Source organism: Anolis sagrei, chromosome 1, assembly GCF_037176765.1.
Source record: "Anolis sagrei isolate rAnoSag1 chromosome 1, rAnoSag1.mat, whole genome shotgun sequence".
Classification (NCBI taxonomy): Eukaryota; Metazoa; Chordata; class Lepidosauria; order Squamata; family Dactyloidae; genus Anolis; species Anolis sagrei.
In genome coordinates, this window is record NC_090021.1 from 106,568,650 (window position 1) to 106,712,828 (window position 144,179).

At 40.6% G+C, this 144,179-nt stretch overlaps 2 protein-coding genes across 2 annotated transcripts; one reads left to right on the forward strand and one right to left on the reverse strand.

Annotated features, from left to right (window-relative positions):
- Positions 1-3,328: 3,328 nt before the first annotated feature.
- Positions 3,329-55,347, forward strand: SNX14 (sorting nexin 14). The gene is made up of 28 exons (XM_060752990.2): positions 3,329-3,557; positions 16,256-16,376; positions 17,724-17,800; positions 17,894-17,972; positions 18,803-18,846; positions 22,232-22,319; positions 22,798-22,882; positions 24,388-24,544; positions 26,611-26,686; positions 28,923-28,967; positions 29,052-29,132; positions 29,233-29,347; positions 31,439-31,594; positions 32,510-32,634; positions 33,371-33,429; positions 33,794-33,923; positions 35,526-35,724; positions 37,246-37,329; positions 37,687-37,787; positions 38,220-38,331; positions 40,348-40,388; positions 40,500-40,619; positions 43,711-43,834; positions 44,823-44,987; positions 45,812-45,907; positions 47,182-47,273; positions 52,039-52,098; positions 53,232-55,347. The coding sequence occupies exons 1-28, from the start codon at positions 3,418-3,420 to the stop codon at positions 53,238-53,240; spliced, it is 2,781 nt and encodes a 926-aa protein (XP_060608973.2). The 5' UTR covers positions 3,329-3,417; the 3' UTR covers positions 53,241-55,347.
- A 1,827-nt stretch (positions 55,348-57,174) lies between these two features.
- NT5E (5'-nucleotidase ecto) lies at positions 57,175-96,775 on the reverse strand. The gene is made up of 9 exons (XM_060752989.2): positions 96,406-96,775; positions 81,237-81,459; positions 77,306-77,494; positions 70,970-71,167; positions 69,279-69,433; positions 65,063-65,171; positions 61,940-62,089; positions 59,876-60,076; positions 57,175-57,639 (listed from the first exon to the last, which is right to left on the reverse strand). The coding sequence occupies exons 1-9, from the start codon at positions 96,754-96,756 to the stop codon at positions 57,461-57,463; spliced, it is 1,755 nt and encodes a 584-aa protein (XP_060608972.2). The 5' UTR covers positions 96,757-96,775; the 3' UTR covers positions 57,175-57,460.
- Between the last annotated feature and the right edge of the window lie 47,404 nt (positions 96,776-144,179).

The following is a 144,179-nucleotide window of genomic DNA, read 5'->3' on the forward strand; positions in this document are numbered from 1 at the left end:
GTTCTGAATGAGTGGCATGCAGTCAATGAATTTGCAGGTAAGTAAGCAATGTAGATTATATAGTTGTGCACAAAGGTTTTAAAAGCTGATATAAAATTTCAGAAAGATGGGGTTGGATCCAAAATAACAGTATGTGAGTGGAAGGGGTCCCAATGCTTCATAATCATTGGGAAAATGGGGAAAAAGGATAGGTGGCCATTTTTGGCGCTTGTTTCCAAAAGGTGTACCACATCCACTTGAACAAATTTTGCAGGAACATAAAAGAGGTGCTGAGGATATGCATTTTTTTCTATAAAATGTGATTTTCCAAGCCTTGTACCAAGATTATTTGATACATTTTGATAGTGTTTATCTTTACATAATTTTCTACTGCTAACCATCAATGTGCTGCCACACACACACACATATATTGGATTTGGTACCTTTTGGAAACAGCCCACATTTGTATTGTTTGTCCTGGCTGCTCTACACCACCTCCTGAATATTTCTAAAGGGGTCAGATACTGGAAATGAGGTGCTGAAACCACTGAATAAAAAGTCATTCACAGAACTCAACATTGGAATTTCACTTTTTACAGCCTATACAATTTTGAGCAATATAATTATTTGATTAAAAAATATATAGTTACAGTAGTACAGTGTCACAAGTGATAAGGACTTCTATCAGCATAATATTAGGAAACACATTTGTCAAGTTTGAATGGGTTGGTGTTACCGACACAAGAAACGAGTATTACTAAAACGCATTATGTGCAATATAGTGAACTATATAAGTGAATGACAGAGAAGCAGAGATTGTCAGCTAAATATTCATGTTGCAATTCCACTCTGCCAATGCTGACTTAGGGTATCTTAACAGCCCAAACCCAGCCACTTGTAATCTTTAGTCATATCCTTCGGGGCCTCTTCTGGTTGCTATTGTCATTTGTATTTCAGCTATTTTTCACGAAAACAAAGAACTCTAAAAGTTAAATTTTAATGAATAAGTTTTTTTGATACTGTTCTGTTATATGGATGGAGGCCTCTAGGGGGCGCTAGAGAGAGGCGATTACATTTTATTGGGAGGAGGTTGAAGGAGGAAAACAATTTCCCCCATTTTTGCTGGTTATGCTCCCCTCCCCCATATCATAAACAAGGGCTCTTTCCACAATGGGGGCATGGGTGGGGGGAATAACAGGAAAACAAGGGGAAATTATTTTTTACCTTCAACCCACCCTCCACCCCCTGTGGCCTCCGCCTGTATAATGGAACAGTACCTTTTTTTTTAAAAAGGCTATTAACGTCCGAAATGATTTGTCAGACACTATCAGTTTGAGTAATTGATTTTCACCCTTGAATTGAGGGGGAATGCAAAGACAGCCCCAGAAGACCCCTCCCTACATATAAAGCTGTTTAAGCTTTTTTTTTTTGCTTTTTTTTTTTTTGCTTACATGGGTAGATACATTTCTTTAGTGTTGCTACTGCCTTCTGTTAAAAATTATGCGATACTAGGTTTCCAATAACAGGTGAAGCTGTACTAAAAATCAGTTCTCTTATGCTGGCCTGTTCTACAGCAGTGACATTTGACTTGGAAGTTAACTTGTACAGCCTGTCTACTAGATCTGTTACAGTTGGATCTCTTAGCTCCCTGATGCTAGTTAGGGCAATTTAGGGTAGCCTGGTCCTATTGATTGTTTTATTCTTTGTTCCTGTTTGCCTGCATGTTGTTTCTGACTTAAGGCCACCTTGAGGCAAACCTGTGATTCATTCGGAGATTTGTTATGGCCATCTTCAGTCAGAGTCTGTGTTACTTCCAATGAGCTTCCATGGATAAAGGGAGATTCAACCCCCAGTTCTCAGTCTCCAATCTTCAAACCACTACACCATGCTGGCTCTTTGTGGACCATAATAATGTAGTTTAAGAAGTTAACTTACACAGGCTTGCTATGGCCCAATGGAGTTTCCTGGACCTCTTCCACTTCCTAAGTTATTGATCAGCAGTCTGGCAAGTTTACAGTAAAGACAAATAAAATTAAGTGTACATGTACACTTAATTTTGTACATGTATAACTTAACAGTTTTTAAAGCCGCCAACCTCATATGTGTTGTCAAAGGCTTTCATGGCCAGAATCACTGAGTTTTCTGAGCTGTATGGCTGTGTTCTAGAAGCATTCTCTCCTGACATTTCATCCACATCTGTGGCAGGCAACCTCAAAGGTTGTGAGATCTGTTGGAATCTAGGCAAGTGAGGTTTATGTATCTGGAATGTCCAGGGTGGGAGAAAGAACTCTTGTCCTCTTGAGGCAAGTATGAATGTTGCAGTTTATTTATTTATGCCATTTATATGCCACCCTTCTCACTCCGAAGTGAATTCAGAGGGGCTTACAAGTCATATGTACATACAGCATACTACATTACTGCTACCTTGATTAGTATTTAATAGCCTTGCGGCTTCAAAGCCTCTAAAAACTCTAAAATCAGGATAGTAAATAAAGAGCAACCCTCAAAAAGCAGGGGAATTCCAAACGAATCAATCAGGGCCTGCTAACACCTCCCAATAAAGGATTTCTGCAGGTAAAAACCAGTTAGGTTTTTAAGCTGCAAGGCCATTAACTGCAAGTCAAGGTGGCCAATTGCAACATTCACACTTGCCTCAAGCAGACAAGAGTTCTTCCACCCTGGACATTCCACAGATATATAAACTCCACTTGCCTAGCTTCCAAGAGACCTAACAACCTCTGAGAATGCCTGCCATAGATGTGGGCGAAACGTCAGGAGAACGTGGCCATACAGCCTGGAAAACTCACAGCAACCCAAAGATTGCATCATTTGGGGGTGGGTGCCGCCTATTTTATTAAAAGATGAACTTAATAAGAGCCTTGTCCAGAAAGAGAAAGTAAACTCTGGCGGGACGAAGGGGACCTCAAAAACAGCCTCGTCCCCTTGAAAGCTTGGCTGTGTCACGTTTCCATCGTGGACCAATCACGCTATTATAATTTGCAACTACACAAAAGCTGTTTATAATATGAAGCCTCAGAAACCGGTGCCCATAGAAATCCCACTGCAGCCCAAACCCATTTCCAAGAAGACAATGGCAGCCGCCGCCTCCTCCAAAAGGCGGCCGCCATTTTCATCTGGGCGGGCGGCGGCAGCAGCACTCTTTCTTCATCTCTATCCTTAACAGCCGGGAGTGAGGGGTAGGTGGATACAGAGCTGAACAAGCTAACCGGGCAGCCGTCAGAATCGCAGAAAGCTCGCCTTTGCAGCGTGTGCTAGTTCTGTCCCTTTAAAGGGAGAGCCTCTCTGAGCCCATGTGACGCGAGCGGCCGGTCACGTGGTGCCGGAAGCGGTCACGTGAGACAAACCGGAAGCCGGAGGAGGCGGTCCGGGGTTCTTTCCCCAGTGTCCGGAGAGGGGCTCCTCAGGTCTGCCGCCGGGATGGAGCGGGCGCGCGCGGCGGGAGAGCGTCTCTTGAGGCGCGTGCGCGGGGCGGAGGCCCTGCGCGAGACCTGCCGCCAGTACCCGCTCTTTTGCTGCCTCCTCCTGGGGCTCGGTGTGGCCACCATCCTGCTCAGCAGGTAAGCGAGGGAAGAAAGAAGGAAGGGGAGCCAGCTGCCAACTGCATTCATTCTACTGTCTAGATCAGGCCTGGGGAAATTTTGGCCCTCGAGGCGTTTTGGACTTCAACTCCCAGCATTCCTAACAGCCTCAGGCCCTTTCCTTTTTCCCCTCAGCCGTTTAAGCGGCTGAGGGGGAAAAGGAAGGGGCCTGAGGCTGTTAGGAATGCTGGGAGTTGAAGTCCAAAACGCCTCGAGGGCCAAAATTTCCCCAGGCCTGTTCTACTGGGTATCATGTGCCTTCAAGTTGTAGTTTCACAAGGTGCCAAAGAGCACAGGTGCCTCACCAAACTGCACGAGGGTCTTTGTTTTGGCACTCCCAAACCTATGGGGAAACTATATTTTCTGGCTTTACTAGGCGGCTGTCTGTTACCTTCATCTAAGATTAAGACTTTGAGACGAGGTAAAAAGATAACAAAATAAATTTACTGGAACAAGGGAAAGGAAGGGTTAACTACCCAGGACTATCCTGAGATGACTTAAAACCATACTTTACAAAGGGAACACTTGCTGGATGAAGACATCTCTCTGGGAAAGTTGAAAGTTTCTTTGCCTCTGGCTCCTTAATGTTCTCTCTTTAAGAAGCTTGGGCTGACCAAACTTCAATTGTCCTTTGGATTGATGGTAAATGTAGGTGTACCTGTGTGACCGCATTTCTGTTTACGAATCCACGCGATCTCTTTGATCATCTAGAGAGGGCCTTCTCTGTGGTGGCCCCCTGACTCTGGAACTCACTCCCCAAGGATATCAGACAAGCCCCCACATTGGCAGTCTTTAGGTTGTTGTTCATTCGTTCAGTCGTTTCCAACTCTTCATGACCCCATGGACCAGCCCACGCCAGAGCTCCCTGTTGGCTGTCAGCACCCCAGCTCCTTCAGAGTCAAACCAGTCACTTCAAGGATGCCACCCATCCATCTTGCCCTTGGTCGACCCCTCTTCCTTTTTCCTTCCATTTTCCCCAGCATCATTGTCTTCTCCAAGCTTTCCTGTCTCCTCATGATGTGGCCAAAGTATTTCAACTTTGTCTCTTAATATCCTTCCCTCCAACAAGCAGTCAGTCTTTAGGAGGAGCCTGAAAACGTGGCTGTTCCACTGTGCCTTCTCTGAATAAGGAAACAATGCCCTGCTCTGATCAATTCCCTGCAAAATGTCATCAGAAGCACTTTAACTACGCATTGGGTTGGTCGCCCTACATTATCCTTTAAACCTCTCTTGCTTAGATACATCCTATCGCTGTTCATGCCCAGTATGTATTTTAAAATTTTAATCTATTACATTTGGCCGGAAATAAGGTTTTTAAATTTTTGTGCGTTATTGCTTCTATGTGAGTTATATTAATTGTACTGTTTTATTTGCTTTCTGTTTTGTTGTTTACTGATGTGTTGTTGGGCTTGGCCTCATGTAAGCCGCCCCGAGTCCCCTTGGGGAGATGGTGGCGGAGTATAAATAAAGTTTGATGATGATGATGATAATTATTATTATTATTATTACTGTAGTAGTAGCTGCACTTTAGCAGAAGGTGTACTTGCTAAGGAATGCCTGTTGGATTGATAGGCCTAAGACTTCCAGAGAGAATCCAGACCTCTATTGCTCTACTATATGAAGAAGGAGAAGGCCAGCCAAGAGCTCTGGGGAAAAGGAAAAAAACCAACTGAGGCAGGCCTCTGAGGGGTGTTTTAAACTCCACTCACAAACTAATACAGAGCAAGGTAACTACACTATAGAGAAGCAGGGGAAACTAAAGCAGAAGAGAAGAGAAGGCAGAGCCAAGATTTCACAGTCTTCCTCCAGGGGCAAACCAAGAATGGGCAACTTGGAAGTCCCTGAGCAGACTCAGAAGTGGAGTGGGCAGATCAAAAGACAACCTGGCAAAATGGCACGACTTAAAAGAATCCCACATCTTGTGTGACTGTGGAGCAGAACAGACAATTCCGCATCTGTATGCTTGTCCACTGTGCCCTGCCTCATGTACACGAGGAAGAGTTGTTGGAGGCTACAGACAGTGCCGTTGCTGTTGCCCGTTTTTGGTCAAAGGACATTTAGCTGCCTGCGCTCCTATTTTTTATCAGTTTTATACTAATTTATTCAATGCTTTTGATACGAAATAAATAAACAAACAACTGCAAATCCCAGCATTCCAAAGCGTGGACCCATGGCAGCTTAATTGGGGTCAAGCTGCATTAATCCAGAGTTGCATATACCCAGACCCTAAATCTAAGGATGTATCTAAATCTAAGGGGGAAAAAAGGATTACATTGTCAACAGGGAAGAGGGAGAGGTGGGAGAGAGGAGGGGATGAAAAAGGACAAAATGCATGGTAATTATGGTTATGTATAATTGTTTTATAAGAATAAAAACATTTTAAAAATTGGGGGGGGGGGGGGAATCTAAGGATGCATCTGCACTGCAGAATGAATGCAGTTTGGCCCCACTATAGCTGCTATGGCTCAATACTGTTGAACCGTGGAAGTTGTCCATTGATGGGGCACCTGCCGCACTCTTTGGCAAAATACCTTATGAAACTACAACTCCAAGCATTCCAACGCCATGGCAGTTACATTGCCATGTCAAGGTTGCATTCATTCATCAGAACAGGCTTTGGGGTGTCTCTTGCAAAAAGCAATCTCCCATCTGCGCGAGGCCGGGCGGTCACGTGCGCTGGGAGTGTCACGTGAGGCACACCCGGAAGACGAAGGCGCCTGGCGGAGGGTCTGAGGAAGGGGCGACCGCCGGGCTGTGGCCCCGGATGAATTGGGTGCGCGCGGCCGGCGCGAAGCTCCCCCGGCGCATGCGCGGGGCGGGGGCGCTGCGCGGGACCTGTCGCCAGTACCTGCTCTTTTGTTGCACCTTCCTGGCGTTCAGCGTGACCACCCTCTTGCTCAGCCTTAATGGGGGCTGAGAGGGAGGCAGGACCAAGCCGGCAGAAAACGAGAGAGAAAGAATGCCCCTGTCCCTTTAAGGCAGGCATCCTCAAATGATGGGCCTCCAACTCCCAGAAGCCCTAGCCAGCTTGTCCAATGGTCAGGAATGCTGTGAGTTGGAGGCCCAAGCAGTTTGAGGATGCCAGCTTTGAAGGTTGTGTTCAGGAAGAAATTTCAGCAGGTGTTTCTTGCCACACAATCCCTATATTGGGAGTCAGTCCGGATAAAAATAAAGTCAATAAAAGTAAATATAAATAAACCTGTTGAAATTTAGTAATATATAATACTGATATTGTACTATGCTAATAATATAATATAGTGTATGTGTATATGTATATATGTGTGTGTGTATATATATCTTGTAAGCCGCCCTTCAGGGTGAGAAGGGCAGCGTATAAATGCCGTAAATATACTCATTGACACAATTATTAAGCAGAGGTACGTATGGGTAGTTTTGTTTTGCAGCAACAAAAGACATTGGCTCACTCTTTTCACCGGGATGTGCCTTACATTTTTGCTCAAGGTTGATTGGATTCCAGAAAGTAATCCCATATTACAGTAATTCTCCACCTTTGGGTCCCCGGGTGTTTTGGCCTACAACTCCCAGAAATCCCAGCCAGTTTACTAGCTGTTAGGATTTCTGGGAGTTGAAGGCCCAAACATTTGGGGGCCTACAGGTTGAAAAGCACTGTGATATGTGTTTCCACCAATCCCCTTTCTCAATCGAGTGGTGCCCAAATTACTGGACAATGTGAACTGCATCCTCGTTGCCCTGTGGTGGCCACACCAATCATGTTTCTCCCCCTCTTCTTGAGATGTCTCAGAGGGAGATTGTCCACCTCCTGAGCCACTCGGATCTCTTCGCATCTCAGGGAAACTGTGTTCTCCATCCAGATGTCCATCGCTTGAGTCTAACAGCATGGAGGATACGACCTGACCATTGAGACAAGACATTAGCTTTTATATAACCTGTTAGGGCTATTATAGATGTTGCACAAATTTATTTATTTACTTCATTTTTATCCTATCTTTCTCACCTGAGGGGACTCAAGGTGCGGCAAGAATTCAATGCCGGTAACACCAACAATAAACAATAAAACATAGCCAACAGTTAAAATGATTTACAGTTAATCAATAAAACACATAGGACAGTATACACATTAAAAACATATAAGGTGCATAGTTCCATTTAGCCAATAACCTTGTTCAAATCCTTAATTCAGACCGTGTCAAAACCCATAGTAACTTATTCTTCGAACACTTGTGTGCAAAGTCAAGTATTTAGCTTTTTTCTGAAAGCCAGAAGGGATGGAGCCTGCCTGATATTGCTAGAGAGGGAATTCCACATCCAAGGAGCCACCACTGAGAAGGCCCTGTCTCATCCCCACCAATCGCGCTTGCAAAGAGGTTGGGACAGAGAGCAGGGCCTTTCCAGATGATCTTAAAGTTCTAGTAGGCCAGGGGTCCTCAAACTAAGGCCCGGGGGCTGGATACGGCCCTCCAAAGTCATGTACCTGACCCCCACTCAGGGTCAACCTAAGTCTAAACGACTTCAACGCACACAACAACAGCAGCAACAACAATAATCCTATCTCTTCAGCCAAAAGTGGGCTCACACCTCCCACAGCAACATTCAGCCCACTCAGCTCCCTTGATGTCTCTTTATCCACCTCAACATCAGACTCATCCCTACCAAATGCCCAAGGGAGATTATTCCCCAGCCCGACTTCCTCCTCTGAGAGCTGACTAGTTCCTGGCCAGGCGGGGGGGGGGGGGGGGGAGGGTTCCAGAGAAAGGGGGTGCTATCCGAGTCGTGTGGGGAAGGAGATTTGCGGGCCACAAACATCCCAGGGAGAAGCGCAACAGAGTCCTTGCGACCCTGGAAAAGGTGGGTAGTGGTAGGCTCCTTGGCAGCCCCCTTGGTCTCAAGGTCCTCTTGATCAATGCCAGATCCGTTAACGGCAAGACCGCGGCCATCCAGGACTTGATCCTGGATGAGAGGGCGGATCTGGCATGCATTACCGAGACCTGGTTGGACGAGGTGGGGGGTGTAAACCTTTCTCAACTGTGTCCACCAGGTTTTGGAGTGCATCAACAGGCCAGACAAGGGGGGCGAGGAGGAGGGGTCGCAGTAGTCTTTCGGCAATCCATCGCCGTGACCAGATGCGTCGTCCCACAGGCTTCTGGGTTTGAATGTGTCCACTTGAAGGTGGGGAGCCGTGACAGTGTGGGGTTCCTGCTGGTGTATCGCCCACCCCGAGATCCAGCAGCTTCCCTGTCTGAGCTAGCGGAGGTGGTCTCCAATTCGGCCTTGGTCTCCCAGCGCCTGGTGGTGCTGGGAGACTTTAACATCCACGCTGAGACCACCTTATCTGGCGCAGCTCAGGACTTTATGGCCACCATGACGACCATAGGACTGTCACAGATAATATCTGGCCCCACTCATCAAGCTGGACATATTCTCGACCTTGTCTTTGTGGCGGACAACGAAATGGTCAGAGTGGAAGATCAAAACATCCTTCCAGTGTCATGGTCTGACCATCATCTGATCACTTTTAGACTTGCTGCGACCCTAAACCTCCGCAGGGGTGGAGGACAAATTAAGATGGTCCGCCCTAGGAGACTGATGGATCCGGATGGATTCCTGAGGAATCTTAGGGTTCTTCCTGCCTTGGAGCCTGGCGATTCTGTCGACACCTTGGTAACTCTCTATAATGGGGAGATGGCCAGGGTGTTAGATATGATCACACCTGAACGCCCCATCTCGTTGCGTCGTGACAAGCCATCTCCTTGGTTCACCGAGGAGCTGGCTGTGATGAAGCATACGAGAAGGGGGCTAGAGCGCAAATGGAGGAAATCTCGAGATGTATCTGATCGAGCATGGGCTAAAGCCTCTCTTAAGGCATACTCCGTGGCTATACGGGTGGCCAGGAAATCATTCACGACCGCCCGTATTGCATCTGCAGCAAATAGATAATCGGAGCTGTTTCGGGTCGTGGGAGAGCTCCTCCACCCTCCTGTGGTGGGGGAGGTCCCTGACGACCCTGCAGCTCGGTGTCGCGATTTCGCACACCATTTTGCAGGTAAAGTCGCCCAGATACGTCTTGAGCTCGACTCCAATTTCATCGCAGTGCCAGAAGAGGTGACGGAGGCACCTGCTTGTCCAATCTTGTGGGATTCTTTTAAGCTTGTTCTTCCTGAAACTGTAGAAGAGATTCTTGGGGCTGTGAGAGCGACCACCTCACCTCTGGACCCATGCCCATCTTGGCTCATTAAATCAGCCAGAGGGGGGTTGCTTGACTGGTTTGTACCGATTATCAATGCATCGTTGGAGCAAGGAATTTTTCCATCTAATTTGAAGCAGGCTGTGGTTCGTCCACTCATCAAAAAAGCTTCCCTTGACTCCACGGTGCTGAATAACTACAGGCCAGTCTCCAATCTCCCCTTTTTGGGTAAGGTGCTGGAGAGGGTGGTCGCCTCCCAGCTCCAGGGTTTCCTAGACGACACCAATTACCTAGATCAGTCACAGTCTGGTTTCAGGCCTGGTCATGGCACCGAGACAGCCTTGGTCGCCTTGGTGGATGACCTCCGCAGAGAGCTGGACAGGGGGAGTGTGACCCTGCTGGTTCTCTTGGACATCTCAGCGGCTTTCGATACCATCGACCATGGTATCCTTCTGGGTCGTCTCTCCGGGATGGGCCTTGGGGGCACGGTTCTGTCGTGGCTCCAGTCCTTCCTGGAGGGACGAACTCAGATGGTGAAGCTGGGAGACGCCTGCTCTGACCCCTGGCCTTTGTCCTGTGGGGTCCCGCAAGGCTCTATTTTGTCTCCCATGCTCTTTAACATTTACATGAAACCACTGGGAGAGGTCATCCGGAGTTTTGGAGTTGGGTGCCATCTCTATGCAGATGACACACAACTCTACTACTCCTTTCCACCTAATTCCAAGGAGGCTTCTCAGGTGCTAGACGAGTGCCTGGCCGCTGTGTCGATCTGGATGAGGAAGAACAAGCTGAAGATCAATCCCGATAAGACAGAGGTCCTCCTGGTCGATCGCAAGCCGGATCGGGGTATAGGGTGGTCACCTGTGTTGGACGGGGTTACACTCCCCCTAAAGCCACAGGTCCGCAGTTTGGGTGTCCTCTTGGATTCTTCGCTTACACTTGAGGCTCAGGTGTCGGCGGTATCCGCGAGGGCCTTTGCGCAACTGAGACTCGTGCGCCAACTGCGACCATACCTCGTGAAGGCTGATCTGGCCGGGGTGGTCCATGCCTTGGTCACCTCTAGAATGGATTACTGCAATGCGCTCTACGTGGGGCTACCTTTGAAGACGGCTCGGAAACTGCAACTGGTTCAGCGTGCAGCAGCCAGGATGCTAACCGGAGCTCATTATCAAGAGAGGTCTACCCCTCTGTTTAAGGAGCTCCACTGGCTGCCATTCATCTTCCGAGCCCAATTCAAGGTGCAGGTGCTCACCTACAAAGCCCTAAACGGTTTGGGACCACCCTACCTGCGTGACCGTATCTCCATCTACAAACCCACGCGCTCGCTTCGATCATCTGGGGAGGCCCTGCTCGTGATCCCACCCACGTCGCAAGCGCGCTTGGTGGGGACACGGGACAGGGCCTTCTCCGTGGTGGCCCCCCGACTCTGGAACGCCCTTCCAAAAGATCTCCGACAGGCCCCCACACTAGCAGTTTTCAGAAGGAATCTGAAAACCTGGCTGTTCCGTTGTGCCTTCCCGGATTAGGAATCCCCATCCCAAGTCCTAGTAGCACTTTAGCACAATTAATACTGCTGCACACCGTACTTTAATTCCTATGCCCCTCCTGCCATTTCAGCACTTTTAACCTTGTACCCCTCTCGCTGGCCGAACCAGTTTTTAATATGTCTTGATGTATTGTTATTGCTGTTTTGCTAATTTTTGATTTGTTTCGCTTTTTGATGTTGATTTGCTTTGTTATTACTTGTTATGTTTTCTATTGTATTGTGTGTTGTGGCTTCGGCCTGTGTAAGTCCTTCGGGAGATGCTCGCGGGGTACAAATAAAAGAGAAAAAAAATTGAAATACTATTAAGTTTATATTTGTTAAAATTGTTTTTCATTTTAATTATTTTATTGTTTTTAAGTGTTCTTTGCACTACAAATAAGATATGTGCATTGTGCATAGGAATTCATTCATATTTTGTTTTGTTTTTCAAATTATAACCCAGCCCTCCAACAGTTTGTAGGACTGTGACCTGGCCCTCTGTTTAAAAAGTTCGAGGACCCCTGTAGTAGGCTCATAGGAGGAGATGTGTTCAGGCTGATAAGTTGGACCTGCAGCCAGTACAGGCTTTGTAGGCCAAGACCAACACTTTAAAGGGCTTCCGTGAAATGGTCTTATCTTTATAAGCTGACCTGTTTCTCAGACTTTGCCTCTGACAAGAGGGTGGACCCAGTTTTGAAACCACTACATCAGGCTTCTCTACATACTGCCAAAAAAAGCAAAACCCCCAAAAGGTGTCCTATCTTTGTAGGCCAAGCAAAACAAGACACATGCAAGTTTTATAATCTCCACTGGCTTCCCAAAATGATGATAGACTAATAATAAAAATTATTTTTTATTTACCTCTCACAGCTCAAGGCAGGAGCACAACGCAGTCAACATTTAAAATTCATGGTTTAAAATTGACTGGGTAAACCTGTTGGAAGAGATGGATTTTAAGTTGTGTTTTAATTTCCAGTAGTTCATTCAGCTGTTGGAGATCTTCTAGCAGGTCATTCCACAGTCTTGGAGCAGCTGATGAAATGGTCTTCTGGATGACTGTCACCAGTCAGGCTCTGGCAGGCTGAAGTAAGCTTCCCCAGAGATATCCAGTGTTAGATAGTTAACCTATTTGCTTAGCCATTTATTTTGCAGACAGCAGCCCATGATGTATTTGATAATTGGTCAGGACCTCAAGAAAGCTTTTTCCAGAATCTGCTGGTTTTACCTTATGGGTTCAAACAGGTAAAAAGAAAAACCCGTATTGACATACCAGTCTAACCACCCTAAATACAAATAGATCCCATTTGATCTTGGAAGCTAAGCAGGGTCAGCCCTGGTTAGTACTTGGATGTGAGACTGCAGGTTAGTACCAGGTGCTGTTGCCAACATTTCAGGGAGAGGCGGCAAAGTCCTATGAAATTCATGAGGCCACTATATGTTGACAGGTGACTTGAAGGCAGGCACACACTGCTGTTGCAACAAAGTCAACAGAAAAGTTTTATTTGGCCTATACTTTTGTAGATGGTTAAAAACCACAAAATGAATGGAGATTTGTTTCTGCTAAAATGAGTTCTCTCTTACCTTACTAATTACATCCTCCACCTACTCATTCTCCCTTATAATTTGCCAGCTGAGTGAGACAGGATGTATCTGTATAGCAATAGAGTGTGAAAGGGGTGTCAAGAGAGATGTGGTGGAGAAGGAAATTGCACAACGTGAATCAGTTGCTCTAATTATTATCTGTACAGAGACAGAAAAGCAAGTTACAAATGAATAAATAGGTGGGCTGTTGCCTTGGTTTCTAGTAGAAGGTAAGTTGTTTTATAACAGTAGACCTTTTTAGAAAACATTCAAAACCACAGCAACATTGAAAGGAGAATAAATAATGCTTAGAGCACCACTTTGTTTAGAGTAGGATTACTGTGGAACATAGCTTAAAATACAACGGTACTTTTTGTCTCTTAAGCTGAATTCCTGGAGATAATCACATTCACTCTAGCTTCTATTAATAATTTCCATTTTATTAATTGGAAATAATTATTTTGTTCATACAAGAGGGTTAACAATGCAAGGGCAACATGTTTTTCAGGTTTTAGATGGGCAGACAGAGATTAGGGAAGGGGAAGTTATTGCAAATATACATTTTCTAACAGAAAAAATAGTTTGTGCATCATATTAAATATACAATAAAACAAACAGTTAAGAACAAGGATTTTTTTTTTAAAAAAAAGAGAACTTTTCAAATTAGAATAGCAGCTGAGTAGTCAGTTTTGGCAAGGCGAGGAAAGTTGAAGCCTTCCTGCACCATGGTCCTGACTAAATTAACTCTTCCACTTGCATGAATGATTTTTACTGTGACCATGAAGTGATGCAAAGAAAGCATGTAGTTCTGTCCTCTTGCACACTATGATCCTAGTTCTGCTTAAATGAACTTCAGCATCATGAACAGCTATACCTTAGTTTAAAAAATAGATGTGTTTCTGGACAGAAATGTTGACACCAGAGGCAGAAATAACGTGGAAAGATAGAGATAGCTGCCTACAAAACACAAAGAAAAAAGAAGTTCAGGATACTTCAGCAAACCTTTTCCCCATTAGTCATTATAGCTTCATGTGAAATTAAGTCTTGGGTAAGTAGAATATTTTTAAAAATCAGCTTTTAAGAGGCAAGTTTCTTCCAAAATGCATCAAAGAAAAATGTTTTTTTTCACCAACCTCCACTTGTCCTCTGAGTTCTATTTTTATGGCCAGTCTTACCCATCTATCCTTTTTTAATTCACACACATATATACACCCATTCATCCTGGGGTGGAGTTGGTAAGGCAAATATATTTGTCCTCCTTCACACCCCAATTGCTTTTCATACATTTTCAGTAAGAGATTTGGAGCTGCTATTTACTTTTGTCCAGCTAACACAGGATTGGCTGGAATTGAATGCTGCTTTTTCCCATCTTAGGCTTCATTGCATTGGTTACTACTGCAGCCTGACACCAGACATCTATGTTTCTCTAGTCCTTCTTCACCTTGCTTCCAATTCTGATTCTGTTAGAAATCTGCCAGCTAAACAAAGGATGATGGAAAGGGTGTGGGGAAAACACCAATGCCACCTTAGGGGGCTAGCCATTCCTGGCCTTTGCTATTTCCTCAGGGACCCAGGCAATAAAAATAAGAAAAAGTAGTGCCACAGTGGAGAGTGTATGGGGCTCAGAGCTTCTTCTAGGTCCCCCTCTTTTGCCATTGTACTCAGAGAAGGGGATAATTCCATTTTTATATAAGTAAAGTAATGTTGACCCATAGATAGGTTGGCCTAGATTTTGTGGGATTGATTTTTAAACTGAAATTTCTAGACTTATACTTGAGTATATATGGAGCTTGTTTTCAGAAAGCACCAACTCAATCTGAACAAATTTTTACAGGAATCGGGGGAAAAAAACATGCTGAGGATATGCATTCTTTTGCTATGAAATGCAATTTCCCAAGCCCTGTACTGAAGTGATATTATATATATATATATATATATATATATATATATATATAGTTTTGATCTGCACTTAATATTCTGCTCGTAGCTAACAATGTGCTGCCACCTAAAACCCTTTTTTAAAATAACAAAAATTGAATTTGGTAACTTTTGGAAACAAAGTCAACATGTAGAGTAAGTCTTGTGCCAGCAGACTTCTTCTCGTATTCATACAACAGTAGATTCCACTCTTGCCACTCAGGGCCCTTCCACACAGCCATTGTTGTTGTTGTTCATTCGTTCAGTCGTCTCCGACTCTTCGTGACCTCATGGACCAGCCCACGCCAGAGCTCCCTGTCGGCCGTTACCACCCCCAGCTCCCTCAAGGTCAGTCCAGTCACTTCAAGGATGCCATCCATCCATCTTGCCCTTGGTCGGCCCCTCTTCCTTTTGCCTTCCACTTTCCCCAGCATAATTGTCTTCTCTAGGCTTTCCTGTCTCCTCATGATGTGGCCAAAGTACTTCAACTTTGTATCTAGTATCTTTCCCTCCAGTGAGCAGTCGGGCTTTATTTCCTGGAGGATGGACTGGTTGGATCTTCTCGCAGTCCAAGGCACTCTCAGAACTTTCCTCCAACACCACAGCTCAAAAGCATTGATCTTCCTTTGCTCAGCCTTCCCTAAGGTCCAGCTCTCACATCCGTAGGTTACTACAGGGAATACCATGGCTTTGACTAGGCGGATCTTTGTTGCCAGTCTGATGTCTCTACTCTTTACTATTTTATCGAGATTGGACATTGCTCTCCTCCCAAGAAGTAAGCGTCTTCTGATTTCCTGGCCACAGTCTGCGTCTGCAGTAATCTTTGCACCTAGAAATACAAAGTCTGTCATGGCCTCCACGGTTTCTCCCTCTATTTTCCAGTTGTCAATCATTCTTGTTGCCATAATCTTGGTTTTTTTGACGTTTAGCTGCAACCCGGCTTTTGCACTTTCTTCTTTCACCTTGATTAAAAGGCTCCTCAGCTCCTCCTCGCTTTCGGCCATCAGAGTGGTGTCATCTGCATATCTGAGGTTGTTAATGTTTCTTCCAGCAATTTTCACCCCAGCTTTGCATTCATCCAGCATTCATCCATTGCATTCATCCATTGGAATACCATATATTCCAATTCAAAGCATTCATCCATTGGAATACCATATATTCCAATTCAAAGCAGAAAATGTGGCATTTCTACTCTTGTTTTGGTTATTCCTTTGACTCAGTATTAAATCATTATAGGTTAGGACTTCAACACTGAATAAGATTTTGTTGTTGCGGGAATATTGGGGTCACATATGCCAGTTCTCACTTGCTTCAGTTATACTTTGTCATTAATATAGTAAATATGATTGTATGGAAGTTGAATGTCATATATGGTATTCCTAAAAGTTGTGCAAATGTTACACAGCGTGATATGTGTTGTATTGGGCATGCGTTTTTAAAGTTGATCTCTAGCATTAATCTTTTTGTTGTAACTTTTCCCTTTATTTTCAGGTACCTTCACGTTTTAATGATCTTCTGGTCATTTGTGGCAGGCGTTGTGACATTCTATTGTTCCTTAGGTCCAGATTCTCTGTTACCAAACATACTGTTTACAATAAAACATAAAACCAAGGTAATGTGTAACTTTACTGATGTTATTTGAAACATCATTGGGCATTAGTTTAATATATATACAGTGTTTATGATCAACATGTGGCAAGATTTATTTAGCTTTTATTGACAGATGAAGTAAAATGTCAGCTAGTTAATCAGTGGAAACTGATTTTAGTTGCTGATGTTGGAAATTAAAGGTTTCCATAATTTTTAAATAGGAAGAATATTGGCTGGAATAAAATTTTGTTCAAGCATATTTCTGGTCATGTAGTGGGGCCTCTTCTTCCTTCTCTCCTTCATCACACACTGTTCTTAAGGGTTCACCAGATTTGAAGGCTTGCATGACCCTAAGATAGAGTCTCTTCTGTCAGTCAGACTTGTTTGCTGTTAGATGGACACTGTTAGGTCACTGTTGAATGCCCTTTGAAATAATTGATGGGTTTTAATTAAGCCTATCAATTATCTGCCAGTCAACCAATGTGGAGGCAAGGCAGTCAATCAGATAAATTCATAGCTTGCCCTTTGTTCTGTCTACATATACGGTCTCATTTGTAAAAGGTTTGCGTAAATGAGAGCTAGATGGGAGATCTTGGACTCATTTTAAGTTTTGGATCCCAGTGGAAGAAAAGCACCAAAGACAAGTTAATTTCTAGCATCCTTACCTACTGTAAATAGTTCTGGTGTATTTTGGTTGCTTACTGTTTTATGTCTGATGAAAAAAGGGTTCTCTCACAGGCCTTTCTATTTAAAGATTTTATTAAGCTGCTGTCAAGCATAACTAGGTTATTAAAGGCAGATTTCATGTTAATCTTCTTAGCTATAAGTATGCTGGGGCCCAGATCTTTATGTGCATGTGTCTCTCACTCAGCCCTTTCACGTTTCTGATTTGGAATAATTTAATGACAAATATCATGTGGTCAGTTATTTGTAAACATCTTTCCATTTAGTAGCAAGATATGATTTTGAGTGAAGGAATGAATAGGAAAAAAGTTTAGAAGAGGCATACTGGTTTCTAAACAAACAGCAAAGAAATACTGAACAATTTAAAATGGTCTAAAACACTTTAAATAGGCTCAATAAATTTGTTTCATCATTTTGTTGCTCTATATGTGGGGTTGTTTTGGGTTATTATATTCGTATTTACTGCTATTGAGGCATTGAATGTTTACCTTTTTGTTTGTTGGAATCCACCCTGAATCCCTCAGGGGAGATAGGGCGGAAAATAACTGTTGTTGTTATTGTTGCTGTTATTATTGTTGTTGTTGTTTTATTGCATACAATTACATTATTAATTCCAAGCTGTTTTATTTGGATTCTGTGGAATGAAACTTTTCTTCCATTCATTCTTTTCTATTGTTTCTTTTAGCAATTAGAACTACAAGAGCCATATTCCCAAGGGTTCAGCTGTGATGTATGTGGTAACATCAAGTGTAATAGGCATAGGTGAGTCGCATATTCATCATTTTAATCATGCTTGTGTGTACCATGGCAAAAGTGATTAGAACACAACCTAGCAGTCTTTCTGCTTTTTAATAGGCTTGCATTGCTGCTAGAAAATTATCAGCCATGGCGAGACCTGAACGTTCCCTCTAAAGTTGATGCTTCGCTCTCAGAGGTAACTATTTAACATTCCCCAGAATAGGAATCTCATAGCATTACTTCTCAAAAAAATATGCTCAGAGTAATTTTTGCTTTTGAGTACCTGAAGTTTGTGTTCTAAGAATTATCCAAACACATGCATTTCTTGATAGGAATGCTTTCTCGAAGTTATTTTCATGCTCACAGCTGTTTTCACTCTCTCTTTTTTATTACACTCATTGTATCAGCTCAATAGGCCATTGTTTCCCACTGCTGCTAGACAAATTGTAGATATTAAATCAGTTAGTATGAAGAATACTTACTCTGCCATAATTTAGCCCCCTTTTAATCTCCATTCTTGCACATAACAATACATCCACGTCGTATCTCAGAACTGCTCCATGTTGCCTTTAAAAATATCTAGGCTTGATCTTGTGACTATAGCACTGACGTGCAGTGTGCACAGTGTAATATGCTCCACAGTGTTTCCTCTGGGAATATGCCATTTCCGTGCTTAGTCTCCCTTATTATGGGTGTTTAATTGAATTACTCTGGGTTCATTGAGCAGAATGTTTCTTCTCTTCCAAATGCTAGGAGTGTAGATAACTCTAGATTTCTGTTGAGAGAATCTTCTCTCTTCTTATCTTAACTATGGAAGAGACCAATGTGCAAAAATTGGAGAGCAGAAGATTGGGAAGGAAGGCCACTATTCTGAGAGTTATTGATGAAGGCAATAATATTTTTCATGTCTACTGAATTTGGGTGGGTTTTCAAAAAGTGACCTTGGAGGACGCATGCTAGTCATGATGGTTGTTAGCTGTCTTGCTGGACATACTGTAATCTATTATTTAATCTGATTGACTGCAGGTGTTTGAGCTGTTGCTGGATAACTTTGTTTATCCTTGGTACCGGTAAGTTTCAGCAAAATACAATACCCTTGTCCAGAACAGTTTCTAGTACAAGGTAGAGTAGACTCATTGAATCAATTTCTGTTAATTGATTTCTTGAGTCTGCTCTAGCAATTGAAATTTGGTTAATATCTTTTTAAATTAATTTAATACAGGGATAGTAATTGTGTAATCCATGGATCAGATGAGATCCTTTGAGAAGTCCAGGGCAATCCAACCCTTAGATCTCAAGATGACCCCCCCCCCCCCACAAACTCCTGGCACCAGCCCCTTTCCTTGCCCCCCCTTCCAATCAAACATGATTAAATTACTGTGTCCAAACCCATTTAGTGTTGATGCGCTTTAGAGCTGTAGAGAAGCTGAAGTTGGAGCAGAGCAGCCCTCTCGACTTTAAAATGTGCCTACCCTGTCTTAATGGTTATTTGCATATGTATGAGTGTTGGAACAATCTTTTTATCATGTGTGCCACATTAAGTGGGAAGAATACACCTATATTTGGTGATCCAAATTATTGCATTTGTAGTTATGTCTGATTTTGTTTGAAATGTTAACTTTAGTTTTGTTTTCGTGGAATTACATTTATGATCCCCTTTTCTGTGATTGATTGTATGATCTGTTGTGTTGAGCTAATGCCTGGCACAAGTCCCAACATAATTTTGGCTTCACTCCAGATAGTATAAGTGAGTGTGCGCCACTTTTACACAGATGTGCAACACATTGTATAGAAAAGGATGACGTGAGTAAACACCAGTAAAAATGTAATCCAAGTGCTGATTTACATGTTGTGGAAAGGGTTGTGATTTAATTGGGCTGTGTTTAGAAAAATAATTCAGAATTCAGACAGACAGCATGTCCAGTGGTCAGGAGTTTTGAGAAGTGAAGTCTCAAGCACACAGATGACCAAAATTTGGGAACTACTGTTCTACAAGAGTATGCCGTATGATTTTTTTTAACATTTAAATTTTCTTTCCTACTAAGAGTTATATGAGGTTTGAGTTTCAGTAATGCATTTTACTATTTGTGTTATGTCAGTTGAAGTAAATACAAATTATTAGGTGCATTATGAGACTGAAAAACATGCACAAGATAATGGGTAAAGTAAATTCATTATATTGTCGAAGGCTTTCATGGCTGGAATCACTGGGTTGTTGTAGGTTTTTCTGGGCTATAAGGCCATGTTCTGGAGGCAATTTTTCTCCTGACATTTCGCCTGCATCTATGGCAAGCATCCTCAGAGGTAGTGAGGTCTGTTGGAAGTAGGAAAAATGGGTTTATATATCTGTGGAATGACCAGGGTGAGACAAAGGACTTTTTTTCCTACTTCCCACAGACCTCACTTCCTCTGAGGATGCTTGCCATAGATGCAGGCGAAACGTCAGGAGAAAAATTGCCTCCAGAACATGGCCATATAGCCCGGAAAAACCTACAACAACCCAGTAAATTCATTATATTCAGGTCCACTTGAAAACAGTGGAAACATTTATCACAGCTCTTGTTGGTTCAGTTGGAACTGTGCAGTCAGCCTGGATCCAGTTGAATGGAATATAGATGATCCTTTTGGGAGATTGTGCAGTGCACTTTTAACTTGTGCACATGAGAAGTTCCTAGGATCCAGTGTTGTGTATTAAACCTTTGCTTTGGTGGGACACCAGAGGGAGCACAAATGCTATTTTGTGGTAAAACATTTTTAATGGTGTCAAAAGTTAAGAGACAGTTGAAGTTTGTGTTAACTAAAAAGATTATTTAAGCCATAGAATGTAGTGTTTACTCATGAAAAATTGAAGGCTTACTTTAAGTGATAATCTTGAATTGGTGTGGATGTTTTACGCTGATTTAGTATGTTGACCTTGTATGATACATGTATAAGTATCTGAATTTTAGACTTTGACTTCTATTTTTTTATTTAGAATAAACATTTTGAGATAAGACTAGGGTGTCTGTGCTGTGTATGTTTCTTTCTTTCAAAATCTTCTGTCTTGGATAGTTGCAGGGATCCTCAAAAAGTGTTTTGTTTTTTAAAAAATGTTATTAGTTATCTCTAGATCAGTAAGTGCAAACCTGAAAGAGAATTTTGAGAGACCATTTCATAGAATCATAGAATCACAGAGTTGGAAGAGACCTCGTGGACCATCCAATCCAACCCCCTGCCAAGAAGCAGAAAAATCGCATTCTTCATCTTGGTTTCTCTGCATTGTATACACAAGGTTTTGCTCTTGCAGAGCCCCATTCATAATCTCCAGAGCTAGTGGTTTTCTGGGAAGGAGTTCCATGCTTTCCCATTGTTGCTAAACCTTACTAGGCAGACTTGTTGAAATCAGTTAGTGCTACCTGGAAGTGGGGATGTGGCTTTTCTCAGATTCCCTATCATTCCTCCTTATCTGGCTCCTTAAAAACAGTTCGGGAGGGGAAGCAGGGGTCTGCAGGAGAAGGGAAGAATTGCTGGAAACTGCTTCCCCTCTGTTGAGAGAAACTTCCGTTGTTTCAACCACATAAAAAGACAGCATGCTGCTCCCTAATTCTTTACGTTCTCCAAACCTACCAAAAACAGATAACAGAAAAAAACCTGCCCAAAGGGCATCCAGAAGTGACACCACATCACTTTGGGTGTGCTGAAATGTGCTGCTGTGCTCTGCCAGATTGGCACAGAAAGAAAAAAATGATCCCTGCCCATGTATTTTCAATACAAAACATAAATGTGTGAATATCAGATTGTATGCAAACATAACAAGGAGTATTATTTCAATTACTTCTAAATTATTATTAAGACCTCATTAAGTTGCACTTGGTTAATACAGTATTCCCTCACTTATCATTGGTGATCCGTTCCAGGATTCGTTTCCATAAGTGAAAATCCGCGAAATAAGGATGCTCCGCCCACTCAGCAGTGGCCTCGTTGTCTTCGCCGAGTCTGCTTGCCACCTCAGAGGCCTCTTGGGCAAGTTGAGGGCACTGCCAGCCTGGGCTGAGGCCTGGGCTGAGGCTTCAGCCCAGCTTGGCAGTGCCGTCAACAGAGCCCAAGGGGTCTCTGAGGCAGCGAGCAGCAGATTCGGTGAAGAGGATGAGGCAGCTGCTGAGAGGGTGGAGACAAGCCCCAGGGTAAGGCCTAGTGGCTGGCTCCCCCTCCCCTCCTCCGCCCATCCCCACGGTCCCCCCCCCCCCCCCCCCCGCTTATTGAGGACCCGCAAAACAGCAAGTCCACAATAAGCGAACCGTGATATAGCGAGGGAACACTGTATATCTTTGCAGCCCTAATTATTATTTTTTTTAATGAAAATAAGATTTTTATGTAGAATTAACAAATATAAGCATTATTTTGCAATGATAAGTCAGCTCTAGTTGCTATCAGGTTCGAGGTTTTCATACTATGCTTTGTTTTGAAATTTTGCAGGGATATAACTGACGATGAATCTTCTGTGGATGAACTAAGAGCAACTTTAAGATTTTTTGCATCTGTGGTAGTACGCAGAATTTACAAGGTAAACTACAGCCTTTGAATTAAAAACAGATTTGAAAGTGAGGTCAATGGAGAAAGAGTAAGGAATACTGTTTAAAAGAGTGTAGATTCTTCTTTGGCACAGCTGCATGACATCAGAAGTTGGCATGTTTTGAAGATGCCTGAAAATGTGGGTTTCGTGAACATGCTAGGAGGTTTGTGTTGGGGAAAAGGACATGATCTGCAGAATTTTGAGATGAGGCTATGATTTTTAAAGAGTTCTGCCTCGATATTATAGCTCCAGTAAAAGCATCCGCCATATCAGAACACTTTGAGCAAATTACTTCTGAATTGAATGGTGTTTAATCTAATTCATAATTTGATGCGTTTAGAAAACAGGGATCTTTGGTACTCCTGCTGTTTTCAAATTAGGTTATTTAGTTGCAATAAGGATGTTTCTGCATAAGAAAATACACTTTGTTGCAAAATATATCTGTATATTCCTGTTGTTTTTTTTAAAGGTGGATATTCCAACAGTTATAACAAGGAAAATGCTGAAGGTTGCCATGAAGCATATAGAAGTAATAGCCAAAGCCAGACAGAAAGGTAGCATAAACATTTAAAAAATGTATATTTTAAAATCTGTGCTGTCAAATTGGACTTCATTGCAATATAACTTCCAAAAATGAAACAAGCTGTATGATTTATTGCACACAGATGTGTGTGTGTGTTATGCGACTTAAAGCAAAATTTGAATTCAGAAGGACTCACTCCAAAATAGAAGTGTTATTGTGCACTTTTAAAATCCTTTCATATAGGTTTTGCCTAAACTTAAGAAACTTATTACTTTATATTATAAACTCAAGAAATGAAAATGTGCATTTGTAGAAGAGATAACTTTTCTTTTTAAGAATTTCTTCATATGTCAAAAAGGCTGTTGTTTCAATTACCACAATAATGCACCACCAAAGAAAGCTGTATGATCAACAAAACACCCTCTTGAATCCAGATCAGTGTTTGCAAAATTTGAGCCTGTCAGTTTTCATAGTCATTTTCAGAACAGTATTGTGATGTTAAGTTATTTTCCAGTGCTTGAACTGTCTAGCACCGTGTGTGTATTAGGGACAACTACTAAAAAAATAAGCAGAGCATCCAAAATACAAACAGTATACTAAAAGTTGAGCATCAGCTCACAGCAAGCCACCATATTCACTATTCTCTGTACTACTTCTTTAGAGTGAAAAGGGGAGATGGAAAGTGCAATGTTCAAACACTCCAGACTCAAGGGTTGAAGGCATCAATTTTTTCAAAACTAGAAGTTACTAGGCAATCATGTATGATTTTGCGGAAGTATTTTTCAGGCCCAATGTTTGGGAAGGAAGAGCATTTAAATAATGCCCTCCTAGACGTTTCTGGAAGTAATTCTCCATTTGATGGCCCAAACAAAACTTTAAAAAATGATTGGGAGACGGCTAGAAAGATTGCATGTGTTCTGCAAACTGCTCAGTGCCTACTCTTGTTTTAGATATCTTTGGTATATTATTGTTTGCTTCCTTTTATTTTGTTGGTTAGTGAAAATGCAGTAGAGTCTCACTTATTCAACTTAAATGGGCCGGCAGAATGTTGGACAAGTGAAAATGTTAGGTAATAAGGAAATTAAGGAAAAGCCTATTAAATGTCAAATCATGTTATGATTTTACAAATAAAGCACCAAAACATCATGTTTTTCAACAAATTGACAGCAAAAGCAGTTCAATACACAGTAACATTATGTCGTAATTACTGTATTTACGAATTTAGCACCAAAACATTGCAATGTATTGAAACAGCTGTGGATCTGGGCAGGAGGCAGAGTGCATTGGATAATACAGAACATTGGATGAGCGAAGGTTGGATAAGTGAGACTCTACTGTAGCATAGATTTTGTTTTTCATCCCATCAAATATAGACTCCTTGAATCAGGTGCTGAATAATTTGTACTGAATAGTCAGTACTAATGTTAGTCACTTTACTTTAATGAGTCTGCTGTAGTTATGACTAACTGTTAGCGTTGTTACTTTATTCCATACTAATTACATGTTGAGTTGTGTTGAATTACATTTTCTCTACAGTGAAAAATGCTGAATACTTACAGCAGGCTGCTTTGGAAGAGTATGGGCCAGAGCTCCATGTGGCTTTGAGAAGTAGGAGAGATGAACTACATTACTTAAGGAAACTTACTGAGCTTTTGTTCCCCTACATTCTACCTCCAAAGGCAACTGCCTGCAGGTATGTTAACTGAGCAGTCTTATTTGAAATATTTTCATTCCATCCTTTTTTGTAGTATGGTATAGTCAATCCCAAACATAGAGTAAAAGATAAATGTGACACATAATAAAGTTAAGTATATAGTGCTGTTACCACAGAATGTCATATTGGGATTACATGAAGGCTTCATTCTTATTTTGCAACAAGCCTCTGCAGTCTGACAATACGATTAGGTCAGTACTGACAGAGTTTATGAAAAATTAGGATGGAAATGGATACAGTAAAGAATTTGTTTGTTTGTGATACCCTTCAGTGCCTGGAGAAAATGCATATTAAGTGATTGGCCTAATGCAGTGGTTCTCAGCCTGTGGATCTCCAGGTGTTTTGGCCTACAACTCCCAGTATGTGGTTTTTAGCCTAGATTTTAAAATTTGTTGAAGTTTGAAGCATATAACTCCTTGGGTTAGACGTGGATGTTCAGGACTGGGTCCCCCTGTTATGATCTGGTCATTGACCGTAATAAAGTTTACTTACTTACCCAGAAATCCCAGCCAGTTTACCAACTGTTAGGATTTCTGGGAGTTTAATGCCAAAACATTTGGGGACCAACAGGTTGAGAACCACTGGCCTAATGTTTTTCTGAAGACAGTGATATTTCAGTCCTAAAGTGCATCCAACACTGCTTGGAGCTTACGGAATCCCACAAATATTACTTTCATTTTGGAAATAGTTTTAATTGCTCACCTGTTTACACTTGCAATGATGTGACGGTAAAGTAGGAAACTTGCACATGTGGAACTATACATGCACGTAGTATCCTTCTGCCTTGACATTAATTCAATTTATTTCAGTATAAAAAAGTAAACACCATCTGGAGGATGGTGCTCATCTCCATTTCTAAGCCATAGACACCTCCAAGGTCATGTGGCCAGCATGACTGCACGGAGCACCATTACCTTCCTGCAGAAGCGGAACCTATTGATCTACCATATTTGCATGTTTTCGAACTGCTAGGTTGGCAGAAGCTGGGCCTGACAGTGGGAGTTCACCCCGCTCCCTGGATTTGAACTGCCAACCTTTCGGTCAGCAAGTTCAGCAGCTCAGCGATTTAACCAGCTACGCCATTAAGGGGCACTATTTCAGCATAAGAGTGAAAAATAAAAACATTAGGGAGGCCCTGCCAGATCATATCAAAGGTTTGTGTGGCCTATCATTCTCTTCTCACAATAGCCAGTCAGCTGCCGATGGTATAAGAAGAACAGAATCCCAGTACCACCCTCTTGCTTGACATTATATGGCAGCCGACTCTCCAAAGGCACACTATAGAATTCCAAATTAAGTTAGGTGGTGGGAGAGCCAGTCCATACATCAAGGGTTGTCAAAATGGTTTGTTCATCATTCTTCCTAAGCTTTCTTAAGGATATCTTTTAATCACACTGTTGTATTTTCCTCTTCAAAAAAACCACACACATCCCAAACTAGTAAAACAACAAGATCTCTGTTGTACTAGTTACAGACTGTAGCTGCTTCCACTCAAAGCTTGGAGACCCATTGTAAATGTATAGGTAAAAGAACCGAATAGGTTTGTCATATAGAAAATGGAATAAAGCCTTTTTCTCCAGAACATTGCGAAGTAGAATCTCACTCAAAAAATGATACTTTCATACATTTTTCATTCCTCTTGGCTGAGATCTGGGGACATATTCTGGATGCTTCAATTAGCTCTGATCTTTAACAGAAAAGTACAAAGCAAATCACTCCGTACGTGACACATTTGTTATATTTTCTTACACAATATATTGCTTATTGTGCCAGTTTGGTTTAAATATTATCTTTTGAAAACTCCAGTGAGAGAGAAAGCAGAAGTGTATAAAAACTGATGTGTTGTGTGGCTGTGTTCTAGCAGCATTTTCTCCTGACATTTCCCCTGCATTTGTGATCACCCACAGATGCAGGCAAAATGTCAGGAGATAATGCTGTTAGAACATGACCATACAGCCCAGAAACCACACAACACACCAGTGATTCTGGCCGTGAAAGCCTTCGACAATACATTGTATAAAAACTGATTCTTCTATTATTTTCAGATCATTCACCTTACTTCTAAGAGAAATTCTCTCTGGTTCTGTCCTCCTTCCCTCCATGGATTTCTTAGCTGATCCGGTTAGTTTTAAGAAGCTGAATTTGCTCATTTTTTCTATTTTCAAAGAATTTCTGCTGTTACTGTTTACCATGAGATGTGGTTTTGGTGTGGCTTTAGAAGTATACTTTTTGTTCTGTTTTCCTGTGGATAATATCTTCATTTTATTGATTTTACCTTGTGAGTTGCTCAAGATTACTTCAAAGAAAAGTAATATGCAATTTATTCCAATAAATATACAGAGACTTCATCGTGCTTCTTAATGGGGTTGCATTGGTAATCGCTATAATGGTTTAATACAAAACAATTGTAGTGCTTTGCATGCAATTTTCCTGCTTCTTGGCAGGGGGTGGACTGGATGGCCCACGAGATCTCTTCCAACTCTATGGTTCTATTGTGTGTTCTCTGATTGAGACTCAGGCCCCATCTACAGTGCCATTATAATGCAGATTGAACTGCATTATATGGTCAGTGTAGACTCATATAATGCATCTTAACTGCATTGAACTGGATTATAGTCTACACTGGCCACATCATGCAGTTCAGTTTGCATTGTAATGGCAATGTAGATGAGGCCTCATATGAGAGTGTGGCCTCAGATTAGCAGTCCACAGTTCCCTTTAGTGTTGCATGCCCCTCCAGTCCTTTCTCTGAATTGGTTGTGTGTTAGAGGGTTTTTTAAAATCATTCACAGGTTCTTGCCAAATGTTGCCCTCACTGTTATATGTCTAGCAAGGTCCTGGATGCAAAAACAGCATTTTGGGCTGGTAGAGTTGCCCCCTCCTTGCTCAGGAGATGATAGAAGCCATAGCTACATGTCTCCTCCTCCTTGGAACAAGGGAAGAACAGCTGACACCTTTAATGCTATACTTGTTTCATAACTTCCTGGAAGAAAGCAAGGAATTTCTGGAGAGACAGCAGCCACACATTCTTTGCTGCATGCAGGGAGTGCAGATGTTAATGATTCAGAAATCCCTTGCTTCTTTTCAGGAGTCCTAGGAAGAAAGGTACTTAGAAGGAACAACAGACAAATGTCCTGTTCCTCACTTGGGATGCTGCCTCTGGCTACACTGATGCATCTCATTTGGATTATTGCAATGCACTTTGTCTGGGAACATTTGGAAATAGTTACAAATGTCAACAATTCCAAAGTACTGCATCCAGATTATTGGTTGGGACAGGTTACAGGGAACTTGTGACTTCCTCTTGAAATAGCTTCACTGGCTACCAATCCTTTTCTTGACAGAGCTCAAAAGTGCTGGTTTTGACCGATCCAAACTATCTAAAAGACCATATATCCTTATCTGTTATTATTGTGATTTAAATACCCGAGTTCAACTGTTTTTAACCATGTTTTTAAAATAATACTGCAATTCTTTGATAACTTTGATAAAATCAGATTTTATCTAATCTTGTTTTACTGGTAAATTGCCATACTCTTCCTTAAACATAATCCAATAAGAAAACTATAATATATTTTCAGTAAGTAAATAAACAAATACCTTTACTTCCCTTGGAAAGAAGCAAGACATTTTAAAAAACTACCAGCCAAGTCTAGAATTATAGAATCATGGAGTTGGAAGAGACCCCTAAGAGCCATCCAGTGCAGCCCCCTTTGGCCATGCAAACTACACAATCAAAACACTCCTAGCAGATGACCTCCAGCCTCTGCTTAAAAACTTCCAGAAAAGGAGGCTTCACTGCATTTTGAGGCATCATATTCCACTCCTGAAAATTCAGTCCTTACCACCTGGCAGTTCTTCCTGCTGATACCAGATAGCTGGAGAATGAATGCAGCCCATCAAAGGATGGCAAAGCCAGATTTCTGGTTGTGCCCACCCCACTTCTCTTTCAAAGCCCTCTCCAAAACTCAAAATAATTCAATAGAACTTGAGTTGGGTCATACCAGATGGCATTTAGTTTTAGGCTTGTATTTGCCAAGTATTCTTAACATTTCATTCTGAACTCAAGTTGCTCAATGTGGGTGATGAGATGAATGAATAGATTTCCTACAGCATACAAGTATTTGCATGTATCTTCATCACATCTCACCTCAAAATAGGTTTGTGTGTTCATTCAAAGAGTGTTTGCACAGAGAGCAGAAGGGAGAGTAATTTGTGCTTCTCCCATTGGAAATGTTTTGGTACCTTGTACAACCCCACTAAGGAGAAGTGTCATTCAGGCAGTGTTAGTGTTGAGTTTCATGTAAGCACCAGCTGTTTGCTATATATATATATATATATTTTCCCCTCCTGTTAGGATACTGTGAATCATCTGCTACTCATCTTCATTGATGACAGTCCTGTGAGTATTGACAACAAAAGAATAATATTGTGTTGGTGATGCTGTCATACAGTCTTGTTCATATGGGTGCTGTTTTCCCCCCAGCCTGAGATCGCAACAGAGCCTGCATCAGCATTGGTTCCCTTTCTACAGAAGTTTGCAGATCCCAGAAATAAGAAGCCCTCAGTAAGCATGAAATCATTGTTTAAAGTTTGAATGTTATGTTTTAAAATAAAAACCTTCACAGCCACCAGGAAAATATCTCATTGTTTTTGCTTTTGGGCAGGCCCTGCAATTGGAATTGAAAGAAATCAGAGGCCACCAGGATCTTTTCTTTCTCTTCATGAATTTTTTGAAAAAAGAAGGAGCAGTGCATGTATTGCAGTTTTACCTTGATGTAGGTAAGGTACCGTAAGATAGCAATCATGTTTTTTTTTTTTGCCTTATTTCAATTAAATAATCCATGTAATGATTTGTTTGAATGTGAGCCTCAATAGTGGTGAGCAGTCCTTCTGCCCACAGGCTTAAAATAGCCTTCAAGTAACCCACCCTCCATCTGCTCTGTGCCTTGCTCCTCTTCCATGTCCTTGCTCTTCCTCTAGCCAGACTACTAAAGTAATTTGTAGGTAAGATAAGTTCTTTACAACTGCACTACATTTTGAATTTAAGGGGCGAATAAAATTTAATTAGAGGTGGTGAAGGCTTTTTGAAGCCTCTGGGTCAGTGGTTTCCAACCTTTTTTTGACCAGGGACCACTTGACCAGGGCCCACTTTGACCAGGGACGACTCTCCAACCTTAGTACCAAAAGGGTTACGAATCAGTGTTTGGTCAGTGTTTTGGATAATAACTTTTTGATTTGGTTATTAGGGTTGCTGATTCAGAAAAGTGCATTGGATACACCACATCAGCTTTAGATTCTGATACAGAACATATACCATCCAGTAGTCACCATCTTCTCACCCACAGAAAACCACATTTAATAATCTAGAGCTGATGTGGTAGTTGTAATCTTGTGTGGGTAGTCAGACTCTCCCCTCCTGACATCCCCGTTGCCTCGGCACTATAAGAGTGTTTCGCAAGACCAGTCGCTCTTGTTACTGCGTGGTTTCGAGGCAACGGTGTAGTGAAACTGTTGACTATATTTCCGTTCTTGCAAACAACTGGTGGTCCACAATCTACAGGTTGGGAGCCACTGCTGTAGGTTTTCCCACCTCCCAAAAGACATTTGATGGGCTGTCCTTTTTCATCAGTTTGCCTTTTCAACAGATTGCAAATATCTGTCTATGCCTTGTAGTACTGATTTTGGGCAAAACAGGTTCCCCCGTTTTATGTTAAATTATAAATATATATTTATATAAACTTTTGGATTTCTTTTGCCCTGCCCCTTTTCTTCTTTCTTGCATTTTTGGCAGTCCTTACGGATCACGGACAGTCCTAGTAGCAGTTAATTGGCCTCTGTATTTACTGAATTTGACTACCACTGTAAAGGGAGAGTTTAGCTTTTTCTCATGTAAAGATAAAGATTTTCCCTTGACGTGAAGTCCAGTCGTGTCTGACTCTGGGGGTTGGTGTTCATCTCTATTTCTAAGCCAAAGAGCCGGCATTGTCCGTAGATGCCTCCAAGGTCATGTGGCTGCCATGATTGCATGGAGTGCATTAGCTTCCCGCCAGAGTGGTATCTATTGATGTACTCATATTTGCATGCCAGATTGCAAATATGAGTACATCAATAGAGCTGCCAGATTGGCAGAAGCTGGGGATAACATCGGGAACTCACCCTGCTCCTCGGATTGAAACCACCAACCTTTCGGTCCGCAAGTTCAGCAGTTCAGCAGTTTTACCTGCTGTGTCACCGGGGGCTCATGAGAGATACTCAAAGATCCAATGAAATAAATGGAGTCTATGAAACCTTATACTACAAATTTCTCTCCCTTTTAAAGGCACTACAAGATCCCTTGTTAACTTCAAGAGAGAGTTCCTCTAGCTCTTCAGGGAAGTTGTGCTGTGGGGTAATTCCCACTGGTGTTCAAGCAGTGCTGTCTAGAAATGCTAGGGTTCCTGATGTGTTCTTTCAATGCCAGTAGGAATTGAAAGCAGTCAGGAACGGAGGTAAAAGTGGCCATGTTAGGTTCCTCCTGGCAACATTCAGGAATTTTTTTTTTCTAGAGGAAGAATTCAATTTTTCTACTGGAAAAAATGGAAATTCGGGGGGAATTTAAAAAATAACCCTCTTATAATTTCAGAATTTTCAGAAATGTTCTTCATCTGTGTGCTGATCTAGATTTTAAAAGAAGAGAATATAATGCAGGGATCCCTAGTGTTATATCAACCCTTGTTAAAGGATGGGTTAGATTAACACGTACTTTGTTGCATGAGAATCCAATAGTTTATCTTTTGACATTTTATGAATACACATGTACTCCATATGGAATATTATCAGTGTTCAAATAACAATGGGTTTCTTCTTTCTCCCTCCTTCTTATTCCAACAGAGCAATTTAATGACAGAATTTTACAGCCAGAATTATCCAATGATGAAATGATGGCTCTTCATGAAGAAGTAGTGAAAATCTACAAAACATACTGCTTGCATCAGAGCATTGACAAAATTAAATTTGATCCTTTCATTGTGGAAGAGATACAGAGTAGTAAGTAGAACTGACAGAAATATTGAATTGGTACCGGAGAAGCAGGGATATAGATTGTCCATCAGATGACAACTCGGTTGTCTCGTCCATGTAATGACCAGCATTCAAAGTGCGTAATGCTGACACATCTAATTATGTTAGCAGAATTTCATGTGTGTGTGTGAAAAATCTCTCTGCAGTTACTTACATATCCATAAGTCCTCTGGTAGGCTAGAAAACCCACTTTTCAGGCCATGTATAGGACTGCGGTGAAGAAAGGAAGGCTGTTCTGTCATTCTCCCTGACATGGACACTAGCCTTGGGACGTATAATGGACTCCCATTATATTTTGGGGCTTCCATCTTTCTATGACTTGCTTTTTTCTCCTTTCTGCCATCGCAAAACCCCACATGAATTGCCTCTCCTGGAAACCTCCAAGAGCAGCACTTCACCTCTGAAATGGGTTTGCAGTATCTCTGCACACTGTTTTCATATCAGAACATACCAGCTTTTCAAACCCAGAAGTGGAGTTAATGTTTTTATCCCTCCTCAGACATTTCCTCATATGGCTGGGTTCAGAAAGTTACTTCATGGATCCACTTACGTTTCTTGTCCCTGGTATAGGTTCATGATTCATGCCTATAAGAAAGTAGACTCGTGAAACTTACCAGTTATTAAGTCTGAGTACACCTATCACCTCCTATTCAAATTTTCCACTTTGCTATTTTTACCATGTCTTCTTTCTTACTGTAAAAAAGCCTTCTTTGCCTAGACACAGGTCATAAAGAAAGCGTAGAAGAGAAAAGTGATTAGATTTGGATTCTTCTTGACAATACTATTTTCTTTTTCTTTTAAGTGAGTATATTTATAGCTGCAGATATTTTCCACAGCACTGCAACCATACCAATTGATATTTTCCACATTTTCTCCCTGTAGTTGCTGAAGGACCCTATGTCGACGTTGTCAAGCTGCAAACAATGAGATGCTTCTATGAAGCCTTTGAACATGTTTTTTGCCTCTTAGAGACTGTCTTCATACCTAGATTCTGCCACACTGATGAAGTAAGCCTGAAGTTAAATTTGTTGTTAAATTTTCTGCACAAGTAACTCGGGAGTGTTTTGCCCTTTTTAGTGCAGAGAAACTGAAAATGACTCAAACCTAGAAAACATTATTTTTAAGACTATTAGCATATTTTAGATGTTTTTTATGTATTTCATTACTCACAAAACTCAATTTAACTCTTATTAGTAATACATCATCAACTCACATTCCAGATGTTTTTTTTCAAAGTTGCATTGTTTTTCAAAGTGATGTCATTACTTTCTGTTACCTCTCCAAATGAACAAAGATATTACAATCTAGCCTTCCTATCGTAGCTCCGTCATCATTTATGGAAAATCTTTCCCACAAATGTCAACTGGTAGCCTGCCCTGATAATCCCTTTCAGCATCAGGCAAACAGGTTTATATTCTCACATTTTAAAAAAATCATTGTGCATTTATGTTGTCTCCTTCGCATCTTTAAGTGTTTCAGCCTCTATGAAGCTTTTTAGATCTTTGTGTCATTCTCACTTACTATGTTTTAATACATTATGGTTCAAAAGGCATTTTTTTGATTGTAGTAGTAGAAATTAATATGGCTAGTTTGTATGGGGATTGGTTAGAAGGTTTGTTTGTGTATCATCTGTATTTATGTAAGTTGCCCCGAGAACAGTTGTAGAATAACAAATAAATATATTCGATGAAAGAATAATGATAGTTGGTTCTTAATAATTTCCCCTCCCCATTTCTGGCTTAGTTTTTCAGATATCTCTTAAAAGAAGATGAATCCCCAACGCGCAATTCCAAATCAAACAAGTGGGTATACCTTACTTGGATGTTTTGACTGCTTGTAATAGTCCAGGTGTCAGATATGTTTTTAGCTGATACCAAACCTGGTTGTGAGAATTTACCCCTTAAATTTCTTAATTGAAATACATTGCATCTTTTGTTTTACACTGTACTGTCTTCAGAAGGAGATAGTAAACCAAAAATACCGAAATGTGACCATACTGATGCACAGTAATCTGACTACATGATGCCTCTGTACCACCCAGTGCTCTGCCCTGAAGATCTTCCCTTTCCGTCTAGAGCGTATATTTAGAGTTGGGAAGTTCTTGGACTTACTCTTCTGCTTAGAATTACTCTTCAGTATATATTTTCCTATTTATTTCACATACAGGAGTTCCCAGAAAAAAGGAGAATCTGGAATCAGAAGTATAAGTAGTAAAATCAAAGGAGTCTTCAAGAGTACCACAATGGAAGGGGCTGTGCTGCCCAGCTATGGCCTCGGTGAAGGAGAGGATGACTTTGTGAGTAGCCCTAAGAATTTTGATGACCTGCTTATTATTTATTATTTATCCCTCTCTGTTCCATTGAATGCTGAGCCACCTTGCCATTTTATAGTTGCTTCTCTTTCCTGAATGCTATTTCCACTCTCATAACATGGTCACACGAGTTACATCCTGTAAGCAGCAGTTCCACTCCATTACATGCATTTACACTCCATTACATGCATGTTTCTCATTAAAATGATTTAAATGAGTATATTCATATTTAGTAATACTCACTATAGTTTCCTACTACTTCCACAATTCCCTTACAAGTTCTGTGTATGATGACATGATGCCATAAGAATGTGAGTGTATATTATTGTTGTTTTAAACTGTTTCTTTTTTGAAGTCTTATACTTAATATTGATGTACTTGGATTGCTGCTTACATTATTGTAATATGTTGTAAGCTGCTTTGTGTCCCGTGAGGGAGAAAAGCGGGATATATATAAAGATTTATTTATGTATTATTATTCTTATTGCTGTTATTATTATTCTGTAATTAAAAGTACTTAAGAATTTTGTGTGCTGTAGTTTCCCCTTGTAGTGGTAAAAGTACCTTCATATAATGAATGAGACACTAGGTACTGTTTATGTACATAATTAATTTTCCTTGATTTTCATTTCTTTTTTAAAAATTTTTTATCAGTGTTGATACTTTTTTTATGAAACACAGAAACAATTTCTGTATTTCATGAAAGTTCAAAGTTACCTAATTAGTGGGTAGTATCTTAGGATGTTTCCAGCAGAAGTTATGTGGTCATGAGTTTGCTGGCTATCCTCTCTCTGCAATCTTTTCTGATAGGCTTGGGGACCCTCTAGAACAGTCTGAGAGATTATTTGAAGAAGGAAGGAATCTGTTAAAATTCTCTCTCTCTCACTCACTCTGAAACATACATAATACAAACATTTCCTAAGCAGGAGCCTTCACTGCTTGATTAAGTTCCTTTCATGGTCAGAAGGGGGAGTTTGTTTTACAGATCTCACAGTTCAAGCCAATGTGTTCTGTGGAATGCAGGGAATTGCTAAATTTATATTCCACATTTTCTGTCTCTAATTAGATGCTCAAACTGACTGTTAACCTTGTTTTGTTTATTTTCTCTCTCTCCTGCTTTCCAGTTCTTGCAATCACATTAGCAACTTGGAATGTGTTTTACTCATGAGAATGCACATAAGGCAATTGCGCCAAATCATATGTGTTAGACATTGCAGTGTAGTGTTTTGAACATGGTCTCTGGGGCAATATAACCTTTTACAAATAACATAAAAATAGTCAATTGAACAAAAGAAATAAACATGTTTCCACATTTATGAATCCCATTCCACGGCTATAGGCCAAGCCAGAAGATGTGTTCGTTATCGTTGTTAGCAAAGGTTTTGAACATTGTATCATATGTTTCTTGATGTACATGCAGGTGTCAGGTGGAGGTTTTAGATGTTTTTTATGTATGTCGTTAAGAGAAAGAGAACTGTTTCTGAAATGGAGGAAAAAAGAATCGAGTATACTTGTTCTGCCTAAATGTTAAATATTACAACTTTAGTAGTAGCTCAAAGTATACTTTCGGTACATAATTCCCTGTAGATTGAAGAAGGCATTATGGTAATGGAAGATGATTCTCCTGTGGAAGCACTTAGCGCACCAAATACCCCTCGCAATCTTGCCGCTTGGAAAATTACCATTCCATATGTGGACTTCTTCGAAGATTCCTATGAAAGGAAAGAGAGAAGGGAGAGAATTCCAGTATTTTGCATTGATGTGGAGAGGAATGACAGAATGGCAGGTAGATAGTCTGAGCTTACTGTCTGATGCACTTGTAATGCATGCTAAGTTAGAGGTGCACACTTCTGGGGTGTGTTAAATAACTCAAAATATGGCCCACCAACAAATGCCAGTGTGTTTCCTGGAATTTATTATATACTGGCTTTGGTACCAGACGTTCCCCGGGTTATTAGAAGAAGGTTGTGGGTGTACTGCAACTCACATCATGCCAGGTTAACTCCCCAAACCTCCATCAATACTTAAAGTTTGTCATGTTGAGCAGATTTGCTCTAGATGCAGCATTGGTGGGGTTCAGTATGCTCTCCAGCTGCAGGATGAATTGCAACTCCCGCCGTGGTGGGTCAGTCCCATCAAATCCCTCCAGTACGTTCAGTTGGTTATGGGGGTTCTGTGTGCCAAGTTACGTTCAGGTCTCTTATTGTTGGGGTTCGGAGTGCTCTTTGATTACAGGTGAACTAGAAATCCTAGCACCTACAGCTAACAAATGTCAAGGTCAATTCCACCCCAATTCCACCAGTATTCAAATTTGGGCAAATTTGAGCATGCCAAATTTGGTGCCGATCCATTGTTGTTTGTGTTCACAGTGCTCTCTGGATGTAGATGAACTATAATTCCTATTAATCAAGGTGAATTTCCCCACAAACCCTCCTGCATTTTTTGTGGGTCAAGGGGGTTCATTGTGCTAAGTTAGGTCCAAGGCCATCGTTGGTGGGGTCCAGAGTGCTCACTTTGATTGCAGGTGAACTATAAATCCCATTGCCTACAATGGCTTTAAGTCAAGTTGAATTCCCCCCAAACCTCTCCAGTATTTCTCTTTGGTCATGGGGTTCTGTGTACCAAATGTGGTCCAGATCTATTATCAGATCTATTACACTGCTCTGACTTGATGCATGGTGAACTACAACTTCCATCATGTGGAGTCAGTCTCCCAAACTCCTCCAGTATGTTTAGTTGCTGATCAGTTGTGCTCTGTTTGTTATGCAGACAGAGTTGAAACGAGTAGGAAAGGGTTAAGGGAGGCAGTGGGCGGGGTCATGCAAATTCCACACCAATGGAGAGAGTAGAAAACACTGGGATGTCTATTGTGGAGGAAACACATAAAATCTAGGATGAAACTGTCCCCAAATGAAAGCATTCCTTGGGTGGTGGGCAGTATGGTGTTTGGGGAGGACATTGGCAGGATTTGGGCTACATGTTCATGGCGTTTGCTATAACCTGAAATATCATTGGAGGGAGTGCTTTTGGTGGCTCCTCAGTATTATGGATTAAAGCTGTTTGTGGAAGTGGGCACCTCAACCACATATATACATACATATTTTCACTTTCATTATGTGTATAGATTATTCTGGAATATTCCAGTCATTGAAATGTTATTTTAAATGTGTCCATGTAAGACTGTAGCATGTCATTTTTGATAATACATGTGTTTAATTTAGTTAAAGGCCTTTTCTCTTGTTATGCTTATTTATAGGACATTTTAAGTGTTCTTAGAGGGGAATAACAAATCTGCTTGCATTTTCAGTTGGGCATAAACCCGAGCACTGGTCTGTCTACAGAAGATATCTGGAATTTTATGTCCTTGAATCAAAGCTAACAGAATTTCATGGTATGTTTACATCCTCCTAGAGTTTGAAATAAATTAGTACTACAATTTGGGAGCAATACAGTGTGGAAAGGGCATCCTTTGCTGTGGCACCTAGTTGGACCAAATCCTGGTGTTATGCCAGTATGAAGTCAAAGTATGGCTTTTTATTAAAGCTACCAAATCCTAGTCAGTTATCCAATTTACATATTAGCTGTTGTCAACATTATTTTAAACAGTTTTAATTGGTTTTACATTATCTTGATTTTGTAATAAGCGATATTTTTATTCTTTTCATTTTTTAAATGTCATACACACACACACACATACACTTGTGTTAAAATATTTTAACAAATCTACTATATTTTCCTGTTTTATCAGGTACATTCCCTGATGCTCAGCTTCCTTCAAAGAGGATCATTGGACCAAAGAACTATGAATTCCTAAAGTCAAAGAGAGAAGAGTTTCAGGAATACCTGCAGGTAGGGAGGAAACACCAGTTGAGTGGGTATTCATTGTGCTTGTAGCATACATTGGTCAACATGAGTTTTCTCCTTAAACAGTCACCTGTCATTCACCAGGATATAATAATAATCATCATCATCATCATCATCTTTATTTATACCCCTCCACCATCTCCCCAAAGGGGACTCAGAGCAGCTTATATGAGGCCAGGCCCAGAAATACAGTACAGTACAGCAAAATAACATCACAGTAAAATAAACCAATCAAATAAAATAAATAATACAAAATAACATAATAGAAAATTAGGATATTAGGATATGACATGGCTTTCATATGCAGACACTTTGCATTTACCGTTACCTAGCAAAGAATTCAAATTGTTTTAAAACTGTCATTATTGGAGAAAGGCTCATAATCTCATTTTCTTTCCATTTTGTCTCCTTCAATAGAAACTTTCTCAACATCCAGAGCTAAGCAACAGCCAGCTTTTGGCTGACTTCTTGTCTCCCAATGGCGGTGAAACACAATTCCTTGACAAAATGTTGCCTGATGTAAACCTTGGTATGTACAAATCTGTCGTGGGAATCTCTTTTGACAAGTTTTTCTAAGTGTTCATCCCACATTCTGAATTCCATGGAATAGATACAATGTCTTTTGCCATGCACACACATCTGCTATCGTTTTCTCTGTATTCCTGGTGTGATTTAGAATAAATGAAAACAGGATGTTTCCCTCAGAATACAGAAATCATGATCCTTGTTGCATCTCTGTAAAATAAGTCTTAAAAAATAGGTTGTGTAACTAAAATTTTGAAGGTGTGCAGAAATATCTAATTTCGACCCAGAGTTGTTTTAACTGGAACTGTGCCCATGGGTTGGGGTTCCACTCACAGAAAAGAATGCATGGAAGTGATTTCCATCAATTCCCCCTGAAGCCCTTGACACCGCAGTTTCTAAAGGTTAAGAAACCTACTAAAATAGCATGGGATTCAGTGAAGAGCATGTGTAGAATCAGCAAAATTCACCTTTCACCCCACCCTAAGCTTCACCAGCAGTTGGGGGAGGCCATTTCTTGAGTCCAGTTCTTTGTTTCCAGAAGAGATCTGAATCCAAACCTAGATTTTAAAATGTATTCTGTAGTTGGTTTATGGAGCCCCCAGTGGTGCAGTGAGCTGCTGAACTTGCTGACCGAAAAGTTGCCGGTTCAAATCCGGAGAGCGGTGTGAGCTCCTGCTGTTAGCCCCAGCTTCTACCAACCTAACAGTTCAAAAACATGGAACTGTGAGCGGGAAGGTAACAGTGCTCCATGCAGTCATGCTGGCCACATTACCTTGGAACGTCTATGGACAACACCGGCTCTTCGGCTTAGAAATTGAGATTAGTATAACCCCCAGAGTCAGACATGACTAGACTTAATATCAGGGGAAAATCTTTACCTTTACCTTTACTCAGTTTATGTTCCACATTTTGGACTGACTACTCTACGTGGGGTTGCCTTTGAAGACGGCTCGGAAGCTCCAGCTAGTCCAACGCTCGGCAGCCATGATACTAACAGGAGCGGAGCGCAGGGAGCATACAACTCCTCTGCTGCACCAGCTCCACTGGCTGCCGATTTGCTACCGGGCTCAATTCAAAGTGCTGGCGTTGGCCTATAAAGCCCTAAACGGTTCTGGCCCAAGTTACCTATCCGAACATATCTCTGCCTATCAGCCTGCCAGGACCCTAAGATCTTCTGGGGAGGCCCTGCTCTCTATCCCGCCTGCTTCACAGGTGTGGCTGGCGGGGACGAGAGACAGGGCCTTTTCTGTGGTGGCCCCCTGGCTGTGGAACGCCCTTCCTATGGAGGTAAGATCAGCCCCCTTGCTAATGGTGTTCCGAAGAAGATTAAAAACTTGGATGTTTGAACGGGCATTCGGTTAAACAGTGCAATGAATGTGATGATTACAGGAATGGAAATTTGGACGACGGATTGGATCACGACTCTAGTTATGAGATGCATTGTGTTGTCTATTGTTGTGTCAATATTGTGTATTATGCTTTTATGGTTTTAAATTGTATATCATTGATTGATTCTTATCCTTGTTGTAAACCGCGTTGAGTCGCCTGTTGGGCTGAGAAACTGCGGTATACAAGTAAAGCAAATAAATAAATAAATAAATAAATAAATAAATACTGGATGATAATAAGTAGGCAAACATTGATATGACCAAAAATCTTATAAATTAATAAAAAAAATAAACCTTTATTTATATACCGCTCTCTCCCCAGGGGGACTCAGGACAGTTTTCAAACAACAACATCGAAACATACAGAGTCACAACATGATAAAAAAAACCCTAAATTAAATTAAAGTGTTAATTTTAACTTTTATCCTTTTCTGCTATTATTAATTTTTGTTACTAGTATGAATGCACATTGTTGCATTAAATTCTTAAGACAAAACAATAGTCTTTTTACACACATGCTTTATAGTTCGCAAGGGAAAACACACAGGGCCCATACATTATGGAGGTATGGATTTTGTTGTGGAAAAAGCAATTAATGATTTATTTATTTTTCTGTTGATTTTCAATTGCAGGCAAAATTATAAAATCTGTTCCTGGAAAACTAATGAAAGAGGTGGGTAGAAATTCTTCTTTAGGCTTGTAATCAGTATATTTTTATTACAAGATACTTGTGGATTTATCCAGTGTATATAATGCCTTACAGCTATTGTTTGGTTAATTTCAGAAAGGCCAGCACTTGGAGCCATTTATTATAAATTTTATTAATTCCTGTGAACCTCCCAAGCCTAAGCCAAGTAAACCAGAACTTACTATTCTCAGCCCTACATCTGAAAACAACAAAAAGGTATAGTATGGTCTTCTAGGGTTAGACTGGGAGAAAATCGGCCAATGAGAAACAATTATATGCTATATAAAAATTACACAGCTAGACCAAGAAAAATACTTAATATTTTGGTTTTTAGGCCTGTTCCTGGGGTTGTTGGGGTACTGGTTCAGAAAACTGCATTGGATAGACTACATCATCTCTTGTTTTGTAGGCATGCTGATCATGGTTTTCTGTGGGCAAGTAGATAGTGACTGATATATAGCATATCTTCTGTACCTCAAAAACTAGAGTGGATAGGGAAAAGTGGTGCTATTTTGTAATCAGCAGGTGAAATATACCCAGCTTTCCTCTAGGACAGTGGTTCTTAACCTGTGGGCTGTGGACCTCCATTGGGCCGCGAGGACAAAAATCTGGTCCACGAGCTTCCTTCCTCTTACTTATTTTATTTCCACTCCTTTTGCACCTCCTGCCACTCCTTCACTGTCGCTGACCAGCCCCAACCCCATGGATAGACCACATCAGGTTTAGATTATTAAATATGGTTTTCTGTTGGAGAGCAGATGGCGACTACTGGATGGCCTGTGTTCTGCATCAGAAACTAGAGCTGATGTGGTCTATGCAATGCAGTTTTCTGAATCAGCACCCCAAATAACCAAACCAAACCTAAAGTTGACCAAAACCTGATTCGTAACCCTTTTGGTACTAATGTTGGAGAGTGGTCCCTTGTCAAAGTGGTCCCTGGTCAAAAAAAGGTTGGGATCCATTGCTCTCGGACAGGGGGCCTCAAACTACGGCCCGGGGGCCGAATACAGCCCTCCAAGGTCATTTACCCTGCCCTCACTCAGGGTCAACCTAAGTCTGAAATGGCTTGTAAGCACACAACAACAACAACAATCCTATCTCATCAGCCAAAAGCAGGCCCACACTTCCCAATGAAATACTAATAATTTTATATTTGTTAAAATTGTTCTTGATTTTAATTATTGTATTCTAGAGTGTTTTTACACAACAAATAAGATACGCATAGGAATTCATTCATTTTAAAAAAAATTATAATCTGGCCCTCCAACAGTTTGAGGGACTATGATCTGGCCCTCTGTTTAAAGTTTGTGGACCCCTGCTCTAGGACATGCTGGTACCTGTACTGAAAAACCAAAATGTTCCAGAAAGTATCAGCATGTATTAATGAGCTGTTGCTGTTAGTCCAACAAGCCCTGAACCAAACCAAACCCTTATGTGAATTGTCCCATTTCGATTTGCCATGAGGTATGTCATTTGCCATGAGGTATGTCATTTCACATAGGCTCTCTGGCAGTGTGACCAGAGAGCCTATGGAGTGCCACTGGCTCTCTTGTTAGACAGATGGGTGGTTAAAGAAAAGCAACCCAGACTACAATAGAAAGCATTGGTTTGGAAGAGGCACTCTTTTTAATTAGCACTGTCTGAAGTTGTTCTGCATGAAATCCAATCACTCAAATACTAGTTTTAACAAACCAGTGGCTCGATATCAACATGCTAGTTGTTGTCTGCCTTAAAATCGTTTCCAGCTTATGGCAGTCCAAAGGCTAACCTATCACAGGGTTTTTCCTGGTAACATGCCTTCAGAAGTGTGTATGCCTTTCCCTTCCTCTAAGATTGAGAGAGTGTGATTTCCATGAATATTCAAACCCTAGCCTCTAGAGCAGTGGTTCTCAACCTGTGAGTCCCTAGGTGTTTTGGCCTACAACTCCCAGAAATCCCAGCCAGTTTACTAGGCCAAAACATCTGGAGACCCACAAGTTGAGAACCACTGCTCTAGAGTCATAGTTTAAGACCTAAGCTACTAAACCATGATGGCTCTTGTGCACATTATGCCCAAATAAAAAGAAATTCTACTAATTCAGGGAAGGTGCTTTAAAAAACCCAACTCACAGAACAGCAGAAATCACTGCTGAAACTTTCTTGTTGACAAAATTGTTTACATACAACATTGTTCACAAGGATAACTATTGATAGATAAATCAAGAGTTAATTTCCCTTTGGACCCTGTAATTCTGGAACTCCTCCACTTTTTAGCAGTTTCTCAAGTCACTCCTGACATGAAAAAAAACCAAACTTTTTAGCAACTCTTTCAACCATGCATCAGATTAATGATCCTGGATATAATACAGTAATGTAAAAGGTTTGATAGAGCAAATCTGAATCTGGAGAACAGAACCGGACTTTGCAGGGTCTTTAAGCACAACAACCTGGTCCTCAAGGAAGGTGGGATGGGAGGGGAACAGAAGAAAAAAAGGGGGGGGGCGTACAACATGAGCACAGACTGAGGTGCTCTGAACTTAAGTTTCCCACTTCCTACATTCCCACTTCTTTTATTGCAGGCAATATATTGGAGGAAAGCCAATATTACTCCAGTCCCAACAACTGATTAAATGATGTGGGAAAAGTCATCGTTTCTAATTTTGATTGGCTTCAATTGTCTTTGGGAATATATTATTGTAATTTCATGGTGCCAAAATGAAGCACCCTAAAAAAGCAAAGCAGCTCTCATCAGGGAGCTGCTTGTAGTTGACAGAGCTACAAAATGTGTATAATTTGAGCAAGTTGTAGTTTTAGCTTTGAGATGTGACTGATAAAATAAAAGAACCTCATTTTTGTACTATATAAAATAATAAAAGGTAAAAGTTTCCCCTTGACATTAAGTCTAGTTGTGTCCAACTCAGGGGTGCTCATGTCCATTTCTAAACCGAAGAGCCGGCGTTGTCCGTCGGCGCCTCCAAGGTCATGTGGCCAGCATGACTGCATAGAGCGCCATTACCTTCCTGCTGAAACGGTATCTATTGATCTACTCACATTTGCATGTTTTCAAACTGCTAGGTTGGCAGAAGCTGGAGCTCGCCCTGCTCGGTCAGAAAGTTCAGCAGCACAGCGCTTTAACTCGCTGTGCCACCCAGGGGCTCCTCTATATAAAATATCACTTCAGAACTGCTTACAGCTTCTACTTGTGCAAGAAAAAAATGTTATTGGTTACATTAAAACCAACAAAAAGTTACTCTAGAATAATCTGTTTTGCTGATAAGCTTTTCCTAGTATTTGTTTGTTTTAAACCCCCAATTCTCGTTGATTTTAGCTTTTTAATGAACTCTACAAGAACAATGCAAACCGTTCAGAGAACTCAGAGAGAAGACAAAATCAGAACTACTTTATGCAAATGATAACTGTCGAAGGAGTCTATGACTACTTAATGTATATTGGTGAGAAATCGTTTCTTAATTTTCTTAGCATGAAGTAGCACATCTTGAAAATAAAAAAATAATGCTAACTCAGCAGGTTTTTCTTGCTCTTTTAACAGCAGTTTTTATGCATTGAGGGTTTCTGCCAATGGCAAATAATTCTGATTTTCAAGATCATGATGGTGAAAGTAGATTAGACTCAGTTTCCATGATTCCTCTCTCTGTGTGTGTGTGTGTGTGTGTGTGTGTGAATGAATATGACGTATTTTTGGAGTTTTGGAACCTATATATATGGAATGATATTTGGCAACCACTTTGACACTTAACAGTCATACCAGATTATACAGCCCTGCTTCTCTGGTCAGTCTAATATCTTTTTGAATGAAGGAGTAGGAAATAATATTAGATAAGCGCAAGTAATATAATGAACTTTAACATCAGGATTGGGATTCTGATCTAGCTCAAAACAAGGAAATAATGTCTTGCGAAGAGATCTCGACTGTTGTTATTTGTCTATGTATGGAAGAGCATTATCTTTTGAATTCATTCACTGTAGTAAAAGTAGATCAAGATCGTGGGGATCCTGTTGCTGAAAGAAATAAAACAAGAGACCATGGTGTGCTACATCATGTGGCTAATTCTCACAGTTCTGCTCAGTGGAGAAAGGAGACTGGAAAAATGCTTGGCTAAAAGTTATTGCTATTTACCTACCAAATCTAAATATTGTAAACTAGCGTCCAAGTGTAATAGTCATGTTGCTACTCCCAAACCTATTGAAGTATCTTAGTAAGTCAAAAAACCCCAGGGCCTGAAAACTTCTCTTATGTGCCATGTTGTATTTTGCAAAATGTCCTTATGTATGATGTCATTTGGAACATGAGAGCACCATCAGAGGATTGGCAGTGTGAAACCTGAGTTATTCATTCAAAAAATATCATCTCATTCATTAAAAATACACAGTGTTTCTCATATAGTAACTACCGCATATGTAACAATATTGACCTTACAGGTAGAGTGGTGTTCCATATACCTGACTGGCTTCATCACATCCTGATGGGAGGCCGGATTCTCTTCAAAAACACCTTAGAGGCATACACTGACTACTACTTGCGGTACAAGCTGGAACAACTCTTTCAGGAGCACCGTTTGGTGTCACTTATCACACTTTTGAGAGGTTAGTGTCCCAGTTATGCTCCAACAGGTCCTTGGACTGTGAATAATAGCAGCCTTTGCTCCATTTGTTCTTGTAGAAACTTTCCTGGGTGATAGTTTCTTCTTTTTGTGCTGTAAAAAGCAGCTAGAGCAAAATACTAAATTTATTTTTATTTATTGTGTCAGAAACGAATTCTGGGTACTGTTATAATGTATTTAAAACACAAACAAAATTAAAAACTTTGCATTATACTAAATGTCTTTTGATCAGAAGCTGGCCACTTGGAGTGCCTCTGATGTTGCTGTGAGGAGGTCCTCCATTGTGCATGTGGCAGGGTTCAGGTTGCATTGTAGTAGGTGGTCTGTGGTTTGCTCTTCTCTGCACTCGCATGATGTGGACTCCACTTTGTAGCCCCATTTCTTAAGATTGACTTGGCATCTCGTGGTGCCAGAGCGCAATCTGTTCAGTACTCAGTTTTCTGTGTGCCCAGAGGGGAGTCTCTCATCTAGTATCAGCCATGGATTGAGGTTCCAGGTTTTAGTCTGCCACTTTTGAACTCTTGCTCGCTGAGGTGTTCCTATGTGTGTCTCTGTAGATCCTAGAAAGATATTTCTTGATTTAAGGCATTGAAAGTACTAAATGAAGGACTGTTAATTAAAATGAGAATTTGAAGGACCTGTTAGTTAAGTATCTTGAGAAGGAACAAGGGTTAAATGAGGGACTTCTAATTAAGAAGGGCTTATTAGTCAAGTACTTTTCATTTAAACAATAACAATTAACTAAAATAATTAAAATCTGGGTGACATAGTAGTCTATGGTGCCTTAAAAGTATTTTTCCCACTCAGATGCTGTGTTTTGTGAGAACTCTGAGCATCGGCCTCTTCAAGATAAGCACAAACGAGCAAAGCAGACCTTTGATGAAATGATGAAGTACATTCCAGGTTTGTGGTGTTCTGTGACATGAGCTGTCAAGAATAGAGTTATTCCATCAAGATCCTTGTCTATATTCATCTAAACATCATTTCCTACAGTTTTCTATATTTCAAAATAATATAAGCATATAGTAGTTCGAGATGCATCAGATTGCATTGCTAAACCCACAAGGCTCTAAGGCAGGGGTCTTCAAACTTTTTAAACAGAGGCCAGGTCACAGTCTCTCAAACTGTTGGAGGGCCGGATTATGATTTGAAAAAAAAAAAACATGAATGAATTCCTATGCACGCTGCACGTATCTTATCTGTAGTGCAAAAAAAGAAAAGCACTTAAAAACAATACAATAATAAAAATGAAGAACAATTTTAACAAATATAAACTTATTAGTATTTCAATGGGAAGTGTGGGCCTGCTTTTGGCTAATGTGATAGGATTGTTGTTGTTGTTGTTTGCTTTCAAGTCATTTCAGACTTAGGTTGATCCTGAGTGAGGGCCGGGTAAATGTCCTTGGAGGGGCCGTATTCGGCCCCTGGGCCTTAGTTTGAGGACCCCTGCTCTAAGGAATATCCAACGTGATTCTTGTTCCTTTCCCACTGGTCACCCAATGCTGCCTCCTTAGGTTGTTTGACCCTAAAGCGCTAGAATCACTGTACAAGGGGTATTCCTTCATCCTGTACGAGCTAAGCATCTCAGAAGTCATGAATGCTGCCAAGAGGTCCAGTAACATGAGCAAGAACATATACTCCCCTTTCCAGTTGTCAGTTTAGGACTTTTTGCACATACGGTATTTATGAGGCCAAACAGCACAACGGCAAATGCAACGTTGGATTTTCTCTCTAATTTTGCATAAATTAGAGAGAGCAAATTTTATAGTGAACTCACCTGAGTTGACCCCAAATCATATACCAAGTTGTGTAGCCAAAACTGACATGGCAGAGAAGATAATGCTGATTAAGGACTGATAGACACACCTGATCCATTGTTTTACTTGAACAGAGTAGGCTAAATCCTAAGCATTTGTTGGTTCATGGTGTGAACATTTCAGGTATGAAATTGGGACACTCCCCTGCTTACTCTCCAGGACAATACACACAGTAAGAATGCCCCAGTTACTCAAACACAAATTGTATACTTAAAATTGCCGACCTAGCCAAAATGTTTTGTTAGAATCAGTGGTTTGATGTCTTGCAGAGTAAACATTTTGACTATTTGAAAAACGGAGGGTTTAAGAATTTTTAATTCTCCCTCAATTCATATCTGTTTGTCTCTATCCTTTGTTTAGATTTAATAGGGAAGTGCCTTGGAGAAGAGGCCAAATACGAAGGCATCAGACTTCTGTTTGATGGATTACAGCAGCCAGTGCTTAACAAACAGGTAAGCATTTATAAAAAAAACTAGCTGTACCCTGCCACGCGTTGCTGTGGCCTATAGTAAATCTTTTCATAGTAGAGGTAGATATCTGGTCTATTATGAAAGAGAGGTACCTTCTCTCTTTCCTTCATTCCCTCCCCCTTTCTTCCTTTGCCTCCTTTCATCCCTCCATGTTTCCTTCCTTCTTTCACTTTTTATTTGCTGTGGCCAACCTTCCCTCTTTCTCTCCTTTCCCTCCTTCCTTCCTTCCCATCTTTCCTTCTCCGCTTCCTTCTCTATCTCTTTCCTTCCTTCCCACCTTTTTCTTTCTCTTCTGCTGTCTCTCTTTTCTTCCTTCTCTCTTTCCTTCCCTCCTTCTTTCTCTACATCTTCCCCCTTCTTTCACTCCCTCTTTCCTTCCTTCATTCCCTTTTTTCTTTCCTCCTCTCCTTCCTTCTTTCCCCTTTTTCTTTCTCTCATTTCTTCCTTCTCTACATCTTTCCTTCCTTCCCCCTTTTTCTTTCTCTTCTGCTGTCTCTCTTATCTTTCCTGTGGCCCAGTCTGTTGATCTTGAAAAAAAAGTAATGAGAAAGTGTTGGTTTCTAATATATATAATTTCTTTATCATTGTGTGTAAACTTGAGTATTTTCTGTTGGTCATGGGGATACAGTGTGGAAAGTTTGCACCAATTCTGTCGTTGGTGGGGTTCAGGATGCTCTTTGAGTGTAGGTGAACTGTGAATCCCAGTGACTACAACTCCCAAATGTCAAGGTCTATTTCCCCCAAACTCCATCTGTGTTCATATTTGGGCGTATTGAGTGCTTGTGCCAAGTTTGGTCCGGATCCATCATTGTTTGAGTCCACAGTGCTGTCTGGATGTTGGTGAACTACAACTCCCAAACTCAAGGTCAATGCCCACCAAACCTTTCCAGTATTTTCTGTTGGTCATGGGAGTGTGTGTGTGTGTGTGCCGCGCGGGGGAGTGAGGGGGCGTGTCTGTGTGTGTCTGCGTGTGTGCCGCGCGGGGGAGTGAGGGGGCGTGTCTGTGTGTGTGTGCGCCATGAAGGGGCGCGTGTGTGTGTGTGTGCTGGGTGAGGGAGGGAGGTGCGGAGGGTGCGTTGGCCGTTCGGCCATGTGCGCGCGCGCCGGGGACTTTGCGCCATTGCGCATGCTCAGTCATTTTGTCGTTTTGTGAGTATATTGTTGTGTTCTTTTTAATTTTGATTCGGTTTGTTTGTACCTAGTGGGTTGAGGTATGTGCATGGGAATTTTGGTTAATTTCCGTTGGGGGGGTTTTGAGTTTTGCTTCTCCGTTCGACGCCACTTTCAGATTTATATATATAGATAGTGAGTGATTTCTGGTACTTTAAAAAGCTTAATTTTCTTTCTCTTTTTTTGTCCATACTGCTGCAGAAATACTAGTGTACACTAGATCATTATACTGGTGTTGTAATGAGTAAAAACAGACATATGGTAAACTACTTGCCAATGGCCAGTAAAATTTTCGCTCTTGGAAATAACTGTACCCTTGACGATTCACTTCTGTTCCCGAAGAAGAAGAAGAAATCTTTATTTATATCCAGCTTTTCTCCCTCAACGGGACCCAAAGCAGCTCACAACATTTTAAAAACAATACAAATCAACCATATATATATAACAGTAAAACCAACTATAAAATAGAACATAAATAAAAAAATTAAAATCATTTAACGGATACAATTGTTGTGAAAACTCATCAGTTCAAATAATATCCTTCACTCAACTCACTGAAACTTAGCCTTCCTGTCATTCCAAATTAAATTTTTCATTAAAAGCTTGATTAAACAGGAAGGTCTTCAGCTGTCTTTTAAAAAGATGTCAGGGAAGCTGTTTTAATCTCCTTGGGAAGAGAGTTCCAAAGGGTGGCAACCGAGAAGGCCCTCTCTCTCATCGCCACCAACTGCATTTGCAATGGTGGTGGAAGCAAGAGAAGAGCCTCTCTGGAAGATCTTAATTCTAAGGTGGGTTGGTATGAGTAGATGCAGTCAGATAGGAAGGTTGGACTTGAACTGTTTAGGGCTTTAAAGGTCAAAACCAGCACCTTGAAGTAGGCCTGGAAACATATTGGCAGACAATGCAGGTGTTGTAGCATGCTTCCTGGGTCCAGCATGTGTGAGTAACCTGGCTGTGGATCTTTGGACTACTTGAAGTTTCTGGGCACTTTACAAGGGCAGCCCCACGTAGAGCTTGTTACAGTAGTCTAAATGGGACTACAGTAGTCTAAATGGGACCATGGCCAAGTCTGGCTTCTCAAGGTATGGTTGCAGCTGGCACACAAGTTTTAGTTGTGCAAAGGTCCTCCTGGCCACCACCGACACCTGGGCCCCCAGGATTAGTGATGAGTCCAGAAGGACCCCCAAACTGCAGATCTATGTCTTCAGGGGGAGTGTGACCCGCTTTCAGCACAGGTTGCCACCCTTACGACTGACCAGAAGGACCTCTGTCTTGTCTGGATTCAATTTCCATTTGTTTGTTCTCATCTAGTCCACAACAATTGACAGGCACCGGTTCCGGGTCTGGGCTGCTTCCTTGGCTTTTGGTGGAAATGAGTAGTAGAGTTGGGTGTAATCTGCGTTCAGATGGCACCAAACTCTAAAACTCCAGATAATCTCTCCCAACGGCATCCCGTAGATGTTAAACAACATGGGGAAAATTACAGAGTCCTGCAGAGACCCCACAGGAAAACAGTCATGCGGTCGAGCACCACCATCTGGGTCCATCCTTCCAGGCAGGAGCAGAGCCACTTCAAAACAGTGCCCCCAAATCCCATCCCAGCCTTATTTAAAGCTGGATTTGGCAACATTCATTGTGTGCTACACTATGTAATATAAAAGTGCAATTCACTGCTAGATCATGTGAATAAGCAATTCTGTCTTCCTGTTAATACACAGTAGGAAAAAAAAGGAGCGGAAAAGGTGTTCTCAGACCTACCACAAATATATGCGATATTCCAGATACTTGCTCTTTGAGGATACATTAAAGACCAAACAAGCAATGTATATACATCAGCATAGTTGCACAGCTGGGACTATATATCCTTGCTGCTACTATTTTGACCCTTGATAGACCTTGATGATGATGGGAATGCAGTAGAATAATAGAATCAAAGAGTTGGAAGAGACCTCATGGGCCATCCAGTCCAACCCCCTGCCAAGAAGCAGGAATATTGCATTCAAATCACCCCTGACAGATAGCCATCCAGCCTCTGTTTAAAAGCTTCCAAAGAAGGAGCCTCCACCACACTCCAGGGCAGAGAGTTCCACTGCTGAACGGCTCTCACAGTTAGGAAGTTCTTCCTCATGTTCAGATGGAATCTCCTTTCTTGTAGTTTGAAGCCATTGTTTCTTGTCCTAGTCTCCAGGGAAGCAGAAAACAAGCTTGCTCCCTACTCCCTGTGGCTTCCTCTCACATATTTATGCATGGTTATCATATCTCCTCTCAGCCTTCTCTTCTTCAGGCTAAACATGCCCAGCTCCTTAAGCCGCTCCTCATAGGGCTTGTTCTCCAGACCTTTGATCGTTTTAGTCACCCTCCTCTGGACACATTCCAGCTTGTCAATATCTCTCTTGAATTGTAGTGCCCAGAATTGGACACAATATTCCAGGTGTGGTCTAACCAAAGCAGAATAGAGGGGTAGCATTACTTCCCTAGATCTAGACACTATGCTCCTATTGATGCAGGCCAAAATCCCATTGGCTTTTTTTGCCGCCACATCACATTGTTGGCTCATGTTTAACTTGTTGTGCACGAGGACTCCAATATCTTTTTCACACGTACTGCTCTCGAGCCAGGCATTGTCCCCTATTCTGTATCTTTGCATTTTGTTTTTCCTGCCAAAGTGGAGTATCTTGCATTTGTCACTGTTGAACTTAATTTTGTTAGTTTTGGCCCATCTCTCTAATCTGTCAAGATCGTTTTGAATTCTGCTCCTGTCCTCTGGAGTATTGGCTATCTCTCCCAAGTACATTTATGAACTTTCCCACTTGAGGTTAATAAAATAATAAATGGACTGTTTTTCTGCCAGTTCACCTTATCTTGGCTGCATATTCATTAATAGCACAAATGTAAATAAACTAGCTTTAAGATGGGTGGTAAACTTGCATTTTACATGCTAGATGTGGTCTGCAGAACCTTCTTATCTGGCTTACCAGCTCCTCCTCTCTAATCTCAACCCACTTTTCTTGATCCATCATCTGTACCTTCTTTGTGAGTGGAATACAAAAGGGACAAAAGATGGGAGAGGGAATCTTCATGGTAATGCTTCCTGTTTGTTGTCCTATTGAGGCTCCCCTGGCTTTCATTTAATGGCAGAAGTATAGTAAGGGAGAGCAGGAAAAAAAACTGAAATGGCTTTTTCAGAGATCAGCCAGGATAAGGAGCTTAAACAGAGAAGAAGGCACATAATAGTCAGGTTGGCTGAAGTGAGGCACGTGAAAGGTGACTTGAGAGGCAGGAGAAGAGAAGCAAAGATGAGTCAAGCACAAGAAAGACCAGAATGGAAACCAGGAATGAAGGATGATAGTGAAGGAATATGGGGATGAAGGGAGACTGAAACGAGGTGTGTAGATTGTGTAAGTAGAGGACATAGTTGGCGTGTAGATGCCTGGCTGTAGTTCAACTTAGTTTTTCAGGCCTTTGTTGTCATGTGGCTGGTGATTCCTTTGGACTGCATTCCTAGATACATACAGGGAGCACTCGGGATTTGGGCACTTGAGCTCATTTTATAAATCTCTTTGCATTTCATTTTCAGTTAACGTATGTTCTTCTGGATATTGGAATTCAGGAGCTATTTCCAGAACTGAGTAATGAGGTCAGTAATGAGACAGACATGTAATAACTTCTTGTTTTTGTGATAGTAGGTATATTTTAACAGCTTATAAACGTATTTTCTTCATCAAATTGAAACAACGGAGTTCTAAACCATATCCTCCATATCCATATCCATTGATTCTGCATCCATGTCTTGAAAATATTCCAAACTAGAATAAATACATACAGGAACCTTGATTTTTGCCATTCAATATAAGGGATGCCATTTTACTACCCCATTGTGTCTCATGGGACTTGAGGATTCATAGATTTTAGCATCCACAGGGGGTCCTGGAACCAAACCCCAGCAGATACCAAAGATGCGCTGTGTAGAAAAATAAATAAATAATGACATATTGCTCTTCTGAGAAAAATAAAGGTTTGATTTAACCATGGTTGTAGTTACAAATCAGGAATACAAGCTCCCTCATAGAAGTGGTTGGGCATTTTTGTCCACTGCATGCATGTTGATGTGCAACCTGAAATAGAAGCCGTCTGCATTCAATCCAAGATAGTTGAAACAGAGGTCTATATGTAATACTGTTACATGTGTAGATGGGCATTCTTGGCTGATATGTATCCATTTGCCTCATCAAAATGGGCAGTTATAATACTCCTTCATATTTGGTTTCCCAGTATTGTGATTCAAGTCAAGGGCCATGTAGCACAATTGGCATGCAGATGCTCATACTGAGAATCAAGCAGTCTGTATCTTGGCCATGGTTCACTCGTTATGTTTTAGTAAAATAGTTTCTGAAACTTCCAATTGGTCTGTCTTGATGTCCACAGCACATCTGACTTCTTGGTTCTCTTTAATGAGCTTGGTGACAAATTCCAGCGGGGACATCATGCTAGTCTGACACCAACAGTGTGTCTCGGGCATCAGAAAGACAGTTTAAAATTGGGAGGGTGCTGCTGCTGCTCTCAGAGTTTTTGAATTATGACTATATCGTTATTTGCCATTTGCTAATCGAGAAGGGTCTGTTAGGAGCTGCAGTTCTACACTTGGAGGGCTGCTTAATTCCCATTCCTGATTTAAAGGGAGGTGCTTTTGTGGGTAAGACTGTGCTTCATCAAATCTCAGTGTTTATCAGGTCTGGTTATGATGTCACAATAAATCTATTGGTGTTTCAGATGCCCTAGGATTTGCGGCTGATGTTGACATCCCCTTCTGCTGCCTTGTCCCATTTCCTTTATCCTCTGTGAAAAATCCTGGGCCCAGATGGATCCAAAGATCTGCAAGGAGAAGAAATCCCAACCATGGCTCCCTTCCTTGAACGGCTGAGCTAGGGCAAGACTTTGGGTGATGCTCTGCAACAGTCCACGTGCCAGGGTTTCTGCACTGCTTTTGTTGGCATGCAGCCTGAAACAGGAGCTGTAATTCTGCACAAACAGAAGAACAAATGGATTTCAGTTCTCATACATAAGACTCATGCTTTAAGCCAGAAGAAAGCCTTTGTTCACACAGAAGAAGCCATCTGAGGAAGGAGGGGCACTTCTGAAATCACCTCAGTAATTTTGATTTTTATAGCTCTTGCACATTGTTTATGAGAGTGAGTTTTGGGAGTGGTTCCATTGCTGGTTTCTGAGAAGCACAGAGAGCAGTTTTATTGAGCGCTACGCAATTGAAGAATTGGACAATGGACAAACCAAAGTCCTTTTTGTTCCATTAATCAGCCTTCGGTCAGATTTCTCTGGAGATTGACAAGCAAAATAAAAACAGAACCATTCCTTATTGTGTATCCCAACAGTACCATTACCAATAGTAATTATTCTGATTACCAATATGGAACGACCGTAGTTGTTGAATGATCCGTTCTCTATTCATTTGACTTGGCCTTTTAAAGCAATGTGTTCTAGTTGTTATTGCAGGTTATTATTTTTTCCATAGACTCTGAAATACACATTGCAGAGATGCTTTTATTGGGTCAAATGAAAGGCATGCCGTGCATCATGCTTCATCAGGCAAAGATGGTTAAAATTCATGTAGGGAAACAAAAGTGATGGTGTTTTAAGGTCGTAAGTCTTCATCTTACTTCATGTGTTTACTTAAGATGGTCTTAGTGGAAGTGCAGATAGAGGCCACATCTCTTCGTGACCATAAGGTGACTGGAACACGGGACCCCAACACTTGTCACTTTTTTTCCACACATACTTGTTTTAACATCTTAGAATGATTAAGAAGCTGTCTGGTTTTGAAAGCTAGTATGATTTATTTTGGCAAAATTAATTTAAAAAATCACTATAACATGTATTTCGGATTTTGTTGTATGGTAACATCATAGCTACCCTTACATTTTACCCCCACATGGTACATCATGAAATAAAACATCTTTACCATGTCAGACTTTGTTTTTATAACAAAGAATATATTTATGATCTCTTTATTTATTGTTTCTTCATCACAGGGTCATTTTAATAAAAACGCAGTGGCACTTTTTTGTTTGTTTGGCCTGCTTTTCATTGAAGACTTGCATTTTTAATTTTAGATTCAGCGATGTCTTTTTAGTATTGTTTTACTCAGTTCTTCAAACATTCAGTCAAACGTAGCCATACAGGTATGCATTTTCATGTATTTCAGAGGATCAGAGCTATGGTAGTAATCTCACAGTGTTTCCTACTATGACTCGGAGATTGCAACTAGTCTGTCACACAGCTTGCTGGAAATCCTCCTGTTGAAATAAAAAAGAACCCCAAAAGCACTCAATGGCATCCCATGCAATTGGGTGTGATTTCCTTAGAAATTTGCAGTGGCTTCTGGTCCTTGAGTCTTGTATTAATGAAGCTACATGTCTGGAGTGGAGTTGTGCTTTTTGCATTATTGCATGGCATGGTTTAGAATGATTTCACTGTCTGAATGGTGCCTTCAGCAAACCATGCTCATCTCTGTATTTACCTATGACATTTGAGAATTTAAGACACTGAACTTCCTAATCAATTTATTCAAACTAATTGTGTTTACTGCTATAATACATATTGCTGTATTCTGTTTGTTTCCTGGCTGGATAAATTAAATCAAGGTGATTCTCTCCCCGTCCCCCATTTTGTTGCCCTTAACAGGTTGAAAAGCATTTTTTCTCCACATCAGATCACTGAATTAACTCTATTCTGTAGATGACTGTTATGTTCTGGTTTAATGGATGGGTCATTTGTGTAGTTTTGTACATTTTTGCCTGTATATACAACAAACTTCTAAGTTTGGAGAAAAATATCTTTACTCAAGAAAAATTAAACTTTATTATTGACTGAATTTCAATGACCTTGTTGCCTGTTTTGCCCCTGGATAAAGTGTTTATTTTATTTTATTTAATTCATTTATATTCCGCCCTTCTCACCCCAAAGGGGATTCAGGGCAGAGCACAACACATAAATGGCAAACATTCAATTCCAGACATAATTACACTACACACCTACTTAAACATTAAACATTAATGTTAACATTAAACGTTAAAATCCACTGTTTAAAACCATCTCAATCATCCACATTGAATCCGGTTGGCATGGTGGGGTTTCTTAATGCTGCCTTATTGCACTGTCCCAAAGGCTTGGTCCCACAGCCAAGTTTTTACCAACTTTCTGAAGGACAGAAGGGAGGGGGCTAATCTGATCGCATCCAGAAGGGAGTTCCATAGCCAAGGGACAGTCACCGAGAAGGCCCTCTCTCTCATCCCTGCCAATTGTGCTTGTGACAATGGCGAGACAGAGAGCAGGGCTTCCCCAGAAGATCTTAATCTCTGTGATGACTCATAAAGGGAGATGCGTTCAGACAGGTAATTGGGCCGGGGTCATTTAAGGCTTTATAGGACAAAGCTAGCACTTTGCATTCTCGGTAGCAAACTGGCAACCACTGGAGCTGATGTAACATGGGAGTTGACTGCTCCCAGTATGCCGCCCCAGTTATAAACCTAGCTGCCTCTCAGACTATTTGAAGCTTCCAAACAGTCTTCAAAGGCAACCCCATGTATAGCACATTGCAGTAGTCTATCCTAGTTGTAACGAGAACATGGACCACCGTGGCCAAGTACGTAGATAAAACTTAGGAAAAATTAGGACATTGCTTTTTGCTGTCTGTGAAGGACCAAACAGTCTTTTGTATGTGTGCTGACCAGTGATTCCAAACCATGATTTGCACTTCAGACACGTAGACAGGTGAAATATAGATGTTGTCCAAAACGGTAAACTTTTGGGGCCTGAACAGAATTTCAAAAAATTGGTACAAATCCAGCAGTTGTTCACAAATGCTGTTTTTTTCTGGATTGTCTGCTTAGACAAATATGCAAATGGTTTAATATTACATTAATCATACCAAGGTCTTTTTAAGGCTTTGCCCATATTTTTGCAGAAATGACTGCAAGAAATAGACTTCATTGGCTTTCAGGGTTTTTTTAAGGCCATGCACTGAATATGGATGTGATTATTAACTCTCTAAGGTACATAGCTGCTATGGAGCTTAATTTTTAAGAGCATTTCTGCTGGCTCTTCAGCTCATGAATCGGTCAGTCCTGCCTTCATCAATTCCATTTCTACGTTTCCTCTCTTTTCCCATTTTCTATCTTAGCTGTGTGTGATAATTGAGGCTGAAAATGTGAACTAATCCGTTCAAGTACACTAGTCCCCTTGAGTTTCAATTTTGTGTCCATTACTCTATATGAGCTTCATTGAAACAGCATTACTTTGTTCATCCTTCAGAGCTTATGCTCTTAGAAATAGTCCCCACAAATAAAATGAAATCAATACATGATAGTGATATACTATCACTACTTAGTTTAATTATGTTAATTAATTCTACCTTCTCCTGCGTTTCCCACCACTAGTAATGAAATGTACCAAACTTGGTTCGGTTCATGGAATAATGCAGTGTTTAAAATAAAGTAAGCTAGGGACTTATTTGACGCAGATCCTTCCTTTTAGTTTACCATGAAAATAATAACTTTAAACGGTATCATTTTTAAGGTTAAGCTTAACTAGTCAGTCAGTCAGTAGCCTTTATTTCAGTCAACAAACCATCGGCTAGAACATCTTGTGCTTTGCAGGATCTACTAAATTTCACCAAATTAAATAATACAGTCACAGTCTGCACATACTAGGGGTGCTTTTTAATTACAATGTAGGCTTATTTCAGTTCCCTAAAATTCATAGTAATAAGACATATATACATACTGACTATATACATAAAATTATGTACATTGGTCATACAGTGTACATTAAACCTTAAAATCAGCATTAAAATTCACAGGCTTTCCATTCATTCCAGCACTAATCATGTTCATACTGGCTTATAAACATCCTTGAATGATCTCAAGACCTTAGATTGTGTCTCAACTATTAACAAGTCACTTCGGTGTCCACAGAGCAGGTGAAAATTAATGGATGAGGTAGAAAAACAAAACAAATAAGCTGGAAATCAGATAAAGATGTCCTTGGAATACAATCGTGTGTATTCCACGTGATTGAGTGGAAAACAACACGCGTCCTTCAACTGCTGGATATACTCTTCCCATTTTGGTAATATAACTGGACACAACTGCCACGTCAAGATCACCTGTTCAAAATGTTTTAAAGAAGTTTATGTTAGTTTATGCTTATCAAACAAATCATTTGAACATCTCAGTTCTACCAAAGTGGATTATCAATCACTACATTGTGTGCATTAAAGTTCACAGCTATTTGGTGCTAACTAGGCTTAAGATACAAGGTGTTTCAAAAAGATTGGATTTTATTTGAAATCTATACTACTTTGAAATTATGTCCATAATTTTGAGATACCCTGAAGTATCTGTAATGTGATGTGTATAACCTTTGTCTACATCAGATATACTTTATTTATTTATTTTGGGGATTTCTATGCCGCCTTTCTCCTGATGGATTCAAGGCGACTCACATCAATAAAATAGGCAATAATTAAAATAGACAATATAACATAAGTCATCCATTAAAACAGACTATAAAACCAAAAAAGCTCTATAGCATCAATCATCTTGTAATATTTAAAATTCAATTAAATAAAATGCTTCTAAAATTTCCAGATATCTATAAAATACTAGAACTCAATAAAGTCTATTAAAAGCTTATTTGAGTAGGAAAGTCTTCAGTACTTTCCTAAAGGACATAAGATAGGGAGCTCATTCCAAAGCTCATTCCAAAGCTTTGGTGCTGCTCTGCCCAATCTGTATCATAGGAGACGGTGCCTCAAGTAGCCTGGACCAAAGCTGTGTAGGGCTTTATGGGTTAAAACCAGCATACCTGGTAATAGAAGTATGCATTCCTGCTTATGATAAGCAAGGTAAAAAAAACATATCCTTCCAGAACCCTTTACTGAGCATGTGTGAAGCACAAAACAGGGTGAGAAGGAGAAAGCAGATCGACCTGCCTGGCAAGTAACCCCCAGTATATCAAAATTTTCAAAATAGAAATCATAAGTGGAGGGTGGTGAAAAAAATTAATCCCTGCATACACTTCAGAAAAAGTTTTCAAGTGGTCTCTAGAAGGTTCAAAATGTTTTTCTTCTGATAAAAACCTTACCACCCGATTGTTTCATTTCTTGTTTTTTATGATCTGAAGAGAAACCAGATTGTTTCATTTCCCTTGAAAACTGTTCTTCTTTTTATTGTACAGAAGGCTAGCCCTATTCTTTCCATGTTACTTCTATACTTGTTACCAAATTTTCTGTTAAAGAAGGAATACCTTGAAGCATATTTGCTTTGAATACACTACTGAAGGAGGTTTTGGCTCCTCCCAAAACCAAACTAGAATATTCCTAACTTGTAGAATGATCTTTTGCAAAGGGCAGATAAATCTATGACTGTTTTGCACTGGAACTCTTCAAACTTTGTGTTTGGACTTAATTAGTAGAACAGAGGACTTCTCACGCGTGCACCTGTTTTCCCATGCGTGCTTACCACTAACAATGTATATGCTCTGGTGTCTATGAGTGCTAAGATACTCAAGCGCTGAATATCAATAGGTTTCTATGCATGTCCTTCAGTTCCTGGTAGTTTTAGAAATCAAACCCGTAACATCTGGACTGCTGGGAGGTCTGTTTATATGCTTGACATGTAGAAGCAATCATGAAAGAATTTAACATAGTAGGAAAAGAATGTGGAAAGAATATCTGAAAGTCCTAATTCAAAAATAAGTTTGGAATATTACTTTAAAAAAAAAGAACTTTCAGCTTTGCTTGATCATTGAATCACCCAACAAGGCATTGCTTGATATTGTTACTGAATCTAGGAAGATAGCCACGTATCTTGCTACCAACAAAATCCCAAAATGTCCACAAATGAGCAGTATGTTTATTGGTCAACTAAAATGAATCCTGGAAACTTTTGAAGTTTTGCTGGCCTCTTCATCAGACAAATATGTTGTGTAAAATCTTTGCTTTATAAAGAAGGCAGTGAAGCACTGAAAGCTTGATTGCTGTGATTTGTTTTACTAGGTCATCTGAACCAATCTCCAATTCACAGTGTATTTAATATCCCAGTTCCAGAAGAACTGGGATTCACTCCAGTCTTGCTGTAGTTCTCTATAGTGCAAAAATCATTGCTCCAGCTTTCTGGAACATGTTTTAAGGTGACTTGTCAATTTTGCTGAAATGTGTGTGCCAATGGACTCTGGATTTTATTCAAATGTTGTCTTAAAGAATGTACTTCCCGTTTTGGGTAACACCCTAAAGCAACCTGAGTTGAAATATTTTCTCTTTCAGCTTGAATACTGTAATTGAAAATACAGGATGGCATTTTATTAATATTTGAGATATCACCATATCTATATATACTTACCACTACTGTGGTTGTTTGAACTTCCTTGTAGCATAGAATAACCATCCCCTCCCCCAGCAAGGAAAGACGGTAAAAGGACTTTGTATGTTTTTTCCATCTCGACTGGTACATAGACTGGTACTCTACACTCTGTGCAAAGGACCTTTAAGCTTATTACTCTGTTCCTTGGCTTTCGGGAGAGATCATACACAACACGTATGCCTACAGAAAAACACACATTTGAATAGAATTTTAGAAGATCAGTGGCAACCAAGGGAAGGGTTAAGAATAAATTAGATGTCATTTCTTTGAAGGGTGGTCATTTTTAAATCTCTCACTCTACACATGTCTTCTGAAGAGAATGCATGTTCATTTAATACTTAACCTATGGTGGCTGGTGTCCATCAGACTAGAGCAAAAAAGCTGGAGCAAAACCTGTCACTGCATTTGAATAGGGTCATATGAGTAACACATTAGTCATGGTACATCTTTGAGATTTGGTTTTAAAGAAAAACAGGGAAAATGGTTTCACATCTCCAAAATGACTCCCTACCTAATACTTCTGAAGAAACAAATAATTGCCTACACATCACATGAAAGTAAAATAGTAATACGGTACTCATAGCAATTTCAGGGGGTTTTTTCCCAAGGAAACATTGCTACATCTGACATATTGTGTCTTTGCTAACATCATTTCTTGCAAATTGTTACTCATAAAGTCAGTATTCTCTCGTAGGAATGATCACCAAGCTCTTTTCCCAGGTGCTCTGTTGATTTCTTTCTACTCAGAAATGCGGAGCATGTAAATCACTTGCACTCTCCTTCCTGTCCATCTTAAAATAAAACAAAGAGTTGTTCTTCAAGGCAGGCTTCCTTCTGTCTGTGCCCTTGAATTTCACCATAATGTTAGTCATATGCTAATTCCAGAGCAAAGGCAAAAGCCCCCAAAGTCCTCTGGAATCCTGATGGATCAGTTTATAGCAGTGGTTCTCATTCTTTTTTGACCAGAGACCACTTTGACCATGGACCACTTTACCAGGGACCACTTTGACTAGGGACCCCTTTGACCAGGGACCATTTTGACCAGGGACCACTCTCCAACATTAGTACCAAAAGGGTTTCTCGAATCAGTTTTTGGTCAACTTCAGATTCTGTTTGAGGTGCTGATTCAGAAAATTGCATTGGGTAGAGCACATCAGCTCTAGTTTCTGATACATAATATATGCCATGGAATGGCAGGTGGCACAGAGTGGAAATAAAATAAAATAAAGGAGGCTCATGGACCAGATTTTCATCCCTGTGGCACACTGGTTGTCCGTGGCCCACAGGTTAAGAACCAGTGGTTTATACATAGTAAAGGTATTATAAACTAATTGCATAAGAATCTACTGATTGCACTCTTAAAGAAATAGTGCTTTCCTACTCCATGGCAATTCCTTGTCAGTTGTTTCAGCACCTCTGGCAAAGAAGACCTTAACTGTACATGAGGCAGGAAAAGAAAGTCTTTGTAGGGGGAGCCTTGCCTGTGATTATCCAATAGACAAGTTTTGCAAGCTGGCGAATTAGGAAGCCAATGCCAGTGAGAGTGAGCCAAGCCTGGCTGGGCAGTACGTTAAACAGTGCCAGCCCCAACTGTGGTCCAAAATCCCAATCTAAGAAGTATAATTATTTGTTCATAAATGCAAATATTTTTTCCTGATCTAGAACAGAAATAAGATGTGAGGTGATGAGGAATGGGAGTTTTAGTGATAGTTAATTCATGGGGTTTTTTGGTTTGGGGTTTAGTTTTTTGTTTTTTTGCTTGTGGTATATTTTGGAATTAGGACACACATGCTGGAGGCCCCACTGGTACTTGCAGCATAACAAGACCCTTGGATTATACCATCCCGGGAGGTGTGTTGACATGTCTGTGAAGTTAAGCTTGTTGATTGTTCACCTTTTACTTGGCTTCACTTGCATATACAAAACAAGTCTCTCCAATGGTACAATGCAAAAGCAAGATAAGCCACCTATTTATCAATCAGAAATAAAGAGTGTTTAGGGCTCTGAACAAGGGATGGCACTGAATTCAGGGATGGCGCTTACCTGAGACTTGTAGTAGTTCGCCTGTTCCTTGCCCATGCCTGTAAACACTGTGCTCAAAGGCTTCTTTCAGAGTTGAACCTTTGATCTGTAGCAAGTCAAATGTTCCTCCAAAGGGCAACACAGAGAGCAACTCTTCCCAGGTAATTGTACCTGAATACAATGAAATGTTTAAAAATACAGTCAAGTGTAGAATCTTGTTTAATATCATCTTGATTATTTCACATCTTAGTTTATGATAATATAGAATTGGAGATTTTTTTTTCATGTCAGGAACGACTTGAGAAACTGCAAGTTGCTTGTGGTGTGAGAGAATTGGCCATCTGGAAGGACGTTGCCCAGGGGGCACCCAGATGTTTAATCATCCTTATGGGAGGCTTCTCTGATGTCCCCATATGGGGATCTGGAGCTGACAGAGCAAGCTTATCCATGTTCTCCCTGGATTCAAACCTCTCACCTGTCGGTCTTCAGTCCTGCCGGCATAAGGGTTTAACCCATTGTACCACCATGAGCTCTGGAGAAATGTAAGTGCTCCAGATATTGTTGAACTCATGAACATTGGCCAACCTGGTCAAGAGCGAAGGTGGGTGGGAATAAAGCCAGTCCCTGCGTTATGGACAAAATAGATTCTGAAGGTTTGTTCTTAAGTTAAATTTGTCTGTAAGTCAAAGTTTCAAGTGTAACCTCAGCCAAAAAAGATATTTATTTTAGTTTTGGATAGCATAAAGAAGAGTTAACTCCCCTGTAATGTTTGTTTTGCTGTCTGTGCCCCTGTTCAGAAGATTCCACTTTACTTTTTGTCCCTGTGAAATGGGAATTTGGAATTTTTGGCACGTCATAGAAACAAGGACAGGTGCTAAAGCTTTAGTGAACAAACCTTTTCCCCATGATCTTTCTTCCAGGAGTGAATTTCCCTTTCTAGGGGAGGATTTCCTCTTACTTCCTGTTATCTCACCCCCCCCCCCCCTGTTCCTAATAATGAGTCTGATGTAAGTCGGATGTCTGTAAATTCAGATGCCAGAGATGAAAAGGGAAACCTTTGCCTTTGTTTGTGCATTGCATGTCATTGTCATTCACTGTATAAAAATGCATTGAATGTTTGCTTATAGATGTGTATACTGTAATCCGCTCTGAGTCCCCTTGGGGAGATAGAGCGGAATATAAATAAAGTGTATTATTAACTGCCTGTGGTAGTTTGCAGCCTCTCCAACTCTAATGGTTATAACTTGAGAAGACTGACTCCAAATGCTTATTTGTTGTCCTTGGGCAAGCCTCAATCTTGCCGTTCAGCCTACATTACAAATATGTTGCATAAGATACAGTGTAAGAGTTGTGTATATGCTACCTTGAACAAATGTGGGTTTTTTTAAAAAAACAAACAAACAAAAAAAACCAAAACCCAGTTGTATAACAGTGTCTCAGGACATCTTCCAATACAAAATCAGAAGAACAATCAGCAAGCAAGAGCAATTAATTATAATAAAAGCATTGTTAAATAGGATTTAAGAACAGCTAGCAAACATGTAAATAATCAGGACAGACAAAGGAAACAGAAAAAGATTTCAAACACTAGAAGCCCTGAAAAGAAAGGACAAGACATATTTCACCCGGCAACTAAAAGATGGTTTTTAAGAAGGCAACGCTGCGTCTGCCCTATAACAGGGGCTAGTAAAGTGTTCTTGAATGCCAATTCCCAGGATTTGTCACTATTAGCTGTGCTGACCAGAGCTGGTAGAACTTGGAATCCAACAACATCTAGCCAAACTTTATCCAATTCCAAAAGCCAGAGGTCACTACAAAAAGGGTTCTCTGTCCAGTAGCCATTAACTCAGGAGGGAGGAGGGAATCATCTGGAGTAGACCTTTTGAAGTAGATCTCAACTGACTAAAATATAAGCTTTAATTTAATATAATAATATTATAATGTAATACAATATAATACTACTACTAATACTGTATAATAATATTATATATTATATATTACATGTAATATTACTAATAACAGAGGCAGCAATTGGGATGATTTAATGTGATACGAATGACAATGGACTAACCCAGACACTGATTTTAAACCGAGGTGATTTTAAACAAATGTTTTATTAATATAATGTATTTTTAAATGAATTGTTTTTAACTGTATTTTATGTTTGTGATTAGCACTAAAATGACGCAGATTTCAAGGATGCCACCATCATCACCCTCTTCAAAAAAGGGGAAAGAACAGACTGTGGAAACTATCGAGGCATCTTCCTTCTAACCTCCGCTGGGAAAATCCTCGCAAGAATCCTTGCAAACCGCCTTCTGCCCCTCCCAGAAGACACCCTCCCAGAATCCCAGAACGGCTTCCGCTCCTCCAGAGGAACCGTGGACATGAACATAGTATAAACATAGTAAATAAAATAAATAAATAAATAATGTGAGTGGTCAGTGTAACTCAATCTGGAGCTATTGAAAAACATGCCATATTTACATGATTGGTTCTGAAAAACAATGTTCCTTCAACTGGTGCCTTCCAAATGTTTTGGACTACAGTACCTAGCAGACTACTGTGGCTAGGACTGATGGGATTTGGAATCCAAAACATCTGGAAGAACCAGGTTGGGAAAAGCTGACAAAAAGGCTCCAGTATGTGCTGCTACTTAATGCATGGATTCTTCTTAACATGTAAAGCTTACTTTAGTGCTGTGTGTGCCTGGTTGTTGTTTGGAGCTTTCTGAAATGACACAAGGGAACTGAATGGTAAGAAGTCTGTTTTTGTTATTTGTACATGATGGCACATCCCTGTGGAAAAGATGTTTGTTTGTTTTTAAAAAAACTAACCTTCATTTGAAGAATATAATCAGTGGACTGTCACAGTATCTTCCAACACCAAGAAAAATGTTCTCTTTAACATCTTGTGTTAACTTTTTGTTGCTGGCATGTATGTATGTGCAAAGAGGGAGGAGAAAAAGAGAGAAGTCTTTACAGTCTGATTAGTTTAAGAAAAACAACAGAGGTGAAATACAGAAGTTATCAAATAAGAATCACAAAACTAGTTGACAGAAATGTGAAACAGAGAGATTAAACCGAAGCAGAATTGCCAAAAAAAACAACAAAACCCGACAACCCTAGTTCCTACGAAGCATACCATTGTTGATTTTTTCATTAATGGGTCCCCGTATTCCACCACCATTTATGATGCACATTGAAACATGATTCCATTGATTGTCATCTGGATGTCTCAGGTTACTGTTAACCTAGAACATTTGAAAAGAAAGTAATTTCTATCACTTTGGGTTTTTGAGGGGGTACAAGGACTCCAGCAAGTCAGTTTTGCCAAGCATTTTATGAACTCGTTTTTAAAAAGAAGATGAGAATTTTTGGATGGTTATTTCAGAAATAAATACCCCTCACAGTAAAAAACAAAAACAAACCCACAGCTTAAATATGTTTACATGTTTTCCTACATGTTTACATGTCACTCAAATCACAAAACATGTTTCTTACTCCAAAACAAACAAGTATATATTTTGACAAATTTAGGAATGACTTTGGGTGTTTCACTAAAAAATGTATGTATTTATAGTTGAAAAATAGAGATATCAGAAGGATGATCTATGCTGGAGAAGTCAGAAGTGATGATGTACTAGTCCAGTATTTTCCAACCTGGGGGTTGGGACCCCTGGGGAGGTCACGAGGGGGGTGTCAGAGGGGTCACCAAAGACCATCTGACACTGGGGTTTCTGTGTGGGAAGTTTGGCCCTATCCTATTGGTGGTGGGGTTCAGAATGCACTTTGGTTGTTGTTGAACTATAAATCCCAGCAACTACAACTTCAAAATGTCAAGGTCTATTTTCCCCAAACTCCACCAGTGTTCACATTTGGGCATATTGAGGATTCGTGCCAACTTTGATCCAGATCCATCATTGTTTGGGTCCACAGTGCTCTCTGGATGTAGGTGAATTCCAACTCCAAAACTCAAGGTCAATGCCCACCAAACCGTTCTAGTATTTTCTGTTGGTCATGGGAGTTCTGTGTGCCAAGTTTGTTGGTGGAGTTCAGAATGCTCTTTGATTGTAGGTGAACTATAAATCCCAGCAACTCCAACTCCAACTCCCAAATGAGAATATCACCCCCCCCCCCCCCCTGCCCATCCCCACCAGTATTCACATTTGGGCATATCAGATATTTGTGCCAAGTTTGGTCCAGTGAACGAAAATATCAGTGAATGTATTTCATTCACTGATATTTACATTATGATTCGTAACAGTATCAAAATTACACCTAGGAAGTAGCAATGAAAATAATTTTATGGTTGCAGGTCACCACAACATGAGGAACTGTATTAAGGGGCCACGGCATTAGGAAGGCTGAGAACCACTGTGCTAGCCTTTTATAAAATACTGGTGCTATATGGGGAAACTAAGGAGCAGAGGAAAGACATAATCTTCTTTTCTTTTCTTCAAATATAGTAGGACTGGCTTTGCCAAATAGTTGGTTTTATAGAGTAAGGTGAAGGGGCAAAGTTACCAATGACTTTTCAAATGATATATATAAAACTAAAGAGATACTATTCACTCTTTAGTTACAAATGGGTCCTACATTTTCTTCAGTAGAGAACATTAAGCTGTTAGGAAAAGTTGTGTTTATATCAGAACATCACAAAAGACATCCTATTTGGCCTCACAATTCTGAAATGTAACACATAACTTGATTGCTGTAAATCAATGATCCTATGAAGATGTCATAATAAAGTAAAAGTAAACGGAAAAAGATGAATTCCTGTTCTACTAGGGATCTTAAGATGAGGACAAATTTGAAAAGACAAACAAAGAGTAGGATTACGCTTGAAGCAATTTCTTTATGGTGGAAATTTGACGAATATGATAATGCCTTTATGAATCTTACACGTTAGGTGGCTAGGAGCTGACTCATAGTAATACAGCATCTTAATGTCCATTAGGTGGGATGGCACAAAAGCATCTGAAATATAGGTTTTGTTGTACTTATATCTGATGCTTCAGGTCCAAATAGGTTTAAAGATAGGTGCCTTATTAAACAAAATGAAATGTACTAAGGATCACTCTATAAGCTTTACAGAATAACTTTTAGCTTTCATTAAAAAGGGAGTTAAGGATGTGTAAATAGTATTGTGGAGGGCAGTGGCTCAATGGGTTAAACCCTTGTGCTGGCTAAACAGCTGACCTGAAGGTCAGTGAGACAGGGTGAGCTCCCATCTGTCAGCTCCAGCTTCCAGAACATGAGAGAAGCCTCCCACAGGATGTAAAACATCTGGGTGTCCCCTGGGCAGCATCCCTGCAGATGGCCAATTCTCTTACACCAGAAGAGACTTGTAGTTTCTTAAGTCACTTCTGACACACTCAAAAAATTAGAATTGTACAGGAAAAAAATTGTGAGTACATTATGTGCATGTGAGTATATTGTATTGAAATTTGAGACAGGGACAGTAAATCACTGGGTTTGCTCTAGCAAAGTATGGCCAAAGTTTAAAATCACTGCTAATTAACTTTAGAATGGGTTGGGCTCCTCTATGACTTAGTGGAAGTTGAGACAATCCAGTGCCAGCCTAGTCAAAGGGACTTGTGCCAAGTCAAGTAACTTCTTCTGGAGAATGATTTCTGCCAGAGACAGATTTCCAGGACAGGATGGCACTGCCTGGACTGCCTAATTAACTTTAATTGTGCAAACCTTAAATTCTGGCAACAGTGAGGGCTAAGACGTAATTCCCTTTCAGTGAGCTGGGTTTCGTTTTGAGAAGATACTAAACCAAAAAGAGAAATTGTATAGCCTTAAACATTACATTCTAATGCCCCAAAGATGTCAGAGAAAGGACATTTTCGTGTGTTTTTTTCCTCCATGTACTCCACTTTACAGGAAACTCCTCTTTTATCTCCCATTTGTCTGAAGCTTAACTGAAAGCCTCCTTTTGTAACAATTTGAAAAAGGTTCCGTATGATGGTCATTAACTTTATATCAGCCTTAATACACAAAATAATGACATTGAAACTGCATGATATTTCTACTCAGAAACTTTTTGGATTAATGAGGTTTAGGTTTGAAATATAGATCAGGTTTTTTGAAGAAAAAAACTGTGGGGTGTCAATTCTATATCTAAATCTCATTTATAAAACCATTTTATTTGCACATACGATAGGCCCAAAATAAAACTTCCTGGAAGCAATGTAAAAGGGAAAAAGTTAGGTTAACTTTCCTGCCTTCTCATAGGCGCTGTTGCTCAAAGGGTTTGGGACTAGCACCATTCTGGACTATACCTGACACAGTAATCTACAGTATTGTTGTCAACATCATCTCCTTGGTCAAAAGTTTTGATATCCACAGAGACTTTAGAAGTATACAGCTTGTCTGTAAAATCCTGACACCAAGTCCACATCTACTAAGTAGCCTTGGATCAAGCCCTTAGGACTAGTTTGAATGCTAGACTCCTCTACTTCTCTTTGGGTACCTGTGCACTAGAATTAATGCAGTTTGATACCACTTTAACTGCCATGGCCAAATGTTATTGAACCATTGGAGTACTTTTACAAGCTCTTTAGCTTTCTCTGCAAAAGAGTGCTGGTGCCTAGGATTGCACAGCATTGAGCCATGGCACTTAAAGTGGCATCGAACTGCATTAATTCTACAGTTTTTATGTGGATTTTATGATGTGACTTAATTGTTTTTAACTGATATATGTATGTATGTTGTGGCATCAAATTGTTGCCAGTCTGTACGCCGCTCTGAGTCAGGCTGAAAAGGCGGGATAAGTGACGTAAATAAATAAATAATACAGTGCAGGTGCATTCTTTGATGTAAACTTTAGGGCTGGCTTTAGCACAGCAAGTTAATCACCAGCTGCAGCTGCAGTACATCTTGCCAACCGAAAGATTGACAGTTCGAAGCTGGGTCAGGGAGAGCTCCTGACCTTCAGCCTAGTTCCCCGCCCACCTAGGAGATCAAAAACTAATGTGAGTAGATAAATAGGAACCAAATTTCAATCAGAAAATGGAGTAAAGTTTACAAACAAAGAAAGCTCTTTGGCAAGGAGGTGGAGCAACAGCACTCCCCGTGGACGGAACTGAGCACAGCCTCCAAGGTGCCGAAAGATGGGGAAAAAACCTTCCCCCTCCCCCATATATATATAAAAAGTGATGTTACAAATATCCACACCTCTACAATATCTTGCTTTTCTCATTAAGAACGACTACAGGTATCTCAAGATTTTGAATGACCTTCACCCAAACCAAATTCAGCATCCCAATGAGTAGACATGATTCTTTAGCCTATCTGCCAAAGCCATCAAATACTTACATGATCATTTGTAAATTAAGCAATGACTTTCTTACCACAGCATCACAAATCAAGTTTCCCATGTTGCATTCCTCAAAACGGCATGCTTGACTGGTACCGTTTAGATAAACGATAGTCTTCCCTATTTCTTTGGAAGAAAAGTTTCTTAGCTCAACTTTCATCTTGTCAACTTCTGCTTTCACAATTGGATCTAAATTAGAAATACAGTCTGGTAAATGCCTTTACTGATTATACATATAACTCATGAGAATAACAAGTCTGTTTGTCTACAGCACAATGCTACAATAGGTTTGAGGTTATTTCCATTGAAGGTTACTCCACCAATTGTCATTTTTCAGAACAAACCAAAAGAATAAATGGGTGGTGGCCCTCCATTTAACAATGCTTTGGATTTAAAGAGTTACGCAACCAATTCCTTACGGTCAAAATGGATTAGGATTGTCACATCTCACGTTATGCAGTAAGCTGCTTTTAGAAATCACAGATATACTTTGGCAGAATAACAGAAACCATAAATCTAGTAGTGACAGCATTTATTAAAAGTTTAGAAGAACAGTCATCATCCAAATGATGACCTTTGAGTGCAAACAGAGAAAAGGTGGAGAAACCGCAACTTTCCAGAACTTGGATTCTAGCCCATATAATTTCAGCCATGCATCATGATGTTTATGGGAAAGTCCAATGTCATCTAGGTAGCCACAATTTCCTCATACCTAACTAGAACATCTTTTTGGAATATGACCAGTGTATGAAAACACTACCGTATTTCCGTGAAAATAAGATTAGGTCTCATGCTTGTTTTCATTGGGTGTCTTTTTTTTATGTATCAAGTGTTCACATCATTTGTGCATTGTGGCAGTACTCTGATTGGTCATTCAACAATAAGTCTTGAGTTCCTCTGTTTACATAGACATTTACTTCTTCTTGTCCAAAGGCACCCACTTGTGTATTTAAAATATTTAATTATAATTTATATTATCATTTGTTTTAAGTATTAATTTCAATATTATTATTGACATTATTATGACCCACGGTGGTGCAATGGGTTAACCCCTTGTGCCGGCTGAACTGCTGACCTAATCCGCAAGACGGGGTGAGCTCTCATCTGTCAGCTCCAGCTTCCTATGCGGGGACATGAGAAAAGCCTTCCACAGGATGGTAAAACATCCAGGCGTCCCCTGGGCAACATCCCTGCAGACAGACAATTTTCTCACAACAGAAGCAACTTGCAGTTTCTTAAGTCACTTCTGACACATTTATTATTATTTATTTATATTTAATTATATACAAAAATATTTTTAAATTCAATACGTCTGCTGTAGATGTACTTTTGCTAAATGTGTCCATCTGATTGATGATTTGAACTGGAGCTTATTTTTCAGGTAGAGCTTATATTATGAGCATCCTGAAAAATCATGCTAGGCCATATTTTCCAGTTAGGTCTTATTTTCAGGAAAACAGGGTATGCTTCCATAAAGAATACAAAAAAATATATATGAAATTATGCATTCTTAATTCAGCCAAAGTCTATTTTAAAATTTCTGTATTAGCCACTGAAAATGGTTTCATGGTCACAGCACATAATTTATTTGGTATAAAGGATGAAGAGCAATTGTTTTATAAGATTAGTGGCATTTTGATAAGAATTTTTAAAAGTAAGAGTTAATATTTATGATCAGAGGGAGACTGCAGACAAATATGTCAGATTTCACACAGCCATCCATACCTTCAGGGATACTGCTGTCTAGTAGGATAGGGTTTCCAGATGCTTTAATTACATTTCCATTGTCGTCAAAGGTGACATTCAAGTAGCCAAGATATTTTCCAAACGCATAAGCTTGAACAACAGGCACATCACGGCCATCATCTGATTTCACAATGAATGGATAATTACCAGCAGGTATATCGTTTGAAGGAGGAACACCTGTAAAAATGATGAGAACATAAATGTTGTTTTGCTCTTCATACTTTTTAGCTTTTAAAAAATTTGATCAATTCTAATTCAATTGGTCGATCCATTTCCTGTAATGTATTCACTTTTCAAAAAGTTAACAAAATTCTTAACAAATTAGTGTCTTACGTTTCTTTTCAGTAGAAAATGTACTTTCTATGGATGTTGGCTTGTTTGATGTATTTTTTTTCACATGAAGCCTACTGCCTTTTGCTGAATTTTTTCCCAAATCAGTAGGTGTTCAGCCAGTAAGACTGACATCGTAGTATGGAAGATGTTAAAAATTTAGTTTATATCACCACAGTATGCGAAGGCTATCCCTACCATTTTGTTTAAAGAGTAATGTGAAGGAGACCAGCATAGAAATCTTAATGTCCCTTGATTATTTGGAAGGTAATTTCCTTATGGCCAGGAATAGGGGGAATCCTTTCCAACCACGAATTTCCTTTGATTTCTCACAAACTTGAGAGGTAAAATAAGACATTCATTTTCTGCTGCAAATTCTCCCTGGGCACACAGAAGACTGGGCGACTTGGAAGGCGCTGAACTGACTGTGTTCTGTCACTTCGAGATGCAGAGCCAATCTTAAGAAATGGGGCTACAAAGTGGGGTCCATGACATGCGAGTGTGGAGAAAAGCAAACCACAGACCCCTTACCACAATGCAGCCTGAGCCTTGCCATATGCACAATGGAGGAGCTTCTCACGGCAACACCAGAGGCACTTCAAGTGGCCAGCTTCTGGTCAAAGAAAATTTAATACAATGCCAAGTTTTTAACTTTGTTTGTGGTTTTTCTATACATTATAACTGTATTCTCAATTTGCTCCTGACACAATAAATTAAAAATAAAGTTTTCTGCTGAAATCATAATACTCTGCAAGCTTTAGACCAGGGGATACGGCCCTCCAAGGTCATTTACCCAGTCCTTGCTCAGGGTCAGCCTAAGTCTGAAACTACTTGAAAGCACACAACAACAACAACAATCCTGTCTCATCAGCCAAAAGGAGGTCCACACTTCCCATTGAAATCCTAGTAAGTTTATATTTGTTAAAATTGTTCTTCATTTCAATTATTGTATTGTTTTAAGTGTTTTTTGCATTACTCATAAGATATGTGCAGTGTGCATAGAAATTCATTCATGTTTTTTTTTCCACATTGTAATCTGGCCCTCCAACAGTTTGAGGGACTGTGACCTGGCCCTCTGTTTAAAAAGTTTTAGACAAACCTGTTTCTAGTTCCTTTTTTTTTAGTGAACAGAAATTTCCAGCAGTTTCACCTACCTGTACCTGACAAAATATATTCACTCGCTGTACAATTTATTAGTTTTTAAACTTTTGTATTGTGCTTTTTAAACATGACTGAAGTGTGGGATTGTCAGGATCCTCCCTCGGGGAGAAAGGTGGGGTATAAAGTTAATAATAATAATAGGTCCTCCAGGTTTTTTTTCTTTTTTCAGGAGCGACTTGAGAAACTGCAAGTCACTTCTTGTGTGAGAGAAGTGGCTCTTGGCAAGAACATTGCTCAGGGGACACCTGGATGTTTGATGTTTTACCATCCTTGTGGAGGCTTCTCTCATATCCCCGCATAGGGAGCTGGAGCTGACAGAGGGAGTTCATCCGCACTCTCCCCAGATTTGAACCTTTAACCTGTCGGTCTTCGGTCCTAACGGCACAAGGATTTAACCCATTGTGCCACCGAGGGCTCCAGGTGGTTCCATGGTATACTTTTGCTGAGAACCTAGCAAATTCCTAGAAAGGAATCCACCAGAGTAACGTTGTTTTAGCCTTCTAAGGAAATCATTTATTTCAACAGGATTTGCTATTATCGACAGTTTCCTGTTTCCACTGTATATTCAGCAATATATCCCTCATGGATACAGTGCCATGTCTCTGCGTTATTATTTCAGGATGTGGTCTTCATTAAGGTGCTCTAACCTTCTAAGGGTAAAGAGAAGAAGACACGCTTTCTCCATTGTGGCCCCTTCTACACTGCCATACAAAATCCAGATTATCTGCTTTGAACTGGTAATGTAGACCCATATAATCTGGTAGTGTAGACCCATATAATCTGGATTATCTGATTTGATAATCTGGATTATATAGCAGTTTGGAAGAGGCATGAGGCACACTACCTCTGTTGAAATCTCTCTCCAAAATGGCTCTCATAGAGTCCTAACACACAGCCATTTAACACAAAATATAAAGGCAGATAATCCACAATATCTGCTTTGAACTGGGTTATCTGAGTGCACACTGCCATATAATCCTGTTCAATGTGGATTTTATACAGCTGTGTAGAATTGACCATAGGCCCCTCCTACAATGCCATATAAAATCCAGATTATCTGCTTTGAACTGGATTATATGGCAGTGTAGATTCATATAATCCAGTTCAAAGCAGATAATGTGGATTATCTCTAATAATCTGGATTATATGGCAATGCAGAAGGAGACTTAGGCCCCTCTACACTGCCTCTTTATCCCAGGATCTGATCCCAGATTATCTGTTTATCCCAGGTTATCTGGGAGTGGGGACTCATATATTCCAGTTTAAAGCAGATAATCTGGGATCAGATCCTGATATAAATGGCAGTGTGGAAGGGCCCTTAGTCCTCAAGTGTCAGTTGAAGCTATACTTTTATTTTAGATTGGATCTACACTGCCATAGATTAACTGCATTGAAATGGAGTATATGAGTCTACACTGCTGTATAATCCAGTTCAATGCTGTTACTCTGAATTCTAAAATTGGATTATATGTTAGTGTAGTTCCAGCCTTGGTTTGACTTCTGATCACTTTCAAAGATTTTCTTTAGCAGGTGGAGAGAGTGCTGGAAACCAGGTCAGTGAATTTGAGTACAATCTACGCCGCTGTTAGGAATGGAGGAATTGAAAGGCTAACACTTCCATGTGCTCACCAAGGTCCTTCCTCGGTTTTATGAAAAAAAATTCAAGAGATGCTTTCATTGAAGGAATTCCTGACTAAAGGGTTAGAAAGTAAAAAATTTGCAAGACAGTGAGACTGCACATGGTGAAGAGGGAAAGAAAAACAGATACTGCCTGCTGCCTTTTGGAAACTGATATTATTTGAGGAGAAAGAATCTCAAGGAAAGTAAATTATTCTTTCATGTGGGCAAATATTAAAACATTGAAGACAGAAATCTCTAAATGGGAATGGAAATTTTCACTACATATTCAAGGTTTGATTCAAGACAGGTTCTTTGTCACTGAATACACCCACACACATACTACACACAACACCATTATTTATTTTATTTTGTTCCGTCTGCTGAAAGTAGTGGGTCTATTTTCGGAAATGCGCTAGGGATTGAGTCAGTAAACATTAGTTCAGCTTGAGAATTTTACCAGGACACTGGTAAGCTCAATGGAAAAACTCTTGTCGCTATGTTTTATATTCTACAGCTCACCGGCCAGCCAGCACCGCACAGCCATGAATGATTCTTTGTAAATGTTGCCACTGACATCTCCACTTGTTTTAAAACCCTCGGCTCCTGGACAGCTCCCAAGGGCTTTTTTTACAGTGCGGAAAACCTCAGCATGAGATGATAATGGTAGGTCAACAGCTGCCGTATGTTTCAAAAACTAAACTAGACAATTAGAAAGGCCAAAAGTATCTAAACTGTTGTACCCAGACAGATTGCTGGATTGCTTGGAAAATGTACCTTTTGGATTGCAACTCCCAGAATCCCCAGCTAGCCCTGAGAGTTGTTACCCCACAAGAGTAACATTTTCAAGCTCTGCTCTGCATATTTTTCTGCACTTCTTTGAACTTCATTAGGTGTGTGAACAAAGTGCAATAGTGTTTACCACAATTTTCCTAAATTCTGTGTTTCAAAGGAGGAAAAGCCAAAAAGGGCCAGAAGCATTTTGAGATATAAGAGAAAATCTGGGAATTGACTTGTTTTGGGGGAGATCCACAGAACACAAAAAGCTATATATAAGAATCCTGGAACAACAAAGTGAGCCACAACACACAGGAATCAACAATGGGACAGATAAGGTGCTGTGTTGCTTCATAACAACCTCATTCCTAAGTGTGTTTGCTGTTTTCGTTGTAACTTACTTGATTAGAATGCCAAATGATACCCTGAGCACACATGTTTAGCATTCAATAGTTCGGGTTTCAAAGGCTAATCTTTTTCTTGGTGCGTATGCATAGTGTGATTTGCACATACTACCTAATATAACTAACTCTGGGAGACAGATGGCATACAAATGCAACAAATGAACTTATATATATATATATATATATATATACACACACACAGAGAGAGAGAGAGAGAGAGAGAGAGAGAGAGAGAGAGATCATTTGTATCTAAAATCACATTATGTATAAGCAACTTAACTTTTTAATTTTATTGAAAGGGTCTTTGAGTGAAATTTGCAAATGCTAAGCAAGGGGCTTTGAATGAAATTAACAGCAAAAGAGAAACATACCCTTTCTCTGTAGAAAAAGAGCAACACAGAAGAAAATGTTTTTAAGAAACATGATGTGACATGTAGAGGTCAGAAGTTGTATTGTGGTTAAGTTCAAAGGTTGTGGTTAAGTGCAGAGTCTGCAGGTACAAGAAGGTACTTTCCATCAAAAGGTCAAGGGAGGGGGCTGGAAAGAGAGTACTTTCCATGACAAAAAAAATGTTCTTGTTTACTTGAGGTTATATATCGGTGGTCAAAAAGCCAAGAGGATGCGGCAGTCACTTGAAGGGTAGCATCTGTGTATGCTGCCAGGCTGTCCGTCCTCTTCATGAAGAAACTAAAATAAACCTTGATGTGGACCTAAGAAGATACATTTTAGGGTCTCTAACATTATGATATACCTAGAAAAGTCGCTCCTGACACAACAAAAAAAAAACCCTAGAAAACAACTAGCATTTGAAATCTGAACTAGTGAATGCTAACCATGTGTGAGCAGGGTATCATTTGGCATATATATATATATATATATATGCTGGGAGAGAATACTGAAACTAAAACACAGTCACTTATTTTTCCTTTCTATACTCCTTTTTTATTTATTTACAAAACCTGTAATTACCAAGCCAATTCTGACTGAAGCCAAAGGAAGCTTACCCACATGGCAATTTCAGAAGGCTTCAAAAACAAAATACTCTCTCTCAGAAGACTGTTTTGGCATTTCAGACGCAACCAATTTGCTCTTCTTAGCAAACCAGTCTCCAACATGGAGGCAGAGAGTAGGTAGCCAAATAAATCTCAGAGGAAAAATCAAATATGCCAACAGAAAGAGAGTTCATACAACAGGAAAGATTGAAGGAGCCAGGAAACCACATGCAAAACCAAGAGGCTCAATTTATTTCTGTCATGATGACGTGTACATGTACAAGACTACGGGGAAAAGACCCAGTACCCTTGGTCAAGCCTACTATTTCCTTAGTGGAAAAGGAAACTATGACACATTTTTAAACACACTTAAAGGTGTGACCAAAGCAAAGTCTTGATGATAAAACATAGAACACATAAAAACAGAACTTAGAATATGTGCTACAGATGCTCTCTTAATCTTTTTCTGCCAATCAAATTAACAGGGGGGCTGAGGCAGGAAGCTTGCAGGCTGGTCTACTTATTCTCTCTGATTGCATCCTATATTTTTCAAAGTTTTATTCAGATGAGACAGCAGCTCCCACACATGACTAATGTGGATAGAATTTTGGACTAAAAGTTACAAAATCCCAAAATGTTTATCTTGAGTTGTATTTTCCACTGAAAGCAACGCAGCATGGATAGAAAGGAGACTTATTAGTAAATTGCAGTTTAATTCCAAATATCAAATGATAATATGCAAAATCAAGGTATGAGAAATAAAATATTTAGCATTATGTTGAGCACTGTGATAAATATATCCTATAATGCTAAATATAACTGAAATATGGTGATGGGAAGATGACAACTCTTATGGTATTTCTTTTCACTCTGACTTTTTCCTAGATTGGGATTCAAAGGGGCTTACAACAATTAAAAAGGCAGTGTTAAAAATCCACATGATAAAATAAAGAGGGAATGGCCTCTCCAACAAATTAGACATTTTAACCCAATTAATTTATTGGAAGCCCTTCTATGTTAATGAAATGGCATACCTGTGTAAAGAAATGTGTTTGTATGTCCCCCGATCACAACGTCTACTCCTTTAACTTTCTGGGCAATCATTTTGTCCACAGTGAAGCCGGAGTGACCAAGTGCAATGATCTTGTTGACACCCAGCGTAGTAAGTTTCTGTACCTGTGGCTGCAATGCTTCAATTTCATCTTCAAATATTAAATCTGGCCCTTTAAAAATCAGAAAAATATGTATTAGTATTTTATGGTATAAACCTTTATTGTATAGCAAAGCATAAAGACATCACACACACAATGCAGTATAGTTTTTTCTTTCAATACAAGAGATACCACAATGACTCAGTAGTTTTTTGAGAGTTAGATGACAGAGAATGTTTTGTTCATTTTAGAAGAAGGCAATGAATCTGGACAAAAGTCTTATCTGTAGTGATCTTAAGGATGCCTATTAAGTGTAGAATGGCAACCCCCCTCTGTACAAATCTTGTCAAGACAAATCCTGTGATAAGGTTGTCTGAGGCTCTTTCCACACAGGACCCAATAAAATCCACTTTGAACTGGATTATATGGTAGTGTGGACTCAGATCATCCAGTTCAAAGCAGATATTGTGGATATTGTGGATTATCTGCCTTGATATTCTGGGTTCTATGACTGTGTGGAAGGGTCCTAAGAAACCCAACCCAAAGTGGGTTTAAGTCTTCAAACCCTGGGAAAACAAACAGATTTTCCCATGGGTTGTCCCCATTGCAGTGCGGTAACTACCACGCTGGAACGGGGACAACCGAAATCCCCCTGAAAAGCATTAAAAGAAAACAAAAGCTTGCCAGGAAGTAGTGGGGGAAGAATCCCCCCCCCCCCCGCCGCCTCTTAGCACAACACTGGCACACGCCAGGAAGCCTCCAAAGAGACCTACCGATGGCCTGGTAAGTTTTTTTTTATTTTAAAGCTTTTAGAGGGGGGGATTTTGGGAGGGGGTGGGTTCCCTCTTTGCTTCTCTGGACCCATGGAGCCTGAAGAAGAAAATTGGGCTGTGGGGACAGACTACTGGGGAGTCCAAGGCTACCCAATAGTCTGACCCCACAGGGCCTATACTCCGTTAGACCCAGGCCTTTAAGGAAGGCCCGGCTCAATGGAGTATCTAAATAATTTATGACAAAAGTTTTCTTGCTTTGTTATGCATTGTTCCTCTTTTACCAGAGACGTTGTTTGGATGCCACCACTAAAAGTGCAAAAGCTTGTGCTTTTTGGGCCCTGTCTGGATGGGCCCTTTGATCCTAGGATTCCACATCATTAAACAATAATGCACAAAAGATTTCCCAGAAATCCAAGATGCTAAAACTTCCAAGTTTTCCAGCAGACCATCTGGAAGCTTGTAGAGCCAAGTCTTTTGTTTTTGATTCCATAATAATGTCATTTCCTTTTAGCTTTTGACTGGAATCCCCAGTCTGATGTTTTGCATTTGTATAGTCATGGGCAATGAACTGATGTACCTTTGTAGATCATGCAAATATTTTGTTTCCTGACTGCTTTGCCAAGATGAGCTCATGTTCTCTTCAGTGAAGGAAAGCAGACAGATGACAAAAGTCTCCGATTTTGGGCAGAGAACTTGCCTTGTAACATATTCCAAAATATGTCGGAACCTCAGATGGGGTATCTAAACTGAAGAATTAATGCAGTTCAACAGCACTGTAAGTACCATGGCTCAGTACTATGTAGTTTTACTAGATTTTTAGTCTTCCCTGCCAAATAGTGTTGGTGCCCCAGCAAACTACAGATCCCAAGATTCCGTAGAATTGAGCCAAGGTGGTGTCAAATAGCATTAATTCTAAGTTCAGATGTATCCATGGAATTATTCTCGCTCACGTCAAAGTCTCAGTAGTTATGGATCTAGGACTTTCTCATCATTTTGGTCTAAGTATCTTGCTTGAAAAGCCTAAATACCCTAAAGGCTTCGGATCGTGTCTGATCAGACGCTAAACACGGCCAGCCCTAATTAGCATTTGGATGGAAGACAACCAACAAATACCAGGTGCTGTAGGCTCTGTTTCAGAGGAATGAATTGGCGAAACCATCCTTTGTATAAATTTACGGGGTCACTAAAAGTCAACAGCCAGCTTGAAGACACACATTCACACCTCTCACTTATGTATTCCAATGACTGCTATATATGATTCCCTATCTATCAAAATATTGTGATTTAATAATTAGGAAGTTCAACAGCATTTATGGCACAATTGTTGCAGGGGAGGTCTTGTGGATCATATGAACACCATGGCTTTGATTCAAAGAGATTTTGCAATGTAGGGAGAAAAAATGCATTTTGGAAGGACAGGGCCAGCAATTCCTCTGGTTTTCTAGATCCAAGTCATAGTGTCAGTCTAGAGTCTAGGCTTTTTGAACCAGTTGTAGTTTACCTACCAGTTCACTCACCAACAATCGAGCCAATGAATATAATTTGTGCTAAGCAGGTCCTGGTTTTTCTTGCTACTTCCCCAGGACCTGATCCACACTATTCCATAAGATCCACCAAGCCTCAGATATACGTTTCCCACAGGGAGCAGAGAATAGAATATTTTAGCTGTTTGGTATATAGTACAGGACAAAAAAGAAATGCATAATAAGGGCCTAATTCCAGGCATGCGGAAACTTTCCCTTCAAACAGTATGTTTCTCTGTGTTCTTTGGGACAATTCCTCCCTCAATCTGGTCATGTTTTATAATTTTTAATTAACGTTACATACATTAAACAACACTGAACATTCATAAGTAAAGGTAAAGGTTTCCCTGACATTAAGTCTAGTTGTGTATGACTGGGGAGTGGTGCTCATCTCAATTTCTAAGCCGAAGAGCCGGCGTTGTCTGTAGAGGCCTCCAAGGTCATGTGGCCAGCATGACTGCATGGAGCGCCGCTATCTTCCCATAGAAGATCTTCCCACAGATTGATCTACTCATATTTGCATGTTTTCAAACTGCTAGATTGGCAGGATGCTGGGGCTAACAGTGGGAGCTCACCCCACTCCCCAGATTCAAACTGCCAATCTTTCAATCAGCAAGTTCAGCAGCTCAGCGGTTTAAACCACTGTGCTACCATGTAAGAGCAAAAAAAAAATACACATCAGATTATAAGACCTATATGTATCAGAAAACAAGGAAAAAGAAAAAACAAGCACTCTACTAGATAAGTCACTAAGCAACATAACCATGAGTTCCAACTATCTTTTCTGTGGTTATACATGTGTGTCTATTTTACCATTTAACTCTTCTCTTTATTACTAAGTATCACACTCCTTCTATTAAACAAATCATACTAATATTCAAAACTCACCAATTCACCTTCATTCTCCTGTTTTCCAAATATTTATCCGTCAATCCCAAAAGAAAGAGTTCTGTTTTCTAATTGTATATTAATCTTCAAATTATTTTTCTGTATTGACTTTTGTACTTGCATTTGAGGAGGGGGGGGGGCTTATTTTGCCTTTTCACAAATCAACCACATGTATTAAAATGTCCCTTTTTGTTTTTCACATTTCAAAACCTCATTCCAATCTTTTTGTTTTTCTATCAGTTTCACACTTAGTTTTTCCTCATTGTACTTGATCCTCTAGTGTCACCCCACATCCTGTTCCCAGGACTCTGTGAATCCACCATTCTCATTCCATGTCTTGTCCAGGTAACATAATTCACAAATCCTGGAGTGGAAATATTGTTCATTTCTTGGACAATATCTAGAACATAACCCGTGCCAATGAGTAATACACTATTACCAATTACTGTTATCCTGAGTAATGCACTATATAAATGAAATTGTAGTTGTGTATCAGCAATACCTTGTGCAAAGTTGGTGACAGCTACTGCACTTGATTTGTATGGAAATAAAATATGAAGAGAATCACTAGGTCAATGTTAAACAAACACATATACACACAATTTATGGAAGTATAAAAAGAATGCATACCTGGATCTGAAAGAACAGGCGTTTCCTTTGTGGTATAGCCAACAATCCCCACTTTTTCTGTGCCAACATTTAAAATCGTATAAGGACTAAAATAGCCCGTGATGTTGCTTGCTAATCGTCTGCTTGCTTTAATGTTTGCACTTACAACAGGAAACTTAACGTTTTTGAGCAGTGGATCCAGTAATCCTTTTACGCCGTTATCAAATTCATGATTCCCCAATGTCTACACCATAAATAGGAAAAAGATATCAATCAATTACCAGTTATGAAAAAAAATCCACATGTAATCTAGTCAGGTTATGCATTGGAGCAGCATGCCAATATTTAAACTACACATTTTCACATTTCTGCTCAGGTACTACACTGTTCGCAGATTTTCCCACTATTTCTATCCTATTCTGTCTTTAATTTTATGTGAAAGCTAGAGTTTCTAGTTCAGTAGTTCTCAACCTGTGGGTCCCCAGATGTTTCGGCCTTCAACTCCCAGAAATCTTAACAGCTGGTAAACTGGCTGGAATTTCTGGGGGTTGTAGACCAAAACACCCAGGGACCCATAGGTTGAGAACCACTGTTTTAGTTTCTCCATTGGTAAGATTTTGCCGTTAGAGTCAATGAATAATTTTATTTTGTAATTAGATAATTTGGGGTTTTCTGAACTCCATAACAATTTTCTCAGATGATGGCTATTTATCTCTTTTTGAGGCACACACCAAGGCATTCCAACTGTCTAACTCAATCAAATTATGTCTAGTCTAACTAGAACTGTAACATGCTATTTCTACAGCTTTCAATCAACCCGCAAGGAAATGCTTTCACGCAGAGCAGAACAGAGACTGTCAAGTATGTGTCTAAAATCCCACTGTTTTATTGCATCACAGTTTTCCATGTTTATATCTAACACCAATAAGCCACTTAAACTGGACAGTATGTTTATTTGAGAAAGATCAATGGCATTGGGGACAACACAAACAAAAAGTAGTCATAAGACATTACCAATATTTTTACGAGAAAAGCAATGTTTTATATTCATACATTTGACTTGTTTCACTTTGTATTGCGTTTTTAACTTATTGGAAGCTGCTTTGGGTCCCCACTGTGGGGGGGGGGGGGAAAGCAGCATATAAATAAAGATGTATTATTATTATTTTACTAACACAAAAACACAGTATGTCACAGCAAATGAGATATATATGCTGGATTTCTTATCACAAAATCACAAGTCAAATACTTCCCAAGCGTCTAGGATTGTGTGATGTACTGTATTATTATTATTATTATTATTATTATTATTATTATTATTAAATATCAATATTAGACTACCAATATACAGTAGAGTCTCACTTATCTGACATAAACAGGCTGGCAGAACATCGGAGAAATGAAAATGTCGGATAATACAGAGTCTCCTACTGTCACTCGTCTGGCATGGCACTAGACACCTAGAATACTAACAACAGGGACTCAAAGGTTTAAGGCAAGGGAACACCTTGGGGCTAGAGTAGCCCAGCAGGAAGTACCCAGATATGGAAGAGCAGCATGGAAATCGCAAAGGGAAGAAGGGAGAACACTTCTGCTTCCGGTCCTGTCTCTTTTCCCCCTTTCCTCCTCCCTCCTCCTCCTCCTCCTCCTCCTCATCTTGACTTTTTCACTTATTGGGAATGGAGAGAGAGTTGGGGAGTGCTCCTTTAATTGAAGGGGAAATGCTGGAGGAAAAGGGGACATCGGATAAGAGCATTGGATAAGACAAAATGTCGGATAAGCGAAGGTCGGATAAGTGAGACTCTACTGTATAGCTATAACCCATTACTGTGTTAGGTAAAACAATCAACTTTGGAAACTATATGTTTTAAAAGCAACTTCCATCTACTTTTCTCAGACAAATGTATAATTTTCTTTCTTCTTTGTACTTTAAGACATTGGCAAAGATTCACAAATAAGTGACAATGGCATTCAGCAGCTTCAAGCAGTCTTTTCCCCCTCCAGTTGCAAGACTTAGTGCACAATATTCCAAATGTTTTGCATCGTCTGTTGGCATGGCAGGTACATACATCACATGCTGCTAAGGGAATTCACATGTCTTTGCTTAAGACAAGCAAACACACCCATTTACCAGTGTCGCCCACCAATGGGACTTCAGGTGTTCTGGCATTACAAGTGCCATGGTCCTTGACCACTGACTATGCTGTATGAGGAAGATCAGCATCTGGGCAGGTGGCTGGAGAAGTCTAAATAAGCCTGGTTTATGAGAACTGGTGTATGCTCCACATTGGTCAGATGATAATAGAAACTGCACTGACATAAAGTGAATATTGAACTTTCCCTCATTCAGATCTGCATTGTGCAGCCAAATCACGTAAGAAATATGGAGGTTAGCAATCTAATGATTGTTCTCAAGTCTCCAACTCCTGATTTACAGTACAGGCTGAACTACGCTACCATTACACCACAGCCTGAATTTTTAAACAGTGGGATTTAAAGATATGCTGTTTCATCGGCTTAAAATAAATTCAAAGATCACTGAACGGAACCAGATCTTGATTACCAAGCTGGATGTAGCATTGTTGCTGTTCATTCGTTCAGTCGTCTCCGACTCTTCGTGACCTCATGGACCAGCCCACACCAGAGCTCCCTGTCGGCCGTCACCACCCCCAGCTCCTTCAAGGTCAGTCCAGTCACTTCAAGGATGCCATCCATCCATCTTGCCCTTGGTCGGCCCCTCTTCCTTTTGCCTTCCACTTTTCCCAGCATAATTGTCTTCTCTAAGCTTTGCTGTCTCCTCATAATGTGGCCAAAGTACTTCAACTTTGTCTCTAGTATCCTTCCCTCCAGTGAGCAGCCGGGCTTTATTTCCTGGAGGATGGACTGATTGGGTCTTCTCGCAGTCCAAGGCACTCTCAGAACTTCCTCCAACACCACAGCTCAAAAGCATCTATCTTCCTTCACTCAGCCTTCTCTAAGGTCCAGCTCTCACATCCATAGGTTACTACAGGGAATACCATGGCTTTGACTATGCGGATCTTTGTTGCCAGTCTGATGTCTCTACTCTTTACTATTTTATCGAGACTGGACATTGCTCTCCTCCCAAGAAGTAAGCATCTTCTGATTTCCTGGCCACAGTCTGCATCTGCAGTAATCTTTGCACCTAGAAATACAAAGTCTGTCACGGCCTCCACATCTTCTCCCTCTATTTTCCAGTTGTCAATCATTCTTGTTGCCATAATCTTGGTGTTTTTTTTTTATGTTTAGCTGCAACCCGGCTTTTGCACTTTCTTCTTTCACCTTGATTAGAAGGCTCCTCAGCTCCTCCTCGCTTTCGGCCATCAGAGTGGTGTCATCTGCATATCTGAGGTTATTAATGTTTCTTCCAGCAATTTTCACCCCAGCTTTGCATTCATCAAGCCCCGCACATTGCATGATGTGTTCTGCATACAAGTTAAAAAGGTTGGGTGAGAGTATGCAGCCTTGCCGTACGCCTTTCCCAATCTTGAAACAGTCTGTTGTAGCATACTTATGTCCAAAGCTTCAAAACTAAAGATCAAACATATGTTATATGCCCCAATAGAAGTAGATAACATCTGAATACTTTAGAAGCATCATCTAAGCCAACTGAGCCATTTTCAGCAATGAATGATCAAGAAACTGGCTTGTATACATTCCAAGATTGTTCCTACTTCTGGGAATAAAGTCATGGGACAAAGCCTGTTTTAAATTTGCTCCTATAACTGAAAGCAGAAGTCTTTCACAATCACACACCACACTTTTACAGCCAGGCGTTTAAAGTATGGATTGTAATAATCAGCCCTGCCTCAGGATGGTTCTTACGATCTTTAACTAGGGGTATTTTCAGATGAAGTTTTTTAAAACATATAATTGACCCACGACAGGATTTCACAAGGGTTGGATGATGCCTTCATTTCCTTGCATGGTTGTTCCTCTACAAACACGCACAATCTGTTCAAGATACACTAAGTCACTGACTGACCATGTTAGGGCTTGCTGAGCTGGAACTATATTTGATCTCACCAAAATAAGGTTAGGGTACCATATGTCTCTATGTCCAAATAAGATGGTGATTTCATAATTCTGCAGGAGATGGATATGTAGTAAGTCAATCCTTCCAACAAATTACTCAGTGTTGCTACTTGAATATATGCTATAGATGAGGCATGGGCAAACTTTCTAACTTGGGGGCCTCATGCTAACACTCCCTACTAGGAGGACTGGCTGCCCAGTGATGGAAGGAAGGAAGGGAAGGAGGCAGGAAAGGGAGAAGGAAGAAAGGATGAAAGGGAGGAAGGGGAGGATGGAAGGAGAAAGAGGGAGAGAGGGAAGGAGAGAGTAGAGAGGGAAGGAAAGACAAAAGGAAAAGTAAGGAAGGATAAAAGGGTAGAAGGTAAGGATGGAAGGAAGGGAAGGAGGAAGGAAAAAGAGAAGGAAAGACAAAAGGGAAGGAAGGCGGGAAGGAAGGGGAAGAGGAAGAGAGGGAGAAAAGAGGGAAGGACAAATGGGTGGAAGGGAAGGATGGAAGGAAGGGAAGGAGGAAGGAAAAAGAGAAGGAAAGACAAAAGGGAAGGAAGGCAGGAAGGAAGGGGAAGAGGAAGAGAGGGAGAAAAGAGGGAAGGACAAAAGGGTGGAAGGGAAGGATGGAAGGAAGGGAAGGAGGAAGGAAAAAGTTGGAGAGGGGGAGAAAGACGAAAGGAAGGACAAAAGAGTGGAAGGGAAGGATGGAAGGAGAAAGAGGGAGGGAAGGAAGGATGAAAGGGTTGAAGGGTATGAAGGGAGAGAGAAGGAGGGAAGGAAGGGAAGGAGGAAGAAAAGACAGAAGGAAGGAAAAAGGGAAGGAAGGAAGGGAGAGAGGAAGGAAAGAAGGAAGAAAGGAAGGAAGGAAAGAAGGAAGGAAGGAAGGAAGGAGAAAGAGCGAGAGAAGGAAGGAGGGAGGAAGGAGGGACGAAAGGGTGGAAGGGAGGGAGAAAGAGGGAGGAAAGGAGGAAGGAAAGAAAGAAGGGAAAGAGAAAGAGGGAAGAAAGGAAGAAGGAAAGAGAGAAGGAAGGATAGCATGGTGAGAGACAAGAGGGCCTGAGAAAAGATTTCAAAGGGCTGCATAAGGCCCCTGGGTCTGGGTTTGCCCAAACATGGTGTAGATGTATAGGAATACATGTGTACCCCAAGGAGATCTCAAGTACTATCGCTGCCATCTCCAGCTATGACTGGTGAAATTCCTGCTTCATACACTGAAAGGGAGCACAAGTAATTCCCTAAAACATTGCACTAGATGGACCAATTCACTATAAGGCAACTTCTTAAATTTTTGTGGTAAATTGTCCTTCTCAGTCAATACTGTCTGATGGTGGCTGCAGGAGTGACCAATGATGGTTGGCTATTTATCAGTGTAAGATCCAAAAACACAGGTTCGAAGAAAGGACAGGTTTGGCTTGTGCGCAGCGTACACACAATAACCAAACCCTGTCTTAAGCTACTTAGAGGAAGAAAATTAATGTGACAAACCATCCTTGAATCCAGTTGCTATGCCAGCCAATGTTTTGACTATAGGAGGACAATCTCCTATTGAAGGAGATGCTTCCAGATTCTGCCTCCAGTTCAGATTAAAAAACCTCATCTTGACAAATATTTTGTTTCCAAAGTACCCAGAAGTGCATGTACCAGATTTCTGAACACAGCAGGGCAGATGAAAGATATGATTTCCACACAAATGGCTGCAGGAAGGCACAGCACAAAATGAGATAAGCCCACTCTCAGTACTAACTCTTCTGAACCACAAAAATGTGGGAGGAAAAAAAGAATTTTCTTCAAGAACTCTGATTTTATGCATGTCAGGTTACTGTGAAATGCTTAAATATTTGTCTACCACCTTCTGCAGTAAATGTAAATGAAGTGGGCATTTCAAAGGTATTCTTCCAAAGAAAATAGCTACCATGTAGGTGGCTTGGCATCAGAAAAATTACAAGACGTGAGTGAGCGCCGACATTATATCTTACACATGAGTGCTGAGAGTTCAGAAATATATATAGACGGGTGTTATAAGAAGTTTATAATTAACCACGTAGGCTCATTAGGTATGATAATAGGTATTATAAATTATGTCTATGTAAAGGTCAAGGGCTCCATCAGACTAGCGTTTTAAAGCAGGCAACCCCCCACGCACATTCTTAGCACCATCTACCTCCTGCAGAATTCTGGGAAATGTAGTTTGGGAAGGAAAGGACTTCTCTGCCTGAGAATTGCAAAGGCCTCAGCCTAAACCACATTTCCCAGAATTCAGCAGAAGACCGAAGGCGCTAAGGGGACGGGGCTGTAAAATGATAGTCTGATGAAGAGGGAAATACTTTAAGTCCCATGTTATTTCTTCTCTTTTGTCTATGAAATATCTGATTTCTTATCCATTATTCAGTTAGTATCTCTTCCAATACAAACAGGACACTTTGTTTTCTCCCAGTTTCTTTAACATGTATTCCATAAAGTTTGCTTGATATGATGTTTAATATGATCCAAAGGTTATGATTTTCCATTATCCTCCATTTTAGAAAAATTAGTCTTCCTTCTTTATATTTCATATGCACTAATATTTCTATATTTCTATAAACTGTCATCTTGTTGCAACTGTGGCTATTTTATTCTAGTAAACCTTTATTCTGGTTTGGATGAAACCACTAGCTATGCTTTCCCAAACCAGGCAAGGGATGCATCTCTATGGAGCTAGTTAAAGAAAGCAAATCCCTTGACGATGAAATTAAAGGTACATCTACACCAGTGGTTCCCAACCTTTTTTTGACAAAGAACCACTTTGATCAGGAACCACTTTGATCAGGGTCTACTTGATCTGGGACCACTCTCCAACATTAGTATCAAAAGGGTTACAAATTAGTTTTTGGTCGACTTTAGATTCGGTTGGGAGTGCAGATTCAGAAAATTGCATTGAATAGACCACATCAGCTATAGTTTCTGATACAGAACACATGCCATGGTCAGCAACAGGGAAGGAGTGGTAGGCAGTGCAAAAGGAGTGGTAATAAATAAAATAAAATAAATGAATAAAGAAGAAGGGGGTTCACGGACCAGATTTTCATCCTCACGACCCACTGGTGATCTACGGCTCACAGGTCCAGAACCACTGATCTACACTGAAGAATTAATGCAGTTGGACACCATTTTGACTGCCAAGAGTCAATGCTATGTAATCACAAGAGTTGTGGTTTTTCAAGTCTTTAGCTGGCTGTTGCCTCATCAAACTGTAAACCTCAGAATTCCATAGCATTGAGCCATAGCAGTTAAAGTGGGGTAAAACAGTGCAGATGCACCCTGGGATCAATGAATTGCACCCAGATGCTTAGTGCAGAACCAATGAAATCTGTAGGATACCCAAAGATTACTGTAAACATGACTAAGTCTGGATCTAACTTAATTACTTACTGTTGATCAAATTAAAATTAAATTGCAACCAAGATGCTGAGATCCACAAGAGAGACCCTTTTTTCAGTTCCACAGGATGGTTGGGCCTCTCTTGCACCTAGATCCTTATAGTAGACTAGGTCAAATGCTACACAACACCAATAGCCAGCTATAATGAAGCCCGATAGTTTAATTGGTGTCAAGTCGGATTTATATAGTGATAACAAGGACATCTGAAGCCCTAAAAGTCTCTGAAAAGAAGTGTCCTTCTAACCACTGGCCCGGCTTAAGAGGTCAGTTTCTCTACTGTTTGTTGTTCTGGAACATCCCCAGAGTCTTGATCCAAATTAATTCCCCTGCTGGAGACAAGTGAGGATTGAGTCACAACTGGAACTCATCAAATACTTTTCAGTAAAAGAATTGTTAGTTAAGTTTTCCATAAATCACCTCCTAACGTCAATTTCCTGTTGATTTTAAATTAATCAAGAGGAAATTCCTTCATAGACATCTGTTAGAAAAGTAATAATTTAATTCAGATAAATTCAACCTCAGATAGACAAAAAATATTCCTATCCAGCAGAGCCAGCCACAGAACTTGATCAGGCTTGTTTGTTTTTTGCTGTGTGTATTTAAGTTGCTTCCAATTTATTGTGACTCTATCATGGGAGGTTGTTGGCAGGCTTTGGACTGAGCGGGTTACTGTTGGCTTCTTTTACAGCTGAGGGTATAACTTGCCCAAGATCGCCAGTTGGTTTCCATGGCTGAACAATGATTTGAACCCTGATGCCCAACAGTTCTAGTCCAGCACTCAAATCATTTCACTGCACTGGCTTTCCTTGGTCATAGGTGGTAGTTCAGCAAAAGTTGGAAAAAGCTGGAATCCGTATTGCAGGAAAAATGGCTCTAGGAAAGCAAGGCAAATTGATATACTGGCAGTCCCCAAGTTACGGTTCTGTAGGCTGAATTTGTATGCACATCGAAAGAAATACATACTTTAAGCATAACACCAGCCAAGGATAAGTCTTTGAATACCAGACTCTCTTTGTATTGCCTTGATTGTGACTTTTCTTGCACATACAGTGAGGTCCTTTTACAAATGAAACACTGGACCACACAATCCTTTGATCTGACCCAGCTGTGCCATTTGGAGATTCATCTTGGGGAAGCATAACTTTGCTACAGTAACCTTTCCAATACGGCTATCTCTGAAAACTGTTAATGTCAGCAAGTACAGAATACATCCCTGGGGCCATTCGTTTGTACATCCAAAAATGACTTATCACAATAGTATTCAAAGAACTCTAGTTACAGTTAGATGACAGTTCAAAAGTGCAGATGGTAGATTTGAAAGAGGGGAAGGAGATGTGTTTAATAAGCTGCCTCCTTCCAGTTTTATTTGTCCCCTAAAAGGGAGGCTGTATTTGTTGCAGGTGCCATACCAATGGAAATTTATTTATTTATTTGCTTTATTTATATCCCACCTTTCTCACTCCATTAGGGGGCTCAAGGTGGCTTACAACTCCAGCAAAATTCAATGCCACTTAAAACACAGCCATAAAACATAATTTAACAACTAAACAATTAAAACAGTTAAGCAAATAAATGCCATATAGACCCCCTTTTTAGGCTGAAAAAGCCTTCCTCGGCTTATACTCAAGTCAAAGGTATTTATTATTTTACTCTACTTATTATAGTTATTATTACATTTACATTATTTTACTCTAGTATTTTTATTTTTATTACATTTATTATTTTACTTTATTATTACATTTATTATTTTACTCTATTATTGTTATTATTACATTTATCATTTTACTCTATTATTATTATTACTATTATTATATTTCAATTATTTTTCTCTATTATTTTATTACATTTATTTTACTCTATTATTATTGAAAGGATACATAAGCACATTTACATTGAAGAAGGTTACAATAATGGTTTAATCACAGTTGGACAGTCTTATCTTAAATTACAGTTTTATGTAAATATTCAAAAACATTTAAACTACTGATGCCTCAATTAATGTAATTTTATTGATATCTATTTTTATTTTTTGAAATTTACCAGTAGCTGCTGCATTTCCCACCCTCGTCTTATAGTTGAGTCAACACATTTTCCCAGTTGTTTTGTGGTAAAATTAGGCACCCCAGCATTTATTTAGGTCATCTTATACTCAAGTATATATGGTACTTTAATTAATAACAGAGTTAAAAACTTATAAAGTGCATAGTACCATTCCTCCGTAATCCTTGCTCATAATCTTTAATTAATCTCCTATCTATTCATATAAAAATAATGTGTTTTTGTGCACTGGGTTACATTTGTGCACTGGGTTATAGTTGCCTTTGAAAGGAAGAGATACTGTTTTGATTGCTTGAAATAGTATGGGTTTTTTTCAAATTAAAATATCCAGATAGACATTTTTTCATTACAGGCAGTCCCCAGGTTATGGACAAGATTGGTTATGTAAGTTTGTTCTTAAGTTGAATTTGTATGTAAGTTGAAACAGGTATATTTTTAAGTGTAACTCGAGCCAAATATGGATACCATGGGGAAGGATTAACATCCCTGTGGAGTTTGTTTTGCTGTATGTGCCCCATTCAGAAGATTTCACCTCACTTTCTGTCCCTGTGAGAATTGGATTTTGAAAAAATCCGCTTGTTGTGGAAACAAGGATTGCTGAGAAAGCTTTTCTGCATGATAATTTCTTAACTGTGAATTGTTTCTAAGCAGGATGTTTGTAACATACCGGTAATCTGTTTTGCTTCTTATCTGATAGTGCATGTGCACTGCCAAAAATGTTTACCTCTTTGCTTTCACAAGCTTTAATAGAAAAACCTGAGGGCGGGGGGGGGGGGGCATTTAACTCAGTGCCTAAGAACACATAATTTTTATATGACGTATAGTGAGATGAATTTCCACTGATATGGCACCCGCACTACTGTTGTAGATCAGCCTGAGGCTGATGGGTTCACTGATGATTTAGAGAGGATTGTGGGATTTCCTGTGGGATTTCCTGGGACAAGAAGGGATGAAGATTCAAGCCAGGGAAATGTTGCTTTTCTCTGTGAGTAACCTTATTTGGAAAGTACAGGGCTTCAAGATCAGCCAGAGGAGCCAGAAACTGCAACATTAGATAAGGAGTTGAGTGAGGAGCTAAGTGATACGGAAGGCTCCCAGGGAAAAACACCTGGAACAACTGAGATCAACAAAAGTCTTTATTTACAGATCAGAACAGAAAATAGGCATTGTAGGTCAGAGTGATTATGTGGGAAATTGTGAAGAAAATTCATGGGAAATGGTATGCTTTCATGCATGTCTATTAAAGAGCCAAATGTTTACCCAAGGGGTTAGTTCAGGCAACGTAGCATTCAAGTGAGAAGCTAGTGGTGAGTTCTATAGTTCTTGTTCCAAGTCAAGCCTTGTTTTTGGATTCAAGTATTTCTGGAAGTTTCTATATTCCTGAATCTATATTCCTGTTCAAGTTTTACTAAGCATACCGTTTGCTTGTGCTGCTCTTGTGATTGTTGGCTATTCCTGGACCGTGTTACCTTGAATCAGTATGAGACATTTGGATTCTTGCTGGATTATCACCTATTGCTAAACCTCTTTGGATTATACATCTTCTTTCTTTATTCCTGATTTTTCATTTACTGTATATTCTGGCATATAAGACTACTTTTTAAGCCAAGAAAATCTTCTCAAAAGTCAGGGGCCGTCTTATAGAATCATAGAATCAAAGAGTTGGAAGAGACCTCGTGGGCCATCCAGTCCAACCCCCTGCCAAGAAGCAGGAATATTGCATTCAAATCACCCCTGACAGATGGCCATCCAGCCTCTGTTTAAAAGCTTCCAAAGAAGGAGCCTCCACCACACTCCGGGGCAGAGAGTTCTACTGCTGTACGGCTCTCACAGTCTGGAAGTTCTTCCTCATGTTCAGATGGAATCTCCTCTCTTGTAGTTTGAAGCCATTGTTCCATTGCGTCCTAGTCTCCAGGGAAGCAGAAAACAAGCTTGCTCCCTCCTCCCTGTGGCTTCCTCTCACATATTTATACATGGCTATCATATCCTCTCTCAGCCTTCTCTTCTTCAGGCTAAACATGCCCAGCTCCTTAAGCCGCTCCTCATAGGGCTTGTTCTCCAGACCTTTTATCATTTTAGTCGCCCTCCTCTGGACACATTCCAGCTTGCCAATATCTCTCTTGAATTGTGCGGGGTCGTCTTATACGCGGGGTCATCTTATACGCGAGAGTAGTCTTATACATGAGAGTAATCTTATACGCTGGAGTAGTCTTATACACAGGAGTGGTCTTATACATGGGTGTAGTCTTATATACTGGAGTAGTCTTATACACAAGAGTAGTCTTATACGCTAGAGTAGTCTTATACGCTGGAGTAGTCTTATACATGGGAGTAGTCTTATATGCTGAAGTAGTTTTATACGCGGGAGTAGTCTTATACACGGGAGTAGTCTTATAGAGCGGGTGCTGAAACTTCCAATCGTATTGGAGAATCTGTGGTTGCCGCATATGGTGGGGCGAGCTCGAAAATGGCAGTGGCCATGTCCCTGCCGTATGCAGCGACTGTATGAAAGCATTAAGGGCAACGCTGCACAAGTACGGTAGAAGAAAATCCATTCATCAGGATTCGTGGACTTAACGCAGTCTCGATGGTGAGGTGAAGGGGTGCCTCACCAGGAAGGTGTAAGTGAAGGGCGGAGCAAGCTACAGGCATCCGGGGCACCCCGGGTATGGAAAAAAGAGATAGAGTGGCTCTGGGCCCAACAAACACACTTCTTTTACCTGTCTGACCTCCTCCTCTGCCTCTCAGATCTCGCTCCTGAAGACTGCAGTGAAGCGGTGCAGGTGCACATGTGCGAGATCTGAGAGGCAGATAAGGAGGTACAGTAATAGGAAAATTACCATATTGAAATCAAATTTGATGCTTTAAAAAAATGGTGTGCGTTGGAAGAGGGGTAGTCTTATATGGTGAATATATCCCAAACTCTATATTTTAACTGGAAAAGTTGGGGGTCGTCTTATACGCCCAGTCGTCTTATACGCCAGAATGTACACTACTTTTAATGTGTTTTTCACAATAAATTGTTTGCTTATACTCTGCACTCTTGTGCGGTGCTGCGGCCATAGGCGTTTCCAGGTGCGCTAACACAGGCTCACCTTTGGAGCACTGGAGGAAAGTGCAACTGGAAGCAGGCAGCTCATTAAATGCCATTGTTCCAGATCTCCTTCCCCTCTTTCAAATCTTCCATCTGCACTTTTGAACTGTCAGCTAACTGTAGGCAAAGTTCTTGGAATACTATTTTAAAAAGTTATTTTTTGGATGTACAAACCAATGGCCTCAGGGAAGTATTCTGTACTTGCTGACATTAACAGTTTTCAGAGATAGCCGTATTGGAAAGGTTACTGTGGCAAAGTTATGCTTCACCAAGATGAATCTCCAAATGGCACAGCTGGGTCAGATCAAAGGATTGTCAGTCCAGCACCAGATGTGCAAGAAAAAAAATCATAAACAAGGCATTAGGAAGAAAGCCTGGGATTCAGATATGTTGGAGCATGCAAGGAGTCTGTGTGTGTGCGTGTGTGTGTGTGTCAACTGTAAAATAAGATGCATGAAGCTGGTTGGTCAGGCAATGCCCAGGGAGCAGGCTAAGCCGGGGACTTTTGGATACTGTTACATTTTTGTCCAGGCTTGTGCTATGCTAGTATTCAGAGAAGCAGAGAGAGAGAGACAGTTTGAAGTGTGCTCTTCCTTCATGAGTTGCTGAAGGAGTTTATCCACATGGACAAAGAAAGACCATTTTAAATCTCTCATAAAAGGACATTATGTGAGTTGATGCAACTGATCACATTGTACATATGTTGTTCTGAATGATGAAGAGTAAACTACTATGATACTGTGTGGTATATTTTCTTTCTCTGGCAAGGCAGTATGTGGGCTGATCAGACGTGACCTACACATAGTTTATTTTACCTTATGCCAGATAAATCACCTTTTATTGACCAAGAGGATTGTGTCTAACTCAGGACTAGGGAAATTTGGTCATCAGGATGTTGCTGGACCATAATTTCCTCTTTTCCTTGGCTGGGGTTGGTGAGAAAGGCAGTTCAACAACATCTGAATAGCTAGGAATTCCCTTAAAGCCAGCTCCAAAATAGAGAGGAAATTTGTGCAGAAGTGGCATGCACATATTTACACACACACACACACAAGAGTCAGGTTTGCAATGTCATGTTGTCACAATTTTGGTGGAAACTGTGTCTTCTTAACTGACAGGGCACTGTCATTTGGAAATGATATAAGGGATTGTAAAGACCATGTCCAAATCCATCTAGAAAAGGCATGGGCAAACTTGGGTCCTCTGGGTATTTTGGATTCCAACTCCCACCATTCCTAACAGCCTCAGGTCCCTTCCTCAGCGGCTAAGGGGGAAAAGGAAAGGGCCTGGGGCTGTTAGGAATGGTGGGAGTTGGGAGTCCAAAACACCTGGAGGGAGGGCCCAAGTTTGAGCCCCTGCTCAGCTCTGGGAACTTGCCAAGTGACCTAGGGAAAGTCACAATCTCTCAACCCCAGAAAACACCGTGATTGATAGCCAGAAGTTGGAAATGGGAAGGCATCAGAGGCGGCCCTAGGTAATTTTCAATGGTAAGCAAACAGTATTTTGGCACACCCCCCCCCCCAACCAATCATTGATATATATTTTCTGTTCATCGTGGGAGTTCTGTGTACCATATTTGGTTCAATTCCATCATTGGTGGAGTTCAGAATGCTCTTTGATTGTAGGTGAACTATACATCCCGGTAACTACACTTGCTGCACTTGCTCCCTTGCCTGGCCCACTTTGGGTCCGGAGGCGTGCCTGAAGGCCCCGGCGGGTGCACCAAAAGTCACCTCTTCTCCTGACTTTCTCCTCAGCCATTGAGACCAAGAGAGAGAGAGAGAGAGACAGAGGTGGAGATGCCCACCTTTCCTGAAGGCTAGGCAAGACTCAAGGGCCCGGCCCCTTTGGGAAGAGGATCGCCCGGCAGCAAGGCAAGAAGGCTGAGGCTCCCCCCAGACTGCTAGGGCTGTTGTGAGCTGAGGGGGCGCTCCTCAAGTGGCATTCGATGGACATTTACAGAGGCGCCTCTGCACCCCTGGCAAAAAAAGTGTTCTGCGACCGCTTACTTCGCGTAATGGATGAGCCGCCCCTGGAAGGCATACAATAACAAATACAAAAACACACAGAGAGAGACTGCTTGTGCGGGTGGAGTGAGACTCCTTGCAATCACAACCTTGCAGGCAAGGAGGGTTTCACCCTTTCTCTCCCCCTACAGTCTGTGAACTCAGCAAACTTGGCACAAAAACCTGCACAGGATTTTCCTGAAATGAGGACCAGGAAAGGCGGCAAAGTGCTACAACCCTTCACTAGCCCAGGCCCTGGCTCCAGAAGATGCCTCCACTCTCTCTCCTCTTGGTTATTATTCCCTTTTCTGCGTGGACAGCGCCAAGTTTCCCCTAGCCCCGAGTTAAACACGGGCTTGCAAAACAGGACAAGATCATCAACGCTTCCCAAAAAGGATGCTATTTGGAGAGGAATCGGGCTTCCAAATCCCCCAACGCTTGCTACAATAATAATGCCGCAGAGTCCTAAAATGAGATGGAAGGGGCAAGACCAAGACCAAGACCACCATTCCGCCCCCGAGGGATGGTCCTTCCTTCCTCCCTCCCTCCCTCCCTCCTTCCCTCCCTCGCTCACCATGGCGTCGTAGCGGAGGAGCTCCATGAAGCGCACCACCTCGAGCCCCTTGAAGTAGGAGAACCAGACGGTGCCCTGGTACTGGTCCCCGGCGTCGAGGAGCAGGACGTGTCCCCCTCCGCGCCGGATTTCGTTCACCTTGGCGGCCCTGCGCGCCACGCCGCCGAAGCAAGCCCGCGAGCCCTCCGGGCACTTCCCGGAGTCGCGGCTGGTCTCCTCCACCCGCGCGTGCACGTCGTTGGTGTGCAGCAGCGTCAGCTCCAGGGCCCCGCGCGCCCCGCACAAGGCGCCCAGCAGGCAGCAGCACCAGAGCGGCAGCCCGCCTCGCCCGCACAGCCCCGGCCTCGCCATCGCTCTGGGCGCACCAGCAGGGCTTCTCCGCCGCGCGGGCTTCGGCACCGACGGGGAGGGCAGGGCAGGGGCGGACGGGCGGACGGGGCCCCAGTCGAGGCGCGCTCCGGGCGGGGAGCGGCTTTATCAGCCTCCTCCGGCTGCTCCTCCCTGCCTTGCTCAACCCTGCCCTCGCCCACGGACCAGGTGCCCTTCCCTCGCGGCGGCCTCCCTGGACCGAGCTGGGCGGTTCTTCCATGGACTCGAACTGGGGGAGGCAGCCCGGACGGGGAGGACCTCCACGCCTTCATCACTTCTTCCCCGTCTCCTTCTCCTACTACTACTGGCCCTCTGTTTAAAAAGTTTGAAGACCCCTGCCTTATCTTCTTCTCCTTATTGTCTCCTTCTCCCGCTCTTCTCCTCCTCCTCTCTTTCTCCTTACCTCTTCCTCCTTCTGTTCTTCTCCTTATCTCCACCTTCTCCTTCTGTTTTCCTTCTCCTCCACTTTATTTCTTTCTCACCTTTCTCCCCATAGGGACTCAAAGCTGCTCACAAATAAACACACCTCATGAAAATTTTAAATAAGACAGATACAAAACTTTTAAAAACCCAATGAAATATTTTTGGGGGATACAATGCAAGAAACTCCATTTAAAATTACATTCAAAGCCAACCACCCCCCCCCCCCCCCTCCAGCAAAAGTCCCACCCAGCAGCATTCCCCCTGCCAGTCCCCAGTGCTGGTGGCAAAGAAATGCCGTGACCTGCCCTTTCCTTCAGTATGTGGGCTCTTAGGGTACACTGAATGTCCTTCGTCACCAGTTTGACTGTCATGGTTCAATGCTATGGAAACCTGGGAGTTCCGTCCTCATCTAGGTTGGAAGTGTAGGTGGCAGCTGTGACTTTTCCTTCATTATCTATATGCCATGTGCCTTTCCACTGTAGAATTAATGCAGTTCTACATCACTTTAACCACCACGTTTCAATGTTATAAAATTATGGGGGCTGTAGTTTTACAAGGTCTTGAGCCTCCTCTGCCTCCGTGAACTGCAACACCCATGTTTCTGTACCACTGAGTTAAAGTGGCGTCAAACTGCATTAATTCTACAGTGAAAATGTGCTCATAGACTCATAAGAGTTGGAAGATATCTCAAGGGCCGTCCAGTCCAACCCCATTCTGCTAGGTAAAAATACAGACTCAAAGCACTCCTGACAGCCATCCAATCTCCCTTTTAAAACCTCCAGAGAAGAAGTCTCCAGCACACTCTGAGTCACCATATTGTCAGGAAGTTTTTCCTAATTTTAGGTGGAACTTCTTTTCCATGTTCTTGTCTCCAGAGAGCAGAAAACCAGACTGCCCCCTCTTCAGTGTGATAACCTTTCCGATATTTACACATGACTATCATGTCCTCTTCTCAACCTTCTCTTCTCCATCTAAACAACACCCGGCATAGGGACAGCTGGCAACTGGAACTCTCCCATCCGGAATTCAATTTGCAAGTCCTTGTTAGAGTTTGCTTTTGTCAGACCAAGTCAAGCTGCGATTACCAATAACCTGACATATAAAGGTTATTGTATCTCACTCCCTCCTGACTTCCTCTCACATATTTATACATGGCTATCATGTCTCCTCTCATCCTTCTCTTCTTCAGGCTAAACATGCCGAGCTCTTAGCGGTTTAAAGAGCTGAGCATGTTTAGCCTGGAGAAGGCTGAGAGGAGACATGATAGCCATGTATAAATATGTGAGTGGAAATCATAGGGAGGAGGGAGCAAGCTTGTTTTCTGCTGCCCTGGAGACTAGGACACGGAACAATGGCTTCAAACTACAAGAGAGGAGATTCCATTTGGACACGAGGAACAACTTCCTGACTGTGAGAGCTGTTCAGCAGTGGAACTCTCTGCCCCAGAGTGTGGTGGAGGCTCCTTCTTTGGAAGCTTTTAAACAGAGGCTGGATGGCCATCTGTCAGGGGTGCTTTGAATGCAATTTTCCTGCTTCTTGGCGGCGGGGGGGGGGGGGGGGGTTGGATTGGATGGCCCATGAGGTCTCTTCTATGAAAGGATGCATGTCAGTGGATTTTTCTACCTTCCCCTCTGCTGGTGGCTCATCTTGCCAAATCCTTAAGCCTAATTTTGAGGCATTTTCTGAAAATGTCCATTGTTGCAAAACAACCCCTATAAATAAAAGTATCTGCTTTCCAAATTCTGTGTGACAACTTTCACCGTATAAGGATGATCAATCACTAGACAAATATACAGAAGGTAAATCACTCAGCTAAGGCAATATACTATATGATGGACTGAAGTGACATTATCTGGTGCAGGAACCTGTTTCACTGCTTTTGTATATGCCTTCAGCGGCTTTTTACATTCTTTGTATGTGTGCAACTGTGCATGTATGAAAGTGGACCGAATACAGTCACCAGCTGACGTTATGTATTGCAGCAAGCACAGATTTGTAACCGAAGATTATAAATCTATATCTGCTCCATATTCTACACAACCATAATCACACTACTTTTACATCTAGAAATGCCCTCCCAAATGTATTATATCAGGTAGCAGCTGCACCGAGTGAAGGAAAAAGCTTCAACTGGCAATGATGAGATCTCCACGCCAGTCCCATCAGCAGGCTGAAGCAGGACCCTTCTTGCAGTTCTTTGTCACTGATGGGGAAGGAAGCCTGAACAGACCTTCATTGCTCAGTGCAGCTGCTGCCTGATAAAGTAGAAGATTCTGTGAATGGTGATGGGCAGGAGGGGAGTTGAGTCAAGGGACCTTCGTTCAGGCATGGGCAAACTTCGGCCCTCCAGGTGTTTTGGACTTCAACTCCCACAATTCCAAATAGCCTCAGGCCCCATCTTTTCCCCCCTCAGCCGCTTAAGTGGCTGAGGGGGGAAAGGAAAGGGCCTGAGTGTGTTGTCGCCCCAAGCTGTTTCTTTGGCAATGACGTGTCTCAGCTCACCATCAGCTTAGGGGATACTGGATTGCCTTTTTTTTGGAACAAGGAGCCCCACAGAATTCATGTCCATGCTGTTGCTTTGAGGAAATAGTAACAATTTATTAACAGAACTTGGGCCTAACTCCACCCAGGCACTAGCTTTATTTCCCCACAACAAAATTAGCTGAAGCTACTGGTTAAGATTAGTTAAAGCTACTGGTTGAGGTTAGTTAAAGCTATTGGTTGTGGTTATTGATAGTGAAGCACAACTGGTTAAGTTAAATTGATTTGAAATGGCTTGTCCATGACTGAATCTCTGGGACTGACTGAAGACACATCCTGTCTCAAGAATTCCCTGGTGGTCTATGCTATCAAATGGCTCCTTTACCTCAGAAAAGGGGTGTGGCCAATGAACTGTCACAAATGGCTCCTTTTCCCTCAGGCAAAAGGGGGTGTGGTCAACTAACTGACACAAAATAGCTCCCTTTTCCTCAGACAAAAGGGCAAACAAAATGGCTGGCACAAACCAGGAAGGGTTTTCCTAAGCTCCACCCTCATAAAAACCAACATAAAAGTAACTGCTCTAAAACTATGAGCAAGAAAGCTAGACAAAGGATCTGGGACTGGTGTATTTCCAGCACACTGAGGCTGTTCAGAATTGTGGGAATTGAAGCCCAAAACACCTGGGGGGCCCAAATTTGACCAGGCCTGCCTTAGTTATGCATTCATTATGCATTCATAACTTTAGGCAATGCAGAATATGGACCATGCCCATTCCCAGTATAAGATGCTAAGTATATGCAGTAATATGATATAGATTATCACAATGGAATTCCATTGGAATTTCAACAAGAAATCAAAAACATATTTCAGGGATCCTTGAAAAAATCTATTTAGTTAAGCTAGTGTGACAGTAGTTTAGAAACCGTGATCATTTAAGTGAACCCCCCCCCCCCTTTTCCTATCTTTTTTCTTAATCTGCAAGATATTTTTATACTGTGCACCACAGTATTTGAGTCAATGCTACTTTATCATGTTGTTATTCTCCATCTTTGTATATCTTGGGGTTTAACAAACATTTAGAATCAGTACTGCTGACCAAGTGATATTTTTTCTGACTCAGTTTTCATCAAGGTAAAAGTGGTCAGTTATCCCATCACCTTCTACTCCAATCAGGACCAGAGTGTCTTCCCTGCAAAGGTCTTATGTGCCACTGGAAGCCCACCTTACCTCTGTCTGTTGACTTCTTATTGCTGTGCCCCCTTTTTGGGAGTGGTTGCAGACTCTCTGCTGTAGGGTTGCCAGGTGTCCATTATTTTATTGGATGTCCTTTATTCAAGGACAACTCATCCTTTCTAGGTCTGACAGCTCCGACATATAATAAGGGGCGCCTCTTATTTGAGTATTGGAAGTGTTGAGGTTGACAGGAGATGTGATAGCCATGAATAAATATGTGAAAGGGATTTTCTGCTGTCCTGAAAATTAGAACTCAGAGTAATGGGTGCAAATGACAGAAAAGGGAGATTCCACCTGAATATTAGGAATACCTTTCTGACCGTTAGAACTGTTCAGCAGTGGAACTCTCTGCCTCAGGGTGTGGTGGAAGCTCCTTCCTTGGAGGCTTTTAAACAGAGGCTGGATGTCCATCTGTTAGGGGTGCTTTGATTGTGATTTTCCTGCATGGCAGGGGGCAGAACTAAATGGCCCATGTGGTCTCTTCCAGCTCTATGATTCTTTTGTATAAGACCAGTGGTTCTCAACTTGTGAGTCCCCTGATGTTTTGGCCTTCAACTCCCAGAAATCCTAACAGCTGGTAATCTGGCTGGGATTTCTGGGAGTTGTAGGCCAAAATACATGGGGACCCACAGGTTGAAAACCACTGGTATAGACTTAACAAGGTACCAAAAAGTCTGTATATTGTGCTATGGGCTTAGAGTAAGACAGAAATGTGTGTACCATGTACAACCAGCCTTTTGTATCCATGAGTTCAACTTATCATGAATCACCTCTCAGCAAGGAATTCCCCCAGGCAGTAACAAGGCAAACTGTCAGGCCATCAAATGCTAATCAAGGTAGCCAATTGAAACATTCACACCTACCTCAAACAGACAAGAGTTCTTTCTCTCACCCTGGACTTTCCACAGATATATAAACCCAATTTTCCAAGTTTCCAACAGACCTCACAACCTCTGGGAATGCCTGCCACAGATGCAGGCGAAACATCATTTCCTAATTGGATCTATTATAATAGTATGGGAAAAGTTTATTAAACAGCAAAAACGTTGTTTTTGTGAAACATCTTGAAGCACATTTTGCTGTAATCTTTCAATGAATATCTTATTGAGTCTCAACCAGTTCAACACAGTTTGTGGCAGCCACAAAAACAAAGTTTCTGGGAGCATGACAACTACTTTCAAAGTCAGTACCACACAATTAAACAGGAAAAACCACCTTCAAACCAAGTACAGGGGAAAAAAATCAAATTTTGTTACATTCTGTAATTTAGGAATTTGCACAAAATGGTGATTCTACAGAGAAACACATGGGTGTATTAAGTGACTTACTGATTTTCAATTCTTTGTGCCATGAATTTTGACTGTGTCTTACTGCTCTTTTGAGAACATGGCAATTCTACTCAGAAGGGAGAATTAACCCTGGCGCCCAAAGAGTTTGTGGAGCTGGGGTGTTAAGGAGAGATGAAGTGCCAATTGTTGACAGTACGCTGGTGTCGAGAATGAGGGAAACAGGAGAACAGAATCAGTTGTGATAGGAAAAATGTGCAGGAGTCGAAAACCAATGTGATTGGCTAACTGGAGTTGCGCATTGCACAAAATACAGAAAGCAAAAGGCGTGAAGTAATAGGGCCATGTGAACTTGCAATGGGAGATTTGCAACACTTAGCTGATTTGAGCATTCTCCCAGCAATGATAGGAAAAAGGCAACTTAAGTTATGGGCCAGTGAGACCAACTGATGGGAACAGATTGATGAGGGATTATTTGAATGAGGTGAAAGAAGATGAGGAGGACAAGTTTGAGAAGGTTTCCAGCCATGGCCCATATATGGTGTCACTGATTTCTTGAAGAGGAGGTTACAATGATCAAAGAACATCTCAGAGCAGGCTCAAAAGTAGCCTTGGATGATACAAACATGAAAAAACAAAGAGACTCTCAAATTCAGAGTTGAAGCCCAGGATGGGACAGCACTTGCAGTTCTGTTAAAATGTGTAATGCTGCGTTGAAAAGCTCATTTTCTGAATTCTTCAAATTTTATATTAGACCTCCATTAGATATCTATACAAGTTGGCCCATACTGGAGAGTGGCTCCACCAGCATTAAATATTCATTGCTGTTTAGGACTATAATCCTAAACAGACTTACTCTAGAGATAGCCCTATAGAACACAGCAGACTATGTTTACTGATTGGATTGTTATGTAAATGTTTGTCCATTCTTTTTGAAACAAATGTAATATAAACACATGCAAACACGTGTAAACCATTAATTTTGTCAGGAGCTGGGCACATGACAAGATGGTTTTGGCCTGCAGATTTCCAGAGCCCTCTGTTTTCATTGTGATGTTTCACACTTTGGTACCCCTTTTTATCTTCACTCACATTCTTCTGACAAAAAGAAGAAAGTTGCCAGGCATAAGACAGCAACTCTTTGAAGAGGAACAGCTGTAGTTAACCCTGTGTTTCTGGATGTTTACATTTCATACCGACTGATGAACCGCCACATGATTTCCTTGCTATAAAGCATTGTCATCTGTTATTCTCTTTCTCTACAGAGTTTCCACCTTGCATTCTGGCAGGATTTCAACAGGCAGAAATCCAGGAAGGCTGTATCTAGCATGGAGTGTTATTCTGTCAAACGTGTGCAGTCTTTTTTCCCCTTCTGCCTAAATATCCTAAAGGCACTAGATCTGGTCTTATCTTGGAAATCAAGCAAGCTACTACTGCTTAACTGTTGGTTAGGAGACCGCCATGAAATATCAATTGCCATGGATTATATTTCTGAGGAAGTAACTGGCACAACCACTTCTGATAATTCCTTGCCTAAGAAAGTGCTAAGGAATTCATTGAGTCACCATAAGTCAGAGATGTCAAACTCATTTTCATCAAGAGCCACTTTAGCCTTATGGTTGCTTTCAAAGGGTTGTTGAATCCATGGATGGAGAATCCATGGGTACAGAGGGCCAACTATTTTTTTTAGATAGTGGATTAGACCTCTAATGGAGGTCTAATATAAAATTTGAAGAATTCAGAAAATGAGCTTTTCAACGCAGCATTACACATTTTAACAGAACTGCAAGTGCTGTCCCATCCTGGGCTTCAACTCTGAATTTGAGAGTCTCTTTGTTTTTTCATGTTTGTATCATCCAAGGCTACTTTTGAGCCTGCTCTGAGATGTTCTTTGATCATTGTAACCTCCTCTTCAAGAAATCAGTGACACCATATATGGGCCATGGCTGGAAACCTTCTCAAACTTGTCCTCCTCATCTTCTTTCACCTCATTCAAATAATCCCTCATCAATCTGTTCCCATCAGTTGGTCTCACTGGCCCATAACTTGCCTTTTTCCTATCATTGCTGGGAGAATGCTCAAATCAGCTAAGTGTTGCAAATCTCCCATTGCAAGTTCACATGGCCCTATTACTTCACGCCTTTTGCTTTCTGTATTTTGTGCAATGCGCAACTCCAGTTAGCCAATCACATTGGTTTTCGACTCCTGCACATTTTTCCTACCACAACTGATTCTGTTCTCCTGTTTCCCTCATTTTTATTCAGTTTGGGTCCCCAGATGTTATTGAATGACAACTACAATCACTTTTGATTGTCCGCCATGTAGATTGAAGATCATGAGAATGGCAGCCCAACAGTATTTGTAGTTCTGAGTTTGGGGAAAGATTGAATCCCTTTGGGGAGATAGGGCAGAATATAAATACATTATTATTATTATTATTATTATTATTATTATACTGACACAAAATCACAGTATATGACAGTAAATGAAGTCTATATGCTGGATTTCGTATCACAAAATCATAAGTGTTTGACTTGTGATGATGATGATGATGATGATGATGATGATTATTATTATTATTATTATTATGTTACTGTATCACAACTCCCATGAGCTCTGGTCATGATGTCTAATGATGAGGAATACAGGAGTCCAGCATCTGGAAGGCCACATAAAATGACATGGTAGGCTGGATTCAGGCCTTGAGTTTTACACGTGCCATAAATTGAATGATGGCTTGAAGTCACATACACACATTAACACATGCACACACACACACAGCGATTATTACAAATAGTTTTCATATCTTTGAATAGGAACAGAATGCAGCACACTCATGAAAGCATATATTTTTCCCTTTTTGTCACATATATTCAAAGACAGCCAGACACTATTGCAACAGGTGGCTCAGTCGTCACCTCTGTTTCCTGCTCTACCCAACCTCCCTTCCTCCTTGTCCCATCACCTGGCATTTACATATGTGGTCTGGCTGGTCTGTTGCTTCAGAGCCTCTTTCCACACTGTGAATGAACACTGTGAGCACATTAGAACCAAATGTTCTGAGTTTGGGTAGGAGGCATGCTTCTTCAGAACATTGTTGGGTTGTGATCTGGTTGCATGGAGACAAACAAGACTATGTAATTGACACTAACTGGCCCAGTATCTAGGGAATTATCCTTCAATTATCCGTCAGAAACCAGAGCAATTTCAGTCCTGGTTGAGAGAACTCAAAAATGATCCAAGACTGATGGGATCTGGAAGCTTTTTTTCCCTCACCACAGGAGAGTTGCTGCGTGCTTAATTATTATCAGTTCCCAGCCAAGAGACTGTGAAACACAAGGAAGAACCATATTTTTAAAAAAGTGTTCATCAGGGAGGGATGATAACTGGAAACATATGGATGGTTTGAAGGAAGGCACTGGAAGGTTGCCGAGAACATTGCAAGAATATCACTGGTAAATCAGGGACCATTGTTAGCCATCGTATCTATCTACCTGCTTTGCTAATAGCAGATGTTTTTCAATGTGTGTGCATGTACACAGGGCCGTAGCTAGAAAAAAATTTCGGGGAGGGTTGAAAATTTCGGGGGGGGGGGGAGTTTTGAAAGTTTTGGGGTGAGGTTTGAAAATTTCGGGGGGGGGGAGTTGAAACCTGCCTCTTAGTTCACGCTGAAGCAAAGAGCACAGCAGGGGCAGAGCAGCCTTCAATAGCCTGCAGCTCCGCTCCTGTCAACCACCTCCACCAAGTCTGGCCTCCTTAATGAGAGCATTCAACACGCACACACCCAACTTGGTTGCTTCGCTACATCGGCTATTGCTGCAAGTAATGACAGTGTGAGTAAATTGTCAATATTTGCTTGAGATAGTGCTTGCAGTTCTGGAGGGACTCTTAATTTTTTTGCGTCTCATAGACTTAGCATGGGGATTTGTTTAACCAGTTAAAAGTCATGAGTAAACCAGGTTTATTTTTTTTAACCTGAAAAATTTCGGGGGGGGGGGGTTGAAAATGGGCCTGTATGTACACCTTAGGGTTATCAGGTGAAAGAAGAAACAGGGCTTCTGTACCTTTTAATACTTCTACAGCAGAGGGAATCCCTCTTCTATATCATTATTAAAGTTTCAGGGCCCACGTCCTTTATTTCCCCTGGCAACCCCTCTGTGTGTGTGGGGGGGGGGGGGGGGATAGAGTCAGAATGAATGGGGTGTATATGTGTGTAGGAGTGGGCTACATTAGAGAAATAGTGTGAGCAGTAAAAGAATACGGTGGGCAGTAAAATGCATTGCAGAGGAAAGGATATGCCGACTCTAGCTCTACCCATCTTAGGCAGTAATCAACAGCTATTTCTGCATAGATTTTAAGGCTGTCCACTGGCATACAAAGACCTTCAAGACTGTTTCTGAAATCCCAACATCACACATTTCCCATTTTCAATATATTCTTTGAATTAGGCCTAAATACCCCAAATTATGGCACCAAAACCATCTGATCTTGGGGATTAAGCAGGGTTAATTAGTTCGTGGATGAGGCATCAACAACAAATTCTAGGCTATGTTTCAGAGAAAGGAATTGGCAAACCACCTCTGAGTATTCCTTGCCTTAGAAAATTCTATAAAATTCGTATGATCATCATAATTTGGCAGTCAACTTGAAGGCACATATGCGCACACACATACACATGTATTTTGGCTGTGGCTTGGGTGCACATAAGTCACTCTAAAAGATGAGAAATCCTGTTTTTATAGGCAAAGGCAAAAGCTATGGTTTGGAAACCTTATAATTAGGTAGATGTATGCATAAATAAAAGTACACATAATTATAGAGTCCTTAAAAGAAATGTTACTGATGGCAAGGATTTGGTGGAGCCAATACATGCTCTTCCTTTACAGTCACCAGTTTAATTTTTTCCAATGATAGTCTAGATTAAATGTATATCAGACTTTTGTTTTGTTCTTTGCTATTTGTTTCTAAAATAGCACATGTTTCTAGTTAGCATCCCTCTCTGATGAGCACTCTTTTAAAAACATAGTTCTTCCTTACGTTTCACAGTCTCTTGGCTGGGAACTGATAACAATTAAGGATGTAGCAACTCTCTTGTGGTGAAGAAAGAAAAAATGTCTTATTTGCATGAGTAGGCATGGCACAATTGTCATGGATTATTTTTCAACTGGGATGATGATTTATTTGTGTGCTGTTGCAATGTGGAAAAGCTGGGATTGGAAGCTCAAAGTAACAACCCATTGTAGTTTCTTCCTTGTTCTCACAGTACTCTATCTTGATCTTATCTCTGATGCATCTTTGATGTACAGACTGTCACAGGAGAATTTAAGGCATTTCCAGACAGACAAGCATTCTCTAAGAATGCATGTTTAAATCTATGACAGGTTTTGGGTCCCACGTTGTGGATTTTGATATGACCTGTGGATAAGTGGAGGTCATTCCATGGAGAGGTTACTTAGGAAAAATTACTCTTTACTTCTCACCACATGGACCTCAGCTTCAAAAAGTCTTATCTTTTATGTACAAAGATGCAAAGGTAAGGTTTATGTTCCTATTCAACCAGGTTAATAACTTGATCCTTTCCATAGAAGTGCTTTAAAGATATGGAAGAGAGAGGTAATTGGTTGTTGGCTTCTTCTGCAGATTAGAGGAGTATCAAAGAGGGAAGAAAATGAATTACACTGTGCAAAGGTCTAATTCTCCATATCTCTGCTGTCTTCTCATACCAAAGAAAAGCATTTTATCTAATAAGGGTTCTGCTACTCCTGCTTGTTCTCTTAACCCAGCTTCTTAAAACTCATGCACCAACAGTGACTCCTGAAGTCCCTGATGCTTATGAATCAAGAATGCCATTAAGGTCAATAAACTAGCACAGCTGGGTAATTCAAATTAAAAACTCTCAGAAGTTGGCATGGTTCTATTAATAATTAAGAAAGCCTCTGGATCTGATGTTATTTGTGACAACTAAAAACAGCATCTTTTGAGCTTCTGTGCATTATGTGTCTCCCACTCATGGCAAGTAAAAATTTAAGGAAGACAGAGAATAATCCATTTGCTGCTTTTTTCCCAATACATCAAAAAAAATTCTTCCTGAAGCAGATGCATAACTGTAAGGGTAGCAGTGATACAGAAAGCCAGCGTGATGTAGTGGTTTAAGTATTGGACAATGGCCCTGGAGATCAGAGTGTGAATCCCTGCTCAGCCATGAAAGCCTATTAAGGTGACCTCAAGCAAGTCACATTCTCTCAACCTCAGAAGATGACAAAAGGATATCTCTTAGAAATGCCCATAACAAGTTTGTCAGGGTTGCCATAAGTTGCAATTGACTTGAAGGCTCAAAACGGCAAACCCAGATATTAATGTAAAAAGTCTTTAAGATGCATTTTGTTTATTTACTACTCTGAGAAGCAAACTACATTCCCTTTTACCAGTCATTTTTCTTTATTGTTGGGCCATTGGTAACCTGGACACTAAGGCTGGATCTACGCTGCCCTTTATCCAAGGATCTGATCCCAGATTATCTTCTGATCCCAGATTATCTGGTAGTGTAGACTCATATAAATCAGTTCAGAAAATATGGGATCAGATCCTGAGATTTAGGGCAGTGTAGATCCAGCCCAGGAATATTCTGAACACTGCAGTCCAAAAAATAACATTTCCAAGATCCATGCTATTTCCTTTCTCTTTCAGTCCAAGTAGTCATTCATCTTCCACCAACCTTTCACCCCCTCTTCCCCCTACAAGCTACATTTCACTTTCCAAAGACATTTGGAAAGTATTGCTTATATCATTCTCCCTGTCCTTGTGTCAGCCTGTGTGTTAAGAACCAGAGATTACTGTAATCCTTTGTAAACAAACAAATCGTCCCATGACCCATCATGATTCACATAGCCCAGGATGTTCTTGAGGGAACCACTTTTGTTGGTTGTTGTCTTGGAGTGCCTGCGATTCTGTTGCCTAAGTTCTGGCCTTCAGTCAGTATCTGTCATGCTTAACCCTACCCTGGAAGACGTCCCAATCTTATGGGAATGCCACCAAGAATATGGGTGAGGAAAGTGAGTCTCACAGGATGCATATTGCCTCCAACTTCATTTTGATAGACACGCTCTCCAAAATCCTCTTGATTTTTCCCCCAGGATGTTTAACAAATAAATATGTTCAAATAGGTCGAAACACTCTCAACCATAGACTCTGTGGCCTCTTCCAATCTTCTATTCTAAGGTTCACAAGTCACATTATGCCAGAAAGACTGCTTAGAAAGAGAAAAGATTGCTAATTTTGATAAAGTTAGTTCTTGTTTGTGATTCCTACCCCCACCCCCATAAATGCATTCATTTTTATTTGCATTGCCTCTGCCCTATCCAAAAGTTTTCAAATAATAGGCAGGAAGCATTCAAATAAACAAGCAAATGGAGTCAAGTCACTTGTTTACCTTTACTTGCACACACACACACATGCAATAGTATATCTAGTGACAGAAAAACAAAACAATGTAATGGGGATTCACGTTCCTAAAGTATAAACACAAAGTGAGCAAATTTTATAGCTTAAAGACACACCATAAACAGAAATTACAACTTCACAAGATGGTAGTATTCTGAAGGTTATGTTTCATTACAATAAAAATGAAACTTTTCAGAAATGCCTGTCTCAAGGAAATGTATATGCATTTCTAAGGCATCTGAAATTATACCAAATCTTGAAATTGGGAAGTGATAGCAATTAAGAGAAAGAAAGGGATGCAAATCATTTTGAAGGAAATTCACAACAAATAATGGTGCAGAAAATATACTAAAGTTCATCTTAGTTTTGATTTATTTTAAAAAATGCAGATTAATCCCCACCTTCACCCCTAAGTAAGCTTATCCACCAAGAAGTAAACTGGGTGCTACAGAACTTTGCTGCTTTTGTTGTATGCCTTCATGCCTTTGATGACTTTATCACAGGTTTTTCTGAGGCTGCAACTGTCTGACTTATCCAAAGTCTCCCAGTGAGTTACCATAGCAGATCACATAATTGAACCCTCGTTTCCAAAGTTGTAGTACAATACACAAACATAAGCACATGATTGTAAATACCTTATCTGTTAATGTGGGACCTTAGTTGTTATGTGCCTTGAAGCCAACTCCAATTTAAGGCAATCCTATCACCCGGGGGTGGTGGGTGGGGGTTGGCACAATTTCTTCAGATGGAGTTTGTCATTGCCTTCTGAGGCTGAGAGCATGTGTTATTGGTCTTCTGAGTGTGCATCTACATTGCAGATGTAATGCAGTTTGATACTCCTTTAACTACCATGGCTCAATGCTATGAAATCTTTAGAAGTGTAATTTTACAAGACATTTAGCCATCTTTGCCAAAGAATGCATGTGCATCAGTACATTATAAATTCCTGAATTAAGGTGGTGTCAAACTACATTACATCTTTAGTGTAGATGCACCCTGAGAAGTAATTAACAAGTCAAACCACTACACCACATTGGTTCAGAAACAAAAACACACACAACACATACAACTGTACTTCCCTCCTTTACATTAGAGGGACAGCTGTGTTCCCTTCAACACTACCATATAAAATCAAGATTATCTGCTTTGAACTGAATTATATGGCAGTGTAGACTCATATAATCCAGTTCAAAGCAGATGATGTGGTTTATTTAAGCAGATAATGTGGGTTATCTAAGCAGATAATATGTCTTATCTAATCAGACAATGTAGATTATCTAAGCGTATAATGTGGATTATCTAATCTGATAATCTGAATTATATGGCAGTGTAGAAGGGGGCCTAAGTAAAAGCCTCTGCCAGAAAGCTGTTGCCTGCAGTATTCTCTTTATATGGTTTCCTTCTGCCCTCTTCTGGAATAGCACTGCAATTTCCATTGATCCCTCATTGCTGTTTTGTTTTTTGAGGGGGGGGGAACCTTGTTATCCTCCCCCCCCCCATGAAAACAAAGACATTGAACTAAATTATAGATTAATAATGGGTTCAAAATTCTTAAGGCCCCATCTACACTGCCATATAAAATCAAGATTATCATATTTGAACTAGATTATATGGCAGTGTAGACTCAAATAATTCAGTTCAACACAGAGAATGTGGATTATCTGATCTGATAATGTGGATTATCTGATAATGTGGATTATATGGCAGTGTAGATGGGGCCTTAAGAGTTTTGAACCCAATGAAACTGAATTTTGGCTGTTTGATTTATTGCTTCCACACATCACCAGTAACCGATCATTGTAAAGACCTGGAAGCCCTGTATCACTTCATCCAGCCCTTTGAAAATTTAGGGTGAGGGACATGATTTGCATTTCTCAGAATCCTATTACATATATACCACTTCCATAACTGTATCTAAACACCTTAATACCACTTAGCACTGCCTCTGTAGAAGTGGGTTGATATCCAGGAAAGCTTATACTTCAATAAAAATCAGTTAGAATTAAAGATGTTTCCACATTTCTTCCTCCCCCCATTTCCACCTCCCATCCTTATTTTTATCTCAGACCTCTTCCACAGAGATGTATAAAATCTACATTGAACTGCATTATATGGCAGTGTGGACTCAGATAATCCAGTTCAAAGCAGATATTGTAAATTATCTGCCTTTATATTCTGGGTTATATGGCTCTGTGAAAGGACCCTTAGGCACCATCTACACTGCATTAAATGATCAGTGCAGATTCATATAATTCAGTTTGAACTGTATTATATATCCAGTGTAGATTCATATAATTCAGTCTGAACTGAGTTGAACTGGATTATATGACCATATAATGCAGTTAAGTCTGTATTATAATGGCAGTGTAGATGGGGCCACACTGAATCAAATGCTGAATACCAAATCACAGAGATATCTTCAGGGAAGGGCAAAATGAGGGCATTGGTCCTCCGAGTACATGCTATATTCCCGCTAATAAAACTTTCCATCCTTTCCCAAGTTTCTAGCCTGGCATAGAGAAGGATATTGAAAATAGTACATGCTTAGAACTCTTAGGGCCCTTCCACACAGCCTCATAACCCAGAATATCAAGGCAGATAATGCACAATATCTGCTTTGAATTGGGTTATCTGACTCCACACTGCCATATAATCCAGTTTAATGTGGATGTCATACTATGTGTCTGCATCTCCTTGGTAATTTTCCCTGACACTTTTCTTTGGATTATCTAAATTGTATTTCTAACTCAGCTGAAGTGTTACATTACTAACATGGTAGAAATTTGAACACAGAAGGAAAGTTTTGTGGATGTAGAATTTTGTCCTCCTTTTTGGTCAGTTGACAGACATATAAACCCAATTGATTTAATGGACCTGCTCTAGTTAGGATTATCAATCACGTTCGGGCTACTACTGTCTTTAGACTTTTGAGAGTAAAATCCTATCAGTTACTACAGAATCAAAACTATTTTGTTAAAGTGTGTTTCACCATATTAAAATACAAGAAATACACTGAATCAGACCAAAAGCTTATCTAGTCTATTATTCTTTTTTCAAATGCTAATGGAAGCCCAAAGTAGGAGAAGAGTTTTAGGCACCCAGCCATTCCTGTTCTTCAACAAGTAATAACCAAAGGTAGTATGCCTCTGATACTTCTGGTTGTTTGGCTAGCCTAATTTAGGCACCATTCTACACTGCCATATAAAATCCAGATTATTTGCTTTGAAATGGATTATATGGCAGTGTAAACTCGTAAAATCCAGTTCAAACCAGATCATATGGATTATCTGCTTTGATAATCTGGATTATATGGCAGTGTAAAAGGGGTCTGAGGTAACATATTGCCATCTTTAAAATATTTATCTATTGTCTTTTACAATATTACATCATCTTTTCTGTAGTCTTTGTATACAGTAGGACCCTTGGTAATCACATCTGACTAAATAGATCCCCTCTAGGAATTTTCTAGGTTCTCCAGGAAATTCTGCTAGAAATTACAATGGAATTGCCCTGGAGGACCTAGCAAATTCCTAGAGATAATACCTGCCTAGTAATTTTTTTTAGCGTCTCCATGGTGACTTTATGGTAACCTTCAGTTTAATTAATTCATGTCAATAGGATTATGTATTATCCACAGTTTCCACAATAAATTCAGGAATGTATACCCTGTGGATACAGGTGCTGAACTGTAATAATAAATAGCACCCACCAATACACATTTTGGTGCCTCAAATGTTAGCCCTGTTTCTGGGTATATTTGATCTGCTGATTCCAAAAATGGCACCAGTTTTCCTCTATCATCTCTAGTTTTTGAGATACAGAACATGTGCCATCTGCAAATTGTTATCGCCCATAGAAAACCATAACAACCATATCTAAGAAACTAAAGCTGATGTGGTATAGGTATGGGTGATAAAAAATGGTTCTAAACTGTGTTCAAAAATAGGGGACACTGGTGATTTGATTCCAAAGTCCCTTCCGAATTTTTCTGAATTTTTTTTGAAACTTTCTGAAACTTCCGAAACTTTCGAATCGATTTATTAATGGCAGACGTGCATGCGCAATAGGGGGAAACCAGTACTGACATTGGGGAAACTTCAGAGGCTTCTCTCTCCCAGTTAAAACTCAAGAAAACATAACTGTGGTGCCTTTCCCCTGACTTAAAGAAGACACCTGGGGGTTGAGGTTCAGGACAGGAGTTTTTGGAGAGAATAGATAGAAGTGACAAAAAAACCCAGCACTGAAAGGCTTTTTCTCAGGTTTCCCAGTCACTTTATTAATTTCTCTCTCTCCCTCCCAAACTTTTCCTTCTTTCTTATTTCTCTCTCTTTCCCTTCTCTCTCTCCCTCCCTCCCTCTCCCAAAATATTTCTTCCTTCTTCCTTCCTTCCTTCCTTCCTTCCTTCCTTCCTTCCTTCCTTCCTTCCTTCCTTTTCCTAACGTCCTTTGGCTCCAATGCCTTTGCCTGCCTATCCTTCCACCCACCCAGCAGCAGCAGCAGCAAAATAGATCCCAACCACCTTCGTCCCTTCCCTGGAATGAGCCTTCCAGCCATGTGCTTGGGTTTATAAGCTGCAATGGCTGCTGGACTCTGGATAACTCCTCCCCTTTTCAAAACGTAAGCCTTGATTGGCTGGGAGGCAAGCACTTTAGGCTGCACCTCCCAGCAGGCTTACTTTTTTCAAAAATACTTTCTCATACTTCCGAATCAACTTCTGAGTAATTGAAATCAATGGCCCGGGTCGCTTCCAAACTACAGGGGACTTCCAACTCGCAAGTACACTTCAGATCCCAGTTCGAAAGTATGAAACTTCCGACTTTAGTTCCAACACCTGCAACTTCCGAACGAACTCACCCATGCCTACTATCCAATGCAATATTGTGGTTCAGTGCCCCAAATAACCCCAGGAACAGGCCTAAAAACCAAGACACCAAGAAAACAATTATATTGTTGAGTTGTGTAGACTTTCAATGCCATAGGTTAGCCATGTGAAGCTACATTTTCTGCTCTATGTTGAATATCCCAACATTCATTCCACTTCTTTGCATGGGTTTTAGTGTGTTTTTTTTTTTGGGGGGGGGGGACATCATTCTCTACACTTAACCTTAATTTTATATATCCTGCTTTTTCTAGATTGAGGAGGAGGGACCTGAGGAGCAGCAGCACCAACAATGGCATAATTTTTTTTCTCACAAATGTTTTGCTCCACACTCTTGGTCATTTTGATTGTCCTTTTCTGCATCCTTTTGGCATTATTATATCTGGGTTGTTGTAGGTTTTTTCGGGCTGTATGGCCATGGTCTAGAGCAGGGGTCCTCAAACTAAGGCCCGGGGGCCGGGTGCGGCCCTCCAAGGTCATTTACCTGGCCCTCGGTCAGGGTCAACCTAAGTCTGTAATGACTTGAAAGCACACAACAACAACAACAATCCTATCTCATCAGCCAAAAACAGGCCCGCACTTCCCATTGAAATATTAATAAATTTATATGTGTTAAAATTGTGCACTGGGATTCATTCATGTTTTTTTCAAATTATAATCCGGTCCTCCAACAGTTTGAGGGACTGTGACCTGGCCCTCTGTTTAAAAAGTTTGAAGACCCCTGGTCTAGAGGAATGCCTCTAGACCATGGCCATACAGCCCGAAAAAACCTACAACAACCCAGTGATTCCGGCCATGAAAGCCTTTGACAATACATTATTATATCTCTTCTAATCATGAGTGACCAGAACATTATATGGCATTTGAAACACTTTTATAAATTGGAGTAAATCTATTTGATGAGCTGTGACAATCTTGAAATACTGTAGATCGGGCATGGGCAAACTTGGGCCCTCCAGGTGTTTTGGACTTCATCTCCCACAATTCCTAAAAATTTACCGGCTGTTAGGAATTGTGGGAGTGAAGTCCAAAACACTTGGAGGGCCCAAGTTTGCCCATGCCTGCTGTAGATACTGTGTTACAAATAATTGTCAAAAATATATCTGAATACATTGGTGTCCATAAGATGGTGCTATAGTTCCTTCCATTGAGCAAATGTTGATTTATCAGATTTCAATCTGGATTCTCCATTCTCTTTCTCAGTTCCCTTTTGTTGCTGCCAGTAGAAACCTCAGTCAAAGTTTATTAATTTTCCTTTGTTTGGATAGTATGACTTTCAATGATGACAGAGGAGAAATACCGGCAAAAAGTCAGTGGAAGTTAATCTATATTCATTTCACTAAATACAATGAATTAGCTGCGAAGACACAGAGGTTTTGCAGTTTTCCCAACCACCAGCAGAAGCTCTCTAGGTAGTTGGTGAGATTTTGAGTTGCTTGAAAACGGCTCATGATATGCTGGCTGCAAATTCATTTTAGCAGCCTATTTGGACCAGGGATGAGAGCAAGACTCCCTACATACAGGAAAGAAACCATTATTAGGTGAACACAGAAGTGTCAATTAGGGCCCCTTCTACACTGTCATATAATCCAGTTCAAAGTAGATAATCTGGATTTTATATAGCAGTGTAGAAGGGGCTTAGTATTCCTAATTATGTCAGGGACATAGGCAAAACAAACAAGCTAATAAAAAGAAAGTTAGATCAAGGAGCATGTCAGAAGAAAGAGCCAGAACGTGGAAAAGTTCATTTTTCTGACCCCAGTTCCTAGAAACTTTTAGGCAACTCTTGGCAAGACCTCAGAAAACACCAAACGCAAAAAGCAGTCATGCCTACAATGCCCAGTCTGGGGGCCCTTTCCAGACAGACTCTATATCCCAGGATCTGATCCCAGGTTTTCTGTTTTAAACTGGATTATATGAGTCCGCACTGCCAGATAATCTGGGATAAACAGAAAATCTGGGAACAGATCCTGGGATATAGGGCCTGTCTGGAAGGGCTCTGGGGAAGAGGAGTTAATCCTGGTCCAGAAAACTCTTCACTAAGGAGGAGGGCATAGTTTCAGTTCAGTAGTAATTGCACAATTGGAATAATAGAATCATAGAGTTGGAAGAGACCTCGTGGGCCATCCAGTCCAACCCCCGAAGCAGGAAAATAGTATTCAAAGCACCCCCGACAGATGGCACTTACAATATTAAGTCATTGTATCTTGCATTTAATGTTGAAATACCATTGCATGCAATAATAAATATAACTATGGGTGGAACTGACAGTTATTGTCACTGGTAAACTGCCATGTGGCAATAAATCATGGAGGTCACATCAATGTAAGCAGTCTTCTCCATTCCTTTATTCCACTTTCATAGTTTGTAGGTAAACTTGATGGCATCGTTAAACAAAACCCACTTACATGGCCACTACGTTTTACTGCAGTTTGAATTACTATTGTTCTGATATTATTAATGTAGTTTAAATATAGTGCTGACAATTAAATTTCATTTTTACATTACAAAACGAACAATCAGAAAGTTTATACATTTTTGGTGTGCTATAGTTTTTTAAAATCATGTGCTAATGGCAATTTAGACTAAAAACCCATGTAAATAAACTAGAAAACTTTATTTAATCAGCCTTAGCATTTATGTTAGTCTGAAATAAAACCAGAAATGTGATTCTTAAAAAAAAAATCAAAATTCTCTTTTTATTATTTTGACTTTTACCATCAGAGGGCACTCATAATCCTGAAATAGAATGATAAGCATATAGAAATAATCTGGTTTGTCCAATCTGGAAATATGCAGCCAGCAATTTATATCTGCTTGGCATTTTGGTTATGAGTCAGCACATGATAATATCCGATATTTATGACACCTCCATTTACTACCCTTGACAGAATAGCATTAAATATCATATACATTGATCTCAAAACCACTTGCTGAGTAAATATGTTTGAGCAGTCTGTTCCTTTGTATAACACATGGCACTGCACAAGAAAACTCCAAAATTAACTTGTCAAAAACATGTATGAAAAAAAACTTGAAAAAATCATCTTTTTAATTAAAAAAACAACCCCTTAACACTTCTAAACTCTGTATAAAAAAACATGCCCTCCAAATGTCCAAATTTGGAAAGGTCAGTTCTGATTAATCCTGTGTCATCCTATTTGTTAGTTGCTTTTAAAAAGTCCCATTTTCTCCCTGCATCCCTCACTTTCCCTCATTGTCTGCAGCTTACTCTAGCTCAGGAGTTCTCAAACTGTGCTCCATGGAGTCTTTGGGGGTCCATGGGTAATAATGAAGGGCTCCGTGGAGCCATGTTGCTTCCCGCCTCCTCCTCTTTCCTCCTCCTGAGAAATACAGGGAAATTAAAGTTTTGAGCTGCCAGAAACAACAGCAGCAGCAGACGTGTCCTCTTGGGGCACAGACTCTCCACCCCACCTCCCTTGCTGCCCAGGCTCTTTTCCTTGCTGCCCAGATCCCCCCCCCCCCACTTTCTTTGTTTCCAAAACCCAATTTCCCCTCCCATTGCTCAGGGGGTGTTTTGATTGTGTTTTTCCTGCATGACAGATGAGGGTTAGAATGGATGACCTCTAGGGATTTTGCAATAATAATGATAATGATAATTACAAAGGCTAGATGGCCATCTGTTGGAGGTGCTTTGATTATGTTTTTCCTGCATGGTAGAAGGGGTTTTGACTGGATGGCTCTGGTGTTTTGTTGTTGTTGTTGTTGTTGCTGCTGCTGCTGCTGCTCTTCTTCTTCTTCTTCTTCTTCTTCTTCTTCTTCTTCTTCTTCTTCTTCTTCTTCTTCTTCTTCTTGAGGGGGGGAAGTCCAGACAGTAGTCCCATGAGAATACCAACCCCCCCAAAAGTGATCCCCCCCCCACTTTCTCCTGGCATGTCCTTTCTACATACCAGGAGAGCGCCAGCACCCCTCTAATGGAGGCCGGGTAAGTTCTTTAATTTTTAAAGGGCTTTTGGGGGTTTTTTGAGGAGGGGATTAGGGTGTCCGTGTGTTCTCCCAGATTGTTCCGGTAGAACATCTGGACGCCCACCCCAGAAAGCACACACTTTCTGGGGTGTGTGTGGATTGTTGCCCAGGAACATTTGCGGTTTTTAAACGTGAATGTTCCTGGGGTAAAAGGCTGTGTGTAAGTGCTCTGAGTCTACACTGCCATATATTCCAGTTCAAAGCAGATAATGTGATATTTTATTCCACTGTGTGGAAGGGGCCTTAGATTGAATTGTCCAGTCTGATAAGCAAGCTTTGACACACAATGACATGCATAGGTGGCTGTTTACAAAGCAGTTACACAGACTACGTTTCATTGGGTAACTCATGTAATAAAAATCAGGTTTTAATTATGCTCACAGAGATGACTGTGTGCATCCATGGTGCCCTTAGGTATAATTAATGCAATTTCAACTCTATTAGCAATAGAAGAGTGACTTCTCTTGAGATCCAGGCTTTCTCTGTTGTTATTATTGCCCTTTCTTAGGCAAATAAGAACAACAATGAATTATGCACAATATTACAATAATTTAAAACACGCTCTCCAAAAGGATGAAAAGCAGTTTAAAAGAGTTCGATTAAAAACAATGCAGCACTGTCTTTCAAAGGGAAATAAAATACGATCAACATCTCAGCAAATAACTAGTGCTGGTTTGGTATTTTACAATCTCAGTTGTTGGACAGAGAGAGATGAATTGTAGAGTGCAGGTAAAATGTCGAAAGAAAACTGTGGTTGATTAGATATATCCGAACTGCAAAAGATATCTCTAGCAAGGAGAAAGACCTCTCTTCCCCCCCCCCCCCCCTTTCTCACCAGCCTGCTAGATTTCAGCTCTCACCTCATAACTATAAATAATAGCTCTGGGGTTAGTTTTGTTGCAGAGACAGGCAAAGACAGGAATTAGGGGAAACCAAAGCATTTCTTCGTTCCCTCTCCCTCCCTTGCTTTCTCCTTGTGTCATTGGCAAAGTGGAGCTCTGTTGTGGTCAGTGGTAGGATGTGCAAAGTAGAGTTTGAGATTCCATCAGGCTCTGTTTTGTATTTCCAGCAGACTAGTATCATGTGTGGTTCAATGGGCTATGGGAGAGCCCTAACGGCTACAAGGTGGGCGGAACATGAAGGAGGAAAATAATGGCCCTCCATCATTAACCAAAAGGCAGAAACTCAGAACAGACTCCCACCCTGATGGTTTCAAAATATATGCCCACAGAGGCATGGAGATGACATTTTCAGGGTGAAGGGTCAGCTTGGTTTGTCTTTCTCCATAGACTCCACAAAAGTCATTCAGTACATTTTCAACCACAGTTTGAACTTTAGCTGCTCTAGGAGTATTTCAACTGGTAACGGTTGTGGGGAGAATTCAATACTTTTGTGGGTTTTTTTCCCCTCAAGAAAAGCCTGAACAGTTGTTTTTTTTTTAGAAAGAGGTTTGCATTGTAAAAAGAAATGTATTGTTTTAACTTACAACTTTACCTCTTTTTTCTCCTTGATACATTATAAGGAGGGAGAAATAGAACCTAATAATAATAATAATAATAATAATAATAATAATTTAAAAATGCTCTGGTTTAATTGTGAACTTGATTAGAAGTTCCATAACTGGTGCTTTACATGTCTTACCTTTTTTTTGGTCTTCTGGGAGACACAATGAAAACATACCAATTAATTCTGATCCTATAGGGCTATAATATGACATTGTTTTAAAATAACGCACAGCCCAATTTGCTTCTTAGGGCCCTGTTAGGAAGCCTCCCCTCCCCAACCCCCCCCCCCAAAAAGCTTTAAAATAAAATAAAAACTTACCAGGCTGCTATTATGCATCTCTGGTGGTGCAGCCGGTGGGGGGGTTGCTCCTGCCCCCCCCCCCCCAATTTCCTGGCGCAAAACTGGTACACTCCAGGATCCTCTAGAAAGGCAGTTGCCACACTGCAATGGGGACAGTCCATGGGAAAACCCATTTGTTTTCTTGGGGTGTAGGAACTTAAGCCAACTTTGGAGTGGGTTTCTTAAATCCGCTCTGAAGCAAGTTTAATATATGTCTGTAAGCGGCCTATGTTTTGAAGAACAATGATTACTTGTTTCATCAAATTTTGATGAAAAATAATACGTTACATTTGCAATCTTGGTTATATGATAAACTTTTTTTAAAAAAGTAAAAGCTGTTAAAATTGAAATACACAGTGACTAGACCCTATACGTAAGCATACACTGTTGTCAAGCTCCTCCAAACTACATATATTTGTATAAATGAAAACTTTATGTTGTGCTTAATCTAAATGATCATCATAGCATAGGCAAACTCATGACCTCAGTCCTTCCATATCATGTTCAGTCTATACTTTTAGAAGGCTGGATGTTCAAGAACAGACACTGAAAGCAGAATTTAGTATTTCAGAAGTAATTGAGAAACTGTTACATATTTCTGAGGCATGTAGATATCCAAGACCTACAGATATAACAAGATCTTGATGTTATAATGGATTTTCATCAACACATATTTTGTTGCATTTCAGTGCCACTGACTAGGATGCTTTAGGTCCTCAGATTTGTGTTAGACCAGTGTTTCATCCTACAAAGAGCCAGACAGCTTTTTAAAAATCAGAAATGTTTTTCTCTCTATATATGTATCTTTGAAATAAGAAGTCTACATTTAATGAAATGGGAGAGCAATTTTTCCCGCAACTTATTCATAGCTAAACAAAGTAACAAAATGCCTAAATCTTTTCTTTTGGCTATAATTTATCTCCTTACCTATATGCAATTTTCATATCCTTTTTGTATAAGATGTCAGTTTAAGGGTTTTTCAAAATTAAAAAAAATTCAGTTCAGACTAGAAATACTTGGGAATTTATAAAATTTATTTATTATGTGTCAAAAGCATTGCATAAATAAATTATTATAAAACTGATAAAAGAGTGGGAACACAAGCAGCTAAATAATTTTAGATCAAAAATGGGCAACAGCAACTGCATTGCCTGTAGCTTTAAACAGTTCTTCTTCTGCGCTTAAGGCAGGGCATTGTGGCCAAGCATACAGATGCGGAATTGTTTGTTCTGCTCCACAGTCACACAAGGTGGAGGATTCTCTTAGGTAATGCCGTTTAGCTAGGCTGTCTTTTGATCCGCCCACTCCACTTCTGAGTCTCTTCAGAAACTTCCAAATTGCAATAAAAACATCAATTCTTAGTTTGCCTCTTGGTTTATAAAATAAAAAGCATTGTCTGCAGGCTGAAAAACTATTCCCATGTATTTTCCTTTTAAGCTCAGGTTACTTCCTGATAACAATTTTGTTGGCACTCCCTGAAAAAGCACAAAAAAGCACTTTTTGGTGTCAAAAATACAGCAAATATTTCCCGTCAGCTGTTGTCAAGATGAATTTCAGATGAGAAGAAATGTCTATTAAGTTCATAGATCAGGAGATTCCTAATGAGTTTATATTAATAATAAAAAAATGGTTTTCAACCTCTTTGGAATAAGATGGTTATAATTATGTGTCTCTAAAACAATGGGTTCCAATTTTTTAGAAAAAAATTATATACCACTTTTTGAATAAATAATGTACTTCTGAAGTGGTTAATCCAAGAAAAAGAATCATATTCTTGTCCCTCAGTGCTCCTCCCTGGCTTTTTCAACCAACCTATAGTGATTTACTCTCAAGCTATTGTTTCTGCGGTCGGGGTGGGGGTGGGGGGTGATTGAAGGGGGTGGGTCATATCTGTCCCACAAAATTGCTTATTCATGATTTGGCAACAACTTATTTCATGTGAATTAAATATTTGTTCATTCACCTATCTTGGCATAACTGGATTTGGTCTTTACACAGGGATGGGGTGACAGTGTCGGGGCGGAGGAGCTGACCATCGCTCCATTGTCATGGTCCGATCACTACCTGATTAGGTTTAGACTTACTGTCCCTCCCAACCTCCGCAGGGGTGGTGGACCCATTAGAATGGTCCGCCCCAGGAGACTTATGGATCCAAATGGTTTCCTGACGGCTCTTGGGGAATTTCCCACCTCCTTGACTGGCGACCCTGTCGATGCCTTGGTCTCTCATTGGAACACCGAGATGACTAGGGCAATCGACACAATCGCTCCGGAACGTCCCCTCTCGAGTAACCGAGCTAACCCAGCCTCTTGGTTTACTGAGGAGCTGGCAGCAATGAAGCGAAAGAAGAGGTGGCTAGAGCGCGTGTGGCGCAGGAATCCGACTAAATCAGCCCAAACACATCTGAATGCCTTTTTAAGGTCCTACGATGTGGCAATAGCGGCAGCACAAAAAACATCTTTTGCTGCCAATATTGCATCTGCGAAGAATCGTCCAGCTGAGCTCTTCCGAGTCGTCAGGGGTCTGTTAAACCCGCCGAAAAGCGAGATCCCTGACGACTCTGGAGCTCGCTGTGCAGCGTTTGCTCGATTCTTCGCAGATAAAATTGGGCGGATTCGGTCGGCTTTTGACACCACCTTACCTGCAGTCTCTGGGAATGAAACGAGAGCATCTGCTTGTCAGGTTTTATTGGATTCATTTCAATTGGTTCAGCTTGAGGATGTGGACAGGATCCTTGGAGAGGTGCGGCCCACCACATGCATCCTAGACCCCTGCCCATCCTGGCTGTTAAAAGAAGCCAGAGGGGGTTTGGCAGAGTGGGTGAAGGTGGTGGTTAATGCCTCCTTACAGGAGGGCAAGATTCCAGCGAGCTTGAAACAAGCTATTATCAAACCGCTGTTGAAAAAACCATCACTGGACCCCACTCAATTAGACAACTATCGGCCAGTTTCCAATCTCCCCTATTTGGGCAAAGTCCTGGAATGTGTGGTGGCGGCACAACTCCAGGGATTTCTGGTAGACACTGATTATCTTGATCCGGCACAGTCTGGCTTTAGACCGGGACATGGAACGGAAACAGCCTTGGTCGCCTTGGTAGATGATCTGCGCAGGGAACTGGACAGGGGGAGTGTGTCCCTGTTAGTTCTGCTGGACCTCTCAGCGGCCTTCGATACCGTCGATCACGGTATCCTTCTGGGACGCCTCATAGACATGGGTCTTGGGGGTACTGCTTTGCAGTGGCTCCAGTCATTTCTTGAGGGACGGTCCCAGAAGGTGTTACTGGGTGACACCTGTTCGGCCCCACAACCATTGTCGTGTGGAGTCCCACAGGGTTCGATCCTGTCCCCAATGTTATTTAACATCTACATGAAGCCGCTGGGAGAGATCATTCGGAGTTTCGGATTGAGATGTTATCTCTACGCAGATGATGTCCAGATCTGTCACTCCTTTTCACCTGTCACCAAGGAGGCTGTCCAGACCTTGAATCGGTGTCTAGCTGCTGTGTCGGACTGGATGAGAGCTAACAAATTGAAATTGAATCCAGACAAGACAGAGGTCCTACTGGTCAGTCGCAAGGCCGAACAGGGTATAGGGTTACAGCCTGTGCTGGATGGGGTTACACTCCCCCTGAAGACGCAGGTTCGCAGCTTGGGAGTGATCCTAGACTCACAGCTGAGCCTGGAACCCCAGGTCTCAGCTGTGGCTGGGAGAGCTTTTGCACAACTAAAACTTGTGCACCAGTTGCGCCCGTACCTCGGGAAGTCTGATCTGGCCACGGTGGTCCACGCTCTTGTTACTGGCTGCCGATTCAGTTCCGAGCACAATTCAAAGTGCTGGTTTTGACCTACAAAACCCTATACGGTTCCGGTCCAGTGTATCTGTCCGAACGTATCTCCCTCTATGTCCCACCCCGGAGTTTGAGATCATCCGGGGAGGCCCTGCTCTCGACCCCACCACTGTCACAAGTGAGGCTGGTGGGGACGAGGAGCAGGGCTTTCTCGGTGGTGGCCCCCCACCTGTGGAACTCACTCCCGGGGGAGATTAGGGCATCATCATCCCTCCTCGCCTTCAGGAGGAGGGTGAAAACTTGGTTATGGGACCAGGCCTTTGGGCACTCTGGCAATTAAATCAGTCAATCAGGCAAGTAAGACCAGCAGGTGGATGAATGGAATGAAAAACTAGATCTAGGTGTTAACAAACACTGACCATGTAAGAGGAGAAACTGGGTTTGTATTTGGTTTTAATGATTTTATTGATTTTATGGTTATATTGCATGTATGTCAACTGTGAATTGTTGTAATTTGGTGTAATTTTGTGTACGATTGTTTATGATGCAGGCATCAAACTGTGCCTTGCTCCTGTAAGCCGCCCTGAGTCCCCCTTTGGGGTGAGAAGGGCGGGGTAAAAGAACCCCCAAATAAATAAAAATAAATAACCTTGTTTTTCTGTAGATGAATAACTTCTCCCTTCTTACAGATAAACCTCAACAGCAGTGTCATACGTGTTTGTCATATTTATTAAAATGTATTGCCCTATATACTCATGTATAAGTCTAGAAATCTGAGGCAAAAAAATCAACCTAGAAACTTGGCTTTAATTTTCCACAGTTCAAAGTGAGTATTGTCTTAACTCTTACATAAAAAGGAACAATTTTCTTCTCTGAGTAGAGTAGCGAAAGGCAAGAGCTCAGTCTGTCCAAGAAGAACCTGGTCATGGGCAGCTGGCCACCTGAGTTGACATTGGCGCTGTCGCCTCTCTGTGGAATGACCCTGAACTTGTCCATGGGCCACAGCAAAATCCATAATTTTGGCACCCACATCTGCTCTTGACTTATGTCAACATATAATATACATAAGTATATACAGTTTATCAAATCAACCTCCTAAACCTAAGCTGAGTTGCCGATTTTGATAAGAGCCATGAATGGATTCCGATTTGGTTTGCCCAGGCAATTTGTCCCTCCTTATTTGAGGCATTGAGTGACATTGTTCACAAATGTGGAATCTACTCCCACCTCAAAGTGGTCCTTTTCCTTTGGTTATTCAGACAGCTTGTTTTCCAGTTAATGGGGCAATTGCAGATGGGAAGGAATTGGTCTTGCTACCTAAACACATTTATGACTGATTAACAAAAAAAGGTCAACAGAAGGTTAAGGCCCCTTCTGCACTGCCATATAATCCAGAATATCAAGGCAGATAATCCACATTATTGGGTTTGAACTGGATTATCTGAGTCTCCAATGTCATATAACCCAGATCAAAGCAGATTATCCGGATTTTATACAGCAGTGTAGAAGTGGTCTAAAGCTAGTCAACCAGACAGAAGTCAACAAAAAAGAAAAGTTTAGGAACACCAACTCAGATTACATTCAACAGCAGCCTACCTCTTACCGCATCTCTTTCACAATCTGCTACTAACACTGCTATCTCTAATATATGTCAGAATGAAGTTAGGACACTGTCATCACAAATAAAGACATGCCTGCATTTTTATTTGATACAGTCCCCCACCAAGTCTTTTGTTTGAGATCTGGCTAGCTGACATGGAATTACATTGTAATGTTGCCTACAGTTCCTTTGGTTTGGTATGAAGTATGGATTTAGTGCATCCACTCATTAAACTTCCCACAAGGATGGTAAAACATCCGGGCGTCTCCTGGGCAATGTCCTTGCAGACGGCCAATTCTCTCACACCAGAAGCGACTTGCAGTTTCTCAAGTCGCTCCTGACACACCAAACAAACAAACAAACAAAAAAACTCCACAATAACAAGGAATATGTTGGAATTTTATATGCCCACTTCCTGTCTCTCACACTCATATTCCTGCTCCCCCAATAAAAAAATAGCATTTGCCTGACTGATGAGATCTTATTGCCATTCCTAGCTGTTTTCTCCTGAGGTCCCTGCCAGATCAACTGCACAATTCCCATTGTCATTCACAAATGGTGCTTGTTAGCACTTCATTGTTCTCTTTTTATACAAGTCCCCTTATCTGCTTGACTAATTCAGTGCTTCTAAGGAAAAGAGTCTCTTGTTTTACATAACTATAGACTCATCTTAAGGCGATGATGCTGGATACAGAAGGGCCAACACTCTGTCAGCACTTCTTATGGAGTTACACCTTGTTTGTAATGTGTCTCCCACCACATTTTCTATACCTGCTTTCTGTTCACTGCAGATCATCATTTTTACAGTGTTATTCAAGCTATTATTCTCCAACGACAGAGTCAGTCACTCCTCTTCTGGCAGGCATTCACACCTTGATTTTTTTACTTTTCTCTTTGCTTTGACTACTTTAATGTTTATTGCTGGTTCTTAACATTCTATTACTTTCACACTGTTTGGAATGGGTTTATTCCTTTCTTTAAGCCAGCGGTTTTTAATTTTTCTAAAATATCTGTAAAACTCCCTGTGGGCATTTGCCAAGTGCGGAGTGTCTAAATATTTTAAATGAATGATCGGCAGCTTTCTCCTTGCACTGTCAATGATAATTATTTTCACTATAAACACCTTCCCTAATGATGATGTCATCTGTGCATAAATATGCACTTATGATTTTTTTTAACAATTTCAGGGATAAGTTGCAAATCTGAATAGGTCAAGGCAATAGGTCTGCCTGTGCTCCAAGGGGCTTACTCTGAAGCCCTCTGCACTGCCATCCCCTGTTTCATGGACTGAAGTTACTCATAGCCCGAGGATGATGGTCTTCCAAATGTAGTGTCTTGGCATTGGGTCCGTAGGTGGCTGTGGAGCCCTATTCTTGATCCCCATCAGGGCAGTAGCCAGAAAAATTTGGGGGGGGGGTTAAAAATTCGGGGGGGGGGGGGGTTGAAACCTGCCTTCTAGCTCACGCTGAAGCAAAGAGTACAGCAGGGGGCAGAGCAGCCTTCAATAGCCTGCAGCTCCGCCCCTGTCAACCACCTCCACCAAGTCTGGCCTCTTTAATGAGAGCATTCAACACCCCCCCCCCCCAACTTGGTTGCTTTGCTACATTGGCTATTGCTGCAAGTAATGACAGTGTGAATAAATTGTCAATATTTGCTCGAGATAGTGCTTCCAGTTCTGGAGGGACTCTTAATTTTTTGCGTCTCATAGACTTAACATGGGGATTTGGTTAAACAGGTAAAATTCATGAGTAAACCAGGTTTTTTTTAACCTGAAAAATTTCGGGGTGGGGGTTGAACCCCTACCCCCCCCCCCCAGCTACAGGTCTGATCCCCATGTTCTCCCACAGTGAGGACATCAGTTTCCAGGTGGAAGGTGGTCCCGGTCAGGGTTGGCTTGACATGCCTTCCTCTTGGCACGTTTCCCCTTCTCTTTCCATTCATGCCTCTTCAAATTCTGCAGCATTGCTGCTCACATCTGACCTCCAGGTAGAGTACTCAAGGGCCAAGGCTTCCCAGTTCTCGATGTCTATGGACAGAAGGGTCTGGCTATGTTCATATAACTAGATGTGAAATCATTACAGAAATGCTAAGAAATGCTTTCAAGGACCACTGCAGATCTGTCTGCTAGTGTCAACATTTTGCTTCTGGCTACATGGAGACTCTTCTGTGATACTGCTTGCTTCCCATGAAGTACAGAATGCTTTGGGCTGGGAGACTTTAGTAAGTTCAGTAAGTTAGGGGTGGGAAGGCTATGGACTTTGCAGAGGGAGGGAATGAAGGAATGAATGATGACCCCTGCAGTCCCTAAAAAAGAATGTTCACATTTGTAAGGGAAACTTGTGTGTATGTTCTTAACAGGATGCTAGGTATAGTGTATTTTCCTACCACATTTGGTAGGCCTATAATAATAAAGAATGGTGCCCAGAATGTCTTTGTGGGTATTTGCTACACTATTGATGAAATGATATTATACTACTATCCCGAAAAGACCAATGTCTGTGTTATTTTCAAAGGTAAAAAGTAATTATGAACACTGCTCTCTTTTCAATCTTAACACGTTTTTCCTCCTTTAGATGCTGGCTGCCACTCTTTTGGATAAAACACCCACTTTCTTTTCCTTTCTTAAAACATACACTTCTTACCAAAGGTCAGAAATCTCATTGATTTCAGTGGGAAAATTGAAATATTATGCTAACAATTTCATGACTAAAGTTAGAACTTTATACTAAAATTTTCCCATTTGTCTTCATATTTTGTTTAATGTCATTAACATTACATAATAACATAATAATTTAATTACGTGTTGTCAAAGACTTTCATGGCCGGAACCACTGGGTTGCTGTGAGTTTTCTGGGCTGTATGGCTATGTTCCAGAAGCATTCTTTCCTGACATTTTGTCCACATCTATGGAGGGGTGGAGGCTCCTTCTTTGGAGGCTTTTAAGCAGAGGCTGAATGGTTATTTATTATTATTATTATTTATTATTTATTAACTTTATTTGTACCCCGCGAGCATCTCCCGAAGGACTCGATGCGGCTTACACAGGCCGGAGCCACAACACACAATACAATAGAAAACATAACAAGTAATAACAAAGCAAATCAACATCAAAAAGCAAATCAAATCAAAAAATTAGCAAAACAGGAATAACAATACATCAAGACATATTAAAAACTGGTTCGGCCGGCGAAAGGGGTACAAGGTTAAAAGTGCTGAAATGGCAGGAGGGGCATATCTTGTGCATGTGGCCCACTCCTTGTGATTGTGTTTGATCTTTTACTGTATTACTTTGTATTGTTTATTGTATTTTATGCTTGATTTATTTTACTGTGGTGTTTGTTTTATGCTTTTTATGTTACTCTATTGTAATGCACTTCTGCAGTTCTGGGCTTGGCCTGAAAACCTGGCTCTTCGAAAAGGCCTTCAATTAAGTGCTATGTTTTTGGAATGACCACCGGAATGGACCATGACTATGAGATTGATTATGACCCCAAACAAGACGAAGCGGATTTTTAGTTTAATTAGTTGTGTATTCGTTAAAGATGTTGTGTTATGGTCTTGATTTATTGTAAACTATTGTAATCTTTGGGGATACTTTGAATGCGATTTTCTTACTTCTTGGCAACGGGTTGGACTGAATGGTCCATGAGATCTCTTCCAGCTCTATGATTTTATGATTCTATTGCAGGCATCCTCAGAGATTGTGAAGTTTGCTATAAATGTGGGTGAAACGTCAGGAGAGAATGCTTCTGAAAGATGGCCAAACAGCCCGGAAAACTCACAGCAACCCATAATTTAATTATATTTACATGTAATAAAGTAATTGTACACTTAACCATGAAAGCGAAACAGCTTTAGTGTTTTGAAATTTCCAGCCTTTTAAAAATGTATTAATAAATCAATAAAACTACATATACGGATGACAACTACAGAGTCCCACATTACACAACTAAAAAAAAACCCAGAAACTAAGCCAAGATAAAAAAAACCCTAAACTAATACATGTCAGTAACAAAGATAAAGAGGACAAAACAGGAAAGCACACATGTAGTAATATATAACAAAGGAATTAAAAATAGTTATATATTATAATTTTACACTCATATAAGGGACGGCCCCTGTGTTCACAGGACTGGTATCTGCAGTTTCATTTTCAGGGATTTTTCTAGATCCTCCAGTGTGAGTATGGGTGGGAGACCTTTATTTCAATAGATTTCACTACTATTTCTGATCCTGTGTATCCATGCAAAGTCCAGAAATGTATTCCCATGGATGCGTAGGGGGCAGGGTGTCGTATTGTACTAAAAATACTATTGAAAATACAAAGTGCATAAAACCCTTATCTGTTGTGGCTCACTAGACCATTAGCTGCATATTATTGATTCTGCTAAGTTTCCATATCTGAAACTTCCCCTTTGCCCTAAACATGTTAACTGCACATGTTCACAAAACCGAAATGCTTGTAACTTATATGAAATGCAAGCAAGATTGTGATGTCCTACCATCCCCGTTTGGAGTCCATTTGCATCAAAGCGAGAAGGCTGCCCTTTAGAGTATCTGGGTAGGGATTTCTATATTAACTTAAAGCTAAACATATACATATGGGGGGAAAGAGATGAAGAATGAACCAGCTGGCAACAGGTGGGCTAGGCAGCCCAAATCCAGCACAGCCCTTTGACTTTGGTTGAATGCTGCCTTCTAAAACAACCATATTTTTCCAATTCTGTGCATAATATCACACTATTCCTATATGAATCTTTTACAATGTTAGATTACTCTCAGCACCCAAATGCTTCAATTTTTCTTTATAAGGTGGGAGAAAACCTTAGAAGAGTTTGAAACAGCTACAGGTCCATAAACATGTGGTAAACAAAGCATTGGCATGCTGCCAGTCACCTTTCAAACACTCTGCAGGGCTTCTGTCTTCTTTTCTTTTCAACATGTTCACTTCAAAAGACACCTCACACGTGAGCCTGAGCCTTTCCTTCAAGAAAAACATATTCTGTGACCTAGAGCTTTGCTTCCTCAACAGCAAACGAGGATGTAGCATTATCATGGCACACCTTCCCAGAATGGAAAGAAGAGCTTTGGTGTCAATGTGCAATAATTTCCTGAACTGTAAGCCTATGTTCTGATCAATGTAGTAGGTTTCCAGGTATTGCAAAACTTATTATTATGTAAAATTGGAGCTAACAAAATAGAAGTTTGGAAATACAATGACCAACCTCTTCTGGCTACATCAGGAGTAGAGATACTGCGCTTTTGCTCCAGGTAACTGGAGCAACCAATAGGCGGATCTGAGATAGCAAAACCTATGGCTGGAATTCCCTTGGATAGTCCTGACTAGAGTAATAAATCTAACTGATTCAGGATCTGAGGCCTATATATTGCTTGCACACCAAATAATCACACTTTTTATGTAATCCGTCTTTGCCCAAATACATCACGTACAGCATCAATTCTATGGAAAGTTTTGATTCTGTCACCTGTTTTGGGAAAGTTAGACCAAAGTCAAGCAAAAAAAAAAAAAAAGATTTTTGCAGTGTACTACATTTCTCACACCATCTGCTCCTGTTTTCTTGTGAAAATGCCGAGTCTCAAACTTTTCTGTCCTGAATCTCAGGAATAAGATCAACTTGAGTATCATGGGGTTTTATTCTCAGATCATAACATAAGGAAGTGTTTTTTTAAAATAATAATTTTTATTAATAGAAATATTTATTACAAAATTATAAAATTGGATACCAGGGATCGGTAGGAGGAAGAATGGGTAAATTTTGGGAAGAAGAAAGAAAAAAAGGTATAAAGTGGGATGGAAAGGATGGGTAAAGAATAATAAAGGGGATTTTGTTGACCTCCAATCTTTTTTCACCTTGGTTAAAAAGTATTTTTTTTCAATTCTTGTTTATTCTTACATCTCCCATTCACCCTTTCTCCAAACGTGGACAGTTTTTCTGTATATCTTCCTTATGTATTATATTATCATTTTAATTTTCTCTTGTCTCAAATAGTCTTTAAATAGTGACCACCTTGGTGGTTAGTTAATAATTGAGTCAGATTGTCCATACTTATTATATCAACTATTTTCAGTAGCCAATCATCTATTGATGGAACTTCTTTAATTTTCCAATTTCTTGCATAGGTAATTCTAGCTGCTTTCACAAAGTAATTAAACAAAATGTCTTTATTATTTTTCTAACTCCAAACCCGTAATTCCCCAAAAGTCAATATTCCAGTTTTAATTGAATTTTCAGTGTTTTCTGTATTCTTTCTTGTATATTGTTCCAATAATTGTTCGCTATTTTATTGAATTTGATGAATAAGGAAATATTTTATGCTATTTGCAGATGTTGCTTTTCGATTAGGTCTTCAGCTCTTTGCATGAGAATTTGAAAAAAAAAACCTTTAAAAAACTAATCCCCCACCCTCCCCAGCCTGCTTTGCTGTAGATTGGAGGTTTTTGGGAAGTAAACATATATATTCATTGAACCAATTCTCATTTGTACTGTCTCTAGTTGAGACTCCTTTAAGTCTGAGACTTACTGCCCAATGAAACACATTATGAAACAAGAATGGGAAGAAGATACTGGTGGGATTCAGTGTAAAGTAACAAAACTGAGATGAAGAGGATTTTCCCATCCTATTAGAAGCACATCAAGCCATCACCACCACTTTAAGACAGATGTGCTCCAAATCGTTGCTCTCTGGGGTATGTTTCTTTGTGCGCCACTTTTCTATTGAAAAGTATACACTATACATCCTGATGTTGCGGAGAGTACATGTTGCCAGCAAGTACCCCCTCCATCTCTTTCACAGGACCAAAGAAAAAAGAATTTAGATTAGTAGGCATCTGGTATTTCTTGACAGCATAGAATGAATTCCCCATCTGAAATCAATCAATAGAAGTTTGGGAGGAATTCTTCAGAAAAATCAGTTGTGGAGTTGACAGACCTGAAGTAGTGAAACCATTCTTACAGCTGCAGTTCCCTTCAAGTCAGTGAACCTCAGGAAAAAAACCCCCGTATAACAATTGGTCCTGAATTCTCTCCCATAGCAGCGTCTGGGCATCATAATAGCTCATTTACTTGACAATGTTAATTCATTAATCATTGCAAATACTTCAGTCGTTCTGCTTTGATGTTCACCACAACCTTTTCTTTTTCAGATGAAATGCAGTCACGTTATAGAAATACATAGTTTGTTAGAAGGAAGGATCAATTCCACATTACGTCCACTTTTAAAAGTTTATCATCAGCCTCCCAGCCCTCGGATATTTTCCAATTTTGCGTAGGCAGCTTAGGAAGTGCTCCATGTGTTTGTGAGGATTTAGATTTGCACTTACCACACCAAAGCACAGTTTCCTAGCGTGCATACTCCATGCATACCTGGTATTGATCAAACACATTTCCACACTAATATGTTTAAGCTTGTGTGTTATGTGAACCAAACTATTGGAAATAGTTATCTAGAATATGCACTAACACAATATTTATGGAGGAAAAATGTCATGTGTATACATGCCATCTGCTTCCCTATGCAGTTACATTTGTGATTGGAAGAGAGAGAAGCTGTTGCCACTTTAAAGATGTGAAAGATAAACTCATCTCCATGTTTTTCACCCCCTCCAAAATCCTTCGAGCTGATTCACATGCTGAGTTTGTACACAAATGACTCTTTGCCTGCTCCTGCTGAAGTTGGATATATAGATGCATCCCATTAGCTTGTTCCACTTTTCTCCTGCTTTTCCCTTTCTCATCTCATCTTGCTCTGTCATGTTAGGTACTATCTTTGTTAAATATCAGAATAGGATTTTCACCCTTTAATGGAAGAGAAGCCACTTTATGCCAAACTATATCCTCACCCTCATTTTCTTCCACAGAATGGTTTTCATCATTTTGACTGTTTCATCTTATTTTCTCACCCACCAATCTACCTCCCAAGCAAAGCTATCTTCTTACATGACCACACATCATCCAGTGGAAGAAGTCAAGTGAGATGTTGCTCCATCTTGTGTTTCATATGGAAGGGAAGAGGAGACATCAGGCACAGGTTAAATTGGATATAATTTTTCTTGAGATCTAGACACCATATTCCTATTTATGCAGGCCAAAATCCCATTGGCTTTTCTAGCCACCGCATAACATTGTTGGCTCATGTTTAACTTGTTATTCGTGAGGACTCCAAGATCTTTTTCACAGGTACTGCTGTCGAGCCAGGCATCCCCCAATCTGTATCTTTGCATTTCATTTTTTCTGCCTAAGTGGAGTATCTTCCGTTTGTCCCTGTTGAATTCATTTTGTTACTTTTGGCCCATCTCCCTAATCTGTTAAGATTGTTTTCAATTCTGCTCCTGTCTTCTAGAGTATTAGCTATCCTGTTGTATTTTATAGAAGTATTGCTGCTATAAAAATATGTAACCCTATTTTTCTTTTTAAAGAGGCATTAATCAGCAATTAATATTCATGGGGAGACACAAATATTTGTTGTTGTTGTTTTTTTGTGACACTGCTATCAAGCCAAGGGTGTTGGAAGCCATTTTCTCAAAATGTAGAGATATGTCTTTCAAATGTCCTGGACTAAAACTTCAAATGCCTTGCCTCACCTTCCATGTAGTCAAACATCCCACTGAGCTCGAATCGGTTTTCAGCAAGATTCTGAAAATGTCGGCATTTTAGTCACACCTTTTTATGTTTGAGGATTTGATCATGAGGGTTTACTTACAGGACTGCAGAAGAATAATTCAAATCCAGCAGTTAAATATAATTCCTTTCTAAATTTATGCAGGCCAAGGAGCTGAAATATCTTGAAAACGACTTAAGTTAATTTTTGGAATTTCAAAACAGTCAACTTTATAGGAGGGTCCTTCTACAAACATTAAAAGTATATCACTCTTCTTTGTGCTTTCCTTTGTAAAGTCTGGAGTCCAAGAAGGCTGTTTTCCATCAGTTTTGAAGTTCTTTTTATCTCTGTTTGCTGACATTTTAACTCACGATGCAATGCTTGATATAGCTATGATTGTAGGAGACTGGCAGCCACAAGCGGAAGTTGAGACAACGGCATCTGCCCACCATCTTGCTGCACAGCTGCTAATTACCTTGACGTGCAAATTTGCCAGAAAGACGTCACTAAATAATTTCCAAGGGCCAGATCTATTTTCTCCCTCAGCAGAGAGAAAACGTTGGAGTTATCATGGTGACCCTCTAGCTCTGAGTACATCTGGCTTCTCTTGAGCAATCCTCAACCAGAGCAATGTCAACCCATGTTCCAAGTTATGAACAGAGCTTTGTTCATTTGGCTTTGAAGCATCTTCAATTTTCTTACAACTGGGGACTGCTTAGCACATGATTAATTTTGCAGGCTGATATCACTTTTTCCATATAAAACTGAATGACCTTGAGTGCATACCATCATGTTGAATGCTCACAGAAACCTACCATGTGGGCTGGCTTCCCTTGCCATTACTCACATTTAACATACAATTTCCTACAGTGATACAAGATCCATGTAGTTCAGGAGTTAAATGGTCACAAGCAGGACTAATTCAGATGATTTCAGTAGTCATATATTATGGTTTATGTTGTCTATATGATATTCCTAGGGAAGACAATTAGTATTAAGTGCTGATTAGTTAATATGAACCTTATATCTCCTGTAAGAGTAAGCTTTATACATGATATAGGTCAGTGGTTCCCAAACTTTTTTTGACCAGGGACCATTTGACCAGGGAGCACTCTCCAAAAGGATTACGAATCTTGAGATCTTTAGATTTGGTTTGGTTATTTGGGGTGCTGATTCAGAAAACTGCATTGGATAGACCACATCAGCTCTAGTTTCTGATACAGAACATATACCATCCAGTAGTCACCATCCGCTTGCCTACAAAAAACCATAATTAATAATCTAGAGCTGATGTGGTGGTAGTAATCTTTAGTGGGTAGTCAGCCTCTTCCCTCCCAACATCCACGTTGCCTCGGCACTATAAGAGAGTTTTGTGAGACCAGTCACTCTTGTTGCCATGTAGTTTTGAGGCAATGGTGTAATGGTGAAGCCGTGGATCACATTTTCGTTCTTGCGGACCACTGATGGTCCATGGGCCACAGGTTGGGAACCACTGATATAGATAATGCAAGAAAGGATACAATTTATTCTAATTTATTATTTAATTGTCATTGTAATCTAAAATATTAAATCATACACAGAATTAAGGACAGCAAATTTTATACTTGAGCTATGAACTTATTATTGGATATTATAATATGCAGTTTGGACTGTCACATTTTTGGTCACCGTTATCCATTTTAACAGCTTGGAAGCATCACCTTTTAATGAAGCTTTTAAACAATGGAATCAAAGTACATTGCTTATTGGAGTAATTGAAATATTATGGTTGTGATAATTATTGATGTGATTTAAATCTTATTTTTTGTGGTAACCAGACAAAGAAAAAAGAAAGTTAGAGAATACACACGTGAGAGAGAAATTGATTTTCTTCCACCTGAACATTAGGAAGAACTTCCTAACTGTGAGAGCTGTTCAGCAGTGGAGCTCTCTGCCCCAGATTGTGGTGGAGGCTCCTTCTATGGAGGCTTTTAAACAGAGGCTGAATGGCCAACTGTTGGGGGTGCTTTGAACGTGATTGTCCTGCTTCTTGACAGGGGGTTGGACTGGATAATAATAATAATAATAATAATAATAATAATAATAATAATAAACTTTATTTGTACCCCGCTCCATCTCCCCGATGAGGACTTGGTGAGGCTTAAATGAGGCCAAGCCCAAAACAACAATTATATGAAATAAAACAAAACTGAAAATGCAAGTAATAAACAATAATAATGCAATTACATAAAACAAAAGACAACATAGCAATATAAAATTACAATAAACACAATAAACACAATCACAGTAACATGAGCGAGCTACGTGTAATGGATAAAAGAAAATTGGGTAGAAACAGATTAAAAACTCAGGCGAAATAAACACGAGATAAACCAAGACAGATTATTTGCGGAGGAGAGCTCGTTTTAGTGGATGGCCCACGAGATGTCTTCCGACTGTGACAATGGCGGGACAGAAAGCAGGGCCTCCCCGGAGGATCTTAATCTTCCTCTATGTACCATCCCGGAGATTAAGATAATCTGGGGAGGCCCTGCTTTCCGTCCCGCCATTGTCACAGGCGAGATTGGTGGGGACGAGAGACAGGGCCTTCTCGGTGATTGCTCCCCGGCTATGGAACTCCCTTCCTTGTGAGATCAGGTCGGCCCCCTCCCTCCTGTCCTTTAGAAGGATGGTAAAAACTTGGCTGTGGGGCCAAGCTTTCGGGACATGGCAATGAAGCGACAATGGGAAAGATGACAGGGCCAATTGGATTTGATGTGGATGGCTAGGACGGTTTTAAATTGTGTTATTTTAAATGGTGTATTTTAATATTTAGATAAATGTTTTTTAATGTTTATGTATTGTACCCAGGCATTAAATGTTTGCCATGTATATGTTGTGCTCCACTCTGAGTTCCCTTCGGGGTGAGAAGGGCGGAATATAAGTGTTTTAAATAAATAAATAAAATGATTCTATTACAGAACATTGCCATTTTTATATTATGGATTCAATGACAGAAGCATAAAGTTTTGCATCTGTACTAAAGATGTTGCAAATTGCTAAATGAGCAATGCAGGCAACCATCTTTTCCTATGAAAAACTGCCTTGTATGTATAATCCATCCAGATTTTCATCACATAATGAACTAGCCAAGTAGGGTACATTGACTCATAAAATGGAGAACTGGTTAACAATAGCAATTCTGGTGACACAATGTTCCAACAGATCTTCAGCAGCTGCCAATCTGTTATCAATGAAATTGTATCAGCAGCAGCACGTCTGCAAAGATTATTGTCATACAATCTCCAAACATTTAATCAGGCCAATCCTGGATCTAACAAGGCAGAGCAGTTAATCTATTGCACACAAACTATTGTGTATGCTTCTATCACTCATCTGGACATATGTGCAGACTTGGCTTACCTATACAGATGTGATAGTGTGCGTCTTTCTTCGAGGGATAGTGATCTCTTTATTGTTGAAGGCTTTCATGGCCAAAATCACTGGGTTGTTGTAAGTTTTTCAGGCTGTATGGCCATGTTCCAGAAGCATTCTCTCCTGATGCTTCACCTGCATCTATGGCAAGCACCCTCAGAGGTTGTGAGCGCTGATGGAAACTAGGAAAATGGGACATTCCACAGATATATAAACCCAATTTTCCTAGTTTCCAACAGACCTCACAAAATCTGAGGATGCCTGGCATAGATGCAGGCGAAACGTCAGGAGAGAAGGCTTCTGGAACATGGCCATACAGCTTGAAAAACTTACAACAACCCACACTGTGATCTTTATTTGAATTCACTGATGCTACAGTACTACATTCAAGTGATAAGGGGTGAGAGGAGGGGGTGGCATGCAAGGCTGGCCTCCTCCTGTGGATTATGGCATAAGTAAATTGCAGGGAGGGAAATCCTGGGGTGGTTAGATGGACAGAAACGGGGAGTAACCTGCAGTCTGGGCATATACAATTGACCTCAGCTCTTGAAGACAGTTTGGACATTCCTGCAAAATGACTTAAAATGTAAGCCCCAAGTAACTTGCTTGAGCACATGGTCTGAAAACCATGGGCCCTGCCTCTTTTAACCTTATTGTGTCGACTTGTGGTCTACTTCAGGAAGCATTTAGATCTGCATCTAGCTGATTGACAAGGTGTTTGGCCTCAATATTGTTTCTGTGTGCCTTCACAAATCCCCATACCATGACCGTCCCAGTACAAATTTGTCCTCTTGATGCATTTTACCTCATTCCCTAGTGAAAAATTAAACCCCATCGTTTGTACCATCTGATTCTCACACCAGATATACTACTCTATTTACCTATCTCACCCATGGTTGCATGATTTTATCCCTGCATTTGGCCCAGCCCACTGTGCTCAACTCTTTGTTTTTAACTTTTTATTTTATTTCACACCCTGTGTTTACCCTATTGTATTATTTCTTATTGTTTGTATTTTATTTGAGATATTACCTGCTGTATGTATTTTATTTTGTTTTATTGTAATTGCTGGGCTTGACCTCATGTTGTTGTTGTTCTTGTTGTTCTTGTTGTTATATTTCAAGCCACTTTCAACTCTAAATTGAAACAATAATGAGGTTTTCTTGAAAATATTTGGGGGGTTTTTTGGGGGGGGGGTGCCTTTGTCTTACTCTGAGGCTGAGAGTGTGTGACTAAGCCAAGGTCACGCTATGGGTTTCCATGACAGAGTGGTAGAGTTGGACATTGGTCTCCAGATTTGCAGTCCAATGCTCAAACCACAAGACATCAATATGCATATTTAGAGGGAACTCTGATGCCTTACATTTTATTCAGCTTCAACAAAAGGGGAAAGAAGTTAAGGGTAAAAATACACATATGTCCAGTCTTTGTGAGTCTTTTCTGCTCTAAAGTTGTATCCTTTTCTTTTCTTATTACATTTGAGATCAGGGATGAATTATGAATGCACTTCACCAGATACCTGAGGAGCTGCATTAGTCTGCAGTTATCAGAAACATGAGTCAGGCATTGCTTTGTTTGTCATGTGCACAAAGTCTAGGAATCTCAGGTTTCATATCCAGGCAGAGTTATAACAAGCATATTGGGAGCAGCAGAACAAAGCCAGAGATGTAGGCAGGATTCATTTAAAGAAAGGTCTGTCTGTCAGCATTTTTGAAACCCAGAGGTTTACAAATATTGTGAGACCCAAGAGTTGTTTTATCCTCCCAGAACAGTTTCTCAAGTCTTGTAACCCAGATCTAAGACACAAGGCAATGGATACTCTGATTAAAAGTCTTCTATAATTCCCTTTCCTCCTTCAACATTGAGATGACCAGGCACAAGATCTGAATACAGGAAAGTAAATCCAGTTTATTTGGCTCGGGATGCTTGAGCTTGGTTATGGACCATATACAGCTCTGAAGCTATTCTGTCTAGGAAAAAATATGCTTTGTGCCAAAATGGAGAAGAATCTGTGGTTATCCAGGTGTCATTGGACTACAAGATCCATTGGTTCATAAAGGAGCTTTAGCCCTTAGTCCTCCACTGTAGTTCATTCTGGATCAGAGACCCTGTGCCTCCAATCACTGTGAAAATCTTTTTATCTACTTTAAAATCACACTCTCCTGCTTATACGTTTATGCAAGGAATTTTAAAAGCATTTTTATAAGAAAGGTTTTGCTGACATGCCCCTTTACCTCCTAATTTCTCCAATCTAGTATTTCTGATAACAAAGCAATTAATTACTTTCTATTTTTCAGTTCCCCTTCTGACCTCACTGTTTTCATTCTGCAACCATGAGCTCAAGATAACACTCTTGTTCCTTTGGTGAAGTAGACTATACTTCATCATAACTCAGGACCTAACAAATTTGTAAGTCTTAAAGGTGCCACAAGAATTTTTTGTTGCTGTTGTTGCAGTGAACTACCTTGGTTTACTATTGATCCTTGTGCTGTCGCGCCTGGGGGCTATTATTCTCAATAAAGGAGGGATGGACGTGGCACTTTTCCCCCAAGGGATTGCTTCTTGCCCTCCTATAGGAAACTGGAACTCCCAAAAACCCAAAACGTTGTAAATAGCTCAAAATAAGTTTTATTGATCACAAAGTCATTTCTTCAAAGCAATGAGCTGGAAAACTTTAGAGGGGCGAAGGAAAACATACATTACAGTCTCAATCAGTCCTGGGTCCAAGGGGTTTGAAGCTGAGAAGCCTGACCAAGTTTCCTCTTTCCTCAATGGCTGTGAATGCTGGAGCAAACCACAACCCCAGTTCAGATGGCCTATGTTTTGAAAATTCAGGATATTCCTCTGGTGCCAAAAGAACTGACTTGAAGGCACCTGGGTCTCCTCAATAATTGTCCAGGACGATCTGGACATAAAGCATGAGTCCCAGGGGTAAAAAACCTCAGAACTGGTGCTAAGAGGTAACTTAAATCAGGGTCCTTTAGAATCAAGTCTTTTACTCACATCTATCTGGTACGAACTCTGATGGCAGAATGAATAGAAAAAGGAAGTTCTCCCCTCTTGCAGGAAGAGGTGGAGCCAAACAGTACTGATTGACAGCTACTAGCAACCAATCCATACAACTATACAAAAGCAGTGTAAAAGGGGGCAGGATTAAGCATAATACAACAGTTTAAATCTTGCAACTAACAGTTCTATACATAGGTGGCGCCATTCACGCTGTCACAATCCTTGTTGATATTAACACTTTGTTTTGGTGATGATCTGGTAATGGTTGGAAAGACCTCTATGAAATAATTGTAGGGAAATATCAATATATTTGCTGATTTGTGGTGAGCCACTGAGACTTCATAAGTTGCTGCCCCACTATGCACACAACACTTAAGCGATTGTGTTAAGAATCATACTTGCAGCTGATCAGTTATTACATTGACTTATTTTTATGGCCTGCCTCAGGGGGAGCGTGTTTGCTCCATCAGTGTTTAACATTTACACAAATGACCAGCCATTGCCAGAAGTGACAGAGAGTTTCATTTACACTGATGATCATGCCATTACCGCTCAAGCAGGGAACTTTGAAATGGTTGAACAGAAGCTCTCTGATGCTTTAGGTGCTCTTACTGCCTATTACAGGGAAAACCAGCTGATTCCTAATCCATCTAAAATAAAGACATGTGCTTTTTATCTTAAAAACAGTCAAGCATCTCAAGCTCTGGAGATTACCTAGAAAGGAATCCCACTGAAGCATTGCAGCACACCCAAATACCTGGGAGTCACTCTGGACCATGCTCTGACTTATAAGAAGCACTGCTTGAATATCATGCAAAAAGTGGGTGCTAGAAATAATATTGTACAAAAGCTGACTGGAACAACCTGGTTATCACAACCAGATACAGTGAAAACATTTCCCTTTTCGCTTTGCTATTCTGCTGCTGAATACACATGCCCAGTGTGGAATACATCACACCATGTTAAAACAGTGGATGTGGCTCTTAATGAGACATGCCGCATTATCACAGGATGTCTACGCCCCACACAACTGGAGAAATTATAATGTTTAGCTGGTGTTTCACCACCTGACATCCATCAGGAAGTGGCAGCCAATAATGAAAGGACCAAGGCAGTGACATCTCCAGACCACGCCCATCCTCTGTTCGGATATCAGTCAGCATGCCAATGGCTTAAATCAAGAAGCAGCTTGAGATTGAGAGAGTTACTGAGATTGAGAGAGTTACTCAAAGGAACACCTCAGCAAATGAGAATCCAAAAGTGGCAGGTTAAAAACAGAATTTTTATCAGTGACTGAGACCGGATGAGAAACGCCCTCCTGGGTACACAGAAGTTTGGGCGACCTGGAAGGTGCAGAGCCAACCTTAAGAAATGGGGCTTCAGAGTGGAGTCCATGACATGCGAGTGTGGAGCAAATCACAGTCCACCTACTACAATGCAATCTGAGCCCTGCCACATGCACAATGGAGGACCTTCTTACAGCGACACCAGAGGCATTCTCAATTGGTCAGTTTTTGATCAAAGGACATTAGCATAATGCCAAGTTTTTATACTTTGTGTTTTTAAATACATGTTAACTGTACCTTCAACTCGCTTTTGACACAATAAATAAATGAGCGAACTGTATGTGTTGGGTACATCTATCATATATAAGGGGATGCATACAGTACAGTTCAAGCATAGGGACTTTATGTGAAAATAGAGGAGCCCTCCACTCTGTGTGCTTCCCTTTCTGTTTCCCAAATCCAATCCTGAGTGTAGAGGGACCTCCAAGGAAAGCTATGATGGTACACTAGGCACTGAGGAATAAAGGAATAGTTGATGAAAACAGTAGGCAAAGATAGCTTTCAGGCTTGAATACTTCTTAAACAAGCTGTGCCTGCATGGGACACACCACAAAGAATCCAGGAAGGCCAGGGGAATTCACAGCCTTACGAGAGGCATATAATTCCTAGTGGGGCTTGTTCTGTATTAAAACCTGTACCTACAAGAGTACAAGCATACATGTCACACTTTTGAAAGCTGTGGGGAAAATTCTGGTAGATTAAAAACACATAATTGGAAACAAGTAAGTACTTAAAACATTTGGAGTCTGATAGTTTTAGCATTCTTTCCCCCTTGTGATGAGTACACGAAGTTCTACTGTTCCCCTTAAACCTGTCTGAGCAAAATAATGATTCTTGTTTGGCTTCTCTTCATATTCCTAAGTTCATTTGATACACAAGTTGATTGGGAAGGAGTCTGCCTTAATATGCTGGAAAATAAATGATCTCATTCTGGGGTTGATCTTATTTGTTACTTGTAGTAAGTATTTCAGGAAGGTGTGGGAAGGAATAGGCTTTGACTGCATGAATGTGGCTTGGAAATCTTAGCTAGTGTAATGATATGATCTCTTCTGCATAAATGCTTATATGTTATTTGAAATAGAGGACTGAATGTTTTTGGGTCCCCCCCCCCAATATTCCAGGAACCAGTACTCTGTTTAGATCCATTGGCTACAACCATTGCCTTTCTGGAAAATCTCTAGTGTCTGGCAGTTGGACCAACTTGAGTTCAGGAACCACCACTTTGAGTTAATGAACTGGTCTAAATGAATTCTGGCTCCCATATCCACAAGGATACACTCCTGGGCTTTGTATGGATTAGATACCCAAAAACGTGGATAATAGGGAACTCTATAATTTTAAATGGGATAAACAATGGAGATACCAAGAAGATGCAACAAATTATTAATGCATCTCTAGGGAGGGAAACTTACCATATTGTTTAAAAGAAGCAGTAGTTAGATCACTGCTGAAAAAGCGCTCCCCGGATCTCCTGGACTCAAGGGAGGGGAGGAGTGTGAGAAATGACATACTGCAAGAAGTTTGGACGCAAACTTGGGGATCTGCAGGGAAAATCAAAACCAAAAGAACTGTCTTCATACTTGAGGCTTTTCCCCATTTTGGATTAGGGCTTTGGTGTTTATGTGCCTGTCTGTTTTATATCGTTCATCTCCTAAGAATTTCTCCCCACAGCACATTTCATCCCCTCCCTGTCCCCTTAGTTTTGTCAATAAACCCTTCCTTCTCATTTTAAAAACGACTTCCCTTATTAGCAAATCGTACTTGCCCTGATCCCATGGAATAGGATGGGAATCAAATAAATCATAAGAATGCAAAATAACTTCTTATTTCCTATTGCCAATAAAACTATTTTATCTCTATGCTTGCAAACAAGAACAGAAAAGCATCCAGACAAAACCAAGTAATTATAAAAATGAGGGGTGGGAAAAATGAAAAGGCATGAGTCAATGAATCAAGAACGCAGTGAACTTGTGAGTTCCTCCAGTCATGGGCCAAGGCCCAGTGGAGGGATGCCAGAAAAAAAAAAGTTGAAAACACCAGTTATTTGTTCACACCA

Coding starts and splice junctions, on each gene's coding strand:
- SNX14 (XM_060752990.2), top strand. CDS start 3,418: ATGGAGCGGGCGCGCGCGGCGGGAGAGCGTCTCTTGAGGCGCGTGCGC. Junction 29,133..29,232: donor CCAGAAATAAGAAGCCCTCA/GTAAGCATGAAA, acceptor GCTTTTGGGCAG/GCCCTGCAATTGGAATTGAA. Junction 44,988..45,811: donor ACTTATCACACTTTTGAGAG/GTTAGTGTCCCA, acceptor TTTCCCACTCAG/ATGCTGTGTTTTGTGAGAAC.
- NT5E (XM_060752989.2), bottom strand. CDS start 96,756: ATGGCGAGGCCGGGGCTGTGCGGGCGAGGCGGGCTGCCGCTCTGGTGC. Junction 71,168..77,305: donor AAACACATTTCTTTACACAG/GTATGCCATTTC, acceptor TCATTTTTACAG/GTGTTCCTCCTTCAAACGAT. Junction 69,434..70,969: donor AGACAGCAGTATCCCTGAAG/GTATGGATGGCT, acceptor TTTCTAATTTAG/ATCCAATTGTGAAAGCAGAA.